Raw genomic sequence first — 144,179 nt, forward strand, 5'->3', positions numbered from 1 at the left:
TTTATTTTACCATTATGATATTGTATTACCGTAAACAAACCTTCAGTTCAGATTTCCAGTAAATGCAAGGTATGTTCCCATTGATTTAAAAACAATGATAATACAGGTGGCTCTACAAATTGTATGTGTTTCATAATCAACTATTTAAAACATTTGCTTTTATAGGCATCATGAGCTTATTTGATGAAACTGGCACAAAATAGTAAATACACTGAGAATTAGACAAGATCGTCTGTATTGAGATTCAGTGTAGTTATCCACCCTGAATAAAAACGTTTTCTTTTTCTTACTCATTAAAAGGCAATTTATACAGCAACGCATGTGAAGTGGTTTTAACAGTTCTGTTTATCGAAAGACTGAAATTGGACAAATGTTTATATATATATATATATATATATATATATATATATATATATATATATATATATATATACATATATATATACAGTTGGCTGTTTTGGCAGTTGGCTCGTTATTGTAAATTAGGGTCAACTGCCAATATATAAGGATATAAGGAGAGCAGTCAGTCTGGTCGGGGTCTCTGCTGTGTGAAGAGCCCAGACTGTGTGTCGTTAAAAAAAAGAAGGTACGGTGTAAACTTTTTTTGTTTGTTTGTTTTGTGTTGTGTTTGCTCAAACTGTGTGTTTATTTTTAACAGGTAAACAGCCAAGCTGTAATGTTTATTAGTTAGGAGTTTATTCTGTTTTTGTTTACTTTTGTATTATTAAAGTGCTCGTAAGCGCTAAAACTCCCCAGCTTTGTGTGTTGGGTCTCATTTAAAAGGGCAAACGAATGTGAGTGAGCGCGGCTCATATCACAATATATAGCCTCCAAATTAAAAACAATTACTATTGTACAACTTTTCATATTTTTTTGAAGCTGTACTGTTTCCCCCATATGTAATTTAAGTAATTGTTATAATAATAATAATAATAATAATAATAATAATAATAATAATAATAATAATAATAATAATAATAATAATAATGTAACTATTGTAACCTTATTCTACAAGGTTCAACGTTGTTGTCACAAATCAGGGGTAAATTGTTACAACAATGTTGCAAAGGATCAAGAGTGAGAAACCAGGGGCCAAGAGCGGGAAGCCATGCATGCTTGGGATTGGTGGCTGGTGCACTGGGGGCGTGGCCTGGACGGGGGTGGGGGGGGGGGGGTGGGGGGATAAGTAGCAGAGCGAGAGCAGTGACAAGCAGCTGCGAAGACTAAAAGAGAGCTGCTGAGACAATCGAGAACAGCTTATCGCCACAGCTTCTCCACCAGCTCAGAAGGAACAGGCTGGACTCGCCTGGAACAGCATCACATCAAGATGGGGGAGGCCACACCCATCAAGCTGCCACCTCGCCGCTTACCCCTGGCCAGACAGGAGGCTGCCGAGAAGGTAGTGAGGGAGATGCGGGAAGTGGGCCTGATTGCGCCGTCAGACAGCCCCTGAATGTCACCAAGAAGGAGGGAGAGTGGCACTTCTGTGTCAACTACAGACGGCTGAATGAGGTGACCACAAAGGACTCCTGTCCCCTCCCCAGCACCGATGAGTTTCTGGACCTAGTAGCAGGGTCTACGTGATTCTTGTCGCTGGACCTCAAGAGACTACCCTTTGAATGGACAGAGGAACGGCAAGCTGCGTTTGACACCCTTCGTGAGGCGCTGACACAGTCTCCTGTGCTCTCCCCCCCGGAACCCAGCCTACCTTTCCTCCTGGACATGGATGCCTGCAATGAGGGGATTGGAGCTGTACTGTCCCAGGAAGGACCCGACAGTGAGAGGGCGGTACTGTGTGACCCAGAGGGAGCTACTAGCGGTGGTCGCGGCAGTTCAGCACTATATGTGTGGCCTTAATTCCCTTCACCATCCACTTATAATTATATTTTTTGTATTCTTTATTTTGCTTTTACTTGAATTTGATCTTATTGTTCTTTCATAACTGCTCTTATCTATATTATAATATGCTGTAATGTGATATTTTATAACATGGTAACTTGGTAATGTGATACTTTATAATGCAATGCTTTGTACTGTGATTTTTTGTAACAGTTGTAAGTTGCCCTGGATAAGGGCTTCTGCTAAGAAATAATAATAATAATAATAATAATAATAATAATAATAATAATAATAATCCGGAGTGACCATGTGGCGCTGCAGTGGCTACTGACTTTCAAGGAGCTGGAGGGGCAGGTTGCCCGCTGGATTGAGTAGTTCCAGCCCTTCCACTACAAGATCCAGCACCAGGCTGGGGCTCACCACGACAATGTGGACACCCTGTTCCGCTGCCCCTACATCGGAGAGGATTGCAACCCCTATCCTAAGAGGGAGGCCCATGAGAGGGAGCTGACAGGAGAGGGCCACAACCAGGAACCGAACCATTAAGTCGCTTGCCAGGAGATGACCACAGTTGGGGCTGAAGAGTGGAGGTGGCAGCAGGGGGAGGATCCTAACCTTCACCCCCAGGCACCGGGCACTTCGGGGTCACTAAAACCCTATGCTGGGTTCAACAGCCAATTTTATTGACCAACAGAACCTTATTTTAACAGAATACTGCTAATTGAAATGTTGATCAAGGATGGTTGGAATTGATTAAAAGGCAATGAGAATTGATTTAAAAAAGGAACTGGAATTGAAAAAAGTGAATTGACCCGATCCTGCCTGAGGCTTCAGTAACTGAGCAGGTGTATGTTATTCCTAATGGCTATTAAAAAGCCTGCTAAAAAACACAACAATGCTAAAAAAACAACTGCTAAAAAACAACTTACTTCTATTTTGTTTCTATAAACTATGTTTGCAATGTGTTGAAACAGTGTGTGACTTTCTGAGGAGCCTAGGCCAATACTTGGGTTGGGCTGAGGTTTGTGATCTCCAGGGGACTGACAAATGTTACATATAAAAACAGATGAATCTAGCTTTTCTGGGAATGAGATGTTAAGAAAATATGATAATTTTGCTCCGGACCTAATTTAAGAGCAGGCTATGGGCAGACAAAAATCAATCGTAGTGCTGAATGTTCCAAAGCACAACAGCCCTACCCACTGGACAGCAGTTAATGAACAAACAAACAAACAAGCAAGCAAAAAACACAACAATGATTCCCACCTCTTTTTATTAATATCCAGATGTTTTCCACACCCAGCTCTTAGAACTGCTGTCATTTATTAACTTTTATTTTGTGAAGAACAGACATTTCATGTTAATAATCCAGTTTATATTACTCCTAACCAGAACCACACATTAAAGCTAATCCCTCGGGTGCTTCAAATGGGCGGACGTCCAATTAAAATAATAACCAGCAAACAAACACTTTTCTCTTTGACAGCCGGAAGCAGGGGCTTGCAGTCTAGAAGTGAACTGAAGGGCTAAAACTTCAGAACCACAGCTGTGCTTGAGGTCACTTCCCTGTAGAATGGAAATCAAATCATTGTTTTTATCACAAGCTGCAGTAAAAGAGAGAGAGAGGATATTAAAATGAAATAAGAACACACTGCATCACTTACACAATGTTGAATGAATCCACCTGAAATGTTAAATGCCAGCCAGCGACCAAACAAACTCCCTGTTGAATATTTTATTGCTGAATTCAAATAGGATTTTTATTTAGTGTCTAGCACTCCCAGGTGGTAAAATTCTATACATGTTAATTATTTTTTGAATGTTGAAAGTAAAACTTTATTCTCTCAATCTTGCATTAACAGGCCATTATATCATCTTGGGATCTGCTTATATTTCCAATGCAACCTGGAATTTAAACAGCTGATCTGAATTCACCTTCTATATGCCAAATGCTTCCAGAGTTATTAATGGTAACTTTCAGTTGCTCTCTGAGGGACAAGCTATTTAATTTCAGTAATGTAATAATAAATATGACTTGTTAATAATAATAATAATAATAATAATAATAATAGTAATTATTGTATTTTCCTAAATAGTATTGTTGTTTTGTGTTAGATGGTGACAGGTATTCCGACCCATAAAGAAATTAAAGACCAATTAGTTAATGACACTGACTGCTGTGGAGGATAGGTTCAATTCTTATTTGTTTGTATCAGTTGGTGGTGCATTTGGTTTACAGTTTGCAGCACTGTGGTTATTAACAATGGGGCTGCTTTCCTAAGCCCAGCGCTGGATGTCATGAAATCTATGATGATGACACGTCGCTGGACTAGATTAGATTCCGTGACCAGCTTCCACTCCCTCATTTGTGTGGGGATCCCTGACGCACAATCAACCCCTTTAATATATTAACACTAATATGAATATGAAAACAAGGTCGGTGAATGTTTACTGTCTATAACGGAAGGCCGGAAAGGCAAGTTTGATTTGTCACAGCTGAAATGTATTTAAATGGAAAGAATCCTGATTCCCCCGAAAATAATTTCATTACCATTTAGATATGAAAGCTGCATCTGCTTTAAAAACACATGGGCACAGATGGTGTCTGAAAAAAAAAGGTCAGTCATAAATTGCTGTTTAAGACTGCCCAGTATGTTCTGTTTCTATTAGCGGGAGCTGACAAAATGTGTGCAAGAGATTAAATATTGTCAACCATTGATTACTTCTACAGTTCATCAGTTCATGCAGATGGGTACTCCAAATATCACTGCACTGAATGCAAATTATGATGCGTTCCTATTGTACCAGACCCTAGGATTGTATTTAGGAATGCATAGTCTTAAGAGAGTATGAATGTAGTTCACACAAATGCTTTGACTTTCAGTGCTGAAGCAGTTGTTGCTCTAATGGGTATCAATCAGCTACCTAGGTTCTGGTGTGACTACTATTGGCTCTACAGAAGTTGCTAGGTGACCAAGAAGAGAAACCAAGACATAGAGGTGTGGAGACAATAGGGCAGGAATGAAGTGTGGACAACTGGGATTTGCATATACAGTAACCATCAGCTGCCATAGCACATGATACCCATTTTGTATTAAAATGACAATCTTAGGCATTATTTCAATACAGGATGTATGGACGTATCATTTATATTGTATGCATCTCTGAAAATGCCTAACTGTTTGGAGCGATGTACATTATGTCAAATGCATAACTATATGGAGAAAATGTAACTTTCATTTGGAAATCTATTTCAGAGGAGAGTGTTTTAATTTTTTTTTAATTTATATATATATATATATATATATATATATATATATATATATATATATATATATATATATATAAAAACCTGAACCAAATCAAATTTGGATTAGGTTAATGTTTAGTCTTCCATTATTTAAATGTATTTATTTGTTTTAAAATGTCTTCTGATTTTGGTGCTCGTGAAAGCTGAGAGGCAATGGCCTGGTTTTCCATTTTCTCCACTTTTTAAGGTTGTGTTGAAAACGCCCCTCCATTTCATATCTTCTCCTGACAAGAAGCTTTATTATTGATCACTGCATCTCCCTAATGGCCCAGAACCAGTACTGTTTATTTTGTCTAATGATCTGATCATCAACACTTTAAGGGGAATGCATTATCATCATAAGAACATAAGAACGTTTACAAACAAGAGGAGGCCATTCGGCCCATCTTGCTCATTTGGTTGTTAGTAGCTTATTGATCCCAGAATCTCATCAAGCAGCTTCTTGAAGGATTCCAGGGGGTCAGCTTCAACAACATTACTGGGGAGTTGGTTCCAGACCCTCACAATTCTCTGTGTAAAAAAGTGCCTATTTTCTGTTCTGAATGCCCCTTTATCTAATCTCCATTTGTGACCCCTGGTCCTTGTTTCTTTTTTCTGGTCGAAAAAGCCTCCTGGGTTGACATTGTCAATACCTTTTAGAATTTTGAATGCTTGAATCAGATTACAATGTTGTCTTCTTTATTCAAGACTGAATAGATTCAATTATTTTAGCCTGTCTGCATATGACATGCCTTTTAAACCCGGGATAATTCTGGTCGCTCTTCTTTGCACTCTTTCTAGAGGAGCAATATCCTTTTTGTAACGAGGTGGCCAGAACTGAACACAATATTCTAGATGAGGTCTTACTAATGCATTATAAAGTTTTAACATTACTTCCCTTGTCACCCCAGTAGACAATAGCACCCTTTGCCACTGGCTACAGTCAGGCACAGTGCCAGCAAGTATCATGCAGGTTGACTTTTACCACCAAACTCATTTCATCTGGGCCATGAGATGGTATCAGAACTAGGCCTTCAGAGGTGAAAGGCATGAAATAAAGATGCTGCACAACTTCACTCCATTTTCACATGCATTTCATTTAACATATAAAAAAGGAAAAAGCCAGGTTTGGTGTGAATCATGATGCAAACCCAGTGGTTTTGGATGTTTTATCAATATCATAATACACCTGCTAAACAAAGAGAACCACCCTTAAATATGTGCCTGATGTGGAAGCTGAATACATGTGACGCCTCTACCAGGAAGAACTGAACACATGCATCAATTTTGCCTGCTTTTAACTCCCTCAATTAACGACTGGCTAAAGGCATGACTCTTCCGTCAGTCATAAAATAAATGACAAAATCTAATTAAGTAGCTGTGTGTAAATAACATCTGCTTCAAAGCACTTTATAGTCTATAAATAATACTTAAAAAATATTTTCTAAAATGGTAATCAAATCAAACCAGTAGTGGTGGATAAACAGTGAATCCTTGTCTGATAATTATGTTTCATGTGATGCACCACCATAAAAACATATTGTTTTAATATTAGGAATTATATAAGTCATCTATAAAACTATAAAAACACCCAACAGTGCTAAATTTACAAATACTAAAAGAAAACTAATACATTAAATGACAAACAGTACAAGGTCTTTGTCAATGTCTTGGTTTGCTGGATTGATGTGCCCCCCCTAGCAAACTTCTTTTTCACCATACAGTGTATCTCGGTCTCCCTGAACAGTTACAGACCCATCTTCAGTAATAAATTACGACAAAAAAAAAAAAAAAAAAACCTTTTGAACCCTTTTAGTCCTGAATTATTTTTGTCGAGCTGAAGAGTAAACTCTTTTACAGAGTATACATGAGAACAGGACAATATTTCTTTTATACATATATTTATACACTATCTCACACTGGGACCTAGGAGTCCCGTGAGGTTCCAACATGATTTCTGGGGGCATATGTTAACATACATTGCTAAGATAAGGCGAGACCTTGAGGTCTTGCCAGGACTGAAAGGGTTAATGAGCAAGATGTTCTATACATATTTTCCACCCCCACGCCCCCCCCCCCCCCCCGATTTTATTCTCATTTTACCTTATTTAAGGTAAAAAATATTATTTTTTGGCTTTCAATGGAAATACATTGTTGTTTTGATCTAGACAGGTCTTAAGCTCTGACTTCTTAAAAAAACACTCACACACACATGAATGCAAATGCAAGCCAAATATTCATGCAAATACTTTATTTATGAATAGGCAGCATTATTATACAACGGTAGCACACTCATATAGTGATATATTATGTACATTTTCTGTTCATAAATACAAAGTATTGATGTGCCACAAAGAAAAAATAGATGAGTTCCCTTTTAAAATACTATAAATGGCTCTTTAGCTTATCAGGTCGTTTCTCTTGGCATAGGTTTCCAAAATAAAAACATGCTTTATGAAAGAAAATGGTTGCTTATTGGGTTGACTTCTTTAAAAGTACCAAATGCAAATTATTTTATTATTTATTCTTTTTAGTTTCATGCGTGCAATAAAGGCCTGGGTCTGAGTACAAAAAAAGCATTTCGATTTCATATGAAAATATAAAATATTACAAGATGTGCATAATCTGTCATGTTGCACATAACGTGCAATACAAAATATCAATGACACTCAAATACAACAGTCTGCTTGAGATGCCAAGGTACAAAACCGAGTACAAGAGACAGCTCTGAGAGGTTAAATGATCTGCTTCCACGCCACCATGACTAAGGATGCTTTAAAACCCCAGTAGCACTATCATTCTTACAGCTTCAAAAGCACCAGTTATAATCAGTGTGGTGCATACGGCTGCAAGGGCAACCTTTGGGGTTGCCCTTTCCAAAGGCATAGATGCAGCTGTTATGCTCCCTGTTCAGAAACTTGAGGTCCCAAGTTTCATCTAAAATTAAAATGTTCAATGATTCTCATTGATATATTGAAATAGTTGCAAATGTATTAGTAAGCAAAAAACTAATTGTAAAGGTTGGAACATAAAATATGAATCCAACTGTGCTTTCAGTATGCTAAAGAGGTGTGTGTCATGCCAGCATGTTAGTAATGAGTATATTGATGTTTTAATTATTATTGTCACCCAGTAGCAGTGAATTGAATATAGCTTGTTTAACTACATTACAGTGTTCTGCAGATGCCAGGTGCTATAACACCATTCAGCTTATTATTGCCAGAATGAATTTTAAGCGGAATACTGCTTTAAGTAATGTGCATATACATACAATAAAAATGCAAAATGTTTCAATTGCATAATGGCAAAAAAGCTATTGTTTAAAACTTGAAACAGCCTAGTTGTAGTAACAAAAAATACACATAAACAGTCAATGATAAAAATTATAAAAACACAGATACATGTGAAGATTACAATGGGGAATTTGACTCTTTGTTTCGATTTGAACAAATCATATCCAGAGCTGGCAATGATAAAAGAGGGAAACGGAGCTAAATGAGGCAATGGGGAAGGGCATCCCCTTCTTAGGATTAACCCACAGTTGTTACCCTGCTGACAATATGGGGACACAAGAAATGCCATTTTAACTGAGTGAGCTCGGTGCTGGCTAGACTTTTAACAGCAATGTCAGTAAAGTCAAGGTACCTTGCACCACTCGCTAGAAAACCTGCCACCGCTGGAAATTCACAATTAGAGATATCAGTGTTGTGAAGAAGTAAATCACCATCACCTGCTTCCACCTTGAGCAAATGTAAGTTTGACACTCAGAGAGCTGGACAGATACTGTACCCCCATAACTCCCACAATCCAAAGCTCACATGAACGTGTTCTAAACCAGGGGTGGCCAAAGTTGGGCCTTCCACTCCTGGTCTTTGTTTCAACCCTGTTCTAAATTGTTTAAGTGACAGACCCTGAATTAGTTCATTGTATCATTTTACTTGTTAAACTTTGAGTGGAGTGGCCCTCCAGGACCACGATTGGACACCCCTGTTCTAAATAGCACACAACTCTGCCCGTTACACTCACATCAACTTGTTTTAAAGAATGTAATTCGCAAATTTCATGACAACTGGACATGTGGTTCTCCAGATATAGGTAAGTACTGAATGGTTGCAAAACTTAGAAAAAAAAAAAACAGGTTCCCCAAAGATCTAGGCAGTTGGCAGCACTACATCTCAGAGGTACCCAGTGTATAATGTGTTCATACTCAAATACACTTAAAAACTAAGTATGGGTGATTGCCTTCTGAAAACATAGAAACACAATGATAAAATAATTGGGATAATATAGTTATGTGCTGAATCAAGGTTGAAATAAGTGGTCAACATTTTAAAGGTTAAATATAATCTCTTAAAATGCAGTTTACTTTGTACAGCTTGTAGCTTGCTACAGATTCGGTGAAATGATATAAAAAAATGCATATCTGTAATAAGAACCAATATATATATATATATATATATATATATATATATATATATATATATATATATATATATATATATATACACATACTGTGTTAAATGGAACTTGGGGCCCTATTCATAAAGCATTAACTCGTGAGAGTTATTTAAAGAAAGAGTATAAAAGTATGCTTTAAGTCAACAGTCTAGAATAATTTTACTATCAAACACTTATTTTCGACAAAAAACTGCCTCTCAAAATACATTCTTACATATAACTAATGAGCTAAAAGTCTGTAATTAGGGCCCTTACAATCTATTCTTTATAATCATTGCTTAAGTCATTTATGTACATTGTTTAGATCATTGTAAGACACCTATGCAGACACTCTTCAGTTTAGAAACTACAATCTCTGTTCATAAAGCACTATGTCTTAAATTATTTAAAGACTTGTAATTAATGAAAGTTTATGTCATTTCTAGATTGTTCCATGACTACAGTGGACTGATGTTGTAATGAATAACAAACTATCAAATTCAGAACACTTTGAAGATCTCTCCAGTTAAAGCTTTGTGAATAGGTCCCTGCAACACATACTTAACAAAAAGAGTTGCTTATTAGTGGCTGGAGCACTTTGCAACAGATATAACTTTTATCAAGCGTTAAATTAATACCTGGATGGAGCAGAACTTGGAATGAACCCTGCTATTTAATTCACATGTGCTGACATTCAATACTAAGAAATATGAATCAACATGTTTCCAGCACAATTCTGCTAGTGAGTATTCACTTTCTGTTTGTCTCTGCATTCTTTTTTGAAATGCTTAAGATATACAGTATAGGTACGTTTTGCTAAAGAGTGCTATAAAAAACAAACAGTGCTGTAGCCCCTTAATCTCTTGACTTCAGAAGCTATTAACCACACACCTCTTCTTACTGTACTCGCATCTGGAAAAGGTAATACTGACTGTGACAAAATGTTCACAAGAAACTCTTTCTATTCTGGTGTTTAGAAAAACACCAACATTTCTTTGAGAACTTACATTCAATCTTTTTTTTTGTATATATACCAGTTCAGAGAACCTGACATAATAGCACGGTTTGAATAACAGCTGTGCCCTGTTGCCAAGAACAATTAGCAACAGTTTTAGGTTTGTTTTGCATTTCAGAATTGCATAAAGGTCCACCAATGAGAAGCACACACAGTTTTGCAAGTCTAAGTGTAAGTTTCGTTTTGTTTACTCACAGCAAGGAAATGGAGGCCCTTTGGGCATTGCTTTCTTGTGGCAGTGGAACAGCACGCTCATGATAGAACAGGAGAACACAGTGTAAACAATGCTTGTGTCGAAGAAGGCAATCAGTGTTGGGTTTGATGGAATGAAGGCAATATTGTTGGCAGCCAGGTCACAGTGCTGTAGACGGATCTCAAAGGACCATGATGATGATGAGGAGGAGGATGACGAGGCTCACGTCTGTCAGTCATTCAGGCCTCACACTTTTTCAACTCTGCTGGGGTCATAGGAATCTAAGAGATAAATAAGAAAATCAATACCACAGGAGGGAGACTGACTGCCCTACAGTAACATGTTTAGGGGAAGTCAAGGGACTCAAGGAAGCTACTGTATTGCACCTTTGCTGAAATATAATGAACTGGAGCTCCTCCTTGTGGCAAAGAAAAGTACTGTATACATGAGCAACTTGAAAATACTGAGACCAGCTTACACCAAATAAGGCCAAATATAATTATTATTATTATTATTATTATTATTATTATTATTATTATTTATTTTAATTGAATGTCTCAACATTTGCATTCATTTTCTTTCTTTCATTACCTATCTACCATTATCACCTTGTACACTTCTGCTTGTACCCTCTCCTAAAAGTAGCATTAGCAATTTCCTAATGGCACTGAAGTGGACCCTTCATTACATTTACTTGTACAAATGCATGAAACAAGGACGCGCAGCTATTTTACCGTCACATATAGTAGGGCATCATGTATTTAGATGCACACTGCTGGGAGAAGGCGGCACAGAAGCTTTACTACTGCCATTGCCAGGAAATGCCTGCTTCAGGTACAGTGGAAATAACAAGATCCTGAGGAATTGAGCTTCTGCAAATTAGGAGAACAATCCCTGCAGGAAACTCACTGCCCTCAGCATCCCTGACAGCTTATTCTGCCTTTAGATTGACACTTCAGACAGCAATGTGACTTTTTAATGTGACAGGAATCATAATCCTACAATCCATGATGAACAGGGAACAATTTTAATATGATATATATATATATATATATATATATATATATATATATATATATATATATATATTAAAATTGTTCCGTTTATTTTTCATTCCACACAGCTGAAGAAGTGCTTTTTGTCCAAAACGTCCTGAAATAAATTATTTTGTGATCATTAAACCTTGTGTATAGTGATTACTAACTCGGAGACCACATTGCCAGTGATTCTGGGCCAGCTTGGGGCTATCCAACAACAAGCCATGTACTTAAACATTAGGGGGGTCACAAAGCGTCCCCCTAATCTCATTCCCACAGATACCCTACCAGGGGTCACCAACCCTGGTCTTGGAGAGCTACAGGGTCTTCTGGTTTTCGAATCAGCCAAGCTCTCAGTCACTTAATTGCACCAATTATTGGCTTAATTAGTCAATATTAACAGGTGTTCCAGATCTTTAGCCATTGATGACATAGACACCTAAGGATGTAAGGATTTGGGGCTCTCCAGGACCAGGGTTGGAGACCCCTGCTACACTATACAAAACCTTTGAAAGGTATTTTGTAGCTAAAGATAGATAGCTAGATAGTTAAGAGGAGCTTTAGTTAGTGTTATTATCTCCTCACAGTTGTTTGGGTAAGTGGGTATGTGAACAATAAAGACTCAGCCACAAAGGTGATCTGAACTTAACAGAAATAAGTCAGAAGGATATTAATTGTTAGGAAGACTTCCACTGTAAACTGGAAAACAGTTAAAATTATAGCCTGGCAGGTAAAGGAATTAAAATGCTGTTTATAAACTTTTTTCTATAGTAGAAGGGTATAGCATCTAGACTAACATCCAGTATCTACATACTGGATACAAATTCTGGAGAAATAGTCTTCAGCGCTGGCTGTGTGGTCCTGCACACCCCAATTATATTCTCTAATGAAAACCCAGAAGGTAGGTGTGGCGGAGTGTCCCGCCCCTATATATATGTGCGCTGTTTTATTATTATTTATATTATTATTGTTTGCGGCGTGGATGTAAAGCCGCCACCATTATTTGTTATTGTTTTGTATTTTTGATTTTAAAACCTCGTGAGGATGCGTGACTGATCAGCTACTGATTATTTAACTAGCTGACAGTCACGCATCCTTATTAAACTCGTGCAGACTATGGCAGAGGGGTAATAAGATAATTAATAACTAGTTAACCTCTCGGCCAGAATATAAAAGCCTGCAGCTTTCTTTGTTCGGGGAAGGGTGCAGAGTGGAGAACGTGTGTGGAGAGGAGGTAGTCAACACAGTGCAATAACAATTGCTAAACGTGCTGGTTAATAAACCAGCAAGATACTGTTTATTGTTTGTTTGGCCAACGTGCCTTTTTGTTTGGTGTTTTGTGTTTAAATCTTTTGTTTATTTTATTATTTAATAAACAGGCTATGTGCCATTGCACTTAAGTTTTGCCCCACCATTCCTTGTGCTGAGTCTGTGTTTCTGGTCTGACATCACCACTGCAAGCAATCCTGTTCATAGTAGGTCATATAGCAAGGTTCATTTCCTTATTACTCTAGTTTAACTCGCTCACAAAATACTAGGGTTTGGCAGCATACCTGCTGCTCCAAATATATTTCTACCTGAAAGGTAAATGCCTTCTTCATCTTCTCGTAGCCTCCCCTTTCTTTGGGTCAGCGTTATAATTCTTCTTGTAACAGCAGCCCCTTGTGACGAGTGGTTATTCAGTGAGTCGCGATGAGTGGTAAAGGTAAAAACACCTCCCATTTCCTGCTGCAGTTGTTTAGGTGTTTTTTCATGTTCCGCCTCGTCCGAGTCAGAGCTCTTGATGCTCAGGCGTCTCATGCGGGACACCGAGTCCACCTCCTTCATCCTGACCATGCGCTCCAATACGCTCCGGCTTGGGGAGGAAGCCAGCTTACCCTGCAGGGCCTCAATCATTCTCGATGTGCTTCTGCTTTTCTTATCCGAGTTAGGAGCGGTGGCGACCATCGTTTCCTCAATAGCACCAGACCCTAGAAACTTGCCAGAGACATTCTCACCCTTTTCTGGGTCTCCTTTAACTTCGTTTTCAACATGGCACTTCTGCTGACAGATGATATTATTTTCTTTTCTTGCTTTTGTTAATTCACGTTCCTCCTTATGTCCGACGTACACCACGGATCCTGCCGTGTCACCTGCGCAGCTATACTCAAGCTCTCCTCTCACATGCCCCGACTTTCCATTTGTACATTCTGTTACACCTTTAGTGAACGCGTGCCTCTCTGTCAAAGACTCTGGTTTGTCCAATTCCAGGAGCTGGTCTGCAATGGCCAGAGATTCAACCGGGACGTCTATCCCTAATATCCTAGCAGCCCTCACTTCCAAGGGTTCATTTTCAGGGATGTCCTCCGCACTCTGTGTCTTGTCTGTCTTGTAGGTTATCCAATTACAGCTCACATTATCATCATCATCATCATCACTTTTATTAGTGGTGTCCTTATCTGGTAGAAACGTAACCACCGTTAAACCATTGACGTGCTTTCTTTCTTCTTGTTGAGTATTGATATTGCAGTTTATGCTCCTAATTTCTTGGAAGCTACTGTCTTTAATGGCGATGCCAAAACTATTTGAGCTCATCTCCTCCTTGTTCACTTTGGGAATAGAAATGTCCTTCTTAATCTTTCTACCAGGCTCTATTTTACCTTGCTTTGACAGTTCACTGACAGTCTTAAGTGCAGTTTGGGAAACAGCGTCATTGTCTCCATATAAAGGCTCTGATGGAAAAGGGGTATCTTGTTTTGATGTTCTACTGGTGACCACACTCTTAAGTGAAGTCTGGGAAACTGCCCTAATGTCTCCATATTTATGCTCTTGTGGAATTGGGTTATTTTTTTGTGCAAGTCTACTGACGCCCACTGTCTTCAGTGAGGATCGGGAAACATAAGTCATGTTATTATATTCAGGGTCCTGTGGAATGGTCGAGCACTGGGACACACATTTCATTTTGCTGGTTTTGTAGGGGGGTGGCTCTGGTAGACTTGATTGTACCTGCTTCTGATCCCACACTTCTGTATTTACAATTTCAGCGTCGCAGCTCCCAATTTGTAGATTTACAAGCTCTTCGTAAGCCATCTCAGGGTCCCCTGTAAACTGGTTACCACCAGCGCGGGTCCCAATCTGATCCTGAAGCTCTTTGTTGATGCTTTCGAGCTCCTCGATTGCATCCCAGGGTCGACGGCTGACCGGCTTCAGGAGAAACTGACCGAAAGCTGCTTTCCCGTTGCTGGCAGAGAATGGTTTACTTTTACATCTCATTGCTGAAATGTCCTTCTCCCCTAGATTTCCTGAGGGTTGAATTTGGTGTGCTGTGCTCTTGTTTACCTGGTTAGAGAAATTGGTTGTCCTTGAAAAAGCGCTGTTACTGGACGGGTTCAGGCACATCTGACCTTTCATGGGATACCCATGCTGAACATATCTATTGCCCTCAGTATCCAAATTCAGCTCTTTTGTTTCAAAATCGGAATGGCACTGATTGTGTGCTTGATTGCTTGGCGCACCCTGATTAGCACCTTGTAGAGGTTCAATGTAGCTTGTTTGTGTCTCCTGGTCTCTGTATTGGTCTCCAGGCCAAGACCCAGAGTATCGAAGTTCTTTGTGTTTCTGGAGTTGGCTGGACTTGAGGCCTCCTACCTCTTTGTTATCAGCGTCAGTCCTCGGCTGTGGCTTCCTCCCAGCTTTGTGGTTCATCATGCGTCCAGTAAGTGCTTGCAACTCCAAGTCCGTTGAGGGCGTGCTACGGAGAGTTTGGTTTTGTAAGTTTCCTGTGTTTTTGCCAGCAGCACTTTCAACAGTGCCCGGAGTCATTGTGTTATTATTCTGATCCAAGCTCTGACCATTTGGTTGCAAGTGAACCGGCACAGACACCAGGCAGAATATGGTCTCATTCAATGTTCTTTTTCTCTCCATTCCTGCGCCTGGTTCAAACTTTTTTACTTGGGTTACAGTTTGGGCAAAGCCTTGATCTGGTTGTGGGTATTGCCTGGGCATTCTGGTCTGATAAGGATTAGATTGATCTTTGTGGTACAGAGCACAGTTTTGGTTAGATGCTACAAGATTATCACTCCCTTTTTGTGAAGCACTAAGCCATCTATTGCTGTTAGCATGTTCAGTATTAGACACTTTGCTCGCCACATCGTAAATTAATCCCGGTGGGATTAAAAAGGCACTATCTTGTGTGGATTGTTCGAAAACTTTATCAGTGGGCATCTCTTTTTTTATATTCTTGGTTTTGTCAAAGTCAGTCAAGGGGTTTCCACATGGCCTCCCTGGCATGTGTTTTAAACGTGGATCATCAAAGGGTATGTACTGAATACATCCTAGATGGTCATCTATAAATCCAGGATACATATGTTTCCTGCTTAATATACTTTTATCCTTCTGGTGTTCAACCCACGAGCTGTCAGCCTTCCTTGATAACCATTTCCCTGTCTCTCTGCTTTCTGACACCTGCTGAACCTCCCTCCAGTACTTCTGATTAGGCACTTCATGAAAGGTCTTTTGGTTACCTTTTTGTTGAAAAGGTGTTTTGTAAGATGGAGGAGGTACGTAAACTGGAGGCTCCATGTTGGAGCCAGCAGTCTCCTGTGAGAAAGGCTCAGCCCTTGCTTCCCCACTCTTTGAAAAATAAGATCCGGCTCGATCTTTTGCCTTGGGGTCTGGGACTCCAGCAATCATTTCCGAGCTCCCTCTTGTCTGCTGGTGGGCCTCATATGACGGGGGTTTGAGCGGCCTGCTAAACCTGGGCTTTGGTAAAAGTGTAACGGGAGCCCCTGGCCTGCTGTTTTCAGTCCATTGTTCTTTGTTAGCTGGCTCTTCAGGATATTTGCTGTTGAGTCTCTGGCTGCTGCACGTCTCCTGAGTAGCTGCAGACATGTCTACAAACTGCAGGCTCTCTGGTGACAGTACTCTAGGTAGAGACTGAGATTTTCCTTTTGTTTTTGGATGAACGGTGCCACCCCCAGGTCTGTGGCAGTGCTGCTCTTGTGCCCACTTGTCTCCGTCTCCGTCCGACAGCTGCCTTCCTAACCCCACAGCCGGCTTCCACTCCTCTGTGCCCAGGCTTTGCCACTTCCTGTTGCCAGTGATCATCCGTTTCCCCTGCACCACATCTTGCTCTTTCAGGCACGCACTTTCTCTTTCACTTTTCGGATCCTTTGCAAACAACTCTCGTCTCACCCCTTCTGGTTTTGAAGAGTTATTTCCTCTCGGCTCTCCACTGTCGGCGTAATTGAGTAAAACACTGAAATCTTGCCCTCTTCTTCTCCAGTAGGCCACATCTCTCTCGCTCCTTTGCCGCGAGGAATACATTCCGGAAGATCCATCATAGAACCTAAAAAACATTCAAAATAGACACTTTAGACCAGTTATGAATAAACATTATGTTCTTTCCACTTAGATGTACATTTTCCCATTGTGTTTCCCCATTCTTTCAACTTAATTACTATAGGTTTGTTTTAAATTGTGTATTTATTTATTCAGGGAAACATACTGAAAGTAATATCCTGTTTACATGAACCTGACTACCTGTTAGCATTCTGCCGTGCTCAGATTAAGCTGTTTTATATACAGTGCAATGGCAGAACAATACAAACAAATAAACCTGCAGTTTGATATTCATGAAACTGTTCAGGACTTGTTCAATTAGACAACACTCTATGAAGGTTTCATAGATATCAACAGTATGCCACACTACAGTACATACATCTACAAATATATAAAGATAATTATACAGTAGTCCCTTGCTAAACTGGACATGTCGGGAGACAGACAAGTTGTCTGAAATAACGAGGTGTCCGTTTATAAAAAATGTAATTAAACAAATGCACACATGTATCTTACTTTAAATGTATAAATCTGTACAGTATGCCTATACAGCATACAGTACAGTAGTACAATCAAATGAATACCTAGCGCATCCAGCACAGTTTAAACTCTGAAGAGTAGAGTTTAAACACCCTCTTTTAATCCTGCTTATAGTAGGCTGCTTGTATCTGTTCTGTTTATTTTCGCCCTGTCTTTGGTGTCAGTATAACAGATGTTTTTTTCCCCCAGTGTGTCTCTTTGGACCATGCAATTCACTGTGACCTAGAGTCACACTATATTGGTTATTATTGGGGGACATATGTTGTGCCCGGCATATCAAAATGTACATAACAGTGTCTGTATTAGCGAGGGAATACTGTATATAAGTTGTGTGTAAACATAATAACCAACGAAAGCATCTGTACCTGTATGGCATTCTAATGATGTACCTGGTATTCTCAATACATATTATGAAACTGAGCATTGAGAAATGTGTTTAGATGTAGACACTCAGAGAGTCTCCCACACACTCCTGGAGGGACGTGAGTGCAAGTCTAATAGAACTGCTTAAGTCAGCTCTCTCTCAAAGATACTGTGCCTGAAATCAGGAGGCTGCTGCAATATGATCTGCATATAAAACAACCTTGGCCTTAATTCACTGGAAGCCTGTAATACAATGTTAATGCTTCTAGTTATGAATTCAATTTCCCAGAATAATTTCAATCAATATTGTTTTTTTTTTTCACAGTTCTTACTCTTGACCTCGTCGTGCTTTGGGATCATGTAGAGAGCCGGACTGTCACACAAAGCATCTTTAAATACTAGAAATTCTTCTGCTCTCATTTTGTTACACAATTACTGTATCCTCCTCCCCTCCATTTAAAGGTGCAGTGCCACCTATACTGCAGTATTCAAATATTTCTGGTACAAACCCATGTGGAAAACAATAGTTTTATAGGGGTTTCTTATACAAGTAGTTTACAAAAACATTAAAAAAGACTTTGCTTCCCAAAGATAAAACAGACCTCACTGTACATTCACAGACCCTTTTGCTGCAAATGGTAGTACTGCGTCCTATTTAATACACAGGAAGCTTCAGCTAAAACTACCTTAGGTGACATACAGTATGTCTACATAAGAAAGTGAATCAGAAAATTGTTTTTCTTGTTTTATTTTTATTTTTTTTAATTGTTTTAGGATGGGAACAGACAGGACTCGGTTCAGTCTGCAGTAAGACTAGGACGAGAACAGACAGGGCTCAGTTCAGTCTGCAGTAAGACTAGGACGGGAACAGACAGGGCTCAGTTCAGTCTGCAGTAAGACTAGGACGGGAACAGACAGGGCTCGGTTCAGTCTGCAGTAAGACTAGGACGGGAACAGACAGGGCTCAGTTCAGTCTGCAGTAAGACTAGGACGGGAACAGACAGGGCTCAGTTCAGTCTGCAGTAAGACTAGGACGGGAACAGACAGGGCTCAGTTCAGTCTGCAGTAAGACTAGGATGGGAACAGACAGGGCTCGGTTTAGTTTGCAGTAAGACTAGGACGGGAACAGACAGGGCTCAGTTCAGTCTGCAGTAAGACTAGGACGGGAACAGACAGGGCTCAGTTCAGTCTGCAGTAAGACTAGGACGGGAACAGACAGGGCTCGGTTCAGTCTGCAGTAGCGACTAGGATGGGAGCAGACAGGGCTCGGTTCAGTCTGCAGTAGCGACTAGGATGGGAACAGACCCTAGTCTTATGCTGTATTCAACAGATTATTATCCTGTACATCTCTCTTGTTTAATTTCACAGCATGCTCAAACTGTCCACTCCTTGCAACAGCTAACCTGTTCCTTCATATAAGCTACAGTAGTCTCGGCGTACAGGAACACCTCCTAAAAAAACATTTCGCCTAAGAGAGCACCCTTGTGGTGAAACTGATTTTTCCCATGGAGTACTCATTTTTAAGCTCTGCCTAAAGGAACAGGAACTTTGTTTAAAAGAACACCTTTCTGGCACCGATAGCGACTCGTTCACAACTGATGCAGTACTGTTTTGTAACCTGATAACTCATCATCATCAAAATCAAATTCAAATGGTTTATTCAATCTTTTCAAATGTGACTTGTCATCGCGAGATGACATATCGTTGCCTCGTTTTGTATTCTAATTTCCACGAGTGCACCTCATTGTTACAAAATGGCATGTAAACAAACAGCGAAAAGCGCCGCTGTTTCTCTTGTTACAAAAAAGTTTGAAATTGTTTGAGCTCCTGAAAAAAAACCTGAATCAGACACAAGTCGCCAAGAAATTTGGTGTTTTCAGTTCTGGTGAGTTGCTTCACAGATCTGTTAAATAATTGTGTGCATGTCTTGAATATTACTCATGTACAGGTATTCATCATTAATCTAGAGCTGCTGCTGCATTTTCTAACGTGTGTAGGGGTGCTCTGTTAATTTAGTTGGACAGTTTATTAACGTTAGTTTGTCTGTTGCTTTATTATTATAACATGCACTTGCCTATTGCTTTTCCCTTAATCTGTTCATTTCATATGTTGATGCATGTGCGTCATCACATGTAATAAATATTCATTTATTGATTGATTGCGTCTTAGAGAACACTTTGGCTAAGAGAACACTTTGCTTGCTTCCCGAGGGGAGTTTTCTTAGCCGTAGTGTATACAGTACTGTAAATTACCTAACTAGAATTAATTTGCTGCACCAGCAGTATAGGCAATTTCCGTGTGAACAGCTATAGTAGTAAAAATTGAGTTTTCTTTTGATCAACTACTATTACTTTATTTAAATTAATAATATAACTAAACATTTATAAGCATTTCATCGATTTTTTTGTTTTGGACAAATAAATACAACACAAAATAGAAAAGCATCCCTTGGATTACATATTATTACATAATCCAAAATCAAACAGTTCCCATTATGTGTCACTAGCCTGCTTTTTGTTACCACCCTCACACAAGACAGCATTCTATAACTTGACAAGCAAAACCAATAAATAGTTATCATACATTCCTTTCTCCTCATCTTGATGTAAATAAAGTAAATAATACAGGTCAGGCTGGGCTGTAGCCTTCACTGTTCCTGTAATCGTTTTAAACTCTCTCTTTCCTCTCCTCGCTCTCTACTCTCGCTCCTCTGGACTCCCCCCCGGAGCTGGAGAGCTGCAGTCTTTTTATAACAGGTGACCATCTCCCGATTAGCAACAAATTAAATCACCTAATTAATTCGGGAGATGGCCACCTTCTGCACAAGTTTACTAATTACCGTGTGGATGGGGCTTCCCATCCACACTACTAAATAATAAACAAACGGCTACGGCGTCATTTAAAATATAAAACAACCGGCGCTTCGCTGTCATAAATATAATACAATAAAAATAAATAAACAATACAAAATAAACACGGGCGGAGGGGGACCCCGCTCTAAAATAAAATAAACAAAACAATGTACAGGGCACCTCGCCCTGTTACATATCCCCCCCCCTTGTGCAACGCACACATGGCCCCAACGGCCACCTCCCCCCTCAGTCTCAGAGCCCCTGGCTATGGAGGCAGCAGCGGGAGCTCCACTTCTCCCTCGTACCCTGTGTGGAACAAAAGACAGCCCCAGGCGATGCGGAGCAACAGGCAGCCCCAGGCGATGCGGAGCACCAGGCAGCCCCAGGCGATGCGGAGCAACAGGCAGCCCCAGGCGATGCGGAGCAACAGGCAGCCCCAGGCGATCCAGGCGTGGCATCCCTGAGCGGTGCGAGGCTGGCATCCCTGGGCGGTGCGAGGCTGGCATCCTTGGGCGGTGCGAGGCTGGCATCCCCGAGCGATGGCGAACTGGCATCCCCGAGCGATGCACGACAGGGCGGCAGCGGTCCCTCAGGAGGCGACGGCGGCAGCAGACCCTTGGGAGGCGATTGCAGGAGGGGAGCCAGGACCAGCGGTGGGGCTAGGTTTGGCCCTCTTCTTAGCCGCTGTGACCCAGCGGTTTTCCACCATGCTCCTTTTAGCAGCCTGTGCAAGGGCAGCTGCGGACCGCCAGCCTTCTGTTCCGGTCCGTCCTGTCGTGAAGGAAGAGGCAGCTCCTGCTCCTCTCCCTCAGGTGGTGGTGGAGGCAGAGGCAGCTCCTGCTGCTCTGCTCCTGGCGAAGGCGGCAGGGGCTCCTCCCCTTCTGGCTGCGAAGGCGGCAGGGGCTCCTCCTCTTCTGGCTGCGAAGGCGGCAGGGGCTCCTCCTCTTCTGGCTGTGAAGGCGGCAGGGGCTCCTCCTCTTCTGGCTTCGGAGGCGGCAGGGGCTCCTCCCCTTCTGGCTGCGGAGGCGGCAGGGGCTCCTCCCCTTCTGGCTGCGGAGGCGGCAGGGGCTCCTCCCCTTCTGGCTGTAGCCATGAAACCAGCAGGCATGCTCCCTCTGCTGGTGGCGGCGATAGAGGCGGAACCAGCAGGCATGCTCCCTCTGCTGGTGGCGGTGGGACCGACAAGTCGTCCTCCCATGGAGGTGGAGGTGGCACCAGCAGAAACTCACCCTCTGCTGGCGGAGGTGGGAGCGACACACAGTCCTCCCACGGTGGTGGAGGTGGAACCAGCAGGAACTCTCCCTCTGCTGGTGGAGGTGGGAGCGACACCCAGTCCTCCCACGGAGATGGAGGCGGAACCAGCAGGAACTCTCCCTCTGCTGGTGGAGACGTGGGCTGTAGACATTCGGCGTCCCCCCTTTTGGGCTGTGGACGCACTGGCTCCTCCCTCTTGGGCTGTGGACGTTCGGCCTCCCCCCTCTTGGGCTGTGGACGCACCGGCTCCTCCCTCTTGGGCTGTGGACGCACCGGCTCCTCCCTCTTGGGCTGTGGACGCTCGGCCTCCTCCCTCTTGGGTTGTGGATGCACCGACTCCTCCCTCTTAGGCTGTGGACGCTCAGTCTCCTCCCTCTTGGGCTGTGGACGCACCGACTCCTTCTCCAGGTCCGTGTCCCCTCTCTGCCCCCTTCTCCTCACCTTTTCTCCCTTGGCGTGTGGAGGTGATGGGGTCAGGACCAGCAGGCACTCTCCCTCTGCTGGTGGTGGTGGGCACAGCAGGTCTACCTTCTCTGCTGTGGGTGGTGGTGGGACCAGCAGACACTCTCCCTCTGCTGGTGGGAATGGGCACAGCAGGCACCCCTCTGACAGGAGAGGACAGTTGAGTGGGGAATGCCCCTGCTCACCGCAGATGGGGCACCAGCAGTCCTCCATGACCGCCCGGATGATGCCATCCCAGCTGCTCTCCCGCTTTGTGGCCGCAGCTGTAGCTCCCGCTTCTGGGGTCTCCCCCGGGGTACCTGGTCCTGGCTCGCTTTGGCAGACCACTCCTCTCCCTGGTATTGGGTGGGGCAGATGGCCACGGTGTGCCCAAACTCCCCACAACCAGGGCACCACTCATCTATCATGTAGATAGGGCCAACATCCCCTGGTGGCAACTGTTGCTGTTGCTGCCGCTTTTGCTGCTTTCTGCAGCTCTTCCTTCCTCCCATCCTCTTTCCTCCCATTCTACTTCCTCCCCTTCTTCCTTCTCACTCCACAAGTAATAAGCGAAAAAACGAAAAAAATGAAAAAACTGCAGTACCCTCTTCTGCCTGCGTCTAGGAGGCGCTGGTGATCCCACGCTGGACACCACGTGTGACAGGGTGACTGGTGGTCTGACGTAAGGCAGAAGCAGGAAGGATAACTGACACCAGGCAAGTACTGCAGTTCAAAAGAATTGGCTGGCTGCCGTTTTTATTTGCAAAACAAAAATAAAATAAAATATTTAAACAAAAAAACACATGCTCACAGAGCAAAATAAAAGGGTTAACAAAACAAGTCTCGAACACCAAAGTAAATAATACAGGTCAGGCTGGGCTGTAGCCTTCACTGTTCCTGTAATCGTTTTAAACTCTCTCTTTCCTCTCCTCGCTCTCTACTCTCGCTCCTCTGGACTCCCCCCCGGAGCTGGAGAGCTGCAGTCTTTTTATAACAGGTGACCATCTCCCGATTAGCAACAAATTAAATCACCTAATTAATTCGGGAGATGGCCACCTTCTGCACGAGTTTACTAATTACCGTGTGGATGGGGCTTCCCATCCACACTACTAAATAATAAACAAACGGCTACACCGTCATTTAAAATATAAAACAACCGGCGCTTCGCTGTCATAAATATAATACAATAAAAATAAATAAACAATACAAAATAAACACAGGGGCGGAGGGGGACCCCGCTCTAAAATAAAATAAACAAAACAATGTACAGGGCACCTCGCCCTGTTACAGGCTGTAATACTTACAAAAAGTCAATTAAGATGAGAGTATGGACATTGAAATAGGAGTGTAACAAAACCAAACTCATTCTTCTAACTCCTGTTGTTCAGGTATGAAGTCTAGTCTCTGTGTGTCCAAAAAGTTGAATCATTATTGCCGATGTGTTATTTTATATTTGCTTTAATAGTCATGTGCGCGGGAATGATGTCAACATTTGCACATGTGCATTACACTATCAAAAGAAGTTTTCTGAAAAGTGTGTTTACATGACAGAAATTATGTTTGTTTTCGGAATACTATTGGAAAGTTCTAGGTGATGTTTTCCAAACTTTCCGATACATTTTCGGAAAACTGTGTTTACATGACTTTTGATATCAGAATTATTTTTCAGAAAACTATATATCCAGAAAAATATCGGAATTCTTATGTTCATGTAAACACACTGACTGACAAAAACATAAAAAAAAACATCACGAATGAGAGGAGGCCATTCGGTTCCTAGCAACTGATTGATCTCAGAACTGTGTCAAGTTGGGTCTTAAAGGATCCAAGTGATTCTGCCTCAGTAACTTGACTAGGTGACCCATCCATACTGTCAACCCTCTCTTAACAAACAGGTGAGCACATAGTGTACAGAAGGATAAACTACTGTATGAATGAATGTGCTGTATGTTGTATAGATAGAGAAGGAGATGTGATACCTTTTATTGGACTAACTAAACAATAATGAATCACAAGCTTTCAAGACCTCAAAGATCTCTTCTTCAGGTGAAAGTAGGACAAACAGATTGATGTTTGGGCAAAAAAAAAGAATTCTTGGTGAATTTCTACAGCAATTATTTTACTCAGCAACAGCCCAGGAGAAGGTCGGCCACCAAAAGGACAAGGGCCAGTCCTGCAGGTGTCCGCTTTGAGGTCACCGTGCGTCTGGCCAGTAGGGCCTGCTGCAGTGCAGTAAAGAGACACAGTGCTTCCCTAACATGCAGGAGCGCAAAAGCCAATCGCCAGCGAAGATCAGCAACTTCTCACAGCCAGAACACAAACTGGAAGACCTTACGCACTGTGACGTGGCTGCTGAACTGTTTTGAGCTAGGTTGTGTCTTGGAACTAGGGCAGATATTGTTACCACAGGGTACTTTGAGCAAATGTCTTTGAGCTCTGTATTCTAACTGTAACCAAAAGCGACAAACCAATGCCAATGGACATAAAGAATATTGAACAGAGAAATCTCGTTTGGACATTGTTTATACACTTCATGAACCTGGTCGGCTCCTCTGAAGAGAACACAAACTTATACCGGTCTACACTTGCCTGAGTCAATGCCCCCCACCCCACACCCCTTAACGGCAACTTTACGCCCCCTTGGCGTTGACTCGGCAGAATCCGATGGATTATAGATAGATAGATAGATAGATAGATAGATAGATAGATAGATAGATAGATAGATAGATAGATAGATAGATATGGGCGCTTTTGCTATAATCCTGTAAGGGGAATATGCTTTCCCTGTGTGGATATGCTTCCCCTGCAAAGCTCATAAAATGTGAGAATGCCCTTTTAAATAAAAACTATAAGGCAATGCAGACAACACTTAAAAGAAAGATGCCAGTATATATTGGGATCTACTGTTCTTCAAGGGCATCAATGTTCAAAACATACAGTCTCTCATCTGTCACCTGTCTTTCATTTACAATTCCAATGGATTACTTTATGTGAATATTTATTTTAAAAATTAATTCTAAAGGAAATATCGTATATCATAAATATTAATTTGTAATTTATTTTATGCTCTCAAGATGTTACATGTATTATCTTGATTAAAAAAAAAAATACTGCTTTTATTAAATCAGAAGAGACAATATATTGTTATGTAAACTTATCTACAAAAAAGTGCCCTTCATTAATTCCATCTCTGCATAAACACCGGCAGACACAGTAAATCGGTACACATTAATAACATACATTTAGAGGGCAGATTCGATGCACTGCAAAGGCTAGTAGACGGTAGTGAGAAACCTACCCTGCATCTGTAGTGTGAAAATCACCCGAGGACTGTGTGTCACCTTGGTTACCGCTGCCAGCTTTCCTCCTCTGGCTGCTCTCCCTGCATTCATTTTCACTGAAGTAGCCCTTTGCTGGAGCCTGCCTGCTGTAAACGTAGGCCCCGGTGTCTGTTTCATACCCGTTCACAGTTGCGTGACCAGACCTGTTCTCTGTGATTTCATGGTGGCAATCGGCGTATCGATTCTTGTCGGCTGAAGGAGCATTTTTGGGCAGTTTGTATCCGTGTGAAATCAGGAGATCCTCCACGCTATACATGATGTATTATTGCAAGTGTTTCTGTTCTAGGCACAGCACTTCGAGCCAGAGTAAAACTGTACAGCAGAAGCCATCACTGCAAAGAGAGAAGGAAACAGAAGAAGGTTATACTAAAATTACCAATATTCTTTCTTGAATGGTGACGGACAGGTTTGGCTGCTAAAAAAAAACACTGCACCGATCACAGAGGGCTGCCGGGCTGTTTCCCTTCCCCTGTCTCCACCAGCCCTTACAGTTTTCATTTGAGTGATGTATTTATGATGCTAAACTGCTCACAAATGCTTGTAAAAATCCTACAAATACTTTTGTATTTTTCCCTCAGATAATAACTCCCAGCTTTTTCAGCCTGGAGGCAGATACAGAGAGCTGCTGACTCAGTTGGTTGGCAGCAGTAGTTGGGTTTTGATGGCAGCTTTTTAGATGTTTAACAGAAAAGTCTTAATGCAGGCTCACACGCTTAAAGGTCTTCTGCTAAATCCTAATGTCAAGTGAAAATAATCATGTTCAACTATGAACTGCTGGGTATTCACACACAACCTCTTGTGTGGATTACGTTATGTTTTTTTTTTCTCTCTCTGTTCTGAAATAACCAGAATAATAATCAGAATAATGCAGTCAAGCTGTAAAGAAAAAAAAAAAAAAATTAAATTATTTTTTAGATTAATAAAAATATGAGGTACTATTTTGGAGACAACTAACCCATTCACAAAACTTTAAGTTGTGCTTTGTTTAATGAGATAATACCGTAACTAAATAATCCCATAAATGATACATATTGGGCACTTCCATTTGTCATATAGGTGTTGACCTACAGTAGGAACTATAACAGACTACATGAAAGTACGGCTTGTAAACTGAGAGCTTCTTTTAACCTAATACGGAACCAGATATCGGGTTACCCCTTTAAACCTTTACAAAGAGTGGCATGACAACACCCAACAGGGTTCAAAGATGGACAGATTTTGCTCTGCTCCAATTTTTGTACACTAATATGCTCCTCTCTTGCTCTTGTGCAAAAATGTACTATTTATAAAAAAAAATAAAAAATAAAACACTTAAATGAATTAATCTGTTGAAAAAGACCCACCCTTTGTGTAACTCCCAGTTTGCAGGTTAATACTTTATCAAGCAGTATGTTAAGGTAACCAACAGGCCATTTTGGGTAACATGGGGTTCCCAGTGAAATGCAATCTTTGTTTTTTCATGCAGTTCTTAAACACCAGCGATAGCCCCACCTGCCTCTCTCTGTTATTACTGGCATCATGTTTATAGTACTGTATCTCAACAAACGTGTATCCGCTTCTTTCCAACGTGACAACATGTGCATTTGAAACCCACTCACCTTATGTGGACAATCCATTCAATCTCTTACAGTGCACAAGCTGTACAGATGACGGTTTGTATCTTTAGTTTTATTGGCCTATTAGTATCGGTTTCTACTCAAGATGAGTGGATCTTTCAATGAAAGATGTAATTCTTCCATAACTTCAAAAACACTTATAAATACAGATGTAGCACCTTTGTAATTAATAATAATAATAATAATAATAATAATAATAATAATAATAATAATAATAATATGGTGCCTTTATATTCAGTTTGCCAAATATGTAATAGAAATGAATTTTAATGTAATTTATAACTGAATATTTGTGTGTTACAAAACAAGTGAGAAATATTGGGAGCACTCAGAAGAGCAATAAAGCCTGATTCCATTTGGAGGGTTACAATGCAGGCTTGAAAACAATAGGAGCTCCTTGTTCTGAGGCTGGTCATCTAAAGTACTGTAGTTAACTTCATGATCCTGTTTGTTACTGTTGTAATATTGTGCAGACTGTTTATCTGGACCCTGGTAATTAATAAGCACAGCAAGTTCAAGTAAAGACACGCAAGCCCTCTGATCACAGGACAGCTAATGCGCGGATGAGTTTCAGACAATGCTAAGAGTGGAAGCTTGGCACAATCTTGACCTGTGGTTAGACTCTCACTAGAGGGTCGTGAAGGGCACTCCCACATTTCATTCAAATTCCTTCAGCTGTTTCCCATGCAGCACTGCTTTCTGATCGGAGCTCCACTCTACAGCTATGGCCAAAAGTTTTGCATCAGCTAGGATTTTAGGATTGAGACATTAAAAAAAAAAAGAAAAAAGAAAAAAAAAACGATCTGAACATAATTTAGATCTTTTATTTAACACAATGTAATCAAGGAAACTACTAAATGATATTGCAAAAGTCTACCGGAAGCCATAATAGTAGTACAGTATTTCATGTTAGATTTCAAATTGTCAGTTTTTTGTTAAACATGGAAAACTACAAAGCAGTATGTAATGCAATACGTTAATGTAACATTATTCAGCAGGTTTCATTTGACTTTATGAAGCAAAATTAGTTAATTCTATAGGGTGGTGCAAAACTATTGGCCATAGCTGTGAGAGGAGTCAATTATTATTATTTATTTCTCAGCCGACACCCTTATCCAGGGCAACTTACAATTGTCACAAGATATCACATTATTTTTACATACAATTACCCATTTATACAATTGTTTTTTTACTGGAGCAATCTAGGTAAAGTACCTTGCTCAAGGGTACAGCAGCAGTGTCCCCCACCTGGAACTGAACCCACAACCCTCCGGTCAAGAGTCAAGAGTCCAGAGCCCTAACCACTACTCCACACTGCTGCCCAGGACAGATACATTTGTTTTTTTTGTGGCTGAGCGCTTGAATGTTTATTATCAATTAACAACCACTCATTTAGGGGGCCGATGTAAGGATACGTGCAAAGTGATTTACGGCTGCAAAACACCCATATTACTCCCAAAAAGCCTTTTCAGCTGGCGTAAAGTGGGACTTTAGCGGTCACTAAAAATGCAGTGTATCTAAAGAATGTTTTTCACCCGCTGTTCTGCACCTGCTATCAAATCAGCACTTTGCCATCATTAATTCATGTAAATGATATTGAAATGTATTCAAATGAAGAAAAGAGCATGGAACTGGGCTGGGATCTGGCATACTAAGCGGGCACAAACATTATAATGAGATTAATGGATTTTGTCTTGAACTCGGGCAACTGCTGACCCTCCAAAAACTCCTCTGCAAGATGCAAGCCATTGTAGAAGCGAGTAATTAAGAGCTGTATAAAAACACCCCCTGCAGAGACCTGTCATTGGTCTCAGGATGGTTGCTGTGGTGCACTTCCTGAAGCGGTGATGCCTTTGGAGGAGAATGGCAAGACAGAGAAGACCCTGCATATTCAAACCCAGGGTCACTTTGTTTGGGGTGGATTGTCCTCTCCGCTTGCCTCTCCAGCGGTGTCATCTGTGATGTGGATAGCAGCCGCTAGGCAATTTGGATTTTGCAGTCGCAATTGTTTGCACTGCGCCTATCCTTACATCAGCCCCTCTGTGACGACCACTAAAGCCACAGCAATCCTATAAAATACTGTAGACTGTGAATATTAACATTTGAGCTTTTCAGATCCTCCCATGTCCAAAACCCACTGGTTAATACAACAGCTTGTGAGACAATCCCCATTTAAATGTATGTTCCTTATGCAATGCTATCACAGGTTCCTGTAAAAAACAAAAAAAAAACTGCTTTAACCAAGTGAACATGGCATGAGTATGCTGTAGTATTCAAGAACAGAAAGCCAGGATCAAATGTTACTGCCAAAGATGAAATCATCTAGGAAGTAAGCCTAAATCAACATTGAGCACCTGACAAATCTGTACCATTTGGTTTGTTTTTGCATTGTGTTGCAATTGCACACTGACTCAATGACATTACTGTACAATCCATTATTAAACATGTGCGGCTAGAAAGACACGAAACAAGGCTATGAAACATGTTTTTTGCATAGAAGTTGCACATGTTTTTTTCTCGACGTAATTGCCCTGTCAGCACCAGCATATCTTCTGTAAAGTCTTTATGCAAGCAACTACAGCCCCCACAATGCACCTGCTTGCATTCAATGCAACCTCCCCCTGTGCTTTTCCAAATGCTCTGTACTCCACTGGATATTACTTTTCCTTAAGTAACAGATATATTTGTTCTACTTGCCTTGTAGTAAATGTGAAGAACAGTTTAACCCGCTGTGAGTGACAGACAGACAGACAGACAGACAGACAGACAGACAGACAGACAGAGGGATTGTGGTTGACATGCTGGCACAGGCACAGTCCAGGTTTTATTATTTTTAAACAGAAAACACAGAGCAGGGTGCAATACCTTGCACCACCACTGAGCTACAAAACAAACAATGTGGTGATATTATTACATGCTTACACTCCTTCAGCTGGGTCATGGCTTGCATGAAACAGTTTTACAAAAATGCAAAACAAGTCACTGTGAAAACAAAGCTTACAAAACAAAAGGGGGCCCTGCAGTAATGTGGCTGTGGGCAGTTCCCCCTCCACAGGGAGGTGCTGCACTAGGAACACTGCTCTAATAAAAAACACTAACAAAACGAAATTCCCAATTCTTTTACTTTACATATTTTACAGTGCCTCTGTTTGGTAGTCTGCAGCCTCTCAGTTTAACCAAATCAACAGATGCTAGAAACAGAACAAAGGAACTGGCTTCTAGCTGCTCCTTCATCCATGTGGCCAAGCCAAATTGATAATCATTAAATCAATTAGCATCGTCCCTGCATCACCAAAAACATGTGTTTTTCCTGTTCCTCTAACTGAACTTGTAAATACCAAAGTGGTAAATTCTTGAATTCAGTATGCTTTGTGTTTGACCACTAATATCTCCTAAAGCAAGCCTATTTCATTCACCACATAAACAGTCCAAATGCAGTTCTAAGATATATAAATAGCACAGGCTGGTTTGAGTTGAGAAATATTGGACATGGAAAAGTTTGTCTGCCTAGAATTCCATAACTAATGCTGCACTTATTTGTAATAAAACCACCCCAGATAGAGAAGAAATACTGATACACTGAAGTAAAACCCTGCTGAATGCATCAAAGTACACATCTTACCTTACATTACTGTAAAAACAGATTTGGTTCTACTTTAATATATCCCCTTCACTCACTGTGTGTATAATTGTACCATGCTATGTTTCATATCTATGTATCTATTTTATAATGCATATATGATTTTTCAAAGTTTTCTCAAACTCCTTAACAAACATGGTGCAATCTTGAATGACTTTGGTGGCAAAATGTCCCTGAAACACTAGTGTTGATGAATGAAGAAAACTTTCAACTGTGTTTCACTTTATACAAATCCAGGATAAAATCAAGACTAATGTTTCCAAGTCTTGTTCAATGTTTTTCTTTTCAGGTGAACAGGTTACAGAAATTAGCATATATACTGCAGTCCAGAGATGATCTGCTTTTTTTTTTTAAACAAAGAAATACCGATAATTAAGTATGATTTAATATGCTAAAATCCCTGATGGGAGTGGATTTGATGCAGTAATAATGGGCTAACAGGGTTCTTCCATGCATACCAACAGTGTGGCAGCTTTGTGGTCTGGTTTCAAAGGACTCTTGTGTCAAATATCTACAGGTGTTATTGTTTAGTCCAACACTAGAGGGCAGTGTTTCAACTCATTAGCTGCTGGAACACTAGCCTCTCGGGGCACCTTCCTTCCAGCCTAGCTGGTCCTGCACTCACATTCCCACATAATCTTGAATTGGGGACAAGCACAAGTATGAAATAGCAATTCTTCTTCTTCTTCATTAGATTCACTTTGCATATCAGTTTCAGTTTAGGTTCTTTACAGAGTTTCTAAAACTCCCAAGTGTAATGCTTTCTAAGTCTGCTGATACACCATGCCATTAACCAGCAACCTTACCTCAGTCTGTCCCTCATGGATTTAAGAAATACACAGTAACACAGAATACATGTTCTAGTTCTTATATGCATTTGGGTGAGAGTGTTGCAGGGGACATGTTAATATAAACAGAAAAACTCAGTATGAAATAGAAACATTCGATCATGGTGCTATTTCACAGCCATACCAAGTGGTTCTTTAGGTAGCATCGTATGTAGGTACTGTCGATCACTCTATTCTACTATTCTATTCTACTCTATTCTACTATCCTCTCTCGCTGACCTGGGAATCTCTGCCACTGCTCTGGACTGGTTCTCCTCCTACCTCTCCAACCGTACTTACCAGGTAACCTGGCATGGAGCAACCTCCACATCTCACCCTCGCTCAACAGGAGTCCCTCAAGGGTCAGTCTTGGGCCCCCTCCTATGGTTTCTCATACCATTTCTATGCTGATGATGCTCAGATTTTCCTCTCCTTCCCCCCTCTGACTCCACCATCCCCTCCCGTATCTCTACCTGTCTATCTGCTATCTCCTCCTGGATGCACTCCTTCACCTCAAACTCAACCTCTCTAAATCTGACCTCCTTTTCTTTCCCTCCTCCTCCTCCTCTGATCTCTCTATCTCCATTCCTCTGGAATCTACCACACTCTCTCCCTCATCCTCAGCTAAGAACCTCGGAGTCACCCTGGACCCCTGCCTCTCGTATTCCCAGCACATCTCCTCTCTGGCACGCACTTGGCGATTCCTCCTGAGCAACATACAAAGAATCTGACCCTTCCTCACCAACTACGCCACCCAGCTCCTGGTCCAGGCCCTGGTACTCTCCCGCCTAGACTACTGCAACTCCCTCCTGGCTGGCCTCCCTGCGTCCGCCACCCGTCCGCTCCAGCTCATCCAGAACTCCGCTGCTCGCCTGGTGTTCTCTCTGCCTCACTTCTCCCACACAACTCCACTGCACCGCTCACTCCACTTGCTCCCGATCACCACTCGCATCCAGTTCAAGACTCTTGTACTCGCCTACAGATGCCTTGACCAGACTGCACCCAGCTATCTCCAGACCCTCATCTTTCCGCTCCTCCTGCACTAGAAGACTGGCTGTACCTCCTCTACGCTCCCCTGTCTCCAGAGCCCGTTCCTTCTCCACCCTTCCCCCGCAGTGGTGGAATGACCTTCTGTGGCGGAGTGTCCCGTCCCTATTTATTATTATTTGTATTTTTGTTTGCGGCGCAGGTAAAAGCACAGCATCTTTTATTATTATATTTAAAAACCCTGTGAGGATGCATGGCTGATCAGCTACTGATTATTTAACTAGCTGACAGTCATGCATCCTTACCAAACGCGTGCAGACTCTGGCCGAGGGATAATAAGATAATTAACAACTAGTTAATCCCTCGGCCAGAGTATATAAACCTGCAGCTCTCTGCACTCGAGGTGGAGTGTTGGAGTAGAGAGTACGGGAGAGCAGAGAGAGAGCGCGTAGAAGACATAGAAACAATTGCTAAAACGTGCTGGTTTAGCCAGCACGCCACTTACTTGTTTGTCTGTTTATTCGTTTGGCCCTCGTGCCATTTTGTTTCTGTTTTGTTTAAATATTTTGTTTTATTGATTAATAAATACGCTGAGTGCCATTGCACTCAGCTTCATCCGCCCATCCATTGTTTGTGATTCAGTTACTTCCTGGTCCGTGACGTCATCACACTCACCACTGCCAGCCAGACTGTCACACCTTCCTACAGATGTTAGGACTACCCAGTCCCTGACCACCTTCCGGCGTCTCCTCAAGACTCACCTCTTCAGACAGAAGAACTCCTCTTTTCCCTCTGGACACTTTATCACTTTTCCTTAATGCGCTTTACTTGCTCTTATCTGCTCCCTATTTTACTGCATTTAATCCTGTACTTTACAGAGTACTGTACTGTAATCTGCCACAAGTATTATTCAATCTGTAGTATTTTGCATCTAATTGTATCCTGATGTAACTATCACTGACACTTATCTGCTCCGATATTGAACCGTATTTTGTCATATACTTGTACTTACTAGCACTGAAGTCATTGTATTTTATCTTGCTCTTAATTGTATTAATACTTGTACTGTGATTCTTGAAATGTAAGTCGTCCTGGGTAAGGGTGTCTGCTAAGAAATAAATAATAATCATAATAAAGTATTCATTGGCAATTGGACACAAAGGGTTAACATCTGTTTTGTGAATAACTAAAAAAAAAAATAACATTTGGGAGGGAAAAGAAAAAAGGCAAAAAAATGTACATTTAGGCGGAACCTACAAACTGTGATTTGATAGAAATAATTACTCTACTAGGACAAAAAAAAAACAAGCATCCCCACCCTTATGTATCTGGCAAATTTCTAGAATTTCCAGCAAACTAAACCCCACCTCTTGAAACTGCAAGAAAAGTGAGCAGCTGCTCATGTCAAATACGAGACACGCGTGTCAAAGCACACTTAGACTAAAGTGACAGTTCAAGCAGATATGCCTGTATATGTACGGCAGTGAACTGCAGCTGTGCAGTGTTACAGGGGAGCCATGGAATGGTGTTGACAAATTGCCATAATCTGGATACTGTAGAGACACAGCAAAGAACCAACATTTGCATAAAAAGGCTTTACACACAAGTTACAAGATAACACGACACACCACATTTTACTCCCCCCAGAAAAGCATGCAATCAAGTAATTACAAAAGTGCTTCATCCACAGGGTAGACAGCAGTGTGGCTGAATAGACTAAGCCAGATGTCTAATAATGTCCACTGTCTGCAGTCTGGTGTCAGTGGTGGTTGTATCCAATATAAGAACTGTCAGATTAGTTTTATGGGGGGTGTAGTCATGCTTGCCAAGGACTTTTTACAATCAACCTAAGAGGCACGATGCCTTAACAAACATGGTGCAATCTTGAATGACTTTGGTGGCAAAATGCCCCCGAAACACTAGTGTTGATGAATGAAGAAAACTTTCAACTGTGTTTCACTTTATACAAATCCAGGATAAAATCAAGACTAATGTTTCCAAGTCTTGTTCAATGTTTTTCTTTTCAGGTGAACAGGTTACAGAAATTAGCATATATACTGCAGTCCAGAGATGATCTGCTTTTTTTTTTTTAAACAAAGAAATACCGATAATTAAGTATGATTTAATATGCTAAAATCCCTGATGGGAGTGGATCTGATGCAGTAATAATGGGCTAACAGGGTTCTTCCATGCATACCAACAGTGTGGCAGCTTTGTGGTCTGGTTTCAAAGGACTCGTGTCAAATATCCACAGGTGTTACTGTTTAGTCCAACACTAGAGGGCAGTGTTTCAAATCATTAGCTGCAGGAACACTAGCCTCTCGGGGCACCTTCCTTCCAGCCTGGCTGGCCCAGCACTCGCATTCCATCACGTCTTCAATTGGGAACATTACTAATTGCCATGCACGAACAGTGGTAGGTCTAAATATCACTATAGTTGACATCATTAAAAGAAGGAGCTGTTGATAAAGCCATCATCTCCAGCTGTGAGTGAGCATCTTAAGTGCATTACTGTAAAAACAGATTTGGTTCTAATTTAATATATCCCCTTCACTCACTGTGTGTATAATTGTACCATGTTAAGTTTCATATCTATGTATCTATTTTATAATGCATATAAGTTTTGCAAGGGCAACTTCTCAAAATCCAAAGTTCACACAAATGCTTTTAAAATTTCTACAGATTTAAATAAAACATTGTTACCAAAGGCGATATAAAAGGTGGCAGTAGTTAGATCAATAGAATAGACTTGTTTCTAAAAAGGGGACACTTAAAATTTGCTAGAAATCTCTTATGTTTTGCAAGCCTTCCGTCTGTTTTGTCAATGACATCATTCAGCAGGCTATTTCTCTTCCTGAGGATGTTTGTAGCACAAAGCTACATGAAGTGTTTCAAATGAATGTGCAAATAACTGTTTATTTACAACAGACAAAAAAATGGGGGGGCTCCGGCTTTGTTTTGACTAAGCTGCTGCTAAACTCAAAGAAAACAGTCAGAAAGCTCCCTTCTGCAATAAAAAGTGAGTGTCATGCAGTGTTAGCCCCAAAACCTTTTCATAACAAATAGGAATGATTATCAACTTCGGCTGTGTGTGTTTAACTGCGAGGTACTTGTGATTTACATCTTTAATCTTGCAGTGATTAAACGTATTACACAAAGCCTTTTATGTGTAGTTCACATTACATTACAGGGGGATTTATGGAGTGGGTTAACAAAGTTAATTCCAAAAACTGAAATAAACAAGTATGTGGCTAAACATACATCTGTCACTAGTACGATACATACAAAAAGCTATCAGTATCATGAAAAAGTACATCACTTTGACCAGCATCCACCGTTTATGCATGTAAAAAAGTCTGACGTACACACAGTATGGATTGACAGACAGACATACAGGCTCCTTCATACAGTCCCCACATTTTAACAGTCTAACACAGAAGACCCACATTCTAACAATCGCAATACTGTAACTTGTGGTAAAGAATGTGGTAGTCAAATTTGATCACAATTGGAAAAGCAATTCTTTAGATGGATGTAAAAATGAAAAAGGGTTAATGACTACTGGCTCAGTGTGATTAATACTAATTAGGGCCCATCACAGTTTTTAGCTGCCTTGAGATGACAGCGGCATAGCCTATAAAGCAGGGGGGCATTGTGATCAAAGGGTTCACACACATTAGCATTCCACAGTTCAGACCAGGACTTGGCTAGCCTTTCAGTCTTTATTTAAGGAAAAACAAAACAAACAAGACACTTGTAAACAAACCCTTTCACACACGCCATTGCAAGGGATTCGGGTAAGGTATGGGGGATCCTTACAGAATAAAGTGATCTGTATTTGTTTAAAAAAAAATATATCCATATATTAGTGCAGGTTTATAGCATTAATTAACCGTAGAGGTGCGCTGTCTTCTATGTATTTCTCTAAACCAGCACAGCAAGCTGTCAACCAGTGCTGACCACGGGACCTGGTTTACAACTTACAACTACTGGTATCTCAGAGCAGTCACATTGCAAACTGTGTTGATCTGAACGTGCCCATCCCACACTTCAAGCTGTATCTTAAATTAAACTTGCAGATCCTTCACTCTCATTACATCGCAGGGCATAAACTAATAGTAATCTGGAATTGCACATACCTTGGAGCACAAAAACTTGAAGAAACAGAACATTGCATTCTGCATCCCTAATCGAGACGCCTTCAAAATGTATTTTTAATCGTGTCGCAAGCTCTTTGTATGTCTGCTGCAAGCCAACTTTAAACTAATTTGTATCAATCAAGCATTTCTGGAACGCGGACCTACCCTTTCCTCTACTGCTGGAACTAATGAGCAAACTTCCTCCAGGCATCTGTGACTGCATTGCCTCTTAAAACAAAGCACAGTGACAGCTGCATGTTTCAGATTGGGTACAACATCCATTTCCACTTGTGAGGTGTCGAAAAACATCTGCTTCAAACCCAAAATGACTTGGAGATATGTGCAGTAAGCTGCACTGGGGTCAGCTGCAGCCTGCCCACCACAATCTAAAGACAGAGCCCACAAACCAGGGTCTAAACAAAGAACACAAGAGAACTATTGTTTTGCGCTTGATTTAAGCAGCCCTGTGCTCCCCAAAGGTTAACTGGGATGGAAGTGGGCCAAAACCATTATGACAGGAGACCACTAGGACCCCACAATGTGCAGAGAAGGGTTGTGTCAGGAAATGCAGAAGACTTGCTGCTTCACTACAAAATCAAGTGTCTCCTGACAAAAAATAAATATCAAGCCTTCACAGGCCATCATCACAAAGTTTTCCTGTGTGTACAACGCCATTATAACCCTAGTCATGTTTATATTCCAACACCACAAAATACAATATTTTTGTGTTTCCTTTTAACAAGAAGCCCTTTGTTTGTTTGACCTTTATGTTCAGGATCATGGCCTGTCAGCCAAATAATGCAGTAAACTCGTAACAATATGCATTGTGATGGGCTGTCAATAAACATTACACTTTGTGTACTTTTTCCAAATTCAGTGTTACCGTGATACAAAATGTACCCTCACTCACAGAATAATAGATATTTTCTTACATACTGGTGTAACCCCCTATAAAATAATACATTATTTTATTATTATTTTATAGTGTATGTTACCAACAAAGAACTAGAGTTGTTTTATTACTGTTAAAAAGTTCATTAAATCAAAATAAGACTTTATTCATATTTAGTCGGCAGACTTATTTTAATTTGGCACCGTACCTTTAAGAGCCCTTAATACAATGTGCTCTCCAGTGAATATAGAAAACTAAGATGGACGCCGCCAGGCTGTGATGTGTCTGTGATATTAGGATCAAATCCTTAATAAAAGACCTGAAGTAGCAGAGAGGGCTAGGAATATTTTAGTTCTCAATATTTTATTTTAGGTTGAAGAACTACGTTGAACTGCGATCAAGACATCACACTGGACATCGCTTTAAAGATCAGATGAGTGCTAATTCAAGGACTTGTATTGTTTTAAGGCACACGTGTTGCTAAAGTGGTACCACTAAAAGAACTACATTTATTTTATAACTTTTAATGGCCATATGTTTATATATTGTTTTCTTTTGTATTCTTTTCATGTGTTGATGCCTATGTGATTGTGCATTAAAAATATGTACAGCTGCCGTTTCGTTATTTAAACTGCAGCAGTAAAGAAAAGAGAAATCCGAACTGATTTAATTGTGGGCTGACTCGTTATTTTAGTTATCTTTAAGAGAACGCCAGCACTATATATATATATGTACACACACATGTATAAACGAATCCCTATCCAGTAAAATTAACTGTGAGAGAGAAAACCCCCCCTTACATAACTGGCGCCCAACTCGGGGCTGGGTTCTCTGTAGAGTTAACATGATTAGTCCTGTCAGCAGCTAGGACTCAGCTCGGATTTCTGTGCAACTGTATATTTTAGCATATGCGTGTCAAAAAAAAAAAAAAAAAAAAAAAAAAAGTTAACAATTATACCAATAATTGAAATTGTTAAGTAAGTAATCAGCTTTAATTTTTTTGCAACATAGTCATTTTATATACAAAAACACTACAGAAATTGCATTACAGTTTTTTTTACATTTTACTAGTAGTTTGAAGACAAATATTATTTGTTGTTTTGTTGTTGTGACTATGGATCTTTGTCAGAAGTATAAGTTTAAACCTGAGTGCACAGTTGTTATTAGTGGAGTGGATCCCTGTGTGTCCTTTCAAGATGTTAAACACACATTCCATTTACTGGGAGAAGTTTCTCAGGTACAACAAGTCGGTGATGGTGATATGTTGTGTGAGTTTCAAGACTCTTTATCTGTTTTGTTGCTTGACGATCAGCACCCAGGAGTAAATGGAGAATGGAAAATTACTCCTGTTGCTGAAGAGTATCCAGAACCATGTACATGTTACAGTGAAATAGTAAATGATTGTAAGTCTGGAGAGCTCCTTGATCATATCATACGTGATCTGACCTCTAATTTTCAAGAACAAATAGACTGTCTTGCTGTTGCAAACAATGTAAATGTAGGTGAATTGCGTAACCGTGCCTTTGCTAAACTGGATATGTCTGTCGTTTCTGGAAGTAGCAGCCCTGTAGTAGAAACACCTGCAACCCTTTCACAGCCTTCCTCTCATTTCAAAACCAGCCCAACTGAATCACTGAGAAGACAGGTGAGATTCTCTGGGGAGCCGGTGCAACAGCCACAGTTTTCTACTCCTTGTGTTCAGAGTAGTCCATCAATCTCTATCCCCCCTGATGTTCACAAAGTAGTTGTGGAGCATGTAGTGAGAAATGTTGCATCTAACCATCATCGCCTTAGAGTGTTTTCTGGAAACATGCCGAAACCGTCCAATGAGGTCAATTATGAAGTATGGCGATTACAAGCCCAGCAATTGATTAAAGATCCTGATCGTTCAGACAATGAGAAGCGAAGAAAGCTGTTGGACAGTTTAATGCCTTCCGCCCTCAATACAGCTTTACATTTGGGTGATTCAGCTTCTGCTTCAGAGTACTTTGAGGAGCTGGAGAAAGCATTTGGTAATGTTGCAGATGGTGAAGAGTTATATACCCAGTGGTTGGAAACTCATCAAAACAAAGGGGAGAAATCGTCCGATTACTTAAAGCGCCTCAATGAGTTATTGCAAGCAGTGAAGGAGAGAGGGGGCATAGGTAGTAAAAGGTCTGAACATGTCCTGCTAAAACAGTTCATAAGAGGTTGTTGGGAGGAGAAGTTGATTTCTGACCTGCGTCTAAGTGAGTTATTGTCTGCCAAGGACAGTAGCATAACTTATGGTGGGTTGCTTTTCATGGTCCGGTCTGCAGAACGGGAGCGTGATTTTAAAGAGGATAGAAGGAAGCGTTACTTGGGAGTTCAGCAGGTTAAAGTGTCTAGCAAATCTCACTGAACAGTGCCAGACTCCTCTAGTTCTGATGCTCAGGATAGCCCAGTGCAGCTTCAACAAAAGGTTGCTCAGCTGGAAAGAAAATTAGCAGACATGCATGCCAAAGCTCACCACTCAGTGCCCACTACCATGGCCATGACTACAGGAAAAGAAGAGATTAAATATTTGCCTACCTCAGTTGAACACCAGCATAGCACACCCTTAGCTGGAAAATCGTTCAGTTTCTGTTACAACTGTGGTGAAGATGGACATCACCTAGGTCAGTGTAACAATGAAACAAATGCCATTCTCGTGCAGCAGAAACTTTGCAAGCGGTCTAAACATAGAAACACAAAGTTTAACAGCTCTCAACCAGCCTCACCCATGTCTTTAAACATGTAAAAGCTCCTGTTGAGGGACAAATGGGAGCTTCAAGGAAAAAAAAGGGTCCCAAGGTGCACCCAAAAGAAACGTTAGCAACCCCTGAAGTTGTTGGCAGGCATAAGTCTGGTACCATACCTGATGGACTTATAGGAGAGGCTTGTGAAGTAACTGCTTTGGTTGATGGCAGGGAATGTGTTTGTCTTGTTGACAGTGGTTCACAGGTTACATGTGTTGCAGAGTCATTCTATAATACTTACCTTAGCCACCGTGAATTGAACTCCCTTTGTACTATAATTACCATAGAAGGTGCTGCAGGACAACGAGTGCCTTACTTAGGTTATATTGAGTTGGAAGTGCAGTTACCTAAAGAGATATGTGGAACAGATGACAAATTCTGTATTCTCGCTCTTGTTTGCCCTGATCAACAGTACACTCAACGTGTTCCTCTAATTGTGGGTACTAATCTACTAAGGCTTCTTGTTTTATCTTGCCAAGATGTTGCTGGTGATAATTTTCTTCATACACTAACCATTCGGAATGATTGGGCTAGGGTTTTGCAAACTATTGTTAGACAAGACTTTATCACTCCAATAGAAGACAAATTGGGACAGCTCACACTCAACAACAGCCAACCACTTACTCTGTCGAGTGGTGAAATGGTGGAGGTTCTTGGGGAATATCATGGGCAAGCGTCACATAGTAAATATGTAATTTTAGAAGCTCCAGATGATCCATGCTTACCAGGCGGTTTGCTTATGTTCAGCCAGATTGTTGATGTTCAGAATGGATTTACAATGTCCAGTGTTCTCATTAAGAATGAAACTGAACACGATATTGTGCTTACTCCCAAAAGAGTTATTGCTAATGTGTGTGCAGTAGAATGGGTGAAGAGTGTTTCTAGTAATGGGACCCCACCAGACTTTCCTGTTGGAAATACAGGGAAGGTTTTGTGCTCGCAACATGCAGTTATAGCACCCTTGTGTCTTCAGTTTAATTTTGAAGGCTCACCAATTCCATCTGAGGTTAAGAAACACATTGTTAAAAGAATGCGTGAAGAAGTACCGCATGTTTTCTCACAACATGATTTAGATATCGGACATGTATCAGGTGTCAAGCACAGGATTAAGCTGAGCGATGATACTCCTTTCAAGGAGCGCACTCGACGTGTGTCTCCCTCTGACTTTAATGATCTGAAGCAGCACCTGTATGAGCTGATTAATGCAGGGATCATTGAAGAATCTGCCAGCCCATATGCATCTCCGATAGTTCTTGTAAGAAAGAAGAGTGGTGCTTTGAGGATGGTGGTGGATTACAGGAAATTAAACCAGTTGACTGAAAAGGATGCCTATCCTCTTCCAAGGATTGAAGAAACTTTTAGCCTTCTTGCAGGTTCAAAGTGGTTTACTGTGCTGGATCTCAAGAGTGGCTATTATCAGATTGAAATGGAAGAAAATGATAAGCCTAAAACAGCATTCACAACACCGTTTGGGAATTGGCAATTTAAAATGATGCCACAGGGACTGACCAATGCTCCTGCCACATTTCAGAGAACCATGGAGAAGGTCATGGCTGGACTTAATCTGGAAGAAGTGATCGCCTTTTTAGATGATCTCATCATTTTCTCTGAAACATTGGAAGAACATGAAGTGAGACTGATGAAAGTTTTGAACCGTATAGCACAACATGGATTGAAATTATCCCTACCAAAATGCAGTTTTTTTCAGTCTTCTGTGAAGTATTTGGGGCACATCATTTCTGAAAAGGGGATCGAGCCAGATCACGATAAAGTGTCTGCATTGGAAACATGGCCGGTTCCGAAAAGCATCAAGGAGCTAAGAGCATTTCTCGGGTTCTCTGGATATTACAGGAGGTTTGTCCATGATTATGCAAGGATCGTTAGACCATTAAATGATCTTTTAGTGGGGCAGACCCTTAAAAGAGAGAAGGGTTACAGAAGTAATGACACTAAGAAATTGTCAAGCACCAAGTTCCTGGAAGCTAGATGGACTGTAGACTGTCAGAAGGCTTTCCAGACTGTTATAGCAAAATTAACTACTGCACCTGTTCTGGGTTTTGCTGACTGGAGGCTTCCCTATGTTCTCCATACTGACGCTAGCACTACAGGGCTTGGGGCAGCACTATATCAGGTACAAGAAGGGCAGATGCGTGTAATTGCATATGCCAGCAGAGGACTCAGCAAAAGTGAGAAGAATTACCCAGCCCACAAACTGGAATTTCTTGCTCTGAAGTGGGCAATCACAGACAAGTTTCATGATTATCTGTATGGCTGTGAATTCAGGGTTGTTACTGACAATAATCCTTTGACATATGTACTCACCACTGCTAAGTTAGATGCCGCAGGATATCGCTGGCTTGCAGCATTATCCTTGTACAATTTTGATATACAATACCGCTCTGGAAAACAAAATGCAGATGCAGACGGGCTATCGCGACGGCCACATGAGTCTTCTCTTGTTGATGATGATGATGATGAGTCCTCGGAGATGGAAAAGAGGATATTGAAGCTGAAGTCCAGAGTGACGGAATTGCCTGCAACGGACACCATGGTGGAGAAACATATTTTGGATACTATTTCTCAGAGACACAATGTGGAAGCAATCAATTACTTTTTAGCACCTATTGCATGTGCTCAGACTCAGGTCACTGGAGACGAATATGCAGAAGATGAAATCACCCTGGTGGAGAGTCTTGGGTGTAGAGATGATGTTATTCCATCAGATTTTGAAGATCCAGAGCCATGGCCTGGTCAGTCTCCTTTACCCGGGTTAACAGCTGAAGACTGGTTCAAATTTCAGCGGGAAGATCCACACATTGCTACAGTTATTTGCTACCTGGAAGCTGATAACAAACCTACTGAGAAGGAGCGGGGCAGGGAATCTGTTGAAGTGAGGATAATGTTAAGAGAGTGGGACAAACTTACCCTTCGGGAGGGAGTATTATATCGTAAAGTTCAAGATCACCATGGAGATGTATTCTTTCAGTTAGTAGTGCCTTTGAGTCACAGAGCACGTGCTCTTGAAGGAATCCATGATGAGACTGGACATTTCAGTACAGACAGAACCTTAGATCTCGCCAGAGCCAGGTTTTATTGGCCTCGTATGGCTTCTGAAGTGGAAAGGAAGTGTAAGACGTGTTCGAGATGTGTTAAGAGGAAGGCAAAACTGCAAAGAGCTGCAAAGTTAGTAAACATCAAAACGTCTGGACCACTTGAACTGGTCTGTATAGATTTTCTCTCTCTAGAGCCTGATAACAAAGATATCAGGAACATTCTAGTAATGACCGATCATTTTACCAAGTATGCGTTGGCAGTACCAACCAAGGATCAAACTGCGAAGACTGTGGCGAATGTGCTCTGGGAAAACTTAATTCTCCACTATGGGTTTCCTCAAAGAATTCACAGTGATCAAGGTGCCAATTTCGAATCTGAGCTGATAGCTGAACTGTGTGGAATTGCTGGGGTCAAGTCTCGTACCACACCTTACCACCCCAGAGGTAACCCCGTTGAACGATTTAATAGGACTCTATTAGATATGCTTGGCACCCTCAGTGACAAGAAGAAGGAGGAGTGGCGTCATTATGTGCGGCCTTTAGTGCACGCCTATAATTGCACTCGCAATGACACCACTGGGGAGTCCCCATTTTTTCTTATGTTTGGGCGGCAAGCTCGACTACCAATTGATCTTTGTTTTGGTTTAGGTCCTGCGGGGTATAATGGTAAAGTACATCAGCAGTACACTAAACAGCTCCGAAGACGGCTTAAGTATGCATATGAATTGGCCACTAGATCAGCTGAGAAAAGCCAGCAAGCCAATAAGCGCAGATGGGACTGCAAGGTTACGGCGTCTGTGATCATTGAAGGTGACAGGGTTCTAGTGAGGAATACAGGGATCCGAGGCAAGCATAAGATTTCTGATCGCTGGGATTCTACTGTCTATGTTGTTGTTAAACAAATTGCAGAAGATATTCCTGTCTTTGTAGTGAAACCAGAAAATGAAAGTGGTCCAGAGAGGACACTTCATCGTGATCTATTATTACCCTGTGGTTTTCTCACCCCATCTCGTGACCACCTGGAAGAAGAAAAACAGACCCCCATCCGACCACGACGACCAAGGACAAGGCAGCAACCTGTAGACAGTACAGAAGGGCTTACCAGGGAAGACACAGACCGTGATTTTCAAGTAGCAAGTCCACGTGCTGATAGGCGAGAAAGGGAAACCGAAACAGAGAAAGATGTAGTTTTGGATCATGAAGAACTGGAAGATGAACACGATCAAGAAAAGAACCAGAATGCTAAGGTTGATGAACCAGAGTATGAGTTGAACCCAGAAGCAGAGGAGTTTCAATTCTTCGACCCTATTGATGAGACTGGAAGATGGGATGATGATCTAGCTGAGGAGGTGATCGCAAGTAACTGTGATTATGAGGATGAAGAGACAATTCCTGCACCAAGAAGATCAACTCGGAATCGAAGACCCCCAGATAGATGGGAATACCCTTTAGTTGGCAAGCAAGCACAAGCTCAAGTGCATGAGTTTAAATGTTGCCAAGAGAACAATACAAATGAAAAGTATCTGTTCAGTTTTATCACCAGGCAAAGTCAAATAATTCAGAATCAGAGTCAGATGCTAAATAAAGTACTGGAAGTACTGACTGCTAAATGCCTGTGTTAAGAAAAAGAAGAAAATATAGGTTTGAAAGCTTGTCGAGGACGACAACTATAAGGGAGGGAGAATGTAACCCCCTATAAAATAATACATTATTTTATTATTATTTTATAGTGTATGTTACCAACAAAGAACTAGAGTTGTTTTATTACTGTTAAAAAGTTCATTAAATCAAAATAAGACTTTATTCATATTTAGTCGGCAGACTTATTTTAATTTGGCACCGTACCTTTAAGAGCCCTTAATACAATGTGCTCTCCAGTGAATATAGAAAACTAAGATGGACGCCGCCAGGCTGTGATGTGTCTGTGATATTAGGATCAAATCCTTAATAAAAGACCTGAAGTAGCAGAGAGGGCTAGGAATATTTTAGTTCTCAATATTTTATTTTAGGTTGAAGAACTACGTTGAACTGCGATCAAGACATCACACTGGACATCGCTTTAAAGATCAGATGAGTGCTAATTCAAGGACTTGTATTGTTTTAAGGCACACGTGTTGCTAAAGTGGTACCACTAAAAGAACTACATTTATTTTATAACTTTTAATGGCCATATGTTTATATATTGTTTTCTTTTGTATTCTTTTCATGTGTTGATGCCTATGTGATTGTGCATTAAAAATATGTACAGCTGCCGTTTCGTTATTTAAACTGCAGCAGTAAAGAAAAGAGAAATCCGAACTGATTTAATTGTGGGCTGACTCGTTATTTTAGTTATCTTTAAGAGAACGCCAGCACTATATATATATATGTACACACACATGTATAAACGAATCCCTATCCAGTAAAATTAACTGTGAGAGAGAAAACCCCCCCTTACACTGGCATTTCTTTTCTATGCACATTAAAACAATATATTGAATGAATGACACTATGTTGCTTTTTTTTGCAGTGTTGTGAAATATATAGAGAAATACATGTGACAATACAAAGCAAATGTGCAGCTTTTTGTATTTGGTGGATATATGTTATATTTGTAATATATTTGCCATATATGGCATATTATATTGTTTCATGCATAGGACAATCTATATGGCAATTCACAATACAGTATACTGCAATATACTCTATAAACTGTTATAAAACGTACTATAGTAAAAGCATAGCAAGGTGTAATAAAGCACAGTGAGTGCATGGTAAAGCATATGTAAGCATTGTTAAGCCCAGAGGAATATTGTAAAGCCTATTTAAAAAGCATGGCATATCATGGTAAAGTATGGTAAATGCATAATGCTGTGTATTTACCAACAGTGTGTGAGTTGTATAATAAAAGACTCAACCAGGTAAATAGAAAATCAACAGTAAGTATTTATTACAGCTCTAAACACCAGGGCTGGGTTGCACCAGCTATGAGGGATGGGAATTTTAAACGTTTAAACGTATAAATTCTAAAGAAGTGGTTAAACGTTTAATAATATGCTAGTCGTATAACCGGTCACGTGACAAATGTCACTAAACGCATATTTTTTTTTATGTATTCATTTTAGTAATTTATCATCAGTAGTTCGTCTCGTATCAGACTGCTCTAGTGCCACAGTAAGGGCGGATATTATAAAAAGGAAGGGGTTTGGCAATTGCCTCCAAGTAGCTTTTCTAATTGGTGCAACAGAAAGATTGACACTGGGGCGGGTTTTATTCTCGGTTCAGCTGGCGCTTCATTGGTGCACTGTGTGTGTTCATGCCTGTAGTAGGCGTGGTATGGAATCAATTCCACGGCGTGATAATAACGTTAATGACAAGCTGAGTTTTTCTGAGTTTGTTCTAGATTTAAAATGGCATCTCTAAACAAAGGAAGCCATGTTTGGAAGTATTTTGAGGAAGTGGATGAGAAAACTGTGGAATGTAGATAATTATGCCAAACAAAATTGCCGTACCACAAAAACACAAGTATAATTATTGTTTATGGAGCTACTGGTGGCAATAAAAAGCAAACATCCACGTTATCCCCTATGAGGACAGTGCGTGTGAATCGTGAATGCTGCAGTTTTGAAATCGATGTAAGATTATCCCAATACTGTGCCGACCCATAAAACAATAACAGCGAGCCTGGAAAAACTTAAAAGAAAATTGTGTTCATACAAAACTTTCAAAGGGAGAAAAAGTTGCAATTACCACAGACTCGTGTTCCCCATTCCCCAATCTCCCCATAGGTGGAAGGCTTTTTTCACTTGAAATTGTTCTGTATGCTTTTAGACTGAACGGCCGTTTATGTTTAGAACAGTTTTTATTTGTATGTTGGAAATACCGCACTAAAGTAAAGGACTCCTGAGACACACTTCAAACCTGGCATCTCTACAATTTAATGTAAAGTTGTGTGGATGCGTGAATTTGAATACTTTAAGTTATTTAGTAATACTTGACCATATACAATTAACTGCACAAGAAGGCAAGCATTATATTAATTACTTAATATATTACTTGATTGTGTGTTAATTTGGCAGGAGAGTGGCGTCTGATTCAAGTATATAGAGGAGAGTGGCGTTTGATTCAGGTACTCACTCGGAAATTGTAATGCTCAAGTACTCGTCTCGAGCAACAATAGAGCTCAAAAATCCCACCGCTACTATCAAAGATCGCAAACTTTTAAATCTCTGAGGCAGACTTTTTAATATCAGTCACAGTGCTCTTTAAAATTCCAAAATATTGTGCTATTTTATCACTGGTAATCTGTATCTTCTTCCAATTATTTAACATTAAGAAACAAAAAACGACACGTAAACAGAAGCCACTGGCATTGTCAAAAGTGCAAAAGTACTATTCAACGTCAACATAACTTTAAACAACACATAGAAAAACATGGTAAGACATTTAAAAACAATACATCTACAACAACCAAATCTCTATGAAACTTGTCAGGAAACCCGCTACACCATGTTTGTTTTATTATTGTCATTGTGTATTTTGTAGTTAAGGCTATCATAATGCACATGTAGGCTATATATTATACCAGCAAGTTTGAAAACAAGAAAATATTTACCTTATATAAAAGATAACGTTTCTGGAAGTGTAAAACCAATTTTCTAAATACACATGATAATGGTAACGGGTCCCAAGCACATTATTATAAATTTAAACACTGGTATGAATTACTGAAAGATACGTATTTGGAAAATAACATAACTGCCAATAAAGAAAATGAAAAGGAAACTGTGAAATCATAACATAACAGCGACAGCTGGAGTGGTCCGGACCACTGTGACTGAGTGGTCCGAGTGGTCCGGACCACGGACCACAGAATGCTACAACCCCCTCTCTACTGTCTTGTTTATTTTTTGACTGCTTCTTAAAATCTAGTATTCTGGTGCTAAAAGACCTTGCTGCCCTATTTATAACCGCCTAGTGTGTGGTAAATTCCCTTCAACCAATCAGGAGCACTACATTTCTAACTAATTGCTCAGCTGAATTACAAACATGTGCACCACGGAAACAGCATGTTTCTATTTAGATTAAGACATAACACATAATTTACTGTAAAATTACCATGAAAATGTACCAGGGTAAACTAACTAATATAGTCCTACATTATTTAAGTAACGTGTGAAGAAAATGTAAGCTACAAATTCTGTAAAGCATGTTTCTGAAAAGACTCCTCAAAGGCGATTGTGGGGACATGAGGTGGGGAAGCATACTGAGGATGTGAGCGCTGTATACTTCAGTTGTGAGGGATCCCTTCCTCAATAAATTACAGTTGCTTTTGTTTGTACCTGTGGCTGTCACTCCCTAAGTCAAGAGGCAGCTACAAGCCTTTCCTCACTCATGTACATTACATTGCATCAACTCCTTCCTGAGTCATTGTGTTCCAAAAAAAAAAGATTAAATGATGAACTACATCCCTTGTATCTGCACCTGGATCAAGCAGGGAGAAGTGCCAAGCATGCCACCAATTTAAAAACGTTCACATATTCTGGTTCCTTCTGTTTGCGCTACACTGAGAATTTACAAGCCCCATACATGCATTAAAAGAATACATGATCTTAGCTCTCATAGAGATAATAGATTGAGTACCATGCACCTATAGAGGTTGACAGATGAAATCCAGTGTATTCCCTTTATTCATCCTGTGCTGCTGTAAATGATTTACATATTTAAAATACTTTTTAAATAAGGTATGTAAAATAAAGTTCCATTGCTACCATCTTTTAAAGAGAGATGCAAAACTTTCTACAAGAAAAATGCTGCATATGACCTAAAAGACTCCTAGTTTCTGGTACTGAGATGACAGATGCCCAAACCAATAAAAAGATTGGATCTAGCAGGTGGAAACTAACATGCATGGACCAGGAGAGCAAATGAATCTAATGCCAGAGTCAGGGAGGCAACTGAGCAGAACAGAAACAAACAAGCACCCAGGAGTGAGTGAGTGAGGCAGCAAGCAGGGAGCTTACAGAACAGAAAAGAGCTGCTGCTGCTGCCTGTGCAAGGTCATGGAGGCTTGGAAATTTAGGAATACCAGGAATACTAGGAGATCAAAGCACACACGGAAACACTGCCTGGACAGTGACTGCTGTATGCTTTATTATACTGCAATCTATACTATAGCGTGAGATCCAAGCTGTTTGTCATCTACAACTGCATTTCGTTTTTTTCAGCCTTGTGTTAACATTGGAAAACATGAGTCTCTCAGATCAGAAAATGAGTTTATCGTTCAGTTATCTATCTGGACTAGCAGGGCGGGAGTAGTCTCACACATCAGTTCCCTAATAAAGACCCTCATAAAAAATACTATAGTGGCAATGGCACCATATTTCAGTATTTCATACAGTACACTGTAGTAAATTACAGTCTTTTACCAGTACTATAGAATACAATAATATTTCTTTATATTGAAAGTAAGCATGTTAAAAAGCTTTGAATTGACTCCCTGAACTGTCTTTCAACCAGCCGCGCACAGTACCCTTACTTAGACAAGTTTATTTTGCTTCAGTCAAGACGATAATATACCTCCTAATCTTACTGTATATGACCGGAATGCCTGTACAAGATAACTTTATTATTAAACGAATTAAAGCAGTCAAATAAATGCAGTGGCTGTTACAGGAAACTGAGTATCCAGCAGGGAAGATCATGTGTACACTGCAACTTTAAAATCCTTTCTCACTCATACAGTATTTTAATGAACATTGTACCGCAGTTACCACACGGGTCTGCATTTAATCCAGTCAAAGTAGAAATCTAGAAAATAAAAGCATGCACCAAACCCTTTGTATACAGTCCTTGGTGTTAAAAAAGTCAACGCTGGACGATACAGTGGGTTGCGAATTGAAGCGCCGTTCTGTTAATTATTTGCAGCTGCGTCTTTGCTGCAAGCGTTTTACTACGTACAGTCGTTTACTTCTGCAGCGTGTTTAGCAACATATATCCCCCTCACGATGGCTAATGAAAACCCTTGACGTTTTTAGTTTTCGAGACGGTATGGAATTCAGGCTTACCTGCCTTGTAGAGATGCTTTAGCCTTTACGCTGGCGTCTCGCAGTCCCCCGTGCTCCGTTCTTGTGTCTGAGACAGAACGGAGCTGCTGATGAGCACGCCTAGTGCAGGAGGCAGTCCGATGGAAAGGAACTGGAACAGACGAGTAAGCTTTCCTCAGCAGCTACTGATTCCAAAGAGCTCCTTATTTACCCGTCCAAATCTGTTATACTGTACCTAAACAAAGACAATAACAATTCAAATAATCAAGTAGTATGCTGCGAACTGCTGCTGTGAAAAAACAAAACAAAACAAAACACTTTAAGGCAGTTTTTTAAATGTAGATTTTGTGAAGCACTTTTTTTTTTTTTTAAATAGCCCGTTTTGATTAATAAAATCAAGTATTCAGTTCACTTTCACCAGGGTTTTAGTATATTCAAATTTTTCAAATCATGGTATACCCAACAAGAATGTTTATACACTCCGAAAAACAGCCGTTAACAACAATTACAACTGGCATTGGAGTTTTGTGAATAGGGCCCCATATTAATGCGAGTTCAAACAAACAAACATACAAATTATGTTTTTCAAAATCATCACTTTTCATTCATTCCCAACCCCCCCTCAAAACACCACCAAATGATTTAACAGGCGTCCATTGTAAAGCCATCACAGTTTCAGAAATGTGAAAAATCTGCAAAAATACTTGAATGTTTTTATTACTAACTTTTAACAAATGAAGAAACTGTCACAGTTATATGTTTTTTTTTCCAGCTGGTAAGTTTCAAACGAGGACCAAATGCTTAAGAAGATATGAATGCATTAAAAAATATATATATACCGTACATCTATAGTACTACTCTTAATACAAAAATATGAGCTTTCCCCAATAAGGAAGTGAGTTCACCAGTTCTCCTAAAAGCAACAGGACTTCAAGTAGTTGAAGTCTGAAGTTTATTTTTTGTAAAATATTCATGTACTCCTTTTACAGCTGGAGTTTTGTGTAGATCAGTTTGAGAAGAGTACTCAGTTGGCTGGCTGTTACCTAAATATAGTGATGCTCCATGCCAAAGGATTGGTATCTCTGCATTTTAATGTTAAAATATATAAGAATGTCTGTATTATGCTTTAGAATTGGACAATAACTGCCCCTCTTAAATACCCCAAAGCACAATTTGTTTTCACTGCCATATATTCTTGTTTCAAAGTAAACCTGTTCAAACATTTTGCTAGCCACGTCTGGACAAGGTGTCCCCTTTGCTGGCTTTGTGTAATAAATTGAGGCAAAAACAGTCTATCCTAAGGAATAACCAGCTACCAAATAGTGATTTTGCTGATCATTGTCAGCTGCAGTATGTAGTTCTGTTGCACCTGGTTACTTGCCATTGACTACAAATGTGTATATTAATTGCTAGAAACCTCATATTTAGGACTACTTTCCATCAGTGTTAGTAACCTCTAACTTAACTGGAAGAGTGCTGATACTGGCTATCGATTGGTCAGTTCAACAGTGTACAGTTCCCTGTCGACACTGCCGAGCAGTGGTTTTCACAAAGCCAAATGAAAGGGATAGCTAGATGATTTGCTGAGTGGAGGCTTTCAGTGATCTGTCCCTTCGCACAAAAGATCCATTCCAGGTTTACTATGAGTTTAAGATCAAGCTCTTATCAAAACCTGGAATGGGTGAAACTGCTATGCAGTCTGAGTCTTATTTCCATCACTGGTGCCTTCATCTTAAAGAGTAAGTATCTTCAAATGACATTTTCATAATCACTTTATTTAATGGATTTTGCGTGGTTCTTATTAGAATCAGTATTTTTTTCTTCTGTTCTATAGTTGATTGCAAACACATATGTAACCCAGACAGCATCAGCCAAAAGTGTCTTTATACAGGCAAAAGCCAGTGCCATCTATTGGACGGGTATTGAAGGTAAAGCTTCTTATTGTATTGCTGGAAATACACAGCTATGCCTTAGATGTCACTGGCTCTATACTTCTATAAATAAATGTTTAATGAGTACATATGTCCATGACATGCTACTAGAACAGAAGAGCATCTCCTCAATTTAGAGCACAGCATCTTAACACAGAAAATCCAAAAACTAAAACAGCCATTGAGTAATTGTAAAAAGAACAATGCACAGTGATTGTACCATCATACTGCAGATGTAGCTTAACAAGTGACATAACTACTACTGATTGTGTTCATTCTATTCCAGTCTTGTAGGCAGAAGCTATCTAAATAGCAGTTATATTGGGATCATTGTCCAATCTAAACCTAAAACTTAATTAATCTAATTTGAGAGCTAGCTAAATTGTCATCAACCTGGAATAGTTTACAGTATAAATAGGGTTTGGACAGCAAATTAGAAGCATGTTTCATAACACTGTCAATAGGGTAAAGGGTCACCATGGGCAGCCAGAACTGCACAGCAACAATGCTCACTGTATGTGCATGTTAATGGCCCATTTACACAAAATTACAGCTGTATTGCAGATGTGTTCCTCCTTATAGAAAACAGTCATTTCAAATATCAAATCCATACCTAGATCCTGATCTTACAGCAAGAGCTAGATGCAAAAAAAGCAAGGGAGCTAATGATGCTCTCTGGGATTCGAAATGCCCAAATAGCTTCACCTTACTGCCTCTCTGCTATGCAGATAATACGCTTCGTTGGTTTGGGCTCCCTGGAAGACTAGGAGAGTAATTTGCTAATATATTACTACTGAATATGAATTCATAATGACCCCAGAAAACTACTGCCAAAATTAAAGTGTGTTTCTGTAAGCAAACTGACTCAAACCTGTGTTTACAGTAATTATAAACGTGTGCTTTCACAACCCTTTGGAAAGAATGAACTGGGAAAAGACTGTCATTCGTTGGGACTATTTCAGAATTTCCCAACTATTTTGTGAACTTGTTAGAGACTCTTTAAGCCCCAAACGTTTTCATATCTTACTACAGAACGTCCTAAACTAAACAAGCTGCAGGGAATGGGAAGGCATTCCCACAACTCAACTCAAATAGTGGTCTCCACCTGTCTAAACAGGACCGGTAATATTATCTGACTGCACCCTGCCCTGCAGTTTTATACATGATAGGTCAACACACTGAAAACAAGAAAAGTAAAAGTTTGTATAAAACAGATACTTACTGAAATGTATTACACTTGCTGAAAGAATGCAATGGCCTGGTGTAATTAAGCTTTACTGATTTATTTTTAAGTGGAGGATTGCCATAATTCTAGCTGTGAGGATTAGCCACCTTCCCTAAATGGTATTGGCTAATCAGTCTTAAACAGTATACCTGACCTTTCCCAAATTGTTCTAGAAGTCTTTGTCTTCAGTCTCCCACCACCTTCTGTACCCCCCTTCCATTGTTAATTTAAGAGCTTGATGCATCACATGTGTTATTGCGTGGTTCACTTTTTATGGCATTACCAAATCAGTTTACAAAATACAGGTGCAGACTTTGCACTTAATTTCTTGTGTACATCAATGCCAACAGAGGAACACCTGGGGTAAGGATCCAGTGAGCTAAGCGACTGTCACAAAGACGGCTGCAGTGGGTGACGTCAGACCAGAAACAGGAAGTAATACACAGAGACTTGGGGTTTTGGTGAAGCTGAGCGCGTGATCGCGCTCAGTATTTAATGATTAACAGACAGAACAGAAAATAAAAGGTTTGAAACAAAAACACAGGACACGCCACTTGCGGCCAAAATAAACAGGTAAACAAAACGAACAGACACTGACACACAGGGACGAACACTAAACAAACACGTACCATGTAGCAATTGTTTCACTATTAATTTATCTCCTCACTCTCTCCCGTTCCTTCGCCCTGAACACACAACCCCGAGTGAAAGAAATGTACATCTATATATACTGTTGTGCCGGGATTCAATTACTAATTAATTATTCACTTGAATCCCAGCACGTGAATTAATTACGTGCAACCTCGTGCTCGAATATTAAATACTTTAAATGCACGTGAAGTGATGTGCAATCCCGTGCCTAAATACAATTATACATTTTAAATAACTCGTGCTGCACACACCCATTTATATCCCGTGCAGCCATCTCTATACACCAACATTAACACACGCACGCAACATACAACACAGAACACACAAAATGCACACAGGGGCGGGGCACATTGCCACAGCGACCAATGAGTTAGATTCATTCAGACTTAATTATCCAGATCTTCTCTTGCACTTCAAAACCTTCAAATGAAACTTGAGATGTTTTCAATCCATTCCAAAATAAATACTTAGTGACTGGGTTTGACAGACTCAGGATGTTCCATAACAAATGACAGTTGCCAACAGTATGTGGCCTCATAATATTACTGAAAAGCCTTCACGATAATGATCGCGAGGCCATTCATTCGCGTTGAGCGCAACTAAGGGAGTTCAGTCATTATTAGAGTAACAAAACTCACATTGCAGGCATCTAGCTCTCAATAAGACTTTCATGTGGTTGTTTTCTTAACCTTTCTCGTAAGTGCATTTTTCAGATGGTTAGTCTTCATTCAAAGCAGTACAATCATGCATATTGACAAAAAAAAAAAAAAAAAAAAAAATTGAAAAGCTAGCATCACATTAACTGTGACGGTTGCTTTCAGTCTTTCAGAGGATTGTATGAGACCTGAAGTTAAGCTTTTACTCCACTTCACATGATGTCCTCCAGGTCATGGTTCATTCAGATTGGTAGAGCTGGATGTGTGTGGGACAGCTTGTGTGTGCATAGGGGATATTTGCAGTATAACCCTTTGAATAAATGTAGCTCTGTAGAATTGAAATGTCATATGAGAATAAAATGTGTTAGTAATGTTAAACCAGTTTGCTGGAGGTGACTGTGGCATAAGTAGAGTTACTGAGGTAACTTAGATTAGAATGATGAATGATATGGCATGTGCAGGCATGTATGGAGAAGGAAATATGGTAAACAATTAACCACGGTAACTTTGTAAGAGGGTGGTTAGTGGTTGGTTGCACTTGAATGGAATAATAGCTGAATGGCTCATTTCTATTGATTAATTAGTAAGATAACAAAAACAGACTGTAGTCACATATGTCCTGAGCCTACTATAGTATGGAGACATACAGACAGAGAAGCTGCAATATCTCCAGGATCATCGTGGACTATCAATTAATCAGTCTCTCTGGGGTTCAGGTAATCTGATCAATTGCCTATCTCTGTTAATACTAGTGGAATGTATTGTATCTAAACAATAATGTTATATGTCGAATTAACATTATTTTAAAGTAAAACATCCTTATAGGCCCTATTCCTATTTCCTATAGTATAGGGTAACAAAGTTGTTAATTCCATGTTTACCTTCATTTATAACCTTTAAGCCCCATTCACAAGTTCACAATCATCTAAAAAGGTTCTGTGAATTCACTTACATGGAATCAAGCAAGTTTACCACAACATTTCAGTGCAAAAACACGTCCGATCTGCCTTCAGCTTCTCTGACCGGCTCTGTTATTATGTAAACTAAAAAAATCCACTTAATCTACAGAAATCTGCAACAGATTAAGACGATTTTACAGCTGGATCAAAAAATAATGCTGCACACCAGTCAGTAAACTATCAAAGCTGCTGCAGGCACTAGGCTTCTGTGAAAAGAGTTTGTTTTCCAGAGCACTGAGTGATGCTTGGGCAGGTTATTATTGATGCCAGCATACACTGGTGGTACCAGGCATAGCTGTGCAGAAGGGAGGGTGTAAACACAACCCCCCAGAGGCATTTAAATGAAATGAGATAATACACATCTGGTGCTAGACAGCTACAGCAGCAATCCTCGAGTCTATGCTGTACTGGCAATCAATTATAAACTGCAACTGTTAATCGCACTGTACTAGTGAATTTGTCACAATGAGGGAAAAAACTATAATAAATCCTTGTGAAGTTATATAACACATTTGTATATGTGTGTGTGTGTGTGTATATACAATGCCTATAGAAAGTCTACACCCCCTTTCAAAATGTTCACCTTTTGTTGCCTTATAGCCTGGAATTAAAATGCATTAGAATAGTTTTTTTTTTTTTTCCGTTTATCTACACATCCTACCCCACAACTTCCAAGTGAAAAAAAATATTCTAGAAATTTGTAGAACATTTATTAAAAATAAAAACTGAAATAGCTTGGTTGGATAAGTGTCCACCCCCCTTGTAATAGCAATCCTAAATTAGCTCAGGTGTAACCAATCGCCTTCAAAATCACACACCAAGTTAAGTGGCCTCCACCTGTGTTAAATTGTAGTGATTCACATGATTTCAGAATAAATTCAGCAGTTCCTGTAGGTTCCCTACGAGACAAAGTTGTTGAAAGGCACAAATCAAGGGATGGGTATAAAAAATATCAAAGGCCTTGAATATCCCTTGGAGCACGGTCAAGACGATTATTAAGAAGTGGAAGGTGTATGGCACCACCAAGACCCTGCCTATATCAGGCCATCCCTCCAAACTGGATGACTGAGCAAGAAGGAGACTGATCAGAGAGGCTACCAAGAGGCCAATGGCAATTTTGCAGGAGCTACAGGCTTTTATGGCCAAGACAGGTCAAAGTGTGCATGTGGCAACATAATCCATAGCACTCTACAAATCTGGCCTGTATGGTAGGGTGGCAAGAAGGAAGCCATTACTCAAGAAAGCCCACCTTGAATCCCATTTGAAGTATGAGATTCTGTAGCCATGTGGCAAAAAGTTTTGTGGTCTGATGAAACTAAAATGAAACTTTTTGGCCTAAATGCAAAGCGTTATGTTTGGCGCAAACCCAACCCAGCGCATCACCCAAAGAACACCATCCCGACTGTGAAGCATGGTGGTGGCAGCATCATGTTATGGGGATGTTTCTCATCGGCAGGGACTGGGGCACTTGTCAGGATAGAAGGGAAAATGAATGGAGCAAAGTACAGAGAAGTCCTTGAGGAAAACATGCTGCCCTCTGCAAGAAAACTGAAACTGGGACAGAAGTTCACCTTTCAGCATGACAACGACCCAAAGCACACAGTCAAAGCTACACTGGAGTGGCAAAGGAACAAAAAGGTAAATGTCCTTGAGTGGCCCAGTCAGAGCCCCGACCTAAATCCAATCGAAAATTTGTGGCATGACTTGAAGATTGCTGTCCATCAACGCTCCCCAAGGAACTTGACAGAGCTTGAACAGTTTTGTAAAGAAGAATGGCCAAATATTGCCAAATCTAGGTGTGCAAATTTGGTAAGAGACCTATCCCAACAGACTCACAGCTGTAATTGCTGCCAAAGGTGCTTCCACCAAGTATTAACTCAGGGGGGTGGAGACTTATCCAATTATGATCTTTCAGTTTTGTATTTTTAATATATAATTTTTTTCTCAATAAAAACTTTTTTCTCCTTAACAGTGTGGAATATGGTGTGTAGATAAGTGGAAAAAAATCCTCATTTAAATGCATGAAACTCTGAGGCACTGACACAACAAAATGTGAAAAAAGTTCAAGGGGGTGTAGACTTTCTATAGGCACTATATATATATATGTATATATATATATATATATATATATATATATATATATATATATATATATATATATATAGTAGTGTGCAAATGTATTAGAGCACCTCAAGATTTGTCATTTACTGTATATCCTTTATATACCTACCTGCATGAAAACCTCAGGGTGTGAGAATTTCAACTTTCAGTCAGTAATGACAATGGCATGGAACCAATAAGAACTCGTGTAAAAATGTCCAGACCACTTTGTGCTTTAATTCGGCATCTTAAACAACTTCTAAAACATCTAATGCATTTTATCATTTGTGGCAATGTGTTTCTTTTCTCTTACAATTTTGAAAATAATTGCATGTATGGCCTATTAGAGTCATTAATTAAGATAGACAATCACTAATTTGCCTATTTGAACACATTTTTAAAGATTTTCAATTAAAGTGGCTTCATTTCATAGCACAACAAATCAAAACCACAGAAGCAATTAGGAATTCCTATTTCCACCTCACCCAATGTTTTCACACCTTGCTGTATGTGAAGCCCCTGTCAGGCAGATAGATGTTTGCCAATCACTAGTGGTCAAGCAGCCTGACAAAACCATTGATCTGCTTGACTTAAAATCCCCTTTGTGTGGCATGTAATGAGATAGATCATGTCATAGTAATGGGGAAATGAAAAGGGTGACATCATCTTTCTATCTTGACAGAAAAGACTTTTGAAAAAGAAAGAGTGCATTTAAACAGTAAGGGCTTTGTTTAAAAGCCCCATAAATATAACTGCTTTACTGTATATCTTTGCCTAGATTGCTAGGTGCAGTACCATTTGTATTAAAACACTGCTGGTAGTCCTTTAAATGAGGACAATGCTATGTCTGTCCTTGGAATTCTCAGTGCCATCCTTGTACATGTAAACCAATCAGATTAAGCCAACAAGACTTGAATACCAACCACGTACACTGTATCACACTACCAGTTTGTTGAGAAATAGAAAGAATAGACGAAGGGATTTTTTGTTGTTGCTTTCACCCCTTTTGTCCTTAAAAGTGTTAAAGCTCACAAGATAAATGATTGTGTGCTGCAGTGCAAATACATGGTTTACTACAGCTATAGTAACAATAGCAGTGTATCACTTTATCAGTTATATATAAGATAACATAATGTATAGAAATGCATATTATATTCATAGGAAATAAACATGTACTTATTAATGAATTTCACGACACATTCAGAATACATTTATATGAATCCTTAATCAATGTTAATTAATCATTTAAAGAATTTTTTTTTAAATTTAGAGTGACCAATTATTATTATTATTATTATTATTATTATTATTATTATTATTATTATTATTATTTTCCCCCCAGTTTTGAATGTCCAGTTATGTTTTTTCTCCTCACCGCAGCGAGTCTTAACACAGCACAGACATTCTGAGGGCGTGTGAGCGATTCTTTTTATCCACTCTGAATGTGCTCTGTGTCTGGCCAGTAGGGTTCGCTGTTGCGCGATGAGGAGAAGCAATCCCTGCCGGTTTCCCACCCCCCACCCTGGGAGCGTCCCAATGTGACGCCCTCTTCGAAGTCCCCAGCAAAGTTTGGCCTCTTTGCACAGCCCAGACGTGAACTGCCGCCGTCTAAGCTGTGTGACTCATCCTGCACTCCCAACGGCAGCACTTTAACTGGATGAGCCACTCGGGGACCCCCTGTGAAGACATTTTTAATATCTGGTATAGTTCAGGAAGTTCAAAACAGAAATAAAAAAGGAGAATGTTTTTTGTTACATACACCTTACAGTAAAAATCTGTATGAATGATTCTGAATGAACATAATTTAGAGTTTTAGGCCACACCACATACCTGATCTCGAGAACCGTACTCAAAAAACATTCTAATTAATCTAGCCACACTGAAGTCCCATTTCATATTTAGTCGGGCTTAATGCGTACAAACACAATTAAAATAGTTTGGTTACAGTTCCTAGCAGCGCTATGGACAGTGGGACTTAATACAACAGTTTCCCACCATGCACTGTGTTTTATGTTTACAGCCCTGAAAATAAGGAGTCCATGCCCACGGAAGACATAGCACTTCTTAGCATGAACGTTATGGCTTTGTTTCTTAAAATGTGTGCATTTAGTTTTGAGCTCTGAAGTTTTTGAATGATTTAATTGCCTCAGATATCACGCCTCGATTTTGGCATTGAACCACATCGCTCCATGATCCACCATTTTACAACATAAGCCTCACAAATTGTATACAGTGAAGCTCAAGGTGCCTGTTCTGAGTATTTGCAATGTCCATGTGCCAAACATATTAAAGAGCACTTTAGCATACTGGACGATACACACACCAAAAAAAAAAAATCTTAAAAAATTAACAAATGCTACCATGTGATACTACAGTGTACAGGCTGGATTCTCAAAGCTCTTTACTCCAAATTGTCATTTGCACATTTTTTCAAAAAGAAAAAACACACCCAGTATACCCAAAACAGTAGCTCCTTTGTTTCTCTTATGGTTGTGCAGACTACTGTTACCAAACATGTGTAAACATAAACTGTGCTTCAAATTGACTCCATTCAACACCTGCTAAAGTTGAGATAAGCAGTTACTATCTCGGCACATCCCTCCACAGCCTCGAATGTCCTCTTATCAGATAACTTTGACAGTGCCATACATGACATTGTTGTGTTTTGTGTGAAGTATCTATTCTATTCTATCACAGAAAACACCCCCACTCGATCTCTCCGCTCCACCTGCACTAGAAGACTGGCTCTACCTCCTCTACGCTCCCCTGCCTCCAGAGCCCGCTCCTTCTCCACCCTTGCCCCGCAGTGGTGGAATGACCTTCCCACAGATGTCAGGACTGCCCAGTCCCTGACCACATCCCGGTGCCTCCTCAAGACTCACCTCTTCAGAAAGCACCTGTAGAACTCCTCTGTTTTTCCCCTGGGTCACATTTCACCCTTCCTTAAATGTGCTTTACTTGCTCTTATCTGCCGCCTATTTTACTGTATTTAATCCTGTACTTCAGTGTACTATAATCTGCCAAGTGTTTAATCTGTAGTATTTTGTATTTGATCATATCCTGATGAACTGTATTTTGTCACACTTGTACTTGCTTGAACCAAAGTCATTGGATTCATTATTGTATTATTACTTGCACTGTGATTCTTGAAATGTATTTTTGTTTACGACTGTAAGTCGCCCTGGATAAGGGCGTCTGCTAATAAATAATTATAATAATAATAATAATGGCCACTGCTCCTCTCATCGTTGGACTGACACACACTTTGTTAACAATGAATTGCTTTTGAAACACTAAAACAAAATCATTAGACAAGAGGGGTCTTTAATTCACAGCCATTAATAGCCACTTCAAGCCAGAATGACCCTTAATCTTTCAAATACATTTCTACCCTGCTTATAAAAAGGCCTGAATTGCATGCAAAATACATCCAGGAAAACTTTATCCATAACCTGCTTTCAGAATTACTCACCCCAGTTTCCTGCAACTGTTTCCGAACCATAACACAGGCATTGTTCTCTTATCAGGATCCAAATTTCATGTTTGAAAAGGTAGGCAAGCAACTACCGACACTAACAATAAGGCACGAAAACCCCCCCGATCCACAAGCAGATGAGAATATAAAGCATACATAGGAGCTACTATAAATCAAGGTCAGTATATTAGGTCTATAAACAAGAATGCTATCTGTCCCTCTTCCGTAATGATAAGCTCCTGGTGCCAAGTAAGTAAAAGCATCCCGGGATGTAATGCTCCATGGTGGGACTCTGAAAGCTGCTTCTCAACCAAGACACGATTACAATATGCTTAAATGTGAATAAATACTGTAAATTGCAACTATAAAACTTTAGGTTTGCTGGAAATATAATAATGCAAATATTAGTATCAATGTTATAAAGTTTGCTTGAAGGAAGAACATTGGGTTATCTACATGGTACAATACAAGGAAAACTAGGACAGATGGCTTCCCTAATAGCACCCTTAAAAGAATATACTATAAATGAGTATACTAAAAACATACTAACACACTTCATATTTTTCATTTCTTTAAGGGGAGGTACTGTACAGGCCACGTTGATGGATTCACACGTTTACACGTGATGTAATTTGCACCCTAGTTTCTGGCAAGGACGCAGAGGCAGTGAAGTAAGTGGAGATGAAGGATGGGTGGCTTTCTGTTTGGCTCTGCAGGGGAGTTTCAAAGGGCTGTGTGCTTAAACGTAAGCTCTGGAGCTGAATGCAAACAACCCTGTGTTAGCCATGTTGACTATTCATAATGTTATTTTGGCACTGGCTCTTTCCAAAGGTTTAGATTAAAATAACTTATGAGTTGTGAGCAGTCCCGGCGCCTCCCTTTTCCTTTGTAAACAGCCCTAATCTGCAGTCCAGCTGTGCCTTGTAACTCACTAGAGTACAGCAACGGCTATTGCCTCTGGGGAAACTGTACTAATCCTACCTTGCTTTTGTTCTGTGCTCATTCCCTGAATATGTTTTCTGTTCTGTTTCGTGGTAAAAAAAAAAAAAGAAAGTATTATGATGACGATTGTCTGGTGACTCCACCCGCCAGGTTTAATTTCTCTTTCGTAAATGTTTTTTTTTATATGCAGTAGGCACTTTGTTGTAGGTTATTTCTTTGTTTTCTTGTCTTAGAAAAGGGAATTCAAGAGAAAAAAAAGTGTGCCATAGTAACGGGCAGTGTTGTGACCCCTGTCGGTTAGAGGAAGTTAAAAACTCTAACACCACATAAGCAGAAGAACTGCTTTTACATAGTGTGGTTAAGATGCTTTCTTGCAGTGAGGGTGGTCACTGGTGGTTTGCTCCCAGCCTCTGCCCTGTTACATTGGTGACGTAACTTGTTATAAATTGGCTATAGCTGCTCGCTGAGGCTGAAGGGGGAACAATGTAACGGACAGTGTTGTGTAATGCACTAGTGTTATGACTTCTGCCCTCTTGTCAAGTAGACGAAATTAAGGGCTCTATAACCACAAATGCAGACAAGCCTGGCTATTTTGCATAGTGGTTAAGGCGCTCACCTTCAGTGCGCGTGGTCATGGGATCATGCACAGGCTCCACCCTGTTACAAGTTGAGAGGCACGTAGGTCTGAAGATAAACTCGCTTTCTTTCGGATGAGTTTGATTTTTATGAACAAAATAAGAGATGGATTGGCCAAGGACTGAAAGGGATTTGTTTATTGCCCATCAGTGCAGCCAGTCCTTGGCCGAGATGCATTTCAATCCCTATACTCACTCCAGTCTCTGTCTGCAAAAATAAAAGAACAGACACCCTCTACACCCTCACAGAGGACAGAAGATACATAAAAAGCATTCAACTACAAGAGAAAACATGCTGCATGACAGTGCAACACAACAGAAGTGGTTACTTTATCAGTCTTTTCACAAGTCTCCCTAATATTTAACAAAGCACTTGCATACAGTGCAATGGATTACTCAAATATCTAACTAATGTCTTGCATCTAAATGTTGCATCTCATTATATTGTGTTGTTATGAGCTCATATGTCCCAAACAAGGTACTGTAGTTTGGCTTATTCTAATTTGTACATATGTTGTGTATGTGTGTCTGTGTGCGTGCGTGCGTGCGTGCGTGCGTGTTTGCAAGTGGGTGATTTTGGGGATGGGTTGAATCAGTATATCATTTTTTCAATCAATTACATTTTTTATTTTTAAATTATGATGAACTATTAACAAATGCAGTACTGCACTCTGTTTGGCAAACCAGGGGGGCTGGAAATAAGCAACATATTTAACCACAGATATAGTTATCTTTAAAAATAAAAAAGAAAATATCCTTTTCTCAGAAAATAAATGTAACAGAGCAGAGGCTGGGCATGAACTGGTGACCCCATCCACTGCAGGTGAGCGTCTTAACCACAATGCAAAAGAGTCGAGCTTGTCTGCATTCATGGTTTAAGAGCTTTTAATCTCATCTCATCGGAGGGGCAGGACAGAATCCTTAATGGCAGTGTATCACACAGCACTGCCCGTTACATACACTTTATTTATAATGCTGCATGTGAAAACAGACTCATGTTTCACAATCAGATTTTGTCTCGTTAAGATTCTGAAGTCATGTAATACACCACTGCTGTAAGAGATTTGTGCATGGGATTTTCTTGTACAGTATACCAAGAGTATTAAAAAGCCAAAGATCCCTGTTGCAAATTTCTGATAAAAGATTACACCAGAACAATGTTAATCTTATGAGACATAGTGCTGCCCCAGTCTGCATGCGTGCAAAAGGCAAACAAGAATATCACACACAAAACACCTTTCAAACCAATCTGTAGCAAATAGAACCTCTTTGTGGACAGAAAATAACTTCTTTAGATGTGACATGATTAGAAAGAATGCCCTTCTTTATACTAATGAAGGGCCAGATTCACTTTTATCTTTGCAGTGATTCATTTGATTACAATCTGTTCAAACAAATGCTGCTCAACATACCCTTTTTCTGCCAAAGTCTTGTAATTTCTCCCATAGAAAACGTATAATAAATAGAATTGGGCCTCAAATCAAATTTAATCACATGGTGACTGTATGCATTATAAGGAAGCACAATGGAAGCAATGTCTCTAAAAAGGACGAAGCCGTTTTGCCATTTCTGGGCTGACATTAAGGGCACAGTATTTGCTCGCCACTCTGTGTAATGCCTCTTCTTATAAACTCACAGCAACAGGCTTGGCTTTGCTATCTCTTCAATGTAAACAACAGCACGAGGCAGGCATACCGCCTGGTTTATATAAGGGGAGTGCTATGTGTCAGGTCACAGCATGGTACCAAGGAAGACAGCACTCACAATGTAGTGCCCTTATCAGTGCTTCAGTGAAATGATTGATTTGCATGGCTTGTTGAGTTCCCTGTAGACATTTCTTTACTAACTAATTCATCCACATTGCACACTATAACAATGCATTGCAACAACTAGGTATTTTCTGTTGCTCGTAGCGAATGCTTGTTTATATACTACTCATAAGGGTACATGAGCCAGTCAGAGGTGTTGCTTTTAACAAGTTTAACCGATCCCAGTAAGATGACATGCGGAACAACCTCATGTCAATATATCATGCAATAACAGAACAGAAATTTCCCAGTAAACATGCTTTTTCCATGCTTATACTATGTACTACTATACTATAATTTGCCATGTTTACCATGGGTTTTTCCATGTGTTACCATGATTTAGCATTCTTGCCTCTCGTTTACCACACTTTGCTGTGCTTTCACCATGGTAGACCACAGTAAACTTTTAGAAGCAATTATAGTTCACAAGTTTACAAGCTAAAAGTGAACACATTTTATACTATTATGCTGTTAGGCTCTAGAAAACACCATTAATTTTAATTATTCAGAAACATGACCTAACATCAATAGGTCATTGACAAAATGGAATCAAGTAGAACACTTCTTTTTAGAGTGATAAGATCTCTTACAGTGCTTTTTCCCTCATTTTATTGAACCCTTGATATAGACACCTCATTACAAGATAAATTATCAGTATGCAATAACACAACTATAATAAACTAATTCAAGTAAACAAATGTAATGTTTAAAATTTAGCTAATGTGTCTTCAATGGAGCAGTTATAGCTGAAATTCTACTTGACAAACAAAAGTATTACCTTAGAAAGGGTGTTTAAAGAAGTCTGATTAAAAAAAATTATAAATCTTCTATCTTAACATGGATCTGATTTCAAATTGCAGCATTTAGTTTAATTTACTTGGAGTAAAAGTTTGTATTTCTTCAGCCAGCTGTCCATGTATGAGGCAGTGAGGTCAGAGATATACTCCTATTAAACATACCATTTTTGGGGAAATTGTTGATACTTATAAATAGCAGATTTACATAGTCTTAATTGAGGTGTCATTTAGGAAGGATGACATTGAGACAATGTAGATGCAATATCTAATTTCCATTGGAAACCTACCATAACTGAGTGGGGCAATCATTCACACAGACAGTCAATCAGAGGCTTTTCATTGCAACCACGAAACCACACAGAAAAGGTCTTAATAATACCATTGGTGTTACAAGGTGTAGCGATTCCTAAATAGAACATTTTTGTAAGGTATTATTTCTTCTCAGTGTAACAGGCAGTGTTGTGTGATGCCCTGTTGTGACGGGTTCTGTCCCGTGTCGGTGAGATGAGAGTAATAAAAGCTCTAAAACCACAAATGCTGATGAAACCGGCTCTTTTGCATAGTGGTTAAGATGCTCGCTTGCGGTGTGTGAGGTCATCCTGTTACATCTGGCAGAGGGATTTTCTGAAGTCATTTCTGGACATCTCAGTAGTTTGCAGCTGGCAGGCATTACAAGATAACATGAACCAGCTAAAGGGTTTTTGCATATTCATTCACATCCATTTTAAAACAAAAACTTAACATAGAGAAGTATTGGAAATGTTTTAACAAATATATAGAATTGGTGGAATATAAATATATACTAATGAAGGTAATATCTGAAACATTTGTGTAAAAACACAACAAGAGCCTAAAAGGTATACTTATCCCAATTGAGTTGTTTGATAAGATTCAAAATACATAGGACAATCCTGCTTAAGCACTAGCTGAGTCATATCCAGGTTTTACATTGCAACAAAAGGGCTACATTCAAATTTGTTATGAAGAGTGATGGCAGTTTTCAATGGAAAACAAACAAACACAGAAGTTTTGAACCTCAGTGAAGTCACAGTATACTTCCTGGACTTCTTTAGCATGTGCTTTGAAACATGTCTGTGAATTACGTGAAGACTAAGAGAATAAGAGATGATCTTTATTCCACATTCTTCCAGTATAAGAAGGCTGATAATACGCCTACAGCATCCAGCATCTCAAGGAACACTCATAATTACTATTTCAAGGCCCAGTGACGTCTCATTTCCTGGATCATCTGTTCATGTTTTAGCAGAAATTTTAAAGTTATTTTATCTGGAATAAAAAAAAAAAATCTAAGCTAAAGGTTACCAAGGGCCATAAGTGAAATAGAGTTTGCAGGTTGAGGATCATTATTAACTGACCCACCCAATCCACAACACATATCATAAAGCAGAATGTTAAAAACAAATCAAGAATTAGTCATGTAACTGTTACAGCACCAGTGTTCTAAAAAATCCACATCTTAATAATTAATACAATGCCTCTCATTTGAATAGTTCTCAGAGAGGTACTGTATCAAAAGCCTAGGGCAGCAGTGTGGAGTGGGCTCTGGACTGTTTTGCAGCCGTAAATCACTTTGCACGTATCCTTACATCGGCCCCCTAAATGAGTGGTTGTTAATTGATAATAAACATTCAAGCTCTCAGCCACAAAAAAAAACAAATGTATCTGTCCTGGGCAGCAGTGTGGAGTAGTGGTTAGGGCTCTGGACTCTTGACTCTTGACCGGAGGGTTGTGGGTTCAATCCCAGGTGGGGGACACTGCTGCTGTACCCTTGAGTAAAGTACTTTACCTAGATTGCTCCAGTAAAAACCCAACTGTATAAATGGGTAATTGTATGTAAAAATAATGTGATATCTTGTAACAATTGTAAGTCACCCTGGATAAGGGTGTCTGCCAAGAAAGAAATAATAATAATAATAATAATAATAATAATAATAATAATAATAATAATAATAATAATAATAATCTTCCTGCACCATCATCCTGATTGCTGTCAGAACACACTGAAACCCACAGTACCTTTCTTTAAAAAAAAAAAAAAAAAAAAAACCATGATGCTGATTTCAATCCGTAATAACATAAATGAGTTGGCCCAACTCCCAGTTCTGACTCGCAGGCTGCAAGCCACAGTCTATCAGTAGGTATTCACTGCTCTCCATAAAACAAGGCCATTTTTATGCACACAAGCTTGTGTGTAAAAAAAGGAAACCAGAGAGAGAGAGATTTAACCAAATTGTTACAGTTACTTAGCAATCATTACAATCACCCAGAACATATGGCTAAACTATGTGTATATTTATAGCTCTGGCATAAACATTTTCCATTCAAAACAATAAAAAAAAAACCCTTACCTCGGACGCAAACTGAGGAGATTGGTCTCTGCTAAAAAAGCACAGCAGTTGGAAAAATCCCTAGAACCTTATCTGGTGTGCATCCTTTAAATCCCCAAGTGTGTCTCTCCTAGCAGCTTATACTTTGTACTCTGAATGTGCACTGTGTTCATTTAACCACTGGGCTGCTGGAGCCAGGGGAGAAGGGCTGGATTTGGTAGATGTGCTGTCTTCACTAATTCAACACCCCCTGTGATGTTCCTAGACAGACCTCGACTCCATGAAGCACAGATTTTCACACGTCCGTTACCCACTTACTTAATTACGTCTGGGTCAACTTTCGAAGTAACGGTGGAACATTCCACAGGAGTAAGATAACTTACTCCTGTGTTCCTTCCTAAATTAAAAGCATGTGTGGAATTTCATACCAGATACTGACAGACAGAAAAGAGAACAATCTCAAAAGAACCACATGCGCTGCCTGCTTCAGAGCGAACCAGACCAGCCTCAAGATGGTGCAACCATTAGAATTATTATTTATTTTTTTAATGGAGCATACATGCTCGAAAATGCAAGCTTAATCGAAAGAAAATAAACCAATTAATGTTCAAGTAACAGTCAGAGCATAAAAAGTATTCTTCTGTAATTAGAAACTGCTGTCTGTATGAGTTAAACCACCAGGGCTTCAGTCCTGAAAGAAATGTAGCACTGACATAATGGGATCAATTAAAGAACGCAGTAAAATAAATAAATACATAAATAAACCATTACAGAAGGAGAGTATATGCAAATTACACATTGCTGGTTATTGTTTACATCACCCGTACAAATATGCACCATACTGGAAGAACTAGTGTTGATCTGTCCTTGCAGAGACCCAGAAATAGTGTTGTTGTTAATGTAAATAGAGACCTTTTCCAAATTCATCCCTTACTGCTTTTTATAGCCTGTACTGTGCATACCCAAATAACTGGCTGTAATTTCTGTCATTGATCTCTATTACCATTGTAAAATCATGTATCGTGTTGTCAAGTACCATATGGTAAAAACAGCATGACACACAGGTAGAGTTCTTATTTACAGTAGGAAGGCCAGTGGCCGCAACGCGTCTGCATAAATCCGCTTCATTGTTTTTTCATAATGGTGTTATAATAATAAATATATAAGCTTAACAGCAGATACCTGGTGAGTGCTTGACTTTTTACGACATTCTGTATATTTACAGTGCCACGTTATATCTTATGAATGTCTTGTACGAAAGTTGCATATCCACTGCCCTTACACCATGACATGACTTGATTTGATTTCCTTTTTTCATTAAAAAATGCTGAATACATCTTCTAGTTGTGTCGAACAAGCCATTGTGATGGAGATGCTAATTTTTGTGGATATATTTTTGGAACAAAAGAAATTGATACATTTCAGATGCTTGTTTAGTGGGATGAGAAGCTCATAGAAATGCTGAAAATCTTCCTAAATTCTCTATAGTGAGAATGAACCAAGGCTGAAGCCAATGTATTTTACATTGCAGTCCAGGACACTTCCACCAATGGGCTTTCAGAATCCCATGAGCTTTCAAGTCATAAACAGTTCATATTTAAAAAAATACGTTGACATTAGTTGATGCAAGGTAAAATACTTTGAGTTGTAAAATGTGTAATCTTTATCCTTGAGAAACTTGGCTCAAAGCACTCCTTCACTTCTAATGGAAATATCTGCTTTGTGTCTGTTTGAATCCCGATCCCCTGGTCTTGTTTAAAATGCTTCCTCTTAGTTACAGTGTATACACTATATCCCATATGTTACAATCCATAGCAAACTCATATTTGAAGGGCAAGGCCATTGCAACTGGAAGAGATTGCTTTATTACCAGGCACTGAACTGAAAGATTGACACTGTACATATAATTAAATGTAATGATAGCTGGATTTAATCATTTGATGATATTTAATGATCTTATGATGTGCAAACAAATGTGGCAGAAGCTCAGAGCACAGTCAACATTTCTAAAAATCTTGCGATTTCCCTTTCAGTTGCATACTGCAGCATTGTGTCATGCTCATATTTAACATATCTTCATGCAAATTGCAATCAATGCTTTGAAGTATGTTTTTCTTCTCTTCAGCCATTGAAATCCTGACTAGAATTCACTATTCCTCAAAGTGCTTTATTAACCAAATCTAATCAACCACAGCAAGTGTTCAGTGGCTACCTCTAAGCATGTTGAGAGTGTCATTGACATTCTGAGTGTGAGATCTACATGCTCAACAACATTATAAGTGTAGTTGCTGCTTATAGCTTCCAGTGGGGACATGACTTATAATATTGAACTTGACCACTTTTGTGTGTTATTATGGTGTCACCAAAATATTGAGTTCATTGTATAGTGCATGTGGAGGGGGTTCAACCACCAGGAGGTAGACAGAGACCATCAGAAGTCATATCCCTTAAATGGCTCAGGTGTTAATTCATGCATGAATGCATGTCTTATACATGTGATCAGTATAACTTGTTACAAAGGAACATGGAATGAATACGGGTCATTAAATCCACATGAATTAACAGGGTTGAATTCATAATGAATGGCTTCGGAACTCAGAGGAAACACATAAGATATTCAGGTGTTCCTGTGGTATTCAGTTAGAATTCATTATGAAATGTAGTTCAGGAGGCGTGGAGCTGGGGGCTTCTAATTTCCTGTTAATTAGTATCTATTTTCTATTTAAGCCCTGATCACTTGCACCTTCGCTGTCTAGTGTTCATTTTCCTCCTCCTCCCCTCCTCCACCTTTCACACATGCCTTTGCATCGGTCGTCTCTGGGGGGCAAGTGAGTCTCACTTCCCCGACCTCAGGGCTAGGCATCCGCCTCCCTTACCTTCAGAGGGGTTCTCACCATGTGAGTCAGAGCGGACCCCCAGCCACACTCTGTCCTGTCGCAGCTCCTGCGCTTATCTTACCTCACTCGAGGCTCTGTTCTATATGCTGCCTTTCTTTCAGGACGTGGCCACTCGTGCTCATGCTTTGTCCTTATTTCAGGTCCCAGGCAGCGTGAAGTCTCGGCCAATCGGGGGTTTAAGGAGCACCCCTTTACAGAAGTCTCAGATGCTGGGTACCCCTCTCTCTCTCTCTCTCTCTCTCTCTCTCATCTCCTTTTGTGTCCCGGTCTACCGGGACTGACTTCCTCCCAAGGGGCGGCTCCCCGAGTCATAACCCTCGTATGTGTTTTCGGTTGCTGGGTCCTTTGCCCCTGGGATGTGTCGGCATCGTCACCCTCAGTCAACGACCATCTTTTCTATCCTGTTTTTTGGTTGCTGGGTCCTCTGCCCCTGGGATGTGTCGGCATCGTCACCCTCAGTCAGTGACCACTTTCTATCCTACTAACTGCTCCTTTCTGCTTCTTCTGCCCTATCCTCACACCGCCCAGCTCACGCCCCGTGAATTTGCAGCCATTGTTACGGTTATTTTTATTTTAAATATTTGTGCCAGGATAGACACCATTTCACGAGCCATAAATATTAGCTTAGCGTACCACTTTAGATTACACCAATATTTTTACAGTGCCTCTAATCATAAGCCAGTCAAGAACATTCCAAAGAAGGAAGTGTTTCTTAAAAGATGTTGAGAACCAAGAAGCATAAGCTTAGTTCTATCAGAATTTAACTGCAGGGTATGCTGTGGCTTCCACATGTTGACGCTCCTCAATACAAGCGAAAAAAAGCACATAAACAACCAACAGTGTTCCGCTATGGTAGATGTGGAATCCCAGTCCGTGCCATCATATAAATTGTCCGACAGCATGTAAATACTAAACAGCAGCAAGACAACGGTTCCTTTTGAACGTTCTAGGGATAAATCAACTTCAACCTGAATCCCATCATGAGATGTACAATTCTATGCAGTGACGCAACTGGAACGTTTGTGATGTCTTATACAGATGTTTCAATGGTAATTGAGTATCGTGTTGCAGATCGCATTGGTAACCAAATGCGGATGTACTGTGGAGGTTGTGGCTGATCCATTGGGATTAGGAAAGGGCGGACGTGCACTCAGTCACACCAGCAGGAGAGTGTAGGGGTGATTGCTTTGTTAGAACAGTTACACAGGATAGATTAAGTCTTTGCAGACCCACAAAGGCAAGGGAGTCCTGAGCTCCCAAGGACAGCTCTCAGCTGATGTTGATGCTGGCCTGGTGCCAGTCACTCAGTTGTTCAGTACAAAAGGTTCCTTTGAGGCCGTCAAACACTCGTGTACGTCTCAAAGACATCCCGATTCGGAGAGACCTTGAAAGAGTATTGGAAATAATTTCACAGCCCTATTGGCCATTATGCAGAAATCTCAGAAGTACATAAAAGGTAAAAATTAAGGCAATGCTAAAATGTCATTGGGAGATTTTGAAATTGATTAACAAACCAGATACGTTGATTCCAGAAGGGATGTACAGGATTTAGAAGGGATGTACAGTATCTCATAAAAGGCAACACTGCCACCACGTTTTTGCATTCAGCATTTGTACAATCTGCTTAATACAGTAGATATGCTTATGACATTTCCTAAATTTGTGTAGCCCAATAGATTTATTCATTGGTCCCAGTTTAGTAGATTCTTTCCATAGTAAAGCCAAGTTGGATCTCGACACCGTTGGCTAATCATCCCTTTTGTTTCCACAACTCCTGCTCCGCCTCTTAAGTGGAATTGTGGGTTCTGTACTCGCCAGCATTACTACTTTTACACCCAGAAAGTACAACACCTTGACCAGGATCCTGAAAAAGATAGCCAGCAAGATTAACCAATTAAAGCATTGACCTCACTAGCTGCTACTGACTCCTACTGTATGTGTGTAACCAGGGAGGAGTCAGAGCAGCTGTACTTCAAAACAGATCGTTTACAATCCAACATGGCTACAGCGTTACAAGCTTTCACCCTCCTTGAAACCTGCCACATTTCCATCTGCACCATAAAACTCAGCCTCTTCTCTTTCCATTATCAGTCTGGGGCTGTCAGCGGTTCCATCAGCTGTCTACAGTCCAATCTGCAACCAGCAGCTACACTAAGGTCGAAACCTGTATCTATGGAGATATTGTCACCTACCTACACCTACCCTGACAATATAATGAGTTCACAGAGCTACGTTTTACATGTTTATCTGCAGGCCTCTGGCATCCTTTCCATTGAACACTATATTTAGGTAATTTCCTCCATCAGTGCGAGAGATTGAGTTCTAGCGCAATACAAACTGGAAAAAAAAAATCAGCATTTCTGATAATTTTGTAAAATGAATAAACAAACAAAAAACAACACTAACTTGAAAAATGAAAGCAAACAACAATTATACTTCCGGCTCTGCCCAGTAATGATTAGCTGTAAAAATAAACAGTACAGTGGTCTGCTTGAAAATATTTTCACAGTGTGCCCCATAAAGAACTGGAACAGCTCCAAATGGCTCCAGTCTTGAAGTTGCACTGCTTCATAATGATAACAAAATATTACATTTTTCAACTCCGTAATCTTACAAACACACCAGTAAAAACCCCATACGTGATATGGTTTTACTGGCAAGGTATTTGATTTGTTGGTATGTTATCTGGTGCAGCATCACTGTGGTACTTGTTAGGAAGACTTGAAACCAGTTCAAATACAGCTCATGAAACTTGTCTTTGAAGGGTCTCTTTAATGTTTAACACATTGAAAGAATTAGCTGCATGACTAGTTTAAACGCTGGAATGGCCAAAATAATCTAGACTACTTGGAAAACACACAGAAACAAAAATCTGTGTTGTATTGGACTTGAAGATTCACTTGGCAAAAAAAAAATATTCACAAGCACACAATGGAATATCACTAAAGATGGCAAGTTATCCAGTTGCTCCTTTTCTGTAGGTTTGCAGCTGGTAGCCATAACCTTGCTATAAATGCTGATCTGTTACTTAGCTGTAAACCACTGAACCTACTTCTGTTTAACTGATTTCCCTGAAAATGAAAAGGAAACGAGCTGGTACAGGTTTGCATTTGTACAAACGAAAGCATTGGTTCTAATCCTTGTTTGAGAAAGGTTAAAAGAGAAGATGGAACTTTGTGATGGCTGTCATGCACTACTTGTGTTTCATGGATTTACTGCAAACAGAATCAAGTTTGTAGCTAACGCAGCAACAGTACATAATGGATCATCGGTTTTACTACAGAGAAATGGCCTCTTGCCATTAAATGAGCCTTGTAGTTTAGCTGTGTGACAGTGACAATTCCCATTAGATGTAATGCCCTAAAGCAGTGTCAGCTGTCTTCAATCCTACAACTGCATTAGGTTACTGATGTCCAAGAGTTTAAGTGCAGTTTTTTGTCATAAATCATAATTTGGGTGAGGGATGGAGGGGAGTGGTGCTGGAGCGCCAGCATCACTGTCAGCCTCGCCAAGGTGTTGTGGGCTAGTCGACGAAACACAGAAGGGGACCTGATGAGCCCTGCGAAGTGCCCCACCCAGCCCATTCCAGATGGTTGGCTTGCTGAGACACTAGGGAGGCTGCACTTTGGTTGAACCCTGGAGACAGCATCTTATTCTTGGAGAAAGCTGAGTCCAATATTAGCATGAAGCAAATAACAGCTACTCTTGTGTAAATTTAAAATAAAAAAATAAAAAAAAATGATTTAAAGGCTATCACATGTACCTACAAGCTGCCATCTGATGCCAACTCTTCTGTTTTTATAGTATATTAATAAAGTATGCACTTTAAAAATATAGTCTAGCAAGACCATTTTGTATTGTAAACTTGTACAATATATTTACATTCTTCCAACAGCTTCATTTAGAGGTATATTTCAGTGTTAAACCATGTTGGGTTTAAAAATAAAAGTAAATACATAGAAAAAATTTAGCTACGGGTCTTCTTATAGCAGTACTAAAAAACATACAGCATTTTCTTCATCGTTTGAAGGATGCATCAGTTAACAAAGGAACATTACTAGAAGAGTTCAGTTTTGCTACAGAAACACAGGAAGTTCAACTAAAAGATTTGCACAAAGCCATCAAAACAATTGAAGGAACTCTGAAAAGGAAGAGAGTCCAAGCTGCCTTTGTGTACAGTGCATTGTGTTTCAAGCACAGGGAGTGGCGCTCGTTGCAGCCCATCTTGCTATCAGAAATTATACAGAGAGACTATCAATTTGCAGTCTAATCAGGCTTCAGGTTTAACATTTTCTATAAAAGCTTAACAGCAACCTTTAACTTCTGAAATGCCTTGTATACATTTTCAAGTGAGATTTACATTTAAAACAGGGCAATCAGATAGCATATGCCATATTGTCATATCACCAGTCAACAAAATATGGCCCAGCACGACCTCTTCTTTAATATCTGTGTAATTCATATTCCAAGAACCAATAGCTCTGAGTGCAATGCTCAACGCATGTAATATTGCATGAGATTATGAGCCCCACATTTTATTTACATTCTTTGCACATTTTATTTATTTACATTGTTTTACATAGTTTGGACCACAAATGCATTATGTGGATCAAGAAGAATCCTCAGAAATGAAATACTGTTTAATTTCACACAGTCTCTTTGCTTCCTTCATGAGGTTGTGTCTGTGAGCAAGGCACCTGGCATTTGTGGCATGGGAACCTACTTAAAAAATATCCCCAAAAGAAAAGTACGTAAGTTGTATGTAAACTGCTGATCAACATCCAATATGCCTTACTCACAATGCTCAGCACATTCTGCAACCAGCCAGTAAGCGACTTGTTAAAGGATTACATAACGCTGCAATGGTGATTCTTGGGCCACTGTTGCTTTTACTTTAGTATATTTAACACACTGGTTAACTTTCAAAGCACTAGGGAAAAAGGGTCACAAGCTGATTTATGTAAGGAGGTATTATAATTAATCTTTGCAAAGAGTGTCTCTGTGTATTTGTAACTTGAAGAGTACAAACACAAAACTGTAGGGTCACCCTGGTATTTTTCTCCCTTCAGAATCCTATCATGTACTTCTAGCAGACAAGAAATCTAGACCAGGCACATAAATTGGTACAAATTTTTTTATATATATATATATATATATATATATATATATATATATATATATATATATATATATACATAAATTGTATATATATACAATATATACAAAATACATACAAAAATGTTTCCACGTCGGAGGTATGGCTTTTTGGCCACAAGTCTTCCATGAAGGCCACTTCTGACCAGACTTCTCCGGACAGTAGATGGGTGTACCAGGGTCCCACTGTTTTCTGCCAATTCTGAGCTGATGGCACTGCTGGACATCTTCCGATTGCGAAGGGAAGTAAGCATGATGTGTCTTTCATCTGCTGCAGTAAGTTTCCTTGGCCGACCACTGCGTTTACGGTCCTCAACGTTGCCCGTTTCTTTGTGCTTCTTCAAAAGAGCTTGGACAGCACATCTGGAAACCCCTGTCTGCCTTGAAATTTCTGCCTGGGAGAGACCTTGCTGATGCAGTATAAATACCTTGTGTCTTGTTGCTGTGTTCAGTCTTGCCATGGTGTATGACTTTTGACAGTAAAATGTCTTCAGCAACCTCACCTTGTTAGCTGAGTTTGGCTGTTCCTCACCCAGTTTTATTCCTCCTACACTGCTGTTTCTGTTTCAGTTAATGATTGTGTTTCAACCTACATATTGAATTGATGATCATTAGCACCTGTTTGGTATAATTGTTTAATCATACACCTGATTATATGCCTACAAAATCCCTGACTTTGTGCAAGTGTACCTAGAAGAATTGATGCTGTTTTGAAGGCAAAGGGTGGTCACACCAAATATGGATTTGATTTAGATTTTTCTTCTGTTCACTCACTTTGCATTTAGTTAATTGATAAATATAATCTATTAACATGTCTATTTTTGAAAGCATTCTTACTTTACAGCATTTTTTCACACCTGCCTAAAACTTTTGCACAGTACTGTGTATATATATATGCTTTAAAAAAAATTAAAATGACTACATAGTGACACTGCAAAGATTTATTAAACCTGTATTGCTTGTTTAAATAGACACAATTACCCTTCAGCACAGAAAGGAAATTAAAACTCAAAACTTCCAACACTAAGCAGCAGACACAACATTACAAAAGCTCCAGCAGGTGTTCCTTGCTGTACAGGAAGCTTTGCTCTTCCTGTCTATTGCTAGAATATTGGACTCTCTGGCATAAACTATACCACATATTAACAAGACCACTGTTGCTATGAACTGGATTTTTCAGAAACGAGACCATATGATGCTGCTATTAGGCCTTTAACCCAGTTAACAACCATCAGCCCCATTTTGACAGTAACAAGTTATTCATTTATAGCACTGAGCAACAGAGTTTGGCCTGTCTCAGATTGTTTGTATGAAATGGAAGTAACGTCACATTATGATTTACAATGTTTGCTGTGTTGTTTAAAATAATTAAACAATACCTAACATCGACGAGAACTGGGAACTATCATCAATTTCCCAGAGCTCCACCGAATCCAGGCCAATTTAATATAGTGTGTCTGCAAGAAAGATGCTGAGGAATACCAGACTGAGAGCTGGTGGAATGTCTGCATCTCCTTCCAGAAAGCAAGCTTCAGAACTTCAAACCATAATCTGAATTATAAAAATGTAATTTTACTAAGTATACACTCTTAGCTCTTTAATTCATTTGTGAGACTGCGCTTACGTTAAATTCAGTCTGTGTAAAAGATTTTAGAAGAATGTACATGAACTGATATTGCCACACCTAATCCAAAATGATACTAAAGATTCATAGTACTGGTGCAGCCAAGTACAGAAGGAAATATACATCTGCATTTACAGGGCCCTATTTACAAAGCTTTAGCTGATAAATTATTTAAATAATGTTTTATGAATAAAGTTGGTTCACATGAAACGGCCCAGAATGCCTTTACCAGTTTTTGTTTGATTTGTCATTGGTACTTCACTGAAGCTTTAAAGCTGGCGGTGCCATAATAAAATGCACTGCCATCCACAAGAAAGGGTCTTCAAAATGAATCTCTGCTTTATGCACAGTATAATGCAGAACTCTCTTCCTAGCACTTCATTCTCCAGCTGTGTGCTCCCCTGGACACACTCGCACTCAAACTAAACCGACACAAAAGTATCCAGCTCAGCAACTTCTGCGCCACGTGTAGTTTCAGTGCAAGCCTTTTCTGTATTTTTCAATGATTTATTAAGTTTACAAATTATAACATTCTGGAGAGGTTTCTTTAAACAATTGTGTTACTACTGAACATTTCATACACTGTATCTCCTATGGTAATCAAACAAATAGAGGATATACTTTAAAATGTATTAGTAAAGCAATCACTTTTAATATACTACCATTATTATTTTTTTTATACTCTAGATTATTTATTGCCTTCTCACCTATTACATATGTGAAGGTGACTTTTTTTTTTTTTTTTTTTAAACTTAATTTCTCAGCTTTTTTATATGTTTACAATTCCGGTGAGTGCACTGCCAACAAAAAAAAAAGTTGATAATTTAAGCACTATAAGCACTTTTTTAATAATCTACGAGGTTTAGCAATAAATCAACATGCCTGATATCCAAGACACTGTAATCAAAGGGCATTTAACTTCAGCTGTTTAATGAAGGCATGCGTGTCACACAATTAACCTTTATAGTACCGTACAGTTGTTTCTTTCTTAATGTTGACACCATTGGTTTGCCTAAAGTTTTGGTATTTCAAACCGAAAAAAGGTAGTTACAACTGAGTCAACTCAAAAGGAAAAACTCCTGGAAGTATGGGTGACCTTTTTTTGTGAAAAGATCAACGTGGCGATATTGCGTGTGCAACTTGCATTTCAATACAATTCTACATAAGGTCTGCAAGTAATAAAGCACAGAGGCAAATGTTTGGGCAGGCTGGTTTTGTCAAGTCTCTGCTTTCCGTCATCTGAAATGATCACTCTGAAACTGTTTACACAAGCCTCTGACCAGCCCCCCCCCTCCCAATATACACATGTATAGCCCTCTAGTGGGAGTGGAACAATACCTTATAGGACTAGAAACTTCATTCAACATTCCCGACTAATGATATGGCCACAGTACTGTTAATGAATCCTGTACATGTGTTGCAGTAGTGCAAAGCGCAGTATGTTTAGTTTCTAATTAAGTTCTTCTTTTAGACACACATTACAATGCCATCTTCTGGTTAAAAATGGAAATTGCAACTTACTACACAGCCATTCCTCGGCTACCAAGTAAGAAAACTGCAAATGGACAATAAACATACAAATATATACATACATATATATATATATATATATATATATATATATATATATATATATATATATATATATATATATATATTAGCTCAAAGAGCCAGCTGCCCACCGTTTCGATATGTTGTACATATCTTTCTCAAGGGAACCTGTGTTTGAATCCAAACATTGGAGGTATTTATAGGTTTTTGACGGCATGACAACTACTTGTTATTGTTTACATTCAAATTCATGATTTATTCTTACATGATGTAATGGTGTTCTATATATTGTGACATAATTTTTACTTCTATCTTTGAATCTGTATTAATTCTAATTAACACTACTTTATATAAACTTATATTTTTATTATATCATGCAATGCTGGCTTTGAGGATCAGTCTTGATTTGGCCTCCCCAGCGCATCAGCATGCACAACTTTTGAATGAATTTTGTTTATTTATTTAAATGTTATATATTTATTGAAGTTAATTAGTTCATTCTTTTCTGTTGAGTCCCGCTGGCATAATCGTGTTCAGTCTATTTATCCATTTACTTTCTTTTATTCTTCTATATGTCGCATTGTCTAATTTTAGCTGTTCTAATACTACTACAAACTTCACATCATTTATGTCATGTCCCTGACTGGTGAAGTGCTGTACGATTGGTTCATTCATTTTTTTATTTCTAATTAATAAAAGGTGGTTCTGAATTCTTTTATATAAAGTAGTTCCAGTCTCTCCAACATATTTGATTTCATCACATTTTTCACAGGCTATTCCATAAACAACATTGCTATTTTTACAGTAGGTATTAGTTTTTAGTGGATATGTGGTGTTCTTATGTTTAATTATATTTTTACGTTTGTCTATGTATTTACACACTTTACATTTACTGGTGCACATGTTCGTAGAACCTATTTTGTCAATTATTCTTTTATGTTTACTGTGAACTAAACTAAATATATATATATATATATATATATATATATATATATATATATATATATATATATATATATATATATTTGTGTATGTTTATTTATTTTTTTTACTGCCACCCAATCAAGCTTGTGATTTTCTTTTCTATTAAAATGTTTGCCTCCACTTTCACCATTTTCTTAATTTAACCAACCGTACTCTACATTTCCATTTCACTTTCCAAATGTATTTTTCTATGACTAATTACAACCAGATATTTAAAACAAATACATTACAAATGGTTCTTTAATGGGGCATGGATATGTGCATCAATATAAAATGATGGTAAAACAGAAATGCAAACAAACTTTTTAAAAAAAGTAGAAAAGTAGTTTTTTTTGTTTGTTTAGTCTTTAAACAAATGTAAACAATTGTTTTTCCTTTATTAGAAATACAAATGCAGACTACTTAAGATAAAACAAAAGAAACCTGCTCTATATTAATTGTATCCTGTGTAGATGCAGAACTGTCTCTGACTTCCAGAAACAAGCCAGGCCTGCAAGCTGTGTGATTGCAGTCCAGTGATGGACTGAGTTTCAGCACTGCTGTCCTATCAGCATGAGATGCACAGCAACGTTTCTAAGCAGGACCCCTGCTAGTGGGACTGGGTAGAAAAGTTCCTCTTTCCATTGCCATTGGCGCTGTTGGGTTTGTTTTTCTTCAGTGACTCCAGCAGGCTCTTTATCCTCTCGCTGGCAGGCTCCCTCTTCCTCCTCTTCTTGCCCTTGCCTCCAGTCTGTGAGGCAGAGGGGAGCAGCAGAGCAGCCAGTCCCCAGGGCTGAGCTCCTGCCCCTAGTGGATGGCTCATTCCGTCTTGCTGTAGAATCCAGGCACTATCCCTGGCCAGTGACACAAACCTCTCCAGCTGTGTCTGGTTCACGTTCTTACTCACATTGAGGGGCTGCTCAAACGGGTTCTGTATGTGCAAAGGGGAGACGTCGGGCTTGCTCTGCTCCTTACCCTGAAAATGTACAGTACATTCAAGTCATTGTGCCATGCTTAGTTCAATAATATTTAATATACAGCTGTGGCCAATAGTTTAGCGACACCTCGAATTTTAGAATTCAGACAAAAAAAATGTAAAACATAGCCAAACATAATTTAGATATTTTATTTAACATTTAATTTAACATCATCTAATCAAAGACACTATACATTTATCTACTGAAATGTCAAAAATGTCAGTTTTTCATTAAGTATATGGACAACTACAAAGCGGAATGTAATTCAGTATGTTAACGTACCATTATTCTGCAGGTTTCATTCAACTTTCTGAAGCAAAATGAGTTAATTCTATAAGGTGATGCAAATTGTTTGGCCATAGCTGTATTTAGGGTTGATCAAACTTTTCTCCCAAAAAACGTGGGATTTTATTATGAAGCAAGAATAAGTTGATCTGAAAATATGGGATATCCAGTTTTTCCAGAACATCCCTTAAACACATTTGTTGAAATAGATTTTTTTTTTTTAAATGACCAATAACTAAATAAAAACTAAATTGCCAGACACTGGACCAGACAAATCTTTTAAAACATATCAGCATGCATACATTAGAAAAAAAAAATCAGTTCCGTCTCAGTTTTAAAAAATAATAAAGCGCCACCCTGTGTTTACAAAAAGAACATTCATTATAACTGTAAATCAGGAACTCCAGCTGTTCCACAGGCTGGGAACTCCAGTACATGACAGAGCTGTACCGTTCCTGTAACTACTGAGTCCAGGCACTTTTATAGGACCAGCTATAAAAGTGCCTGCTTTGACCTCCAGTCCTGGTTAACTGGAATGGAGTGGCTTGTCAGTACACAAGGTCACAGACTGGAATCCCTCCTGGGGATAACATGTACAGATTGACAAGTGCAGGGGAGTAATGAGGAGTTGCAGATCTCAAGAGGCCCTTTCTGCTTGGCTGACATTAAAGGTGAACTGAGACGTTTAGAGGAGCCTTAACAACGTGACAAATGAACAAATAACTCCACCTATTGAAATCTACAGCACAAAAGCATGCAAGCCCAAAATGAACTGCAGTAGTTTTTGTAGCGTGTTCTTGTTTTTAAAAAGGACAGGAATTCCTTTGAAAGACTTGGAATTGGAATTGATGTAAAAGAGAATGTTAATTAGAATTAGAATTGGGAACTGATTCTAAAAAGGAATTGGAATTGAAAAAAAAGGCACTGACCCAAACCCTGACTTCAGTAAAGTGTATCATATTGTTACTTATGCCTGTATTACAAGGAACTGATCCATTCTCACTTAAGAACTATAAAGTATACCAGTATAAGAAAGATGCTTAATAAAAAGAAAAACCCTAGCAGATGAAAACATCTCATTATGTCATCAGTGAAACTGCAGATCGATCACTCTGCACTTAGATCTCCAAAGAGTAACTGGAGAAATCTAACCGGTATTAAAACATCACCGCGATAGCTGTCTTTTGTCCTTTTGGATGCCTGAAACATATTGGCTTTGTGGGGGTTATATGAATGTTCAGAGTAAAGGACAACGTCTCTGGTAATAGGCAGGTTTCACAACAGCTTCCCCTTGTAGTTCAGTGACCGAACCCCAGTCCTGACCTGAACACACTGAGCCAATCAGCCTCTCAAGAATTGTGCTGAATTGTTCTGTGGTTTTGTGACGCTCACAGAGGCTTAAGCTCAGACCACCAGACTTATTTTGTGACCTGAGCAAAAGGTATAAAAGGCAATTGAATTAGCCTACTGTGCTATCTAGTGTGCTTCTTTTGAACCCTTAAATATGGTTCCCACTTTGTGGCTTCACAAGATGAAATAGGCTTCTCAGAAGGTCTCTGTTGAATAGTTTTTTTTTTTTTTTTTTTTTTATATATAGAAAGAACAACGTACCTTTCTAATGTTGATAGACATTTTACTGAAGGAAAAGTTTCCATAAAATTCAAAGAATTCCTTCAAAAGTTGTTCTACAATAGGGAAAAAACACAATATCAAGAAAAATAGTAATTACATTTATTTTATTAAAAAAAGGTAGCTTTTTCTTTTTTTTCAACCTACCTAGTGTCTCTGTGTTCTCCGTGGTATTAATTCTGTTGATGTTGCTAACAAATGTACAGTCATGTCCTTCAATAAGGTGTTTATCAGTGGCACCTAAAAAACAATGTAACAGTGTATTCAACAACAAAGTAACAGTGCATTCAACACCAAGGATATAAAAACCTTTTTTTTCTGTTGGTTTTTTGTTTTCTTTTTATATATTTTAGAGTGCCCAATTGTTTTACTCCTGGTTTTCTGAGCAGTTTGTTGCCGTTTGAACCAACTACTAAATCACAATGGAGTCAGTTTATTACTCACCTTAATGCATTTACAATGATCAGTTTCCTGTACAGTTTCCTTACTCATAAACTGATGTTGTTCATTGTCATTTAAATAATAATAATATTCTCTTTTATCAAGAACTTGAAATTGCCTAAATAAAGCAAAACATTCACTGAGTAACAGTTATTTCCTCCATAATAGTAAATAATATTGTTTAAAAAGAAATGTGGTTATTGAAATAAAACAAAGCTACAATGTTAAGTAGCCGGTAGCTATCCAGCAGCACTGGATCCTCAAGTACTCTGTCGAAACTGTCGGGTTTCATTTGTTGTTGTATTATTGCTGTCTGTAGCGTGTTAAGTGTAATGCAAGGTAATATGACCTGTGCCACAGTAATTCGAGTTAACTGCAACTTACTAAAACACATGAGTGCAATCTCCACAGTAAATACATACTGTATGGCATTGAATGTACAAAGATCCAGATCAGAATCCGATCTTATCAGAAATCAAACATGGGAGCTGCAAATCTAACTGGTGTTCTTATTTTGTACGTCCTTAAAATAATCCACTATTGGACTTTTCTCATTATTTCTTTGACCCAATTAACTGCACTCATTCAATGCCATACAGTATGTATTTACTGTGGAGATTGCACAGTATGAGAAGAAAGCATGGGAATGCTTGTATGGCACACAACCATTTATTACACATAGACAAGTTAGTTTAAAGTCACAATATTTTAAGAACATTTTAGGATTAATCCTGACAATAAGATGAAGTAAAATTACTTCCAGTGATTCAAAAGCATGTTCAACATCACTACAGCATGTTAGTCCTATTGTGCAAGAGAATCAGTATATATAAAAAAAAAAAGGACACAATCTTAAAGTCTAAAATCAGTGGCTACAATGTCAGGGGGCTGCATAAGCATGGTGTTAACTTTCAATGCTCTGCCGATGACACACCGTTCTACATCTCTGTAAACCCTGATGATACCCTGGCTGTATCAGCCTTAGCTGATTACTTTACTGATGTGAAGAGGTGGAGGTTCCAAATTGTTTTACAGTTAAACTCTGATAAGACAGTTCTGTTATCTGGTTCTCAGCAGCAACAACATCTCTAAAAATAGATCTGGGCAATTTGACCACAAATATGAAAAAACGGAAGTGGAAAATCTAGGGGTCTTATTTGACACTGATTTATCTTTTGAGTCGCATATCCGCAATGTCACCAAAGTGTCCTTTTACCATTTTGAGAAACAATTTTGCTAAAATTAGGTCATTACTCTCTTTGTCTGATGCTGAGAAACTAATTCATGCTTTTGTGTCTTCCAGACTTGACTATTGCAATAGTCTATTCACTGGGCTTCTGGGGCACGCCATGAATACGGAGGGTGTGGTCCAGTGGTTAAAGAAACAAGCTTGTAACCAGGAGGTCCCCGGTTCAATTTCCAGCTCAGCCACTGACTCATTGTGTGACCCTAAGCAAGTCACTTAACCTCCTTGTGCTCCGTCTTTCGGGTGAGACGTTGTTGTAAGTGACTCTGCAATTGATGCATAGTTCACACATCATAGTCTCGTATCTTGTAAAGAGCTTTGTGATGGTGGTCCACTATGAAAGGCGCTATATAAAAATAAAGATTATTATTATATTATTATAAATCGCCTGCAGCTGACTATATTTTAATTTTCTTCTGTTTTTTATATTCGCTTTTTAAAACTGAATTCTAACTCTTGTTTTTCTTTAATTTCCATACACATGACCTGTATTGTGATTTTCTTCTGCTTTGTCCTGTACAGTGCTTTGATATACTTTTTGTTAGGTGCTATATAAATTAAGTATTGATCGATTGATAAGCATGTTAAATTGGCACTGTGTGTGTTACCTACAAAACATATCAGAAGTATCCAGTACTATTCTTACCTGCTAGGCCTTTAAGCTGGTCTAAGGTCGGGATGATGGGAGGGTCCCTCTTCTGCAGAAAGAAGATGACCATCATTGTGAGGGAGAAGTTAGTGATCCAGGCTCCCGGAATGCTGTTGGTGATGGCGTGAGCACGAGCCCAGCACCGCACTGTGAACACCAGCGCCCTCACCCGCGCGTCCAGGGAGCCGTACAGGTACAGCAGCTCCGAGCTCTTAATGGCTATTCTACAGGGACAGAACACAGACACAGCTCAGGTCAGATGTACTGTAGAATGCCATTGACTATTAACTTAAGGATGTGTCAGCTTTTCAATATGGACGCTGACACATTCCTAGTTGAAACACAGGGCCAGGTTAGACAAAGGGTCCATGCACTGCCTTTTACTGGGTGCCAGGGATTGCTAAGATTAGCAACAAAAAAGAAATTAAGTGGTGTCTCTAGGGCAGGCTGAGACATGCTTACTAAGCAGTTTCAGAATGGCTTGGTTTACATTTGACGAAATGTTCTGTATATTGCTCAAAAAGCCCCCTTTGTATGCTTGTTTATTCTTATTTGGTCAAAGTCACTTGTCAGGGCTACTTTCAACAGGTCTAATAAAGAATTGCTTGGTACAGCTTTTTAACTGCTGAAGTCTTGTGAATATATGGTTACAAACTATTACCATGCCACAAATAAATAAAAAATGTAGTCAACTGGCACAGCTTTTTAGCGTGAGAAGGCTATTATAGGAGGCTGTGTGGTCCAGTGGTTAAAGAAAAGGGCTTGTAACCAGGAGATCCCCGGTTCAAATCCCACCTCAGCCACTGACTCTGTGTGACCCTGAACAACTCACTTAATCTCCTTGTGCTCCGTCTTTTGGGTGAGACGTAACTGTAAGTGACTCTGCAGCTGATGCATAATTCACACACCCTAGTCTCTGTAAGTTGCCTTGGATAAAGGCGTCTGCTAAATAAACAAATAATAATAATAATATTTACCCACCATTTTTAAGAGCATGAGGAATGTGCGTGCTACATCATATTCTCGTGAATCTGGAGTTTCTAACTGCATGTGACCCAAGCTATTGACAGCACTACATGTGCTCGACCTTCTCTTTGGGTAAATCAAGCGTTCCCCAGTACTATCAACAGGTATTATGAATACAAAAATCTGCTTCTGTTATAAGAATGTAGAACTCCCTGGCAGATCTTAAAATCACAAATCTGAGAAAAAGAAGAAAGGTCTTGCAGAAGTGCTAGGGGTCGGGGGGAATTGGACTCCCTGCCGTTCTGCTGTTAGACAGTTTAGCTGAAGAATAAAGTAACCTCAAGCCGCTACTGCAGCTAATTGATTTATAATGTACAAGTAGCAGAAGTATAAGGACATTCTTGAGGGAGTAAGAGTGCTGTCAGCTGCAAGACAGAGAAAGTCAGAAAACTCTCTTCCTGTAAATCTGCAAGACAGCAGCCTTATTCCCCTGACATGTGTCTCTCAACTTCAGTTACAAACATCTCTAAAATGCTCTTTAAAAAAAAAAAAAAAAAAAGCTTTGTAAGATTAACTTCTGTGTTAAACTGCATTTCCCATTTTTCATCAGCAGGGGGCAACACATCTCAAGCATACATGCAAGTCAGGTGGGCAACATTTGACTGCAGTCCACCACACACTGTTGTAATTAAAATAGAAATGTCATCACTGCAACTGAGTGAGGTCTTAAACCCTTTAACAATATCAATTGAAGCCATCAGTATAAAAACTAAACTAAATTCACTTTATTTGAAACCTACAGTTGAAAGTTTGGTCTACGACTGAATAAGAGCTAAATAATAGTTAACAGGTTTTTGTTCTGACTAAGAACCATAAATACTGCTTGGATGGATTTGATACCTTGACATTTTTTTGGTAAATTAATTGCCCTTGTAGAAATTAGGACCACAGATTCTGATACTTGTCGGAGTGTAAAATGTGATCAACCACTTTTCTTGGAAGATTAACCTTATTTATTTTTAATAATAATAATAATAATAATAATAATAATAATAATAATAATAATAATTTCGTTGTGTAAACCATTACCATACATGACATGTATGATCTTGATGTAGCACGGATTGCTTCAATTGTCTTTTCCACCTACAACCTGCATGTCAGTTTTTAAATAATCTACAAATTACCCAATGACTTCAGCATGGTTTCTGCCATGCAATAGTGAACACAGGTTCATTGCCTGCTCTCTGTCGATGCAGTTTGACTCCAGAAGGGTTGACAGAGCTGGTTTCTACTCTTCTCTCAGTTGGCATGGCCGTACCTGTTATTGGCAGTGAGGTCGCACTGGAATCCAGAGGGCTGATGAGCGAATCGCACCAGAGGGCAGCGTGCGTTCAGGATCTTCTGCACTCCCACGCAGCCCGGGCCAAACTGGTCGATGCATTCCCCGATCACAGACAGGATTTTCTGAGTGGCTGCCCTCTCTGAAGACACTCTCTTCATCTGGTATTCCAGGGTAAAGGGACCCGCTGTCTAAGATAAGACACAATGCACGTTTGCAAATTCCAACACGGTGGCGCTGAAGGGAATTACTGCATAGAGGTATGTCTGTCCCAAACTTACTACTTAAAATATAAAAGTAAACATCATCTTTTGATTAACCACAAATGCTTTATTTAAAAAATAAAAATATTTATATTACAATGCATTTGTGCACTTACAACCACTTGGAAAGCTTCAGCACAGCTCAGCATCCTCACATCAATCCTAACCTCAATCTGTCTGCCATTCAAATTTGGGCTTCAAGTGGAGATTGACAGTTGTGCTAAATTGTGTGGTGGTTTTGTGTTTTACCACCAGACTCGATTTACTTGTGAAACCAGGGCCTCTGGACGTCTAAAGCTTGTGGGTAATGAAATAGGGCCAAACAATCAAAACAAACAACATACAAGTTTCTCAAAGAAGTGAAAGAAAAAGTTGCAGTAGCTCTAGAACTCTGCATATTCGCTTTCCATTAAAAAGGATTTTATTAACAACCTTTGAAGAGCTTCTTCCTGGGTGCATTGTCAACTATATACCTTTCCTCTACCTGCAGTTTTAAGTAAGATTTAGTTCTCAAATATGTGCATTTAACAGTGTGCGATTGTCTGAACAGGTTGCCTATAAAATAACTGGAAAAACTGACATTTATCACTTGTAGTTTAATCATTAGATAAGTAACAAAGACACAACTACAACCATTGCCCAGTCCGAGCTGTGCATTCTCGGACCACTGAGATTCCTAATCTGTAAGCAAGGGAAATCATTTTCAAATGGTCAATAATGTTTGTTAATGAATTGCCCTAGGAGAAATTGAAATTAGCATTACAGGTTCTGAAATTGTACTTGCATAGTACAATTCTGACTGTATTCAGTGAAAAGGCATTTCCATGTTTATCGGATAGACTGTTCCATAAAGGAGAACTAACTCCCACATAATGAAAGGGTTGAACAAACTGTGTGGGGAGATGGGGGAATTCCTTCATCAATACGAAGGAGACATTTTGCTTATACAACGTGCCATACTAGTGAATATGGAAGTCAATGGGACCTTTCCAAGCTGCAGTAAAAGATGACACTTAGTGCCCACATACAATGGTATCCTCTCACTTGTAACACACTGATAGGTTTTCTTGTCCGTCACAAACAGCTTTTGGTTTGTAACTGTTTATTAAAAAAATAAATAAATAAATCTAATCACACACAAACAGAAAACAATAAAACTTCCCTCTAAACAACGTGCATCCTGTTTGTATGTTGACTAAGTGGTGTAACAACCAGGAACTGCTCATTTTGGTTAACCAAAGCTCTTCCGTTAACGTAGACTACCATAAGAAACTAGAAAAAAAAAAGATACCAGTCACAGGTGAATAAAAACACATACATTTTTCATTGCACATGTTTGCAACAACACAAACTTTACTGTAAATGTTAAAAGGTTGTTCCTCATTTGAATGAATGCCCTTTTGGTGTAAAATGTCAATCAAAAAACAAGAAATCCCCAACTGTAAGAAGCTGTGCTGATCCCATCAATACAGCATGATGCTGATCCCATCAATACAGCATCATGCTCATCCCATCAATACAGCATGATGCTCATCCCATCAATACAGCATGATGCTGGCAATATATTTTCATATATAAAGAAATAGATTGGTGTCAGTACCATAACCTACACCACAGCTGGCAGAGCAGCATCTCGTTACAAACTCAAAATTACATAAAACGAGTTCCAAAATATACAGCAATCTCTGATAGTCAAGCCAGTGAAGGGCTCTGTACAAAGGTTGGTCACCGTGACCTACATTCACAGAATCTGGGAAAACAAATGATCATGCATTCTGATGCTTCATCATAATCAGTTAAGCGGCACCCAAGACTTTACATCTTCAACTCAGCAACTCAGCAACTCCAGTGTCAGTGCAGTAAAAAGACTGCAGGTCAACAAGACATATATTTACAGTACGTCTATGTGGAATAACTTCCAGCAGCAAATAGCGGTTATCTAGAGATAGTTAGTATAGAAAAACATGACCATGTTTGTGGCCCAGGGCTCCAAGGGACATGCATAAGGACACAAGCAACAAATACAAGTGCTGAATGAATTACAGTACATGCTGAGCCTGGGTTGGATAAGCTTAGCTCTAAATATTAAAAAGAGCCAACATTAAAGGAAAAAAAAAACAAACAAACATGCGATCGATTAATTTAATATCTGTCTGACTTTAAAAACCTATTGAAGAGAATTGAATGAGACAGTGGATTATTTCTATACCAGATTATCCAACTACATGTTCCCAATAATCATAATAACAATGTACACACAAGGAACATAATAAGGCTCTAATTCCTTCAAAGGTTTCTGGTGACATACAGTGCCTATAGTAAGTATTCACCCCCTTGGATGTTTTCAGTTTGTTCTGTTACAACCTGAAATCTTGATGCATTTAAATGGGATTTTTTTCTTTCTTTGATTTACACAACCTACTCAACACTTTGAAAAGGCAAGAGAATTTTTATTGTGAAACAACAGTTAATGAAAAACTGAAATGTCTTGGTTAGATAAGTATTCACCCCCCTGAGTCAATACTTGGCAGAACCACCTTTTGCAGCAATTACAGCTGTGAGTCTTTTGGGGTAAGTCTCTACCAGATTTGCACATCTGGATCATGCAATATTCGCATATTGTTCTTGGCAAAATTGTTCAAGCTCTGTCAAGTTGGATGGGGATCGTTGGTGAACAGCAATCTTCAAGTCTTGCCACAGATTCTCAATCAGATTCAAGTTCGGGCTTTGACTGGGCCACTCTAGGACATTCACTTTCTTGTTTTTAAGCCACTCCAGTGTCGCTTTGGCTGTGTGCTTGGGGTCATTGTCCTGCTGAAAGGTCAATCTCTGTCCCAGTCTTAGGTCTTTTGCAGACTGAAGCAGGTTTTCCTCAAGGATTTGCATGTATTTAGCTCCATCCATTTTGCCCTCTACCCTGACAAGCTTCCCAGTCCCTGCTGATGAAAAGCATCCCCATAGCATGATGCTGCCACCACCATGCTTCACAGTAGGGATGGTGTTACCTGGGTGATGTGCTGTGTTGGGTTTGCGCCAGACATAACGCTTTGCATTTAGGCCAAATAGTTCAATTTTTGTTTCATCGGACCACAGAATCTTTTGCCACATCTTTTCAGAGTCTCCCACATGCCTTTTTGCAAATTCCAAGCAGGATTTTACATGGGCTTTTTTTCAGAAATGTCTTCCTTCTTGCCACTCTTCCATACAGGCCAGATTTGTGGAGTACCTGAGCTATTGTTGACACATGGACAGTTTCTTCCATCTCAGCCATGGAAAGCTGTAGGTCTTTCAGAGTTGTCATTGGCCTCTTGCTGGCTTCTCTGACCAATGCTCTTCTTACCCGGCTGCTCAGTTTGGGAGGACGGCCTGCTCTAAGCAGATACTGGGTGGTGCCGTATACCTTCCACTTCTTAATGATCGACTTGACTGTGCTCCAAGGGATATTCAATGCCTTTGAAATCTTTTTATACCCCTCCCCTGATCTGTGCCTTTCCACAACTTTACCCCGGAGTTGTTTTGAAAGCTCCTTGGTCTTCATGGTAGTATGTTTGCTTTGAATGCACTACCCAACTGTGGGACCTTACAGAGACAGGTGTATTTAATCTGAAATCATGTGAACCACTTTTATTGCACACAGATGGACTCCATTTAACTTACTGTGTGAATTCTGAAGGCAATTGGTTGCACCTGAGCTTATTTAGGAGTGTCATAGCAAAGGGGGTGAATACTTATCTAATGAAGACATTTTTTTATTTTTAAATGATTTGTTTTTTCACCCCCCCATTTTTTCACACATTGAAAGTGTTGAGTAGGTTGTGTAAATCAAAGGAAAATAAATCCCATTTGTGAAAACGTCCAAAGGGGGGTGAATACTTACTATAGGCACTATATAAACCACAACAGCACTAGCTCGAGTGATTCAGCAATATCACCAGAAACCCCAGATATAATTACAGTGGGATTCATGGCAGAGTAGCAAGGCGGAAACCATTGCTCACTAAGAAGAACATGAATGCTCGTCTCAAGTTTGCCAAAACGCACCTGGAGTTCTGGAACAATGTTCTATGGACAGATGAGTCAAAAGTGGAACTTTTTGGCCGACATGGGCCCCGTTATGTCTGGCGAAAACCAAACACTGCATTCCACAGTAAGAACCTCATACCAGCAGTCAAGCATGGTGGTGGTAGTGTCATGGTTTGGGGATGCTTTGCTGCATCAGGACCTGGATGCCTTGCCATCATTGAACGAACCATGAATTCTGCTCTGTATCAGAATTCTACAGGAGAATGTCAGGCCATCCGTCCGTGAGCTGAAGCTGAAGCGCAGCTGGGTCATGCAGCAAGACAATGATCCGAGCAAGTCTACATCAGATGGTTGAAGAACAAGAAATTTAAAGTTTTAAAATGGCCTAGTCAAAGTCCAGACCTAAACCCCATTGAGATGTTGTGGCAGGACCTGAAATGAGCAGTTCATGCTCGAAAAACCCAGCAAATATCAGAGTTGAAGCAGTTCTGCATGGAGGAGTGGGCCAAAATTCCTCCACGGTGCTGTGAGAGACTAATCAATAACTACAAGAAACACTTGGTTGCAGTTATTGCTGCTAAAGGTGGCGTAACCAGTTATTGAGTCTAAGGGGGCGATTACTTTTTCACACAGAGGCATTGGGTGTTGCATAACTTTCTTTAATAAATAAATGAAATATGTATCAATTTTTTTTTGTTATTTGTTCAATCAAGGTCCCTTTTATCTAATATTAGGTTTTGGTTGAAGATCTGATAACATTCAGAGTCAAATATGCAAAAATGCAGAAAATCAGACAGGGGGCAAATACTTTTTCACGGCACTGTATATGTAGTGATGTGGTGTATTTCATTTTTGTTATACAGTAGTCTCCGTGTATAGGAACACCTCCTAAGTGAACACTTTGCCTAAGGGTACACCCTTGTGATGAAAAAGATTTTTACCCATTGTAAATGCTCCGGCTAAAGAAACAGGAACATCACTTAAAAGAACATCTTCTTGGCACCGACAGCGATTCATTTCCAAATGGATACAGTACTGTTTTGTAAAAAAGCGACTTGTCATCTAATTGGTTTACTAAATCTTTCCAGAACCGCCATCACATCACTGAATTGTTTTGCATTTCGATTTCCACGAGTGCACCACATCGCTACAAAATGGCAAAATGCGCTGCTGTTTGTCTTGCCATACAAAGTTTGAAATTGTCGAGCTCTTGAAAAAAACCTGAATCAGACACAAGTCGGCGAGCAATTTGGTGCTTCACCATTCTGTTAAAAAACATGCATGTCTTGTATATTGCTGCTGCATTTTGTATCGTGTGTAGGGGTGCTGTGCTAATTGAGATTATTAACATTAAGATAACCCTAAGTAACACCCATTATTTTTGCCTCTGCCAGTGTGAAACACACCCGCCAGCGAATTTCATAGTACACAGCGATTTTTAACCGTGTTGTTTTGCTTTAGTTTTATTAACATTAGTTTGTCTGTTACTTTATGATTGTAGTTTATTATCATACACGTGCCTATTGTTTTGGTTTTACTTATTTTAGTTAATTTCATATGTTGATGCACGTGCGTCATGACAAGTAATACACATGTATTTACTTATTTATTGCTTCATATTGTGCAAACACTTCAGCTATAAGAACACTTTGCTTGCTTCCCGAGGGGTGTTCTCTTAGCCAGAGACACTAATACATGGTGGAATAATAAAAAAGGTTGGTTTTGGTAGCAAGATTGTTTTGTTGCGTACATGTACTGGTAGTAACAGAATTATTTTTGAAAAGCTGATGTTAGACAACTGAACGTGGCGAGCAGCGACTTAACTACTGAACGATAAGACTGTTAACCGAAATAGTTTACCATGTATTATAATAATAATAACCTTTAGGAACTACTGTAAAAGGTGACGGTGCCCACACGCTGGGATATCCTTGCTAAAATGTAACTGTACAACACCCATAGGCTTTCCAGACTATTTCAGAGACTTATTACCGGTAATCTAGTTGCATCATCAGCTGTAGATATAACCCAGTAACATAACCATTGTATAAATACAAACAAATAAGAAACTGAGCTGTGAAGAAAACTAAATGTAATGCTTTATTACACAACAGGTTCACAGCATGATATTTGCAATCTCATAGAAATGTTTTGTACCTCACAGGCACAGCAGCTAATTGCTTAATACAAGCCAGGGGCAAACCGCCTGTTTGAATGAATACTTATGACACTCACTCTATGCTAGCCTGTTAGCCTTGGCATCATATAGCTGACGCAGAAGAACTAATAGTTCGCCAATAGAATCCCTGAGCTTCCAAAGCAGAACAATGAATAAACTCTCTCTGCACCTCATATTTAGCACATGAGCCTTTATTATGTTTTAGATCTATTACACAGGATGGACCTATTTTGCATGATTTGTGGCTGCACTAACTTGAAACATTTTGTGCAAGGGACAACGTGTAAGGGAAGTGGTTACCTGTAAGTGTAAAGACTAGCAGGTGATTTTTCTACCACTCTTGGGTTACTTTGTAATGATAAGAAATCATACGGAAATGCAGCTGTCAACAAGGCTAAAAGCACTTCTTTGAAAAGAAGAAAACTTCCCCCTGGGAGACTGGTCTCATGAAAACATGCACTGCACTGTGAAAGCAAAATACCTGAATCAAGACGAATAATCATATTGATGTGATTAACCAATAATATAATATGTCTGCTGCCTAAAACATAACTAGCTACTGTATTCAAGGCTATAAAGTGACATGTAATGAAACTTAAAAGTAGCCTCATGCTAGGTTTTTTTTTTTTTTTTTTAAACATGTGTCATTGAAAACATGAATAAAAAGGCAATTGCAAAACAGTCATGGAAAGCAGAACTGAAAAAAAAAACAATCCGCATCAGTAATTGTGTTTGAAGGTTAGGTTTCCATGTAAGGATGGGGCAGGTGCTGTAAGTCAGTTGGGGTAAGCATTTCTCAGAATTTCAAAAAATAAAACCAAAAATACTTATGTAAATCAAGGGTGTGCAATTTTTGAAAAAACTTCTTGTCCAAGGGACGAAAAAGTAGAATATAACTTGTAGGATTGTGTTTTTTTTTAACAGTGAACACAATCAATCAATCAGTTTGTTGCATCACAGATACGAAGGGAGGGCAACATTCTTTTCCTGCACTACTCTCAATGAAAAATAAATACATACATGAATTAATAGATAAACACATTGCATTGAGATTTGCAGTCTGTATTTTATTTTAAAATAATAAAATATTGTACAGATCTTATATAAGCATTTAATTTCTATCATAAACGTATTTGTCAATTTTCATGTTTTAATTGTTTCACAAATCAATTGATTGTGCTTGTCCAATAAATAACTAATATCGCTTCTGTTCAAATCTAGTAAAAATAATAAAAAAAAGCTTTTAAAAGAAAAAAATATGTAAATATGGTAAATGGCAAACTAGGTTAGGAACAATAAAACTGAAAGAGAAATGGGAAATGGCAAGGGAAAGTTTGTTTTGAAATGCTTCTAAACAGTAAACTAAGTTTCTTTAAACATCCCAACAAAGTACACGCTTTACCACAAAGTTTCTAATCTGCTAATAGTAATACCTCAGCAACTATGGTGGTTTCTTTTGTAACTTTACTAGATTGCTGCATTTAAATGTCACGTTCATGTATTAAGAAGGCATTATCACTTATTTGCTAATTTACAAAAAAACAAATACCTTCAGTTTAAAAGATTAGTCTGCGCCTTGCCAGAGTCTCTCTTGGCAGCTATTTCTAGGTATCTTTGTAACCAACAGAAGATCAGCTAGCCAATCAGAAGCGATAGGGGTGAGATGTAAACAGTTTTTAAAGTGTTTGTGTTTCGGTGCTAGACTTCCGCAGTTCAGTCTTCAGAAACTTGTGTGGCTCTAGAAATATACCCGGAGTGTCTTTCTAGCAACAGAACTTAACATAGGAAAAATAAATAAAAACAATTTGTCCAATGGGTAAAGTAGAACAGCAAACCTGGATGTCCCTCACACAAATCTTGTCGTCCCGGGCGTCAGGCACTATGAATTGCACACCCCTGATAAGTACAAATGCCATCGTAACATCTATGAATATTATACCATACAATTAAGTTTACACAATAAAAAATACTGGAAACTGTTTACAAATATGTTTTAAAGCTATATTTAAAAAAACTATATTTTAAAAGGAGCAGCTTCTTGGTTGTTTTTTTACATGTTAAGTTTCTGACTCTCTGTATATAGTCTCGAGGTGCAGTCTCTCTTCCTAGTTTCCAATTTAGAGGTTAGCCTTTTAGCGGAATTCAGGAGGGGGGGGCGTGTCAGGACTCTTAATTGCTGTCTATCACTACCAATCTCCTATTTAAACCCTAATAACACACACCTTCCCTGTCTAGTGTTTTTTTTGTTTTCCTCCCCTCCTCCTCCTCCTCCTCCTCCTCCTCCTCCTCCTCCTCCTCCTCCTCCTCTCGTATGTGCCTTTGCATCGGTTCCCTCTGGGGGGTAAGTGAACCTTTTTCCCCCGACCTTAGGCAAGCTGCGCTTCCTCAACCTTATTTAAGGGAGGTTCTCACTGCATGAGTCAGAGGGGACCCCCCGCCACACTATCCTTTCGCAGCTAATGCGCTTTTCTTACCTCATCGCAGTGAGGCACTATCCTATGTTTAACATTTCGGTACGTGGCCCGCTTTAATCTCTCAGTGCTCGAGTCCCAACTAACCCATCTATTCTTGTTCTTTACAAGAATGGGGGACGCTCCTCCGCTCCCGGCTCCCGTTACTGTCGTACTAACACCTCCTTTCTGCCTTCCTGGACTACACTAGTCCAGGCAGGCGCCCCGTGAATTAAAAGGCAATTACAGAACGTTGGCATTTGTACCAAACGGTGTAAACCCAGTCAGTGACCTAAACTCAGACCTGCATGCAGAGTCACTTCCCTCTTAAGAGGTGATTCATTCTTTATGCTGTGAATTTACTCAAGGAGTTCAGAAGTAGACCCAAACTGCAGAATGGGCTTTCTGAGTATTTGTCTTGCAAAGTGGATTCACAGCTGGGTAGAAATCTGTAAGGGAAAGTGACACAAGTGCAAAATGGACACCAAACTGAATTTTTTTTTTTTTTTAACCTGCTTTAAGAATTATTACATTAAACTGTAACTCTATATATATATATATATATATATATATATATATATATAGCTTTAATTCAGCATTTCATGATGAAACTCAATTCTAACAAGACTACAGAATGTGTTTAATTTGTTTCACTGTATAGTAAGCCTAGAATATAATTAATATCAAATTATATTTTCAAAAGTTAATGATTGAAAATACTTTTTTGTATGTATTTATTGATTTTGTTAACATGGATATGACTGTATAGCTTTAATGTTGTAGTGGTTTCACCACATCATTCTGGGAATATATTGGTTAGTTTATTACCTACTTTGTATCAAGAATATTCGCTCATACAGGAAACCGGATCGCTCTGTACTCCTGTATGAATCAACATGAATTCAACATGAATTGTACAAATGTTAAGTCATACCCACCAGCCCACCCCGCCATTATGTTAGGAAACTGACTGTACCTTTTGTGAATTCCTTCCACTGATACCATCCAAGTCTAGAAACATATCCAAGTCACAACCTAGCTTCCCAAAGCCGTTTACTGATGAGCCAAATAGCTTCACAGTGCATTCAGGAAAATAGGCAGCTGCAATGTCTTTCAGTAAGGAACACACCAAGAAACGGAGGCGAACATTGTCTTCAGTCAACTGGTATGTTTCAGTTAGCTTATACAGCTGTTGATCTATCTAAGATTTAAAAGAAAAGACAAAATAAGCTTGACAATGAAACAGTCCTGGCATTATTTCATTCCCAAGCTAAACTAAAGATTTTTTAACCCAATGATGTGTTCACAAAATACAGCATATGATATACCTTGTCCTGTTGCTGGTAGCTCTAATTTTGCATTAAAAGCCATGGAAAGAAAAAAATGTCACAGAAATAATTGTTTACTATTGTAAAAGTAACTTAATAAGCAGGGGTTTGGTGCACAGTTTAATGTGCTTGAATAAGCCAGTAATAGTGCTTCTTGACCTCCACTGAACACAAGCCTCAGCTTTCAAACCATTATTTACAGTTAAATACTGATAATATTCGTTCTTGTGCGTCAGCTTTATGATGCCAAAGCTATCAGGCTAGCACACAGGGAGTGTCATAAGTGTTCATTCACACAGGCCCTCACGCACTCGCAAGGCGTTTTATTTCTGATTTCGTAACATCATTATTATTATTTATTTATTAGCAGACGCCCTTTAACATCCTTTCAAAAAATAGGAGTTAAAGACTGGAGATATGGCCCTTAAATTCCTTAAAACAACTTGTTTTCAATGAGTATGTGCTGATAATCATTTGTTTTCAATGAGTATGTGCTGATAATCATCTATTAATATATCTTACAAGAGTGCTGGTGGCCAATTGGTCTACTGCTGATTAAACACCTGAACAAGAAAGTAAAAGTAAGAGCTTTTACCGTGTCAGCGCCTGAAAGCCTCTGAACAAGTTCACTGATAGGAATGGCAGATTGTCTTAGGCACTGAATAGATGAAGGGACACTTGATAGGTCACCTGGATTATTCAGTTTTAAAGAGACAAGTCTAGACTTGAATGGCACAGTAGCTTCATGTTGAATGCTTGGGATGATGGTCCCTTCTTGAAGAGATGCTATACTTTCTTTCTTTGAAAACTCCACCACAGCATAAGTACCCTAAAAGTAAGATTGAAAAAAAGATGTAAAAATTAAATGCTTGCAAGGCAATGAACAGCAATAATTCTTTAAATGAGTTAATGCTTTATTTTGTGGTCCATCTTGTTGTTTAAAATAAAATGTTTGAGGTATTTTTACAGAAGAACAACAGGATTCTACCTGCAGGTATTGTCTGCATGTGTTTATAAAGGAAAACCTGATGGAAGGTTACATTTACTATGCACGGGTTAGGAGTACTGTTACTGTAATACAAGTGTTAGACCACACTTACACTGTAGTTTAAAGGTGACTGTAGATGTGTTTGTCATCAGAGTTAGCATTCTGACAATTTACATAATGCTCTGTGCTGCACTGTGTAACCACAAAAGTATGGGTTGTCATGTTGTGCTTTTTAAAGTCTACGTCATTACCTTGTTTTCCTGAATTAGAATGTATCTCCACAGAAACCCTTTTTTCTATAATGTATTTTTTATAACATACAAAATAGTATATAACTATGAAATACAAAAAGGATATTACTGTAAGCATGTCATTTAAAAATAATAAATATATCACACATCTCTTAATTAGCACTTTTCATCAAGAGATATCGGCAGTATTTATATATTTTCAGGTTTTTCCCCAAAGTTAATACTTCCCATTACCTCCAGGATGAAAAATGGTATGGCACAATATTAATCAGTATTAGGGTAGATAATGATGAACCTGCGGCATAAAATGCCAAAGATGGCCACCAATCAGCTTTAACATATTGGTCATCAGACAATACCGTTTGAAAGAAATTAATTCAGCTGTTTTTGAGACATTGAGGTATTGAGAAAAACCTCAAAGATTTCCAGACAGCTATTACAGATGAGAGGTAGAAGTTAAGGTTGCTCAACAAATCCTGCATTGGTGATTGGTATACCCTCCAAGTTTTCAGTCAATGCAACAGATAAACCCAGAGATGCACCGACAACCAAGCAGCAATGGGACACTCTTTGGATTGCTGGAAATCTTTTTTCTTCAAAGCCTTTATTGTACTGGTTCTTGTTTTTTATTTCTACCTCCGATATTTTTGTTTCTATGTAGCAGAGTGATGTATCCTTTAAAAAGTGGATTCATAATTTGGTACATGCCAGAAAGTATTATTTCAAAAGGCTTGATAGATGCGGTGATTCTGTGACAAACCAAGACACCCAAGGGTCATTTCAACACAACAAGTTTAACAAAACTCATTACCTGGTAAGTGTTTTTATTAGAAAACCAATATGTTTCTAATTTGCAGTATCATTGGACCGGTGGTTCAGAAGAGAAGGAGAGAAGGATAGGGGGAAAAAAATCAAGTCTGTCTCAAATAGATCCTAAGACAGTTTGAATGTCCGGGCACCTGATCAAAACTGGTCTGGTCCAATAAAAGATGCAATTTGAAATTGAGAGGGTAATGAGTTTTGTTAAAATCTGAGACATTACCATACTGTCAAGCTCCTGGCAACTACTGATGTCTGCTGATATTAAAATGTGAGGTCTTCATTCAATCATACATTATCCATTTCTGTCCTACTATCAAGCCATTTCAAATAATAACTGATATCTGATACATACATTTAAAGCATGCAATACCTACATATAGGGTTAAATGTAACTATCAATTACTAGATCAGAGTCCACATTAGTACTTACAAAGCTTTCATAGAAGAAGCAGGTATTGATTTCTCCATGGCTTGACAAATGTTTGAGAAGCTTCTTCTCATTGATTTTTGGGGGACAGTTGATAAGAACTGATCTTTCTGCTTGCTCAAGCCTTTCTTCTTGCAGCACATAAAAAGGGTTTCCTTCAGCAGTGGTACCTAGATAAAGGTGTGATAACAATTAGTGCAAACAAAAGTTTGACTCCCAATGGGAAAAAATGCAAAGACAAATCCACTAATTATACAGGTACGAGACATTTATAAGTGTGCAAGTTACAGAAGTGTCTTTTGTAGAGGTTTATAGATCTTTATTATCAAGTCTGAATGTCGCTTATACATTATATTACTCAAGAGCCAGCCTGACAACCACGATTTAAGTATGATGCTTAAGTTGGCTACTTATTCGCCTGCTTCTTATACGCATTCCAGCTTCTTATTTGCATGCAGCAAACGTAACACAAATTGAAAAAGTAACTGGGGTATTTCGGTGGTTAAAATTGCTCTGGACCACTTATTTCAAAAGTTGATTGTAACAGAGGGGGAACCCATCTATGTCAAACATATGTATTTATCCCGGCCCAAAACTGATTTTGATAGACCCGCTTGGTCAGAGGGGCTACAAAACACAGGGTTATATTTTTAATATGTAGTCTGGCTACACCAGTTCAGTGCGATGAACACAGAATATTAGATAAATGATGAGGTTCTTTTTATTCGGATACTGAATTAAAATACGGGAACAATGTCACTAAGGAAAACAAAAACGTCTAAAGATACATATAAAAGCAATGAGAACGTTTTTATTGGACTGCACAGTTAAAAGGAGTAACAACACATTGTTAAAACATACAAGTGGTCAATTAGACCTTCCATCACAATTATTCAATTGGTCTAAACAGTCACTTATTCAATTTGTGTTACATTTGCTGTATGCGAATAAGCTGGAATTTGAACAAGAAGCTGGCAGAATAAGAAGCTGCTGAATAATTAGCCAACTTCAGCATCGTGATTTAAGTAGGTTTTTAATTACATGCATCATTCTTAGTGCGATGGTGTGGCAAGTTGTGTGTGTGTGTTGCAGAGATTACGAACTAAACTATATACTTTTGACTGTGCTGTTTGCAAATTGTATGTTAGCCAACTGTGAATCAATCGAAACTGTGAACTTGGCTCAGTTAAGAAGTATGTTTTTATCTTACAGTTATACACTCCCCCATACTGTACAATACAGTGTTTATTGTTGTGCTAAAACAACACAAAACAGGCATGTACCGCCGCTATGTTATATTCATCTCTACCTGTTTGGTCTTTTCTTTGAGCGATCTCACTCTTGACTAAGACGCTGCTCGAGCTGTGCTTACTCTGGGACTTGAAACACAAATTATCGATGCTCTTCAGTGGTCCTTTCAGTCCCCTCGGCCTCAACCTGCACATCCACAAGGAAGCCGCCATTGCTGCTGTCAGCCGAAGAACACTGCGCAGGTGCGCAAAGCTCCACTTACGGGAAGACAAAAGTATCAAAACACGTTTTCTTTTCAAACACAGAGTATGGAACAACATTGTGGAATAAGGTTTTAGTCTTTTCACAGTTTGTTCCATTTTTCTGTTCTAGCATTATGGCTGACAGCGATTTGGGGATGTGTTTTTTTTTTTTTTTTTTCAGTCAGAAAGTTCCAAACAGTATTTATATCAGATGTAATAACTATAACATTAGTAATATTATGTGACAAATATATTAAAATAAAATCTTGCTATACAGTACAGCTCATCGTAAATCGAGGCTGTGTTAATTGTAGTTTTCCAGTATTGCAAGTACAGTTGTAATTTATCTAATAAAAATCAAAGGTTTTGCATTACCCTAGAATTAACTCATTTTGCTTCATAAGGTTGAATGTTACATGATGAATAATGCTATGTTAACTTATTGAATTACATACCACTTTCTAGTTCCCTTTCAATTCGAAGACGACCACCAAACATTATGTATGGGATATTCCTGCCCATGGGTAGGTATCGCTGAGCTCTTTATATTAGAGCTGCCAATAGGCCCCTTCCTTGGATGATGCACTCGGTCCCGCCCACCAAGGGTATACAACTACTATCCAACAGAAGCCATTTCTCTTTTTTCTTCTCAAGACGGTACTGTAAGACCTCTGTGTTTAGCTGAGCGTATTGATAAGAAAAGAGCTTCTCGAGTCGAGTCAAGTCGACTGTATTTCCCTTGCATTCGTGCTGAAAGCTGGCTTGCCGCTTTCCCGGAATCAACGACTGTGATAAGACCGAGTCTTTTGTCTTTCTGTCTTTCAATGGCCTCCTCGCTTGCGTGGTAAGTCTGCCTTTTGTATCTGTCTGTCGTGTGTGAGCGACTGCCTGTGCAGTCATCCACGAATGGTTGTCTTTTCTTCCGGAAAGTACACAGTTCCTCCATGGGGCTAGGCCTTCCGTATCCCTGCTGTTGAGTGACTATTCCAGTCGCGTCTCCTCCACGGGGCGTTGCTGCATCCCCGCTGTCAAGTAGACCCTCTTTGCTGTGTAGGCCCGCCCGCTGCGGAGGGTTTGGGCCCCAAAAAAAAAGTGTTCTCTCCCCTTTACTATCTTTCCATGTGTTGCTGTCTGCTTAACTCGCCCACCGCGGCTTCGGCCTTGTGTCCCCCTGGTACACGCTACGTGCTGACCAGGTGTGTTGACCGTGCGGTTCGGGTAGGCACTCTGCATAGCGGCCTCTCCGGTGCTGCGGTACCGTGGCGCACGCATCGCCCTTGATACTCAGGTATCTCGGTGCACGGGTGCTTAGTGTGGGCACGCATAGGGCTGCACGGTACGCGGTACGAACAGCCCCCGCCAGTGCACGGGGTTACCACTGCCTAGACCTAGCGCTACAGCTCTCGGTGCAGCACAGTACTCAGTGCGTGCACGGGCTCAGCACACGCGGTTCACCCGGTGCAAAAAAAAAACACCGGGTCGAACAGTGCTTGCATCTACATTGCTGCACGGGCATACAGTGCGCAGTGTTAGGTATTGTTCGCGCTACTGGGTGAGTGCATGGCATTTGCACTTACTAGTGCTTGAGCGCAGTGTGAGTGGTGCTTTCTGCACGGCATGTAGAACACCAGGCCCATGTCAGGCAAGTTGGGGCTCCACCCATGCACGGCCTACAACGCCAGCATCCTGCAGGAGGACAAGCATTCCCTCTGCGTGCGATGCTTGGGCTTGACAAGGAGGTGGCTTGTAACATCTGCAAGGCTTTCCAGCCCCTGGTGAAGGAAGCCTGTCTGGGGAGGGCCACAAGGGCGAGCTCCGCGTCCTCTGTGACAGGACCGTCGGCGGCTCTTGGAGCCCCAGAGCCCCTCCTCCATGACCTGTCCCTGTGCTTACTGCGTACTTGGACGGCGTATTGCGCGACGTCCCGCTCCCCGAGCCGGTGGCCACTGGTCCAGGGTTCTGTCTTCTGTCTGGTCTCCAGGGTTCCTGATGTGGATAAGGCTGCGCTCCTTGATGCGCCTATATCCCCAGGACATACCTTTGGGCCAGCCATGGAGGAGAACTTGCAGAGATGTCACCGGGAAAGCGGCGTCCCAGCAGGTGGCCGCGTTGCTCCATCCCCGTGCCTGGGGCAGGTCGAGCCGCTGGCGAGCTCCTCAGACGCGGACTGTCACTAGAACAGTCCCAGTCCCCATGGCTCCACTGGGTGACCTAAGGCATCGCCTACAGGGCACATCAGCAGCAAGCGACCGGGCCCAACTGGCAGGAAACGCAGGTCATGGTCAGCTAACACACCAGCGTCACAGGAGGTGTTTTCAGGGCCAGCGCCCTAGACAACCTCCCCAAACTGCCCTTCCTAAGCCTCGGCAGCCCCAGCAGGGCCCCTGAAGGCTGGCGGCCTCAGACCCCCTTTTCAGCACAACAGCTGCAATACTGGCGTGCTTCAGCTCAGACTCCTGGGTGCTCACCACCATGCAAAATGGTTACGTGCTCCAGTTTCGCTTGGGACCTCCTCCCTTTCGAGGCATCACGAATACTTTCGTGACGGACCCTCTCCAGGCCTTGGTATTTCAGAACGAAGTTGCCGCCTTGCTGGGTAAGTGAGCCATTCGCCTCGTAGACCCCCCCTCTCTCAGAGAGGGGTACTACTCGAGGTATTTTCTGGTACCCAAGAAGGACGGCGGGTTTCGCCCCATCTTAGACCTGAAGCTCCTGAACGGATTCTTAAAAGAAAGGAGGTTTCAAAGGCTGACGCACTGTCACATCCTCCAGTCTGTCCGGCCGGGTGACTGGTTCACCACCGTGGACTTACGGGACGCGTATTTTCGTGCTCAGCAGCCCTTCGCTGGTGGAGAACGTCCTCTCACCTGCGCAAAGGTGTACGAATGGGAGTAGTGTTGAACCGCCAAGTGGTGACGACGAACGCCTACAACTTGGGTTGGGGGGCGGTCTGGGAAGGCAGAGGAGTACACGGATCCTGGCCGGACCGCTGGACATCCCTGCACATAAACATGCTGGAGTTGCAAGCGGTTTCCCTTGCTCTCCACCACTTTATCCCAGTGTTGAGTGGCACGCATGTGTTGATCCAGACGGACAACACGACAGTGGTAGCGTATGTCAACCACCAGGGAGGCCTACTGTCCCTGGGGTTGCATCGCATAGCCTTCAGGCTATTGCAGTGGGCTCAGAGGAACTTGCTGTCCCTATGGGTGATGCATATTCCTGGGGAAGTGAACTGGGCAGCGGACCTCCTCTCCAGGAGCGGTCCGCATCCGTCAGAGTGGCGACTCCACCCTCAGATAGTGGAGCGCATTTGGGAGTGGTTCAGGAAGGCGCAGGTCGATCTCTTTCCCTCGGCAGAGACGACGCATTGCCCACTGTAGTACTCCCTCCACCGCTTAGGCAGTCCACTCGGCGTAGACGCCCTAGCGCACGAATGATTTTGTACGCTTTTCCACCTAAACCGCTTCTACCGGCCTTTCTCGAAAAAGTCAGGTTAGAGAAAGCATCGGTTCTCCTAGTGGCCAGCCGTGTTACACGGTCTCCTGTTACACGGCCAGCCCTGGGAGATTCCGCTCTGCTCAGATCTCCTCAGTCAGGAGAGAGGCTACCTTTGGCACCTGGAACCGGGCAGGTTCCAGTTCTGGGTCTGGTCCCTGAAAGGGACCGCTGGTTAGCCCTTGGGCTATCGGATGCGGCTGTGGGTACATTGCAGAGCGCAAGGGCAGACTCCACTAGGTCTTTGTATACCTGTAACTGGAGGTATTTCCAAACTTGGTGTCTGGCTACGAGCCACGACCCCATATCTTGCCCTATGCCAGTCATCTTACAGTTTCTGCAAGAACTGCTTGATGCTGGTAGGTCACCTTCCACCTTGAAGGTGTATTTAGCGGCTATCTCTGCTTGACATGCCCCCGTAGATTCAATGTCTCCGGGTGCACAATTTTTGGCTACCCGTTTTCATAAAGGCGCTTGCTGATTACGCCCTCCTAGGAGGACTGTTCTGTCCGAATGGAGCCTTAATATTGTACTGGAGTCTCTTACGAAGGCCCCGTTTGAGCCCATACACTCCATAGATTTGAAGTACCTGTCTATGAAGACAGCCTTCCTCTTGGCGATCACCTCCGCTAAACGGGTCAGTGAGCTGCAGGCGCTGTCTGTGCACAGCTCCTGCATGCGTGTTTGGGAAGATGGCAGCAGGGTGTCTCTGTGCACCAACCCTGCTTTCCTCCCAAGGTGATTACAGCCTTCCACGTCAATCAGTCTGTGGAACTGAAGTCTTTTCATCCACCTCAATGTTTCAATGGAGGATGAGAAATTAAACTGCTTCTGCCCAGTGCAGGCATTGAGATGCTCCGTGCATAGAACAAGAGCTCTGCGTCAATCTGACCAGCTCTTCGTCTGTCATAGGACACAGACCCTAGGACAGCCCCTCTCTAAGCAGTGTCTGTCACACTGGATTGCACTGAGATGCTACGTGCATAGGACAAGAGCGCTGCGTCAATCTGACCAGCTCTTCGTCTTTCACGGGACACAGACCCTAGGACAGCCCCTCTCTAAGCAGTGTCTGTCACACTGGATTGCATTGAGATGCTCCGTGGACAGGACAAGAGCGCTGCGTTAATCTGACCAGCTCTTCGTCTGTCACGGGACACAGACCCTAGGACAGCCCCTCTCTAAGCAGTGTCTGTCACACTGGATTGCATTGAGATGCTCCGTGCACAGGACAAGAGCTCTGCGTCAATCTGACCAGCTCTTCGTCTGTCACGGTACATGGACCCTGGGACAGCCCCTCTCTAAGCAGTGTCTGTCACACTGGATTGTGGATACAGTCTCGACTGCATATAATAGTGCTGGCTTGCCCCCACCTGGTAGGGTAGCTGCACACTCCACTAGAGAATTGGCTACATCTTGGGCCCTTTTCAGAGGTGCCTCGCTGTCTGATATTTGTACTGCGGCTAGCTGGGCTACGCCACATACCTTCTCCAGGTTCTATCATCTTAATGTGGTAGACCATGCCTTGCCTTCTGTAGGCACAAGGGTCCTTGAGGGTGTAAGTTCACACCGCTGACCTCTGGGTTAGACAGTGCTTGTGCGTCCCTCATATGCTGCCGTTCCTTCTCCCTCGCTACGGCTGTGGATACATTATCCCATACATAATGTTTGGTGGTCGTCTTTGAATTGAAAGGGAACGTTAGGTTACTTACTGTAACCCTGGTTCCCTGAAAGAGAAGGCGACCACCAGCCGCAAGGTCGCTTTGGTCGCCCTCACGGGTTTTATGGAAAAAGAGAAATGGCTTCCGTTGGATACCAGTTTTATACCCTCGGTGGGCGGGACCGAGTGCATCATCCAAGGAAGGGGCCTATTGGCAGCTCTGATATAAAGAGCTCAGCGATACCTACCCAATGGGCAGGAATATCCCATACATAATGTTTGGTGGTCGTCTTCTCTTTCAGGGAACCAGGGTTACGGTAAGTAACCTAATGTTTTGCATATACTGACGAAAAACTGACAAAAACTAAAAAATGTGACTCTTTAGAAATCTGAAATGAAACCATGTACTATTATGATTTTAGATAAGGTAGATTTTTGCGATATCATTTTGTAGTTTCTTTGATTACATGTTAAATAAAGATCTAAATTACGTTCATGTATTTTTTTCTAAATTATGTCTAAATCCTAACATTCTAGTTGATGCTAAACTTTTGGACCTAACTGTAGCTGCGGGGCGCGGCATTTAGATAAAAAAAACTTTAGCATCGCCACTATGTTTCACCGTGTGGAACTGTTCGCCAGCAGACCGGGCTGTTCAACCAAACCAGCAGAACACGTTCCACGGCAGGAAGGTGGAACGGTTTCGCCAAATCAGGGTGTCTTCTCTGTTCGGTCTCACAAGATTATGCCTATAGCTGCCCTGCTTATTGCACAAAAATAGCTACCGGTGTGGTGTTATTTTGTGGTACGTTAAAACACGGTACACCGTCTACTGCTGTTGTCTGGGCATGCACAAATAATGTTTAGGTCAGAAAACAAGGAAACGCGCATCTTTGTATGCCAATTTGAATCTTCAGGTGGCCGGGGTTGAGAATCACGTTCCAGTGTCTTCCAATCTAGTATTGCATAACTGTGTTTAAGTTAACTATGTAACATGATAACGTATAACAGAATATATGGCTGTATTTTAAAATGTTTTAATATATCAGTGTTTGAGTTTAATTATTGTGTAATTACACTATGGATTAACAATCGATTCTAAAGCCGTTTTCAATTAATGAATGCTAGATAGGTGAAAATTGTTATCTGTAACTTTAAATAATGTCCCTGGCTATTATCCAATTAACTACGACTATTCAGTGTGCGACCAACCTCGCCTCTGAGTGTCATCGAGCAAAGTATACATGGTTTATATGTCATTGCTGTTAACTATGTTTAACTCTGCAGTTCCGGCCGTCACATCAGATTTTATAAACAGTGTTACTGTTATCATTAAAGAGCAATGAGAATAAAGGTGTCGTGAGCACAAAGTCTCTAGTGTGGATGGCTTTGTTTGATGGTTTCACATTTCACAGGATACCCATCTTAAATTCTATAGTTCACTGAACCAGCATGTCATTTTGAAGTTACGTCAGTACAAGGCATTTAAGATGCCTACAATAAAAACAAGGAAGCAACCCGACTGCAGCTCGCTTGCCTTACTAATATATTGTTCCTGCTCTGGCAGTATGTAAATAGGTTGAGGCAACAGCCATCTCTGGGTCTATGCCAGCTGTAAATGATCCCTTTATTTTAACTTAAACAGCATGTAAAGCAGGGCTTCTCAAACCCAGTCCTGTGCTCAGTTAGAATGTAAACCAGAAGACACAAGGGGTCCCCAGGACTGGGTTTGAGAGCCCCTGGTGTAATGCTATCTGTCTTATATCTGTGGAGGAATGCATGGAATGTAACCTCCCATTCAGTTTCCCGGCAGATTAATATTTCACTGACAGTGATTACAGTAACAATATAAACAATCTCTCTTTGAGTGGAGCAAACTTGTATGAATAGTATTGATAGGAAATGAAAGGACTAAAAAAACATGTATATTGTGTATGTACTGGAAGGAAGTTCCAACATCTCCAGCAGCCTGCAAGCAACCAGCAATAACTGTTTAAGTATCGTAACTAGCCAAAAAAAATAAATTAATTAATAAATAAACACACTAAGCTCTTTGAACGGTTTTCATCAGTAACCTTTCACCTTTCATAACAAACCTCCAGAAGTGACATTGACTGAGAAGTACTTTCAGTTAGAAAATAGACAGCCCTTTGATCCCTCTGATCAGATTATTATTTTCATTGGAGTCACTAACAGCTGAAACTGTTTGCTGTTCTGTGTTGGGAAGGCTGCCTTTGTGCAGGACATGTTACCTTGGAAACCACTGTGGGGTGACGTCTTTGAAGTCGTTATCTTGTGTAGCAAAGCATTAGTTTTTCATAACTAAGACTGTTGGACAAACATAGCTGATGTATTTACTAAGTTAATTTAAGAGCTTAAGAGTTGAAATGGTATAGGCGGTTCAGCATAACTTGACCACACATGAAGGTGGGTAGCACATGTTTTAAAGTCTTTGTTAAGAGATAAAAGCAAATTACATATGTTTTTTTTAATCAAAAAAATCGAAACAAGAAAGACATAACATACTGTAATTTAAAAGCCAGTGGGATTATGTGTAACATTTTATATTTTTATGAGAAGACTGTCAGTTGAGCCTCACCTATGTTAGTAAATTATAAAATATCTTGGTTATATGTTTAATAAGCTGTATACACTGAGTTTTGAGTTTGTTTAACTGCTCCTTACTGGTGCCTGATCTCACTTTGTGTAGTCTAGGTCACATGGTCTGATAGTGGCTGTACCATTGGAGTGGATGGCACAGGAAATGATTAGGTACCAGGAAATTGTGAATTCTTAGTCTTTATGCAGAACAGTAATAAGCCAGGGCCAGCAATAATGCTTCTAAAAATTGGTTTTAAACCATGTAATAATCATGTTAAACTGTGTTTTTTTCTGGCTCAAATGTTCTGCAGTCTGCTGAGGTGTGATACAAATGTAATATCCTTTCATCAATGTTATTCAAGGATGCAATTTCTATTTAGATGCAGACATAGTCGACGCAGTACAGGCATTTGCAGACACGTAGACCTATTTAATTAGCAAAATTGAAAAATACATATTTAATAAGTAAAACAAAATAAATGTTCACAATGCCAAATACTATATTGCTGTTGTAGGAAGCATTGTTCTGTTGGGGTCGGCGCTGTGTGAATAAACAGACCCAAATAAAACACTCTCTACTGGAAATATGATCTCCTTACGTTTATCTTGCCTTCACGTACCTTTCTTACTAATTGCTTGTGGTTATATTACATTTTTCAGTTTGTGATGTTTTCTATGGTGACGTTACAGTCTATGAATGTAGATTATTGAATGTCAATGGAATCTAGATAACTCACATTCTTCTTCCCTTACGTGTGGCACGAAAAACAAAGGGGAAGTAATGTAACTCAGAGGGCGTATTGCGTTAATGTGTCAGAAACCTTGGAGTTTCCAGTCAGGAAGAAAGAAACACATGGGATAGTTTAATAACAACATTCGAAACAAACAAACAAAAAAAAAATACTGTACAGTCTCAAGTGCTTTCTACCACTTGTCTGTCTTTTCATAAAGGCAGACACAGCGCCTTACCAACTTAAAACCAAACTGAACATAAAGAACAGGCTAGAGTTTTTATTTGGTTGTTTACGTGCAAAACCAAACACTTCCCCAATGTTCTAAGGGGAAGTATTATTTATCTGTATTGCCTAACGCCAAGGTTCCGCCCACTGCGTCATGATGCAGAACAGAAGATCGGACCGATACCTTGCTTTCTATTCGTCAGCGCAGTACACAATGGAGTAACAGAAGGTTGCTGAGGTAAAAAAAGAAAAGGTAAAATATTTTTTATGATTATTATTATTTCCTTCTAAATTGACAAGGGGGTACATAATATGTAACTGGTTTACTTTTTATTGACGACCCAGTTTTAATGTACTGATATGTTTCATATGGACACAAATGTCAATACTTATGCATCAGAAATGGGTTTAAATGTATTGGGAGTTTCATTATTTGAACCCGCGTTTAATAAGTAAATGTTGGTTTATATAGCGGCTAAATGTTGAAAACAGTTATGAAGGAAAAAAAAAACATATCGTGAAGTACGGGTATTTAAATTTCTTAGGATTTGAAAAAAAAAAACAGTAGTGTCCTTTATTTTGACAGGAAAATAAATTATGGCTTTTCACCTTATTCCGAGGGAATTACAATTCAAAACGGAGAAATTACTAGTCATAGTAACACCAGAGCATACTTCTAATCTCCTATACAAATATACTGTGGACAAGCACTGCATAAGACAATTATACCGTATTTTTTAATTTTTTTAAATTGTCATTTAAGTTGTCGTCCAGGCTTTTCAAGATTAGCTTTGTTTTGTGGGTCTGTATGATGAATATTCTGTGGAAGCTGTGTGGGTGGGTGGGTGGGTGAAGGTCCCAGGGGCTTCCCTAATACCCCGTGAGAGTCCCTCCATTTGCTAGGAAAATACACAGACGGGAAAATATAGCTCCTCCTCTATTCTGTTCATGCGCTTCCATCACGAGTCTTAATTTCTTTCAAACAGAGAGTGGCCGAGATAGAATGCAGGGCGTCACATCCTTCCCAGCCATATGAGTAATGTTAGTTCACCAATGTTTCATTTCAGGGGCAGTAAAGAGAAGCAGTTATGGAGTACTCGAATGGAAATGCTGGGATAGAACTCCTATTGGCTCACATGAATTTGGAGGATTTTATTGACGTTATGGGACATCTCTATGCACCTGAAGACACCGCAATCTTTGAGGAGAGCTTGGTGTCAATGGCCCAAGAAGAAATGGATGAAATCGAGGAGACTGCCAGTTCATTGCTGCTGGATGACAGCGAAGATGACAAACCAAGTTTTTTGGGTGTCTGCATGAAATATGGAACAGTTAATGACTTGTTATCTTTTGTGAACTGGGTGTCAAACACACCGCAGACTACTCTTCGGCACCAGAAACGCGAGATGGGTGTAGTGTTGAATAAGGTAAGTTGATGTTGATCAAAACTCAGGTTTTATTGCACTGTTAATCTATGCTTATGGCTCTATTACATTGAATTTCACGTTTTGTTTGGATATCTTATCTGTTGAAATTGTTATAAACACAGCTATCAATTCATCTGCAAGTGCTGCAAAATACCCTAGCCCAGTTTACTGTGCAGCTTGTATACTCTCCAGTGAACTCAAGCCCCTTTATGTAAGGCCCTGTTGTAAACTAATCATAAGATTAATTAATTCCTGTGTCTTGTGTGGTATGGGGTTAAAAGAGTAGATGTAGATATAAGCACAATTGTATATACAGTATTCTATGATGTTTTTTGCTAATGCATAGATTGAACTAACACATACTGTATTTGATGATTCTTTTAGATTATTTGCCACTTTCCAAAAGCTGCTGCTTTAAAAAAATGTCTAGTAATTAATTAATACTGTAAAGCTTCATGTATGTGTTTCTGTTTTTAAACAACAGAGGTACAGGGCATACAAAGAGGACATACTGTACTGTATCTGCCATTCATAGTGCACAATTGTGTGTGCATGAGTTGCTCCTCACATGACTTGAGTATTTGTGTGATTAATTAAGCATCCCCTACTTCTGCTGTTTATATCCCATAAACCATGTCAGAGAGATTCTTTATATTCAGTGTTAGAATACTCCTAGGAAAATATATAGCGTTACCCTTTTGGCAGCCATTGTAAGACCTTTACCAGTATTCTACAATTAAGCTTTAATCAACAATACAGTTCACACACTGTGGTATAGTGGGCCTGATGTTTGTTCTGTTTGAACCAGTGCAAAGTTTGAGACCCTTATGTGTTGATCACACCTGTCCGTCAATCAGTCTGGCTGGCTTTCTGCCACACTCTACATGGTGAACACAATAACTGCTTTGGTCTTACACAGATCTTTACAGAACTTTATTCATACACTCCTACCCTCCTATAGACATTTTTGGATTGCAGTTTGCTATAATCAGCAAACAATATGGGCACACTTTAGAAAAATGTAGCTGTTATTAACTATGCAATTCAGGGACTGCAAATAGGATGACCCTCTGAATGTGCCTCCCCTGGTTTGGGTTTAAAGACCAAATGAAGACAGTCTCTCACAATGCCAGCAGTAAGTCGTTTCCTACGTCTTTGCACTACATTTAATCTCTGTACCTTTATGAAAGTACTGAGGTGGCAGTTTCTGTCACTGATCCAAAGAACACAGGAATTCAGCATCGCTGACATCTCAGTTTCTGCTGACTTTTCCTTTCCTAGAAGAACATGGCAGTAAAGAATGGGCGATATCAGATTGACTCAGACGTGATGCTGTTTCCATGGAAACTGACCTACAGGAACATTGGCTCGGATCACGTTCCCAGGGGAGCTTTCGGGAAAGTCCACCTGGCTCAGGACACTCAGACGAGAAAACGAATGGCATGCAAACTGGTATGTGAAATCCAGGAATGTTCACTATCTAGGTGAAAGGTCACGCATTTCCCTGCCCCATAGAAAGTGTTATAACATAAGTTATATAAAGAGAAAAACAGCAGGGAGTGTATTACAAAGCTGCGTAATTCCATGCAACAATAGAGGAAGAAAAAAAAAAAATCTTTTTATAATATATTAGGGATGGGTCGGTATACCGGTTTTTCAGTTTACTGTGGTTTAGGTACATTACGGTATTAATACTGTTCCTTTTATTCTACACCGTAATTATCGTAATTCCTTTATACACTGGTTAACACATTTTTTCAACTGCAAACACGCTTCTTCTAAATCAAGCGATGGTACCTGCAGCCTTAGCAAACTGTCTGAGGAAGATCTTTTTGTGAACGTATACTGTATTTTGAAGGAAACTCGACGACAGAATACACGTTTCAATCGTTGCGTTCTGTTACTCAGAGCTTGCTGCTCTTGGCTGGTGTCTTTCTGACGTCACACGCAGCTTTTAGAGAAACGCCTTCTCCAAAACCTTGCAGCGCAGCACACATTTTCAACGTATTTTGTCTGGATTATCAACAGTCAGTTTAATGTAACTGATTAACATTAACTTTATTGTAAAATTATACATAACTTATCACTGACTTTATACATTATGTTTGTTTATTTATTTAATATAGCGTTGACAAGGCTGTTCACGGTTTCAATGTATAATGATAAAATGTTGTTCGCCTCCGCTAACAAGGTGGCAGCAGTAGTTTTAGTGGTTATTTGCATTACGATGAACAGGTCACTCATGATCTCTGCATCGTCCCTTTGGTTCACAGCCACAGCCAGCCTCCCGCAGTAACATTTCAAAGCTGCGCTGGGCTATGCAGAATCTGGACAGATTTCTGTGCAGCACTGTACAGAACTGCGGAAATTTAAGAACACGGCCAATGTCTCAAATAAAATGAGCACAGACCCGCGACTGCAGCAGGATAGCTTACTTATTATCAACGTAGTTTTGTTTGAACAAGTTATAACAGTATTACAATTTTCTTAGGTAAGTGAAGAAATCTTTTTTTACAGACTCCACATGTGTAATAATCATCAAAGCTTACTTGTGCAATGTCGTGACGTGTAGCTATAAATCTAATAACACGTTTTAGTATTAAAATACATTCTTTTTTGCTATACATATTTTATTTATCCGGTTGAAACAATAAACAACTAATCTCTGCTCTTAAATAATAACCTGTGGTACATGTTTGTGTTTTAAGCAATAAGACCTATCATTTCTAATTCTATTAACCATCAGCTAACAAAGTATTTATCTATTTATTTATTTATTTATTTATTTAATTTTATACGTTAAAATGTAACAAACTACAGCACCACGTCATTCTGAGCAAATAATAGATCTTAATACTGTTGTAGTATAACATTAGTTTTTTTTTTTTTTTTTTTAATTTGATTGTCTTTATAAAAAAGAAACGTACCAAGTTATTTGGCATCGTAAAATACTAAATACCAAATGTTTAAATCATTCCATGAAAGAAAGTGTGATTTGTTGGTTTTATTTTTGTGAATTACAGTAATTTAAGTGATTTACATTAGTCTTTCTTCATTTTTAAGCCTTTATTTTATAACTTGCATGATGTACTGTATACCGTGATATTAAGGTTACCAGGGTGTTTAATTTAACGGTTATCATACCATGCAAATTTTATACCGTCCCATCCCTATAATGTATACTGTTAATTAGTAGAGAACTAAATGTACAGGTGCATTTTAGTAAAATGTACACAGTAATAAGGCTCTAGTATATTTTGTGATAAAACTGATTTGTCAGATTTGTAGGATGTCAAAAGCACAATTATATTGCATTAAAGGTAAAGGGGAATAGCTTTAACAGAGTGCAGTATATAATTGATAAAAACAAACAGAAAGAAGGACCATTGCTTTTTAACTGCAGTGTCTTAACATTGGACAAATTATATGAGTGCAGTTAGACTGTAAATAAACTATATTGTATATTTCAATATGTCACACCAGCTTAACGTTGCAGTCTACGACTGCATGAGCGATTCAGTAATCTACAGAAACCATATTGGTAAGCAACCTTCTTACGGGGCACTACAATGCATGTACATTAACATGACAAAGGTAATGGCAGTGGTTTCAGCTGTTCCTCTACAAACAGTTTCTATCATTTGGGTAGATGGCCCAGTTACAATGGAAACTAGACTGCTAGGCTGAGCACCGCTGTTGCGGTCAGACATGTAACACAAAGCTCTCGGTTTCAGTCAAGATAGATCTGCAGATTCATTAAAAAAAAAAAAAGTTTTGTCCCAAAGCGCAGCATATCATTACACTGCCTCTGACCATAAAACACGTTTTGATCAACATGTAGTGAAGCTTTACCACAAATACTATACAGCTAAAACAGGCCTTTACACAGAAACCCGAGATTTGAACAGTGAATGACCATTGGCTGCACCTGGAAAAACCCAAATGACTGAATAATTTCTCATTGAGGACAGGAAACAAGAATAGAATCTGAAAGTAACATATTTACCACTCAGGAAACTTGGAGGAAACTCCCTTTACAGTATAAATACTGGCTGAAATGTAAGAATCTGTAATTATTAGTAGGGCCTAAAAATGCATTGACCATCCCTCTAAACTGTAAATCAGTTTTTGTCCCTTGTTTTCGTGTGGTTAAGGACACAAATTAAAATGTAACAATATTAATTTAAAGAAAAGGCAGATTATGAAATTACTAAAGAATATATTTTCTTATATCTATTTGAGGATTTCTTTTAGTTTACTTCCTTAATGGTAAATGCCAAAGTAAATATAACATCAAACCAAAAGTCGGGGTGTGGAATTGTGCAATAGTTGTTTTGAAACTACACTGGGGTCCATATTTGCAAAGTATTTGTCAAGTTAGCACTTTTTTGTAAAACCTAAAACACACTGCTCATGTTACAAAACTAGCAAGACGAGTTTTTAAGGTCAACATTTGTTCTCCTTTAAAAAAAACAGTGTAAACTTTGCATAGTGGTAATTGCTTGGTGAATTTAGTGTTACTGTGGACCATGCCAAGTTCTCTGATCACACTGAAAATAAGAAATAATGCCGACCCATCACTGAATCAGCTTTATCTGTGATCCCTATATTCCAGATTCCTGTGGAACATTTCAGACCAGCTGATGTTGAAATCCAAGCCCGGTTCCGCCACGAGAACATTGCAGAGCTGTACGGAGCCCTGCTGTGGGACGAGTCCATCCACCTGTTCATGGAGGCAGGAGAAGGGGGTTCAGTCATGGAAAAGCTGGAGAGCTGCGGGCCTATGAGAGAGTTTGAGGTCATCTGGGTCACCAAACAGATTCTCAAAGCCCTTGACTACCTGCATTCCCAGAAAGTTATACACCACGATATAAAACGTGAGCAATCCTTCTTGATTTTACAACTGTGCAATTTGCAGCTTGTTTACAAAGGGGGATATTTACAATGCAATCCTGCAGGATGACCACTACACACATCTTCGCATTGAAGGAAGAATCAGACCCCTCAGTAATTACATGGAGCGGCATTCTTATATTTGTATAAATAGGGCTGCTAAGAATTATTTCTTTTTGTTTTTTTATTTTATTTTACAAGGTGATCCTGGAAACCCACAGCAGTGTGCTGTTACAAATCTACACTAAAAATTTATAAAGAATAATACATTGGCTGTAAAGGGTAAAATTAGTACCTAATTACAAATAGACAAGCATGCATATACACATCTAGCAGTAAACAGACAAGAGAAGAACTAGCTTAATTGCATAACTGATTTTCCAGGTGCTCTGCAGAAGACTGCACACACCCATGAGCTAACCTTTGGCCATAATACAAATAGTGTCTTAAATGTAGTAACCATGGCAAATGCTACTACTGTATATACTATAACCACGTTGTAGCACTTGATGCAGATAACTGCAGTATCATCAATTAATTTAATTTACCAGCTAATTATTACTGTACATGTAAGCCATATTTCATAAAGATACAGTACTGTATGTGTGTATTGCAGTTACATTAGCTCTGTGCTCATTGAAGTCATCAGTGCCGGATCATTTCTTAACTATTTCATTGCTACATCTGGTAAACTGTTAGATAGTGTCATTACTGAGGCACTGCCACTGAAACAGATAAGCTGTAGAAGTGGAATTTCCCGTCACCATGGTAACTTGGATGGTCACTGTGGTACAGTGCCATGCCTTGCTTAAACCATGCTTATCCACACTCAGGTATGCTTTTTTTGTCATGCTATTGTTTGCTATACTTTTAACAAAGTGTAATGCATTAAGCATTTACTGTATAAGGCTCCACACAAAGGAAGGCCATGCTGCTCTTTGTATGTTCATGAGCAATTAAGAGAAGGAATGCTGAAGCTGAACTTGCTTGATTCATTTTGTTACAGCCAGCAACATCGTGCTGATGTCGACAAAAGCTGTTCTAGTGGATTTTGGACTCAGTGTGCAAATGACAGAAGATGTGTATGTACCGAGGGATCTTCGTGGAACAGAGGTAAGCAGCGCCACTGTCCACGTGCTTGTTAATAACACGAGGAGCAGTCCTGGTGCTCTTTCAATTTTATTTCAACATCACAGTTCCCCTCCTGGGGCCATAGTGTCCAGATTACGGCACTCCCATGTACACTGTATACTAACACCTGCGACGCTCCCTGACAGATCCCACGAGAGGAGCAGAGGGGAGCTGCTCAATGTTTGGTGCTCTATTATAAAAGCATTTGGTTAACAGAAGACCTCAATGTACTGGCCTTGTGCATGCAAGAATGATACTGGAAAGAAAAATACCAGTTACAAATCTGTGGAAATGTTTTTTTTTTTATTTGTTCCTGTTGAAATGCCAATAGGATTCACTTCTTCAAAGCCTCCTAAAAATAGACTTGGAGGGATTTTGCAAATAATTATTGGTGTTTTAAACCATCTCCGGGCAAACAAAACAGGATTTTTGAGGGCTTCTTGTTTGCCAAAGTAATGTTCTTTCTGTAAAGTAATTGGTTATGTAACTCCATGGGGTTCAGAAGTGTTTGAGACAATAATAGATCTGTTGCTCGACATGTTCATGACATTCACTTGCAAAACCAGTTAATTGTGTTCAGCAATTTAACCCTTCGCGGTCCATTTATTCAGCGCATCTCAGGCGCGTCAGGTCCAATTTATTTTCACACACGCAGTTTATTTTAGACGCGCAGTTTAAAAGTATTTTTTTTCACAGTAAGACAGGTTTAAAAGGCACTGCATATCAACAGGACACTCAGTACTGCATCTCCAGCCCCACCCCACCCCTTGTTCGCTATATTTTTCAAATACCTCTTAATAATAATACATACCGATAAATCATCTCTTGATCACTCGTTTTATCACCAAACTCCTCAATAATGCGATCCAAGTCATTATTTTATTACTATAACATCTAAAAAAGCTCTGCAAAAGTCTGTGATATTCTTTGAGCGCTGGATACATAAGCAGCTATCTTGTTTGTTTATGTCCGTGTTATCTATGTGGTGTCGGGGCTATCAGTATTCATGAGATGATTTTTTTTTTTTTCGGCTTCTCTCGGCTCCTATCGGTCTCACTTGGCTATTGAATGGTTTTCTCTGCTTTTTCCGGAGAAAAAACGACTAGAGACCTGTTTTTTGTGTCTTTTTGATAATGTCGGACCAGGTCCGACATAGGACCGTAAAGGGTTAAGAGAGTAAAATGAAGTTTTGGCGATACGAGCAGAAAGCCCACAGTACCTGAAGGAATTGTAAATACCAGGCCCTGCAGGACCTGAGGGTTTCACAGAGAGGAATTCCCAGCTTTATCTATGAGAGGCTAAGAAATGATAATGGCCTGAGCTGTTTGGTTTTCAGACCAGCTAGAGTCAGTGGTGCATGTTTCCTCACCATGTGATATGCACATGTCTCGAGTTCCTGGAAGCCACGCTGCACTTTACAAAAATGTAACCCTGTTCTGCAACAGTTTGCAGTTGCAGAACAGCTAATACTGACTAAGAAGTCAATCACTAGACCAGATCTACCAGAAATGTTGTTCCAAACAAGAAATTGTCATTGCAATGGGCCCAGTTCTTAAGTTTGTATCTAATAATTTTCTGCAGGAAACATTTTGGGTTAGAGAGATAGGTGTGTTCTTAATATGATCGAATTTAGAAGATTTCAGTTTAGTACAGGTTTGAGTTGCTGCCTAGCGTTATCGGAGGACTTGAATAAGGAGGGGAAAGGGTAGTTTAATTGGTCCTGTCTAATTGTCATTGACATTTTTTTTTTCCAGCTCTACATGAGTCCTGAGGTGGTCCTTTGCAGAGGCCATACAACAAAGTCTGATATTTACAGCCTGGGTGCAACGGTCATCCACATGCAGACTGGCAGCCCTCCCTGGGTGAAGAGATACCCACGCTCAGCCTACCCCTCCTACCTGTACATTGTAGGTATCACCGTCAGGAGTACTGGAAATCACATTGAACCCCATTTTAATTCAATTCATGCAGTTTGTGGTTTATTTTTTATTTTTTATTGCTTTGTCCACCTTTATTTACTGTTATGCGGTTAGCCATGGTTTTTACCAAGTGATGTTTGGTAAAAAGTAATTTGTTGTTCCCATACTTTACGCTTGTAACTGTCATAAAACTAAATAAACAAAAAATAAATAAAAAAAAAAACTTTGCAGGTTTTTTTAAAAGAAATAAAACAAAATTATTTTGTATTATCTGTATCAGTTGTCAAAGCTGTTTAATGATGTTACCCGAGGGGCTGAGGTAAAAGTCACATTATCACAAAGAAATAAAGAAAGCACTGGTAACTAGTCCCTTAAAAAGAATATAAGTATAGAAAAAGCATGCTAAAAGCCGAATCAATAATATGCAATAACTGTAATATGCTGTACTGGGGTATTTCCAGAATCTCCATATTTGTTATAATATATTTTAGTTGATAATGGTGTGATGGTTCCTTTTCTCCCTGTTGTGCTAGCATGAGTTAAAAACATATCTCAGTTTCATGCATGCTTCTTAGTTCTGTATTTTGAATAAATGAAACCAAAAATGAAGGCAGTTCCTCATGCTACTTATTTCTGTTTTTCGTAGAGGGCTGATAATAGATTTTTGGCTGGCAAGTGCTTCTGTATCCAAGATTAAACACACCTGCTGATGTTTCATAAGGAATAGTCTTGAGTTTTTACTCCATTGGAACCAACCATGTTAATTGTTGCACCATTTGTCAGTAGTTTACAACTATATGAAGCGTTACTTTGGTGTGGTAGACTCATTGTAAAGTTTAGTAAAGAATAGTGAAATCATGTAGAAGCATAGGATGGTAAATGCATAGTCTAAGCCAGTAAATGCATAGTAAACTGCACCATTACAGAGATATAGCCTTGACGTGCAAGCAGTAAATGGTTTTGACGTGCAAGCAGTAAATGGTTTTGATTCCTCTTTAGATCCACAAGCAGGCCCCGCCTTTGGAGGACATTGCTGAAGACTGCAGCCCCACCATGAGGCGGTTCCTGGAAGGAGCTCTGGAGAGAAACCCCCATCACCGTCTGTGTGCATCGGAGCTGCTGAAGGATGAGGCTTTACACCCTCCCAGAGAGGAGCAGCCGCGCTGCTGGAGCCTGGACTCGGCTCTCTGTGACAGAACCCGTCTGCTGGTGAGGCAGGAGTCCGAGCTGCCTGACACCAAGAGTGGTGCGTATAGCGGAACATCACATTTCAGGGGAGGGGGATTGTCACAAAGACGGCCGGAGTGGGTGGCGTCAGACCAGAAGCAGGAAATAAACAGACAGAGAGGTGTGGTTTGGTGAAGCTGAGCGAATGCTTTCGCTCAGCATTTAATAAACAGAACAGAAAATAAAAGGTTTGAACAGACAAAACACAGGGCACGGCACTTGAGGCCAAAATAAATAGACAAACAAAACGTACTACACTTAAACAGACAGACGAACAAACACGGTGAGTGAAAACACTTATTATTTACTTATATTTACTTTTCTCCTTCTCTCTCTCCCGTTCTCCACTCACCGAACACCCAACCCTGAGTGAAAGAACGTGCATCTATATATACTGTTGTGCTGGGATTCAATTACTAATTAATTATTCACTTGAATCCCAGCACGTGAATTAATTCTGTGCAACCCCGTGCTCACATATTACATTTAACCAGCACGTGAAGTGATTTGTGCCCTCCTCGTGCCTAAATATAAATCTACCTTTTTAAATCACACGTAAAACACAGACCCGTTTATATCCCGTGTACCAATCTATACACCAACATTAACACACGCACGCAACATACAACACATAATATGCACACAGGGGCGGGGCACATTGCCACAGGGATCCACTGGCTCTGTAGAACCACCGTGTTGAAATGTGTTTCTCAAGTCATCCCGTGCCTGAAATCACGCCCATCAGCTCTGAACTGACCAATGTTCTTTGGATCTCTTCCAACAAAAGTTGGAAAATCTTTCAGAGTCTGGTGAGACTTACTACTGGTTGGATAATTCCTGTAATTCAGAATGAATTTAGGAGGAACCTGATTCTGCCGATTTTTAGCACATTATCATTTTAGAAGCACCTCATGTACGTGTCGTTCTAGAAAAACAGGACTAGTCGTAGAATGAGTGGAATTTACCCACCTCTGCATAATATTAATTGCTTCTTCATTTGTTTATGGATTACCACCAGGAGGCGGATATATCGACAAAAAATATTGACACAATTGTGTGAAATACAAATGTAAAGGCCAGCCATTTAGAAACAGGCTCCAGACATGAAGACACTTTCCTTATGCAGCTGCAGATTTACACTTAAAACAAAGTTCTCCAAACGTATTCCTTTTTATGTACATTTAGTACATTATGTGTATGCAACAGCTTAAACAGAATAACTTGCTTTGTGTGATTCTGCATGGTTTATTGCTTCGGCCTATTGTTGTAAATCATGTCCTTACAAAGTAAGAAGAGAGTGAATGCTTCAACATATTTATCATTAATAAATGTGAACATGGTATTTAAATTAGCCATGTGCTAGTACAAACAGAGAGTATAACTTGTCCAATGTAGGGAGTACATGGCAGTTATTTCTATACACATGCATGTCAAAATGTATTAGACTTAATTATTAAAAAAGGAAAACGTGAAAATTCAACTTTCAGCTTAAAGCTGTGATTGGGTGCCGAACCAGGGGTCCGGTATTTAATCATGCATTACAGCACTGTGTTGATTAGCCTAAGTTCAGATGAGCGGGCAAGATTTTGTAGCACCAACACTTACTTACGGGAATCAATCGTTTCTTACAGGTTCTTCAGTATGCAGCAATGAGGAGTCAATGGCTGTAAAGAGAAAAGGATCTTTGTATATTGACCTGGGGGCACTGGCTGGGTATTACAACATTGTAAGAGGACCTCCAGAGTCTGAATACGGCTAACAGCACCCGCAGAGCCACCCTTCTGGACAAGTATCCATGAAGATCTCATTCACGATACACTGCTGAGTCAGTGCCGTGGCAGTTAAGCAGTTCAGTTTTATCAGCTGGCGTAGCTAGTATTACATCACCAGTGTGTTAGTACTGATGTGTACCGCAAATGAATGAGGTTGAGTCACAAGTGAAACCGATGTCTTCCAAGTGAGGAACTGAGATTGTGTCTAGGTGTATGGCTTTTATATTATATATATATTTCTACTTCTGCTTAAGAACGTTGTTGAAAATATTATTTTGTAAAATATTATCAGTATAAAAAAAAAACAAAACACAAGACTATAAGTACATGGAAAAAAGATTCAAGCTTGTATGACTGCAACTAAAACTACCAGTAATTCAAACTAACTGGTAAACCAACAATCTCTGGTGTGTCATTACTATAGTAAATGGTAATCCAGAATCATATTTTAGTGTGAAATTGAATGTGATTGTAGGACACTGTAGCTTTAATATGTGGGAAGGCAATGAACTATAATAAAAAAAAATAAACTAAGAATAATATATACAAATATATAACCATTATTGGTGCATTATAGCCTAAATTGGTTCTAGTACTGCTCAGGAAAAATCTGTGAGCCTTTTTAAATGTAAGAATCTTTAAATGTTCAGTAAATGTTTCTAATAGAAAATCACATGTGCTGTACTTTTATCTTGGTTTACAGTTTGTATAAACTGTATCTGTTTATTCAGCAAACAGTGCTTCAGTCCTCTCTAATATCTGGTTTATTCAGAATGTAAGTTTGACTTATTAGTATCTCGTTGTTCCTATGGAAACAGCCTCTGTGTTGTAATTGCTATGTAGATTACCAAATGTTATATTTAACATGCAACATGTTTGTATAAAGAAATCTATGAATTGTATAGCTTTGTACTGTACATCCTATTGGGTGGGAATGTGAATACTATGCGTTGTTTAGCATTATTTCTTTGTGTTTGAAATTACATACACAACTATGGCCAAAAGTTTTGCATCACCCTATAGAATTTGCTAATTTTGCTTAAAGTCGAATGAAATCTGCTGTATAATGTTACATTAACATATTGTAGTTTTCCATATACTTAAATTGAACAATATCACATTTCGAAATCTAACATGAAGTACTGTACAACTATTGAGGGCTTCCGGTAGACTTTTGCGATATCCTTTTGTCGTTTTTTTATTTTTTTATTTATTATTATTCTGTCTCAATCCTAAAATTGTAGGTGATGCAAATCTTTTGGCCACAGCTGTAGACTATTTTTCTTCTACAATTGATTTGTTACGATTAGTAGCATAGTATGTATTGAAATAGGCTACACTGTGAATTAAAGAAAATATTTTATTGTGCTGTGATTGTCAATAAAACAGATTGCATACAACTAACTGGAGTTTCTATTTCCATAGTTATTTGTAAGCTAAGAACGCCTTACAATTTCGGGCACCCTACAGATGACTGCAACATTCAAATAGAATGACAGAATGAAAATGAAATGATGTAACAATACAGCACTGCTTGCTGGTTCTGAATTGCAATTAAACCCAGATTACTGGACAATACCTTGGTAGCTGTCTGTATAGTTGAGGTCAATCATCTCCTTCTAATCATGGTTCTATGGCATGAACTGTAACTGACAGTCTTACTTTTAAAAAAGTAATATATTACAGTTACAAGTTACTTGAACAAGACTTACTAGTTACAGTAACATTATTTAAAAGAAATGCAACTGGTTACAGTAACATTATTTAAAAGAAATGCAACTGGTTACAGTTACAAATATTTACTTCTCAGGCACAGCTTATATATTTTTTTTGGTGTGGTCAGGCTGCACTTTGAAATCTTGCAGATCAGCTATCAAACCGACTTTCTCTCCTCTGCTGTCATTTTCTAGCAAGATAAAATGAAAAGCGCATCCATGTGACATGTAAGGCTTGACTTGTACTGTTGAAGAGCTTTCTGATTCCCATGTTGTGCATTAGCCGTAGTCCTTTTTTTAAAAATGCAATTAAACGTAACTTATTTTTTCACATAAAATGTAATGTGTTACTACATTTAGTTACTGTCTGAAACAGGAACCGTTCCAGTTACAATTTACTGAAAAATGTAATCAGATTACAACAATGGATTACTCTCCAACACTGATAGAACTGACTTTTTTTCTTTTAAAGTCCACTGGTTTGAAAGATGGTTTTCCATGCCATGTTAATATACACCTCTCGTCTTCCCATCGCAGATGTAATTGAAATACGTTGTCAATAGGGATTGATCCAACAGATACCACTTACTGCATATTAAACAGCCAAGTCAATATGTATGAGAAGAAATGTGGAAGTTAAAGCATATCTTTAACATGAGCTCTAATCTGTAACAAGAGGGAATGAATGGTAAATTAAAAGAGGAAACGAACCTCAGCATAGAAATTAAAGCAATGAAAGGGTTTCAAAGTGTGATTGGTAGCTACAGGTTTCAAATGGTTTCAAAGTGTGGTTGGTAGCTACAGGTTTCAAAGCGTGGTTGGTAGCTACAGGTTTCAAATGGTTTCAAAGTGTGGTTGGTAGCTACAGGTTTCAAAGCGTGGTTGGTAGCTACAGGTTTCAAAGGGTTTCAAAGTGTGGTTGGTAGCAACAAGTTTCAAATGGTTTCAAAGCGTGGTTGGTAGCTACAGGTTTCAAATGGTTTCAAAGTGTGGTTGGTAGCTACAGGTTTCAAAGGGTTTCAAAGTGTGGTTGGTAGCTACAGGTTTCAAAGGGTTTCAAAGTGTGGTTGGTAGCTACAGGTTTCAAAGGGTTTCAAAGTGTGGTTGGTAGCAACAAGTTTCAAATGGTTTCAAAGTGTGGTTGGTAGCTACAGGTTTCTAAGGGTTTCAAAGTGTGGTTGGTAGCTACAGGTGTTTTTTTGTAATGGCTCCAGAAAAAGGAATAACCAAGGGTGGGTACATTAAACTATTATTTAAAATGTCCACCTATTAGAACAATGTTATAAGCATACCTGGTGCTGTATTATTGTTTTAAATCCGCAGACTGATTGCAATATGCATGTCTGTGGGAGGAGAGATGTAAACAAGTTATATGGATGTGATACTGTCTGACGCCTCTGTCTATATTTAACTTATATTGTACTGCAGCACTGGGTCAGCAGTGTGGAGTAGTGGTTAGGGCTCTGGACTCTTGACCAGCAGGTTGTGGGTTCAATCCCAGGTGGGGGACATTACTGTTGTACTTTACCTAGATTGCTCCAGCAAAAACCCAATTGTATAAATGGGTAATTGTATGTAAATAACAATGTGTAAAAAAATAAATAAAAATAATGTGATATCTTGTAACAATTGTAAGCCGCTCTGGAATAGGGCATCTGCTAATAAATAAATAATAATAATACTGCACATGTTTTTTTCATTACAACTCCTGACTTGTGCCTGCTCTTTGGATAAACAGGGCACTCCAGACTTCTGTAAAGATGTTTTTTTTCACAATAACAGTTTAACATTTTGCAATGACATTTAGGGTTGTTTTTTTGTGACATAAAGAAAAATGTATTTTACAAAAATAAACCCTTTTATTTGAAATGAAGCATTTGCAGTATATGTATGTAATAAGGCCCGACAGGGTGTCCATATACATCGAATATACGGACACCTCGGAGCGTTGTGCGGCACGAGACAAAGTAATATTTAGGGCAAAAAATGTTGTTTTTTTATTAAATATCCTTATGCCAATAAAGGGGCCACAAAAGTAGTCAAATGTATAACTTTGAACTACACACTAAGTTAAGCTGAGTAAATTGAATGAATTGAAACATGCAAAAGTAAATCAATATTTATTTTTGATGTGTTGAATTGAATATATAATGCCATTGAAAAGTAATTTTTCAAGGTCTGTCGGAGAGGGGTAGATAATGTGCAGAAGTTTCTTTTTGTGTTTTTCTGTAGTTTTTACAAACCACTAAAAATACATTATTTGAAGTGACAAAGTCAGGGTGAATGAGTATAAAGACGGCAATTTTAGTTTTGTATTTTTTTTTGGTATTTTTTCTGTTTTGCTATCTTCCAGTTAATTTAATTGTTCTTCATCCAAATCGGCATGTCTACTTACTACTTTTGAGATTATTTTGCTGGTAATTGGTCACTTAGATTTATAGTTACTGTACATCTGTAACTGTAAACACGATGGCTACTGGTACTTTAAATTCTGTGAGGCAGTTCAGTGATTTCGAAGATTTGAAAAGTCCTTTTCATCATCTAGTTTCACTTTTTTCGAGAGAGAATTCCATAAACAGGGAGAGCAGTGCCTGAATACCCTCCCTGCCTCCCACAGTTCTGAATGCCCTCCCTGCCTCCCACAGTTCTGAATGCCCTCCCTGCCTCCCACAGTTCTGAATGCCCTCCCTGCCTCATTTGGAAGCTGTGGTTTGTACACTTTTTTTTATGAAAAGAATACAGAGCATTATGCTGCATGTAATTATTTTACTATGAAAGAGCAAATAAATCTGACTCCACAGTAAAGCAGAGCTGCTTTAGGGTTACTGTGTGTGAAGACTGTATGACTCACCCCTGATACCACACAGTGTGCTAAACACAGGGATCCCCAGGCTTGATTGAGTCCGATGCTATGTGTGGGTGAGCCGTGGGAGTGTTTCTGGTATTCCCTCAGTTCAGATGTGACTCATTTAGTTTACTGAAGCACTGATAAAATAAAGAAAACACTACTAACCAAGATAAACAGGCTATAAAAACAGGAAGGTAACACAAACCACACAGGCCACACTTGGCCAAATTGTAATTTTGACATCATATCAGAGTATTATTATTAATCACGTGCAGCAGAATTATTGACTGCCCTTTACAAGCTGCTCTTTTCCCACATCTCCCTAAATGTGACAAGCTGATAGTTTTTAGTTTTTCCACTGAGCAGATAGTTTTTCCACTGAGCTAATGGTTTTTTCCTCTGCCCTCATACAACATTTGTGGGACATTATCGCTTCATCTTTTAAGTGATTAAGAAACTGGATATGTCAAAGAAAACAAATAATCTGTCAACAAATCCACTATAGTCAAACTACACATTTTTGAACTGAAAGTCAATTACAAGTTTTGGTTCTGATGTTACTGAAGTTCTAAGTTCTACTACATTTGACCCTATACCACATTTTAATATATATATATATATATATATATATATATATATATATATATATATATATATATATATATATATATATATATTATTTGCATGTATTATATGCATACATATATAAGCAATGTGCTTCCAAAATGGAACCTGTGAACATGCAAAATAATTTACTTTGATTTTAAAATGAATCACGAAACGACAAATACCTCAGAGATACTACAAAAGGGGTTCATTGAATTAAAAAAAAAAAAAAAATCTGTTATCATTTTTGGCTTTGAATCTAAATATTCCCAAAATAATTTTACAAATGTTTTACTGTTGAGAATTTTTTTTTTTTTTAAATAATTATTTGGTACCACCTTGTGTCCACAAATTGTAAGTGTTAAAGAAAATGTTTTCTTAAAAAGAGAGGGCAACCTTTGAATTCAGCAATCAGTCTATTGGCTCATGGGGCAGTTTGTGGACTTCAACAACCTTGGGAGTGGCCAAATAGCTGGCCAACAGGGCCTTCAATATTAAGACATTTTTACTTTACAATGTCATAATTGATTTATTTTCCAATAAAATGTTGTACAACATGTTGCATGTCAAAAATAGCCACTGTCTCTGAAGCCACAGTAGTCAACATTTTTCCTATCTGAAAGTCAGTTAAATTGTTAATACTACCTTGGTTTAACTGAAGTGGTGGAATATCAATGACAATTGACAATGCCATTTTTTATGCTTTTGAGTGGGATAAATACTGTAATCCAGTTTCTTGTGATCTCAAAAACAGTGGATTATTTCACTCTTTCCCCACTTATTCCAGCTCAACCCTTACTTAAGGGATGTATTATTAAACTCTGAAATAATAACATAAGGCTTGCATGAAGACATGATGCATGGTGGCTCCAGACTGTTAGCAGCTGTCTGTGAATCAAGCATGCTTTCAACTGCCCTTCCTGAGCACTGCTGTCATGTCACACTGTGGTCTCCAGACCCTGCTGGCACCAGGTACAGCATTCACAATTAATGCTCATTGAGTCACATGATTTTTCTGGGAGGATATTCACAAAACTATGGCCTTCAACAAGCAAAAGCAAAACCATGAACTGCGAGCGTCCGAACCACTATGCAAAAGCCGTCTGAATTCAGGGTTTAGAGCTTTTAACCCCATCTCATCTCTCACGGACAGGGGACAGGACAGAATCCGTAATGGCAGTGTTACAGTATCATGACAAGGAATATTAAAATGACTGGTTCACAGTGTGTTGAATAACTTCATGTTTTCTCAAGATACACGTACAAATGAAAGTGTGACATTGGTGTCACAGACGGATGTGTGTACAGACAGAGAGACAGGGGATAATAGGTTTGGGGGAAAAACAAACATGTGTGATTTGTTCTTACTAAGTGGCTTGGTAAACAAAGGAGCTCATTAAGACCGATAGGCAATGCGCTGCAGCTGGCAAGGCATGACACACACAGGCCTACATATCTCATTTGAAGCCTAGAAGAATGCAGGAAATGGAGCAGCTTTGAATTGCCCATGGCTGACATCTGCTCTGCAGTGAGGGAGCCTGTAGTGCAGCCTGCTTCTCTCAGGCTAATGAGAAGCATGTGGAAAAAAAACTGAACACAAAATGTGCTCAATTAAACAATTTCCAAAGCAAGTATTTTTCCCTTTTATGTTTCTGTTAGCAATGGCAAAAAATATAATAACACAGAGCTCAGTGGAGACGTAAAATAGTTTTGTTCTATAGCAAGAACAGGCACACTAAACTGTCAAGAGTGTACTTTTTGTATTGGTTGGCTACACATTACCCTTATAAAAGACTTATAAGAGTCCTCTATGATAGTGAAGTAAATTATGGAACGCTCTGCTCTGCCTTTGTTTGTCAGGGTAGCTGGGACCATTACAGTTTTAAAGTCAAGACTAAAAACACACTTTTATAAAATGGCTTTCTTATCTTAGTGGGTTTTAATGTAACTTTAAAATTGCTTTTTGTATTATTATGGGCATACTGTTATTTAAATGGTCTGACTGTGGTAGTCGTATGTGTGACATGCTATACATGTATTATGGTTTGTTCTTTTTTTCTGCTATGTACTCTACAGTGCTTTGCGATACTTTTGTATAAAAAGCGCTATATAAATGCAATAAATAAATAAATAAATAAATACATTTCACATGATTAACATAGTCACAGAGTTCCTACAACCAGCCTGCAATCAACATCTGTGAAACCTGCTGTTTTACCCACCTTAGAAGATACATGATCTCAGAATCTCAACAATTATGTGGAGATCACAAGATCTTTTCCATGTCCTCAATGAGCCACCATACACCCCAGCTAACCCAGAAGCTTACCTTTGTAAACATCCTGTTGCTAATTTAGCATGGGAGCCTACCAAAGCTACCTGTGATTGGCAGGAAATACATGCCTCCAGCGCAGCAGCTCAGATCAGCCTGGTCCACAGAGGTGTAAGGTACAGTCACGAAATACATGCCTCCAGCGCAGCAGCTCAGATCAGCCTGGTCCACAGAGGTGTAAGGTACAGTCACGAAATACATGCCTCCAGCGCAGCAGCTCAGATCAGCCTGGTCCACAGAGGTGTAAGGTACAGTCACGAAATACATGCCTCCAGCGCAGCAGCTCAGATCAGCCTGGTCCACAGAGGTGTAAGGTACAGTCACGAAATACATGCCTCCAGCGCAGCAGCTCAGATCAGCCTGGTCCACAGAGGTGTAAGGTACAGTCACGAAATACATGCCTCCAGCGCAGCAGCTCAGATCAGCCTGGTCCACAGAGGTGTAAGGTACAGTCACATAATACATGCCTCCAGCGCAGCAGCTCAGATCAGCCTGGTCCACAGAGGTGTAAGGTACAGTCACACAGGACATGGTTCTGTTCCCTTTCCTGTGTCATTAGACTACTGTACATGTCTCAGTATGTTATGAGCCCTCCGGGGATCGAATTCTCAATAAACAATGAACATTCAATACATAATCACAGGGTAGTACATTGCTTACAGCAGAACCAACAATATGGATTCCCTCCAGCAGATGGTGCTCTCTTCTTATAAATGCAGGCAAAGGTTGACAATAGAAATAGAAAAAAATGAAGTAGATAAAAAAAACAGTTGATTTTTAACTGCATATACACAACCCTAACCCTAACTGCATATACACAACCCTAATCCTAACTGCATATACACAACCCTAATCCTAACTGCATATACACAACCCTAACCCTCTGGATATACACAACCTAATCCTAACTGCATATACACAACCCTAACCCTTTGGATATACACAACCCTAATCCTAACTGCATATACACAACCCTAATCCTAACTGCATATATACAACCCTAATCCTAACTGCATATACACAACCCTAACCCTAACTGCATATACACAACCCTAACCCTAACTACATATACACAACCCTAATCCTAACTGCATATACACAACCCTAATCCTAACTGCATATACACAACCCTAATTTTAACTGCATATACACAACCCTAATCCTAACTGCATATACACAACCCTAACCCTCTGGATATACACAACCTAATCCTAACTGCATATACACAACCCTAACCCTTTGGATATACACAACCCTAATCCTAACTGCATATACACAACCCTAATCCTAACTGCATATACACAACCCTAATCCTAACTGCATATACACAACCCTAATCCTAACTGCATATACACAACCCTAACCCTTTGGATATACACAACCTAATCCTAACTGCATATACACAACCCTAACCCTTTGGATATACACAACCCTAATCCTAACTGCATATACACAACCCTAATCCTAACTGCATATACACAACCCTAATCCTAACTGCATATACACAACCCTAATCCTAACTGCATATACCCAACCCTAGGTACAGTATATAAAGAACACTCTGTCTAATTAACAATAGTTTTTAACTCCACTCATGCGATAGATTATTGGGTGCTGGAAGGTGTCTTTATGCATTTTAATCCAAGTATACAGAGTTGTGGACAATGCCTTTGTGGGACAGGGTAAGCAGAGACAGTACAAAGCTGACCCGTGCTGCATAAGCTTGTCTGCATTCACGGTTTCAGAGCTTTTAACCTGGTCTCATCTCACCAAAAAAGGGACAGGACAGAATCTGTAATGGCAGTGTGTCACACGACACTGCCCATTACACATACAGTACACAAGGTGATGCATGCAAAGTAAGAACTGGTGCTGAAGCGTGCAAGGGACCAGGTCCACACCCAGCCTGCACCTGTGCACTGGGTAAGCTTGCGTCATCCTGTTAATCTTTCTGACAGGAACCACCCATGAGAAATGCCATCACACCATCAACTCTCTGAATATGTTTTATTTGCAGTTCTGTAGATTAAATGAACAGTCATTTGTTATCCTTTTCGTTATCATGTTAGTTGGGCAGGGACACATATTCAGATGTTCCTCCCCTTACAAGGTGTTTTGAGCTGTAAAGAAACCTCTTTATTGCACCTCTACAGACTTGACATGTTATATCGAGGTTAATTAAGGGAGAACTTTAGGGTTGGTTAAGTGGATGAGGCTATCTATTAAGTGACTCCCATGTGGATAAAAGCCCAACACTTTAGGGAGGGCTGTATTTTACGAGCAAGGCAGGCATTTTTTTGTAACAATTATGTGTCAAGTGTTTTCAGCATACATTTAAAAAAAAAAATTCAGTTTTACTCAGGATGTGATTTGTGCCAGCACCAGTGGAATACTGGTCTGGACTGGAGGAAAACAACTATTGGTTTATCTCAGTAAAGACCGATTCTCCTACTTTCCTTTGTTGCAGTTTGCTATGAGTGATTTTCTCAAACGTGAATGCATTCTCCATTGTCTTGACCATCATCTGCTATGGTGCCAAATATTCTCCTTCAACAGCTATTGGAAATAATTGCCTCTTTCTTTGGTTATCAACTTTATAATGCAGATTAATAACTGTATTTTTAAATGAGTTCTATTAAATTTGTACAGACTTTCAATCTAAAGGTGCCAATACTTTTGTCATGAACAAATATTTTGAGGATGAGGATTATCTCTGTTAAATCAACCCGTTGATTGTGCACCACACATCAAAATAATACCAATTCGCCCTGTTTTCTTGAAGACATTTCACACTAGACAAAAATGGAGAGACAACCAATTTTAACATATTTACAGCATATTGAGAATTACATTTTCAGGGGCTTGCATTAGACAGAAGTCTAACTTTCTTCAATCTGTTTAAAGGAAGTAAACAGTGAACGGCAGGACATACTTTTCTGTGTATTCATATAGGATATCACTTTTTATTTTTGGCAGAATTAGGGACCCTATATTTTAACTCAGCTGCCCTAAGGACAAATCACTGAAATTATGGGAAATGTATTTCTTTTTCAGCCTTAGGAGAAAAAAAAAATACTAAGACTGTGTGTTGCAAAGGGTGGCACACCTGAGAAATGGCTTGGGTTTCAGTCAAAGGAGACAGTGACTGACATATGGGTTTAACCTCCCCCATTAAAAACAGAACTGCCTCCTTGTTTAACGCTGAAGATAATAGAGCACTAGCTGATGGCTTAGTGAGCTTGGAAGTTAGGTGCGCTCCGGGCCCTGGGCGTGAAATCTGAAACAGTGGAAAGAATATTCCTTTGAGATGAAGGAACGGGTCCACACTGATTTTACAGGTATCAAATGGTGCAAGAGAGCGTTTCTGTGCCAGACCCAGCTTACAATGAACTCACAACATGCTGCACCCAAAGGGGGACAACTAAAGGTCTGTTCCTTAGAACCATTGTGGGTAAATGAGAAGTGGGGGCAGTCAGAGTGAATTTTAATCCCTGTTAAATGTGACTTCCGCTGTCAAGTCTTTTACATTACTTCAGGTGACTGTTAAGGGTGAAACCCAGTGGTCTGGCTAGTCTAGTTTTGCCCGGGCCAATCTAGTTTTGCCAAGGGCTTCTGGGCGAATCCCAAAGTTACCACTTTTTTTTTGGCACTTGCTTGCGTCCAATTGGGCAAATCTAGATTGGCCCAGAACTTGAAAAAGATGACTGGGCAAAACCCAATTTTCAACAGTTTTCACTGAATTTCAGGTTGAGTCTAGTTTCGTCCAATGCTTCAACATCGATGCTGGGCCAATCTAGTTTTGCCTGCCAATTATTTGGTCAAGTCTAGTTTTGCATTTCTACACTCCCCCCTGCCAGCTTCCAAGTGTGTCCCGGGGTACCTGCCTCTCCTCCACTTCTGACAACAATGTAGCAACAATGTGCTGGGTTTCCAGTGGCGGTGCTGAAAAGGCAGGACACCAGGGTGGTTTCTATTAGCTCTCTGAGTGGAGAAGCTATAAAAAGTGATAGTCGATAATATATAAAAAATGTGCACTAATCAAATCAACGTGTACAACGTGAAACTATTAAGTAGCATACTGTAACGTTAGTCACAATGGCAGAGACAAATGAAGAAGTAGACAATTGGAGGGGATGGGGCTGGTAGTTAATTTTTTTTAATTTATTTTTTTTATATCTTATAAAAAATGTAGTCGTCGCCAATTTTTTTACTTCGGTTTTCTCCCCAATTTAGCATGCCCAATTATTATCTGTATCCCCGGCTCACCGCTCGCAACCCCCCCGCCAACTCGGGAAACGGAGGCTGGAACACGCGTCCTCCAAAACGTGCTCCTGCCAAGCCGTCATTTTTTGCACTGCAGATCCACAGCAATGCCACCAGACCTATAGTCGGAGGACAACACAGATCTGGTGGCTCCACTGCAGAACCACAGGCGCCCTGTCGGCCACAGGGGTCGCTGATGCGCGGTGAGCCGTGGATTCCCCTGCCGACCTAAGCCCTCCCTACCCGGACAGCGCTCAGCCAATTGTGCGCCACCCCCTAGGAACTCCCGGTGACGGTCGGCTGTTACATAGATTCGAACCTGCGATCTCCAGGCTATAGGGCACATCCTGCACTCCGCGCGGAGCGCCTTTACTGGATGCGCCACTCGGGAGCGCTGGTATTTAATTAAATGTGCATATTCAACAGGTTCTCATTACAGCAAGTAGCCTGAGCATAGCGGGGGTCATTCTCCAGAATTCATTGAGACTGCCACTGTGCGGTGTATGTCTGTTTTTGCGGTGTAACATTGCAGTAAAAACTCATATTTGTTTATGGTAAAATGGAGCATTTTTTCAGAACGATATATATTACAGTTTTTAAAGCCAATGAAATCCCATATGCTTGGTGTTCAGAATTAAGTTTCTTCCCTTATAAAAGTTTCCCATATTAAGCAAAGGTAAGCATTGTAAAGTACAGAGTGGTATGGTAAAGCATATTAAAAAACATGGCAAATTAGAGTTACTGCACAGTATAACCATGAGAAAAGCATGTGAAAAGGGCAAAAATACGAAGCACAAATGCTAAGCTACAATTTTACGAGGGTTTTGTATTACAAATTGTACTGTCACACAAATTATTTATTTGAAAACCCCGAATCGCATTTAATTTAGTCCCAGTTTCAATTGCTAGCATCTTATTTTGCACCGCTCCACTTTTACAGCTATTCTCCCAAAACCTATTTTTGAAGTAGAGCAATCAAACAACACCCGTTGCTATTACATCCAACATAAGGGATAGGCATTTTATAAAATAGGATTATGTATGGGATTACATTTATAAGAAATTCAGTAGATTGTGTCAGTACAACGTGAAGGTGCCTCTAAGGTGATAACATTAAATCTGTTCCTGCTTTTTTTGTTGTTATAAATGTATATAATAAAAAGCTAATGTAAATTGCTAATTCATAAGAAATCATTATAAGGTGTGTGCATAGCTCACTGCCAAACAGAACCTGAAAGTGGTACTCAATTCCAGTAACTAGCACTTCAAGTCCCTGCTTAAATAAATTATCTTTCGAGAATTATTTAATATCATCTATTATCATTGATAGTTATAAATTCATCCCTCTGTTCTGTCTACACGTTTTTTCCTGTGCAGTCCAAGGTTTATGCACCTTCTCTTGAGTCATTTGCATTGGATTCTCAATGAGTCATTTAATTATTCAGAGAGTGTTGGGGAGACTGATTTCTGATTTTCTCCTGGTATTTTTTTCTCGAAAGCTCTATTCATTACGAGTCAAACGAGGTGCTACACATGATGGTAGCATCTAAGTTGAGCCCAGGGTGATTTTTCTGGTCAGGGTCACTTTTTCACTTTAGGTTGACCTTTGCCAGGTGACAGTTTGAAGAGGAAATTTAAAAAAAAAAAAAAAAAAAAAGATTAGCATTTCTGAACTCTGTGGGCCCGAAACCCCCAGGTGAATTTTTCTAGCAAAATCTGAGACGGTTGGGCAATGACTCTCGTTGAGTTCGTAAGGAATGACCCACATCTAATTACTCATTTTGAATACAGTATGCTTTGAATTTATATGCTACCTGCACTGCATAGTAAAGCTTTTAATTAATCCCTGCCAAAATTTGCAAAGATCTGGCAATGGTTTTCTGTTCAATTAAGTCAGTTAAAATTCCTCTCACACAGCTTACCTCCAGTGTGAAATCTGCCAATAATTTATAAAAGTTGCGTAAGCAGAGGGAATTAGCTGGTGCACATTTGTTCTAATAATTTTGTTCAGTGAGCAGCTACCTTTGGAGCTTGCTTTTACAAGGGTTCATACAATCTATGTTTTTATGTTGGTACAAATAGCAAGCTGCACCATTTCAGGAGACCAATCAGACCAAACTCCTGCCTCCAGGATCTGAATCTGGGCTAATAAGTAATAAGATAAATCATTTTACTGTTTATTTTCTTATCCTCAGGAAGATTATTTATTATTTATTAGGCTATATTTGATAAACTCCCACATTATCTCAATAAACTGTTTTGCCTTCACCCTGACCTGGTTTTAGAAGAGACTTTAATCTCAATGGAACTTTCTAGGTTAAATAAAGGATAAAAATAAAAATAAAATGAAATGTTCGTAGTTGATAGCTGGCTTTGTTGGTATGGACATGCAATATATTGTAGGTTTTTTGCTCCACCTGTTAAAAGCAGACCGCATAATGTACTTGGTTATTTTACTCCACCAGGGTCAACCCAGAAAAATGTATGCTTAGTGATTTCCACACGTCATTTTTTACTCAAACTCTCTAAGCAGTTTAATTTTTATGATGCTTTTCAGTTTCCATTAGATACCAAGCAGCCATTACTTTTAATAGAATGTCTTTAAGCTGCTGGTCCTGTTGCATTGTACCGCTGCAGTAATTGCAACACAGAGCGTGCTAAGAGAAGACTGGCTACAAATTCCAAATAACATCACATTGATTTGTATTAATGTTGAAATTGTTTTTGTTCTTATTCAACTTTTACTTCTCTTTTATAATCTATTCATAATGTATAATTACTGTAAGTAATCAAAACAATAATAATCAAAACAATCATGACTTAAAATCTTTGAAAATGACACACCATTTCAACAGGGCTAAAAAGATATGTCTTTGTAGTTGAAAATAAGGAAGCTATAAGGAAGTTGCGTTTGTTAATGTGCTATATGAATAATTGGATGGTTTTTAATCTATAATGTGTTGTATGTTTTAGATAGTTAGAACCTTGGAATTGCAGTGTTGTAAAAACCCATTTAATGTACTGTAGTTTATAAACAGTTCAACCCCCTCAGAAATGTAACGTTGGAACTGTTTTGTCCAGGTTACAATATTTGCACTATTCCTGTTATTGTATTATTGTTATTATTTGTTTAAACTAAACGGATGTAGAATATTTTGGTTGGTATTTGTTAAGATGTATTTAGTTCTGAATACAGTGAAACAATTATTTGGTTCTGTTTTGTACTGCACAGCTAATAGTGCTGTAGCTTAATTATAAGACCTGTATGCACTGTGACATTGCTGCTCAGCTGCTTAAGTCAGGCTGTGTCTCGGGGCTGAGGGGGATAGTTAGGGATTGAAGACAAGGGAATGGTACCATGAGGTAGTGGGAGCAAGTAATCTAAATTAATGATTTAGATTCTGGTATAGTAAACAAACTTGTTAAATTTGCAGACGACACAAAAATAGGTGGAGTGTCAAACACTGTTGCAGCAGCAAAGGTCATTCAAAATGATCTAGACAGCATTCAGAAATGGGCAGACACATGGCAAATGACATTTAATAGAGAAAAGTGTAAAGTATTGCACACAGGCAATAAAACTGTGCATTATAAATATCATATGGGAGATACTGAAATTGAATAAGGGATCTATGAAAAAGACCTAGGAGTTTATGTTGACTCAGAAATGTCTTCATCTAGACAATGTGGGGAAGCTATAAAAAGGCCAACAAGATGCTCGGATATATTGTGAGAAGTGTTGAATTTAAATCAAGGGAAGTAATGTTAAAACTTTACAATGCATTAGTAAGACCTCACCTAGAATATTGTGTTCAGTTCTGGTCACCTCGTTACAAAAAGGATATTGCTGCTCTAGAAAGAGTGCAAAGAAGAGCAACCAAAATTATCCCGGGTTTAAAAGGCATGTTGTATGCAGACAGGCTAAAATAATTGAATCTATTCAGTCTTGAACAAAGAAGACTACGCAGTGATCTGATTCAAGCATTCAAAATCCTAAAAGGTATAGACAATGTCGACCCAGGGGACTTTTTTGATCTGAAAAAAGAAACAAGGACCAGGGGTCACAAATGGAGATTAGATAAAGGAGCATTCAGAACAGAAAATAGGAGGCACTTTTTTACACAGAGAATTGTGGGAGTCTGGAACCAACTCCCCAGTAATGTTGTTGAAGCTGACACCCTGGGATCCTTCAAGAAGCTGCTTAATGTAGATTCTGGGATCAATAAGCTACTAACAACCAAATGAGCAAGATGGGCTGAATGGCCTCCTGTCGTTTGTAAACTTTCTTATGTTCTTATGTTCTTAAGTAACATTGAGCTCTGTATTCCAATCCTGTTAAAAAATAAACCTGGGCCTAAGAAAATAAAGGTTATTTAAAGGGTATATATATGTGCATGTGTGTGTACATGTATGTGTATATATTCTGTTTACATACACATACACATACATATACATATACAGTACATATATATACTCATAGGGCAGCAGTGTGGAGTAGTGGTTAGGGCTCTGGACTCTTGACCGGAGGGTCGTGGGTTCAATCCCCGATCAGGGACACTGCTGTGTACCCTTGAGCAAGGTACTTTACCTAGATTGCTCCAGTAAAAACCCAACTGTATAAATGGGTAATTGTATGTAAAAATAATGTGATATCTTGTAACAATTGTAAGTCGCCCTGGATAAGGGTGTCTGCTAAGAAATAAATAATAATAATAATAATATGTGTAGTATACAGTATACAAATAAACATGCACATGCAAACATATTCCTGTGCACTTCGTGGACCCGGCTGGCTCCCCCGAAAAGTAAACTTAAAATTTTACTGTCTTACACTAATACTTTACGATGTGTGGGTGCCTCTGTTTATGAGTGCCACACACTGCGGTGGGTGTGCAATTATCACCTTAGCACCAGCCAATAAAAGTGACAAAGGTGTGCGTGCCCCAGCTTATAAACTCAACACCCCAGAGAGCTGGTTTAGCTATGAAAATGTTCTCTTTCCTTTCCCGGTTTCAGTGAACCCTTAACCTCGGGGGGGTATAAAACAAGGCACAGTGTTGTCCTTGTACACTGCCTCCTTGGCAGCCAGCTTTTAAACAAAGTCAACAGAATCTCTATGTTTACTGAAGCAGTTCTGCTTCCATCACACAAATAAAGACTTTGACACACAGTGTAGTTTCAATTTGGAATCCTACAAAAAAAGAATAAAATGAATAGATGTTAATGTGCCAGTTGGCATTTCAGGATGTTATTAATTGATTTATTGAAATGTCTAAATGCAGTTTCTATTTATAGGGAGCTTTTCTGGTGCTGAACATAGTTCTCTGACCAGCAGGAGGGAGAGTTTCTAAATGTTTAAATCACAAGGTTAAGAGAATCATGAAGTTAGCTTGGCATGCACCAGCATTGTCATTCTCAATCTGACCAGGGTTGCAAATTCTGTAAATACTGACTATGACCAGGATCATGTAAATTTAAATTGTTTTATATTTTTATGCTTTTTTAAAAAAAATTGTATTACTGTTTCTATGGTTGTTTTAAGTGTTTTTGTTGTTGTTTGAATGTCTCTTTTGCTATTGATTTGATGATGTTATTTCTCGCCACCTGCTCTTCCCAGGACCCCCTTTCAAAGGAGATGTACACATCAAGGGTTCTATCCTGGTTAAATAAATACGATAAAATAAGAGTTTTTGAGAGATATACATATACTCTTCAAACTTGCGTGTCACTGGCTTATGCTTCATTTCTTGATTCAGCTTGAATTTTCATAACCATGCCACACTGGCCTATAAAAAAGTTCATATGAGTAGACAAAGCACACATTTAGATCAAGATGGTGAAAAACTTTAGATGCTCCTCAAGATTGATAGCATAAGAAAACGCATTGAAGCAGGTTGTTCCAGTCGATTCTGCCACTCTGATGAGATTTCTGCAGCAGTTCTGTGCACAGGTACTAACAGTATAACTTGGCAAACCAGGGACATCAGCACTGGGAAGTTAAACTTTAGCTATTGAATTATTCAAGGTGTGCACGAAGCCAAAGCTTGAAGTTGGAACCATATAGAATTTTTGGGTTTATCGGGCAAAACCACTGCCAGGAAGCAATTTCATACTTTGACCTATTGGTTTGTTCACAACAAAAAAGCTGATTTTTTGTTTATATTAAAGCAGCAGAGTCCCACATCCATGACCAATTTTGCACTGACAATATTTTTGTATTGCCAACAAACCAAACTAAGCCAGAAAATGGTTTGAGTAGAGACTGCTTTGTTTGAATTCAGCCTGCTGATTATTATTTATTTCTTAGCAGTCGCCCTTATCCAGGACGACTTACAATTGTTACAAGATATCACTTTTTTTTTATTTTTTATATACAATTACCACCTTGCTCAAGGGTACAGCAGCAGCACCTAGGATTGAACCCACAACCTTCTGGTCAAGAGTCCAGAGCCCTAACCACTACTCCACAAGATCTATAAAGATCTATAAAAATAACCATTCCAAATGGTTAAAATCTATATAAAAAGGATGAAACACAAACTACAAGTGCCTCTCAAATTGATAGTCTTCAAGAAGCAGGGTTTCCGGCACATAGACATGATAGATTTACAGACATGCAGCAATACTTGTTCTGAAATGCATTTCACCTTAAATTACATCTGTTCAAATTAAATACCTGACCCTCCCTGTGTGCTCTTTTGAAATCTCTATTTTATTTCTTTCCTCTCTTGATTAGAAGGCGTCCACAAAGCTTTTAAAATTTGACGAGTTGTTGAATTACATACAGCCTCTTACTGACTGGCACTTTAATAGTCCATTTAGCTAATGAGACTTTGACCTTCTGTTCCATTCCAGTGTATTTAAGCACTGGGCTTTTATAAGGGAGTTCTTTGCAACATTCTTGTAACCTTAAGGTAAACACAAAGTCAAATCTTGGTGGAGTTAAAGGGTGAAGAGGAAGAATGTATGGCCCCTTTGTGTTGCATTTGACCTGTCTGATCCCTGAGTCAGGGTTATGACAACTGACACCAGCCAGCTCTTATGCTTTGACTCATCTGTCAGCGGGTTGTGCTTCGTGTGGATATACAGTGTAGGCTGCCACAGGGTATAGCTGTTAACTTGGCAAATAAGCTGACAGGTTGAACATTGCAGATAGTTGAAGTTAATATATCTTTTTAGACAAGGGCCATTCCAGCTAAAGGGACGAAACTCTGGAGACTACATGCGATTGAGAAAATGGTGGTAGGGTCATGTGCAGACAAGGTAGTAAAAATGCCAATTTTCTTAAACTTTGATGACCTAGACAAATATGTCATTTTAGAGCATGTTTCATACATACAATAACAAACCTGGTATCATGGCAAGCACTGGCTATGCCTGTTGAATATCACTAAATCAACTGTTACAATTTGGTCTTATTATTGATAAAGACTTAATTGACATAAGATTGACGTAAGAGGTCGAGTTACCCCATTTGATCCACTTGTAGAGTCCTTATCTGAGGCATTTTATTCACCCCAAGAGCTAATCAGGGTGACTGTAAACATAATACAATGTGAAGGGGAAGATATATGGTAAGATACATGGTAAATCATACTAAAGCCAGTAAATATGTAGTATAAGCATAGAAAAGCCTGCTGAAAACCATACCATTTTAACATATGGTATTATAACTGAAAAGGAATATACAACTACAAAACTGTATTTTAAAAAAATAGACTTGTGTAAAAATTCAGTTACACAAATGATGGTTAGTTTGATAAATTAATTTACTGTTGATTTGGGGCTGACCACTTGCCAGTGCCCTGAGGTTACAAATGAATATTTCACTGTGGACTTAGGCATGAGACTCCACATCCAGACCAGACTGCTAATCAAATATTATTGCAAATGTATTTTCCTACAAGTGGTTTTGTGTCTAATATGTGTGTAAGTATATATATTTTATCTTGAAAATTCAGATACATCTTCAAAAGGCAACTCCCTGACCCCGTTCCCTAAAACTGAAGCAGCCTGAACGCAACCTAACCCTCTGTGAACTCCCAAAACATTTGGCCAAAATGTTTCTACATTTCTGGAGGAGACGGACACAGTGTATTTTAACTGAAAAGGGTTTAATAATAATATAATAGTTATATAGTGTGCCGCGTCCTGCAGTTGTATACTCTAACCACACTGTTTCAGAAAGCATTTTCGTGGAATTAAGTTTGTTGGTAATACTTGCTTCCAAAGGCTATGTTAATGATGCCACTATGTGGTTTAGAAACCTGCATTGTAAAAATTTTCAAAAACAGAAAAAAAACAGAAACAGCAATGAAACTTTCTCTGAAAACATTTGACGTTATCATGGTGTCAGTCAATTCTACTTCATTATGAATTTTAACTCACATTCTTGGCTCATGACTAGTGACCCACCTCATAAATGCGCCGTATTACACAGTAAAAACATTGCAAGCCATTGTAAAACACAGTGAATACAACTATGGGCAATTATTTAAAGAGTTACTTGAAGATGTTTACATACAGGTAACATGCTGCTTCCAATAAAATAACAAAAAATGTGGTTGTCATTAATTTTAAACAACCTGGAAAAAATGTAAAGTAGTAGTGTAGAAAATGTTATGATTTTTAATTAAATAAAAAGTGTGCCAAAAACTTTATGACAGACCCAGAAGGCACAATTGCCATGTTCAGCCATTAGTGTGCTGTAAGTGCAATTAATAACATGGCCAATTTTCCACAGCATATATAAAAAGGCTGTTTTTGTTATTCGTTTCTGACTTTAATTTAACAGAATATTATTGAGAAAGCGGGAACATGGTGAAATGTGTTTTTAACATTTCATACTTTTCAAAATGTTTTATTTAGTTTTTTTCAAGTGTAAATATTGATGTGAAATGCTGTAGTTCTGGTCTACCGGTATATTCTCTACCCCAGGACTTTAAAAAGTCACAGCAATGCATTCTGTGGACTTGCAATGTATTAACCTCATAGTTGATAA

At 39.5% G+C, this 144,179-nt stretch overlaps 3 protein-coding genes across 6 annotated transcripts; 1 reads left to right on the top strand and 2 right to left on the bottom strand.

The window, feature by feature from the left end:
* Window positions 1-7,345: 7,345 nt before the first annotated feature.
* Window positions 7,346-68,498, bottom strand: LOC117435268 (junctional cadherin 5-associated protein-like). Of its 2 annotated transcripts, none has more exons than XM_034058310.3 (5): window positions 68,404-68,498; window positions 50,881-51,090; window positions 25,878-26,252; window positions 13,388-17,136; window positions 7,346-11,054 (listed from the first exon to the last, which is right to left on the bottom strand). In XM_034058310.3, exons 3-5 carry the CDS (start codon window positions 26,174-26,176, stop codon window positions 11,020-11,022), a joined length of 4,083 nt encoding a protein of 1,360 aa, XP_033914201.3. In that variant the 5' UTR covers window positions 26,177-26,252; window positions 50,881-51,090; window positions 68,404-68,498; the 3' UTR covers window positions 7,346-11,019. The 2 variants fall into 2 exon arrangements, with proteins under 2 accessions (XP_033914201.3, XP_033914200.3); XM_034058309.3 differs by having other exon boundaries at window positions 50,877-51,090.
* Window positions 68,499-80,650: 12,152 nt separating this feature from the next.
* Window positions 80,651-102,840, bottom strand: LOC117394583 (poly(A) RNA polymerase, mitochondrial-like). 2 transcript variants are annotated; one of them, XM_059019662.1, is made up of 10 exons: window positions 102,786-102,840; window positions 102,210-102,345; window positions 100,841-101,007; window positions 98,945-99,178; window positions 97,998-98,222; window positions 88,086-88,297; window positions 85,796-86,022; window positions 83,610-83,702; window positions 83,445-83,518; window positions 80,651-81,547 (listed from the first exon to the last, which is right to left on the bottom strand). In XM_059019662.1, the coding sequence occupies exons 2-10, from the start codon at window positions 102,298-102,300 to the stop codon at window positions 81,182-81,184; spliced, it is 1,689 nt and encodes a 562-aa protein (XP_058875645.1). In that variant the 5' UTR covers window positions 102,301-102,345; window positions 102,786-102,840; the 3' UTR covers window positions 80,651-81,181. The 2 variants fall into 2 exon arrangements, with proteins under 2 accessions (XP_058875645.1, XP_058875644.1); XM_059019661.1 differs by having other exon boundaries at window positions 80,652-81,547; window positions 102,147-102,345.
* An 8,114-nt stretch (window positions 102,841-110,954) lies between these two features.
* Window positions 110,955-124,814, top strand: LOC117435608 (mitogen-activated protein kinase kinase kinase 8-like). Of its 2 annotated transcripts, XM_034058930.3 has the most exons (8): window positions 110,955-111,298; window positions 112,113-112,472; window positions 113,754-113,924; window positions 117,088-117,349; window positions 118,372-118,478; window positions 120,251-120,403; window positions 121,415-121,661; window positions 123,274-124,814. In XM_034058930.3, the coding sequence occupies exons 2-8, from the start codon at window positions 112,134-112,136 to the stop codon at window positions 123,399-123,401; spliced, it is 1,407 nt and encodes a 468-aa protein (XP_033914821.1). In that variant the 5' UTR covers window positions 110,955-111,298; window positions 112,113-112,133; the 3' UTR covers window positions 123,402-124,814. The 2 variants fall into 2 exon arrangements, with proteins under 2 accessions (XP_033914821.1, XP_034776780.1); XM_034920889.2 differs by lacking the exon at window positions 110,955-111,298 and having other exon boundaries at window positions 112,010-112,472.
* The last annotated feature ends 19,365 nt before the right edge of the window (window positions 124,815-144,179 follow it).

This window comes from Acipenser ruthenus, chromosome 3 (assembly GCF_902713425.1).
Source record: "Acipenser ruthenus chromosome 3, fAciRut3.2 maternal haplotype, whole genome shotgun sequence".
In the NCBI taxonomy this organism is placed as follows: Eukaryota; Metazoa; Chordata; class Actinopteri; order Acipenseriformes; family Acipenseridae; genus Acipenser; species Acipenser ruthenus.

What these genes read in the sequence shown, in the direction of transcription:
- LOC117435268 (XM_034058310.3), bottom strand. Translation starts at nt 26,176, where the DNA reads ATGTATAGCGTGGAGGATCTCCTGATTTCACACGGATACAAACTGCCC. An exon ending in TTTCACACTACAGATGCAGG is followed by an intron (nt 17,137 to 25,877) that starts GTAGGTTTCTCA and finishes AATGTTTTTTAG; the next exon opens with GTTCTATGATGGATCTTCCG. An exon ending in AGAAGGCATTTACCTTTCAG is followed by an intron (nt 11,055 to 13,387) that starts GTAGAAATATAT and finishes TTTATCTCTTAG; the next exon opens with ATTCCTATGACCCCAGCAGA.
- LOC117394583 (XM_059019661.1), bottom strand. Translation starts at nt 102,300, where the DNA reads ATGGCGGCTTCCTTGTGGATGTGCAGGTTGAGGCCGAGGGGACTGAAA. An exon ending in GTGGAAGGAATTCACAAAAG is followed by an intron (nt 88,298 to 97,997) that starts GTACAGTCAGTT and finishes GTCTTATCTTAG; the next exon opens with ACAGCGGGTCCCTTTACCCT. An exon ending in GGAGAACACAGAGACACTAG is followed by an intron (nt 83,519 to 83,609) that starts GTAGGTTGAAAA and finishes TCCCTATTGTAG; the next exon opens with AACAACTTTTGAAGGAATTC.
- LOC117435608 (XM_034058930.3), top strand. Translation starts at nt 112,134, where the DNA reads ATGGAGTACTCGAATGGAAATGCTGGGATAGAACTCCTATTGGCTCAC. An exon ending in TATACACCACGATATAAAAC is followed by an intron (nt 117,350 to 118,371) that starts GTGAGCAATCCT and finishes ATTTTGTTACAG; the next exon opens with CCAGCAACATCGTGCTGATG. An exon ending in ACCCCTCCTACCTGTACATT is followed by an intron (nt 120,404 to 121,414) that starts GTAGGTATCACC and finishes ATTCCTCTTTAG; the next exon opens with ATCCACAAGCAGGCCCCGCC.